This window comes from Saccostrea echinata, unplaced genomic scaffold, assembly GCF_033153115.1.
Source record: "Saccostrea echinata isolate AGI-Se365-2 ecotype Australia unplaced genomic scaffold, CSIRO_AGI_Sech_v1 ptg000030l, whole genome shotgun sequence".
Classification (NCBI taxonomy): Eukaryota; Metazoa; Mollusca; class Bivalvia; order Ostreida; family Ostreidae; genus Saccostrea; species Saccostrea echinata.
In genome coordinates, this window is record NW_026889779.1 from 11,556,158 (window position 1) to 11,699,772 (window position 143,615).

At 33.2% G+C, this 143,615-nt stretch overlaps 7 protein-coding genes across 8 annotated transcripts; all 7 read left to right on the plus strand.

The window, feature by feature from the left end:
• Positions 1–584: 584 nt before the first annotated feature.
• On the plus strand, positions 585–13,971 carry LOC133197305 (sushi domain-containing protein 2-like). Its single transcript, XM_061333264.1, has 19 exons — positions 585–825; positions 1,125–1,246; positions 1,487–1,864; positions 7,305–7,403; positions 7,517–7,691; positions 8,025–8,279; positions 8,377–8,564; positions 8,690–8,856; positions 8,985–9,275; positions 9,534–9,805; positions 9,901–10,035; positions 10,124–10,300; positions 10,406–10,542; positions 10,859–10,985; positions 11,131–11,340; positions 11,686–11,871; positions 12,350–12,494; positions 13,019–13,042; positions 13,232–13,971. The coding sequence occupies exons 1-19, from the start codon at positions 765–767 to the stop codon at positions 13,326–13,328; spliced, it is 3,246 nt and encodes a 1,081-aa protein (XP_061189248.1). The 5' UTR covers positions 585–764; the 3' UTR covers positions 13,329–13,971.
• A 1,747-nt stretch (positions 13,972–15,718) lies between these two features.
• LOC133196337 (sushi domain-containing protein 2-like) lies at positions 15,719–29,002 on the plus strand. Its single transcript, XM_061332245.1, has 18 exons — positions 15,719–15,811; positions 20,362–20,480; positions 20,763–21,146; positions 21,365–21,469; positions 22,958–23,117; positions 23,402–23,668; positions 23,797–23,972; positions 24,118–24,284; positions 24,413–24,703; positions 24,801–25,036; positions 25,211–25,345; positions 25,435–25,608; positions 25,776–25,912; positions 26,102–26,228; positions 26,426–26,653; positions 26,773–26,967; positions 27,745–27,871; positions 28,913–29,002. The coding sequence occupies exons 1-18, from the start codon at positions 15,742–15,744 to the stop codon at positions 28,968–28,970; spliced, it is 3,156 nt and encodes a 1,051-aa protein (XP_061188229.1). The 5' UTR covers positions 15,719–15,741; the 3' UTR covers positions 28,971–29,002.
• Positions 29,003–37,066: 8,064 nt separating this feature from the next.
• On the plus strand, positions 37,067–46,122 carry LOC133196338 (sushi domain-containing protein 2-like). Its single transcript, XM_061332246.1, has 15 exons — positions 37,067–37,167; positions 37,895–38,218; positions 38,644–38,742; positions 38,833–38,974; positions 39,067–39,327; positions 39,417–39,571; positions 39,664–39,827; positions 39,956–40,242; positions 40,522–40,788; positions 42,348–42,686; positions 43,208–43,344; positions 43,440–43,542; positions 43,656–43,877; positions 45,143–45,328; positions 45,501–46,122. The coding sequence occupies exons 1-15, from the start codon at positions 37,069–37,071 to the stop codon at positions 45,680–45,682; spliced, it is 2,967 nt and encodes a 988-aa protein (XP_061188230.1). The 5' UTR covers positions 37,067–37,068; the 3' UTR covers positions 45,683–46,122.
• A 1,293-nt stretch (positions 46,123–47,415) lies between these two features.
• Positions 47,416–70,934, plus strand: LOC133197306 (glycine receptor subunit alpha-3-like). Its single transcript, XM_061333265.1, has 8 exons — positions 47,416–48,134; positions 61,139–61,200; positions 66,050–66,117; positions 66,687–66,916; positions 67,960–68,042; positions 68,150–68,344; positions 68,761–69,161; positions 69,930–70,934. The coding sequence occupies exons 1-8, from the start codon at positions 48,046–48,048 to the stop codon at positions 70,131–70,133; spliced, it is 1,332 nt and encodes a 443-aa protein (XP_061189249.1). The 5' UTR covers positions 47,416–48,045; the 3' UTR covers positions 70,134–70,934.
• A 7,582-nt stretch (positions 70,935–78,516) lies between these two features.
• LOC133196340 (glycine receptor subunit alpha-2-like) lies at positions 78,517–89,762 on the plus strand. Of its 2 annotated transcripts, XM_061332247.1 has the most exons (9): positions 78,517–78,814; positions 80,550–80,678; positions 86,809–86,882; positions 87,156–87,223; positions 87,312–87,547; positions 87,714–87,796; positions 87,929–88,069; positions 88,203–88,660; positions 88,849–89,762. In XM_061332247.1, exons 1-9 carry the CDS (start codon positions 78,726–78,728, stop codon positions 89,035–89,037), a joined length of 1,467 nt encoding a protein of 488 aa, XP_061188231.1. In that variant the 5' UTR covers positions 78,517–78,725; the 3' UTR covers positions 89,038–89,762. The 2 variants fall into 2 exon arrangements, with proteins under 2 accessions (XP_061188231.1, XP_061188232.1); XM_061332248.1 differs by lacking the exon at positions 80,550–80,678 and having other exon boundaries at positions 78,518–78,814; positions 88,849–89,761.
• A 3,193-nt stretch (positions 89,763–92,955) lies between these two features.
• LOC133196811 (protocadherin-9-like) lies at positions 92,956–96,026 on the plus strand. The gene is made up of 3 exons (XM_061332666.1): positions 92,956–95,631; positions 95,746–95,839; positions 95,950–96,026. Exons 1-3 carry the CDS (start codon positions 92,956–92,958, stop codon positions 96,024–96,026), a joined length of 2,847 nt encoding a protein of 948 aa, XP_061188650.1.
• Positions 96,027–130,915: 34,889 nt separating this feature from the next.
• On the plus strand, positions 130,916–138,761 carry LOC133197307 (protocadherin beta-9-like). The gene is made up of 6 exons (XM_061333267.1): positions 130,916–130,977; positions 132,589–135,303; positions 136,362–136,469; positions 136,912–137,023; positions 137,144–137,626; positions 138,592–138,761. The coding sequence occupies exons 2-5, from the start codon at positions 132,631–132,633 to the stop codon at positions 137,323–137,325; spliced, it is 3,075 nt and encodes a 1,024-aa protein (XP_061189251.1). The 5' UTR covers positions 130,916–130,977; positions 132,589–132,630; the 3' UTR covers positions 137,326–137,626; positions 138,592–138,761.
• The last annotated feature ends 4,854 nt before the right edge of the window (positions 138,762–143,615 follow it).

Genomic DNA, 143,615 nt, shown 5'->3' on the forward strand with positions numbered 1-143,615 from the left:
AATTTGCAAGGGTTAGTAAAAGTTGTCGTCCACTAGCCTCGTTGACCACATTGTTATAAATTTTAGTGTCTACCCCTTATTTGATATGATTTGATATGAAACAAAGTCTTTATTTACAAGACACTCCAGTGTATCGTTCTTCAATACAAACACACCTTCAGTCAAATGGCTTTGTTCCTCCAAAAAATATGTGTGACAATAGAAATGATTTATAAGCAACTATTAGCTACAGATATTCTACGATGGCGAAACTGTGTTCTTATGAATCATCATGTACAAGTAAATTTAGTAATTCTACCTTGAATGGACATGAATATTCTTGACATATTTCAATCAAGCCAGGAAAGATGTAAACATCGCCACATGAATGCGTTCGAGCGCTTAAAAATTTTATTAACTGTTTTACCTGAAGGAAAAGGCCGTACTGTCTGTATAAATGATCAATTTACTACGACTGTTGTGCGATCAAAATCCGCATTCTCTTGAGTTATTATGATGTATACGTGCAACAATCAGTTTGCTGATTTTCATATAGGATGACAACACCTGCGCTGATACTAACTAAAAAGAAGCCTTTGAAGTTGAGCTGGGTTTAATTAGAAAAAAATCCTTAATTCTACGTGAAAAGATTTGTTTTTCTTTCAAAAAAACTCCTCGTCTTATTTCAAAACGTTTACAATCCCATGATGATAAAATAGTTGAACAACAGATAACGAAATCTACTTCGTCAATATGGCGCAGTAAGATAACGGAACGTAGGAACAATGGCCGCCATGTACGCTAGAGTGTACCTGTGTCTGACCGGCATATTATTCCAGGTAAAAGGTAACGTACAGCTTTATACCTTCCATTTTGGATTACTTTTTAACACAGCTCTCATTATATCTCTCATGATATCTTGCACAAAAGATAATTTGAATAATTTGTGTCGGAATAACGATGAAAATGCACATCTATTTATTTATTACGCCCGCCTTGTATAATATAATGCATGCTAGCAGATCTTATTTATTAAAATTAATTTTGACTACTTTTATTATAATTCTTAGATTGGAATAATAATTTTGTTTTCGCAATTTAAAAATTATTAGCATCAATGTCATACATGTCTTCTGTACAAATAGGTCAGGTTCTTTTCGACTACAGAAACGGCAATGAAGTTACCCTACAATCTAGGCCCACACCCGTACTTATTCCCGGGGGACAAAAATTTCCATTCTTTGGACAGCTCTATAACGCCTTCTACGTAATTATTCTTTTAATTAGTATTTTAAGGAGAGTTTGATATTCATATTAACAAGTGACCCTGTTTCAGTTCATTCATTGAGTGTTTAATTCAGCATCGTTGGTCAACTGGACAAAAATTTATAAGAATTTATCGTTGCTATTGATAACATTTATTTTATCATACAAATGCACTTGAAATTCTTGATATGTGACATGAATAATTTTTTATTTTCATAGTTGAAATTCTTTCTTTGTCAAGGTTTCCAAAGATGGAATAGTTGGATTCAGTCCTGATGCTGAATATGTCACTGGAAAGGTTTACTCCTTTGACCGGGAGAAATTAGCCAACGAACTGGAAGATTATCCATTTATTGCCACATTCCTTTACGGTGGGGTTCCCCTCAACACCCCCTTTCAAAATGGAAATGACATATATGGAGGAAAGATTTATTTTCAAATACTATTGAATTCCACCAGTTCAAGAGACATTGAAAGCATGGGTAGATATATAAACGATGCTTTCATTGGTGTTTACAACTTTACACCATCTTATGCACTTGTGATCACCTGGGTGAATGTAACGGACTTATACCAAATCAGCGTTGCTGGATGCAACGACAAATTAAAAAAATGTCAGGTAGGGTTATATATGTTTTTATACTGATGAGCATTATCACATCGTCTTTGTTTTCTCCAAAATGCCAGAACCCTTAAAAATTTCAACAAGTCTCAACTACAAATATTGTGACAGATAGTTCAATGCATTAAAAAAGATCGTTGTTCAAGTTTATGATAGAAACATTGTACATATTTAACTGTGAAACCCTACTTGCAACCTAACCTGGAGAAACAAGAGGCCTAAGGGCCTTTACGGTCACCTGAGTATAATACAACGCTTTGATGGATCCATAGAAATAGAAGATAAAATAATAGATGAAGATATGTTGTCCCAAAGCAAGAGAAAGAGGATGATTAAGGATCAACAAAACAGTTAGTCTAGAACTTTTGTAATTTTATAACAAATTATAAAATAGATCTACGTTCTTGTCTGTACTTGCCAGCGCTAATTCACTCCCATTTGCCACTATCACTATGCAGACTAAACACAACAAAAGTATTTGACCACATACAGCAAACCCAATACATCCCCTCCCAATTGACCTCTCTTCGACTTTGATGAAATTTAATGTACAAAGATAAGGTTCTCTGACATTTTTTCCCTATAAATTAAAAGTCTACCTGACTATTAAAAACTATACAAGTACTTTTTATTTTGTACATTAAAAAAACCTTGTATTATGAAAATTATTTTATTTACCTGACTTATCAATTACATTATTTACATTGATTAACCATCACAAGTGAAACTCAAAAAAAGGAATAACTTCTCTGAATATTGTATAAATTTTACTACAAAATTCAACCGAGCCTTGCCCAACACTAGAACACTTAAGCCAGTGGACCAGAATTTCAGAAATATGGTAAAAATCCTTTGCTCATTACAACTTTCATTGTACTCTGTTCGACTCCTTGATGCCCAGTAAGTGAGAGGATTTTCAAAGAGTAAATGCAATGCACTATATAATCAATAGAGCCACGTCAGAACCCCTGAGCCAGAGACCATTAAATTCATAGTCTTTGGAAGATGCATCTTTGCTAGTATATTTGCTAAACATCCAGGAGAAGAAGATTTTCAAAGGAATAATGCTTTTTCACTACAAATTAATAAAGCCCACCCTAAAACCAAAACCCCTGACCCGGGGGCTATGATTTTCACGACGTTGGAAGAGGCACCCTTCACAATAACCCTGCACTCAGTCTGCTACATATACAGGGGGAGGGAAGAAGCTTTAAGAATATAATTATGCATTTTCATCGTGTAATCAATAGAACCCAATTCTAACTCCAGAACCCCTGACCCTGGGCCCATGAATTTCACAATTTTAGAAGAGGGCGTAATATTTATTGCAATCACAGTTTGACTACTTAACGTTCAGGAGAAGTGAAGAAGACTTTAAAAGATTTCATTATTTTTTATGCTTTAGCCACACCCCTCAGGTCTCAGGGGACCACGAAATTCCCTTTTTTTTTCTTTTTTTTTTTTAAATTTCTCTTTATCCATGGATGCTATCCGACACTCGACGAACGACCCACAACGCAAGATTACAGACAAAAACAGTTCGCAGTAGGTCATCTTAGTGACTCAAGGGACCTAATAAACAACTACGACTTGAGAAAAATTATTATAAGTATCATAAGTATTATAGGCATTTTATTTACCCAAGATATTAAAAAAAATTATACCAGCACAAAACCTTCCGTGTTAGAAATTAATACATTAAAAATACTTAGATCTATGTTATCGACTCCAGGAAAGAACATAATCATACGTGGTGCATTTAGTTATCTAAGTTTGATTAGAACGTGCATGATTCTTATGTTAGTAATTAGTGACTATATGTACATGTATTGAGATTGCGATTGTAATCTTTGGTATCAACTATAAATAAATAATAAACAACTGAAGAAACATCATTTCACGTTGTTGACCTGATCAACACCCTAAGGAATGTTTTAACAAATTTAAAAATTATATTTTGATTTTAAACTGAATAATGTGTTACCGTTTGCTTTTTAGATACAACACATTGGTAATGTGTTCCAAATCTAAAACAGCTAGCTATGACTTTCCTAGCAAGAGATAAAATTTATTTATTGCCGTTAGTACTGCACATTAAGAAGAGCGTACAGTCACTGAGTGTTTGTCACGTACATTAAAACGTTCATGTGGACTAATGTCTCACAGTTTTGCACTGATGAATGCTGTTGAGATTCTGTCAAATTACTTCTTTGAATAAGCTCCTTGTAATAAATCCGTCTGCTGTTTCCATTTTTAGACAAAAGTAGCATGCTAGAATCCAGACTGCTCCGAGAACATGACGTTTGCACTAATACAACTAAGTCAAATTACTCAACATGATATTTACATTGCCAGTAACGTGATTTTGATTTATATACCTCTATAAGCAAGATTTACAAACGTAAAATATTGTTCCTTTATCCAGCTGCTCATTCTCTACATAGTTTAAGGGAACTACTAGTATTTCTTAAAAATACAAATGGATTGGTTTGAATAATATGTTAAATTTTGCTAAGTATGAAAAAATGTAATTTCTGAACACAAAAGATAGTGCATGTTTATTGATTCCATGGAAATAACATGGAAATCATTCACAAAGTTCGGTCAAGTAAAGGGTTAAGTATTTTACTTTTTAAGACTATTAAGTTTCGTTGAAAAATGTAATTTAAGTAAATCTTGAAATTTGTTTTTTATACGTATCTCACTGACATTATATTTTTCAAACATTAGGGTACACAAGTAACATTGCAACATATACTTGTCATAATTCAAATAACATTTAATGTCTAGTAATTGTCATTTGTTGAATATATGTTCATCACATCATATTCATTTCTGTAAAATACATAATTATCTTTAACTAACTTTAAGAAAAAAAATAAAATTGTTCAGCATTTACCAGTATGTAACTCGTTGAACCGTTCAAAACATGTTTTAAACAGTTGCTCGATTTTTATGGTAAATACGTTTGAAATAAGTTGAACAAGATGTGTTTGTGAAACACTAATGCCCCCGTATGGCAACTTATAGCAAAGGTTAAACTTTCTCAAATGCAAATCAAATATGTTGGTATCCAAAGTAAGGTCTTGTCTCAAGGAATATACCTGTGAAATATGAAAACCCTAGCAGCAACCATTGAATAGATATGGAAAAGGTTCAAGTTTTTTTCAAAAGTTAGTCAAACATCAAGGTCAAATGGTCAAAATTAATGCTGCCCAAGGAAAGGCCTTCTTACAAGAAATATAGAGGTGAAATATGAAAGCCGAAGAGCCAATTGTTCAAAAGTTATGACCAAGGTTAAAGTTTTTCAAAATTAGGTCAAACGTCAAGGTCAAGGGATTATAATTGTTGGTATCCAAAAGAAGGTCTTGTCACAAGGATTACATATGTGAAGTATGAAAGCCCTAGCACCAATGGTTCAAAAGTTAAGGCCAAGGTTAAAGTTTTCAAAAAGTAGGTCAAACTCCAAGGTCAAAGGGTCAAAGTTGTAGGTATCCAAAAGAAGGTCTTATCACAAGAATTAAATATGTGAAGTATGAAAGCCCTAGAACCAGCTGTTGAAAAGTTATCGCCAAGGTTAAAGTTTTTCGAAAGTAGGTCAAACTCCAAGGTCAAAGGGTCAAAGTTGTTGGTATCCAAAGGAAGGTCTTGTCAAAAGGATTACATATGTGAAGTATAAAAGCCTTAGCACGAACCGTTCAAAAGTTATGGTTAAGGTTAAAGTTTTTCAAAAGTAGGTCAAGCGTCAAGGTCAAAGTTGTTGATATCCAAAGGAAGGTCTTGTCCCATGGATTACATATGTTAAGTATGCAAGCCTTAGCACTAGCTGTTGAAAAGTTATGGCCAATGTTAAAGTTTTTCAAAAGTAGGTCACACTCCAAGGTCAAGGTCAAAGGGTCAAAGTTGGTGGTATCCAAAGGAAGGTCTTGTCCCAAGGATTACATTTGTGAAGTAAGAAAGCCCTAGCTTCAATTGTTCAAAAGTTATGGCCAAGGTTAAAATTGGGTAAAATTTTGCAAAACTAGGTCAAACTGCAAGGTCAAAAGGTCAAATATGGTGGTACCCAAAGAAAGATTTTGTCTAGGGATGTCAAATTTGTCAATAATTCATATTCGAAAATTCAATGAAAGTATTCGAATATATTCGAATATTCGATAAAATAAATAAAATCTGTTTTATCTTATATATGCATCATCCTACTTTCATGAAAGGTTTAGCGTAGGTATACTTATATTGGAAATAAAATTGTATGAAGACTTTTTTAGGTGTACAATAAGAAATTCCATTTGATGTTTGTCAATGTTTGAAAAAAATAATTGATTTAAATGTAGAAAAGTATAATTTTAACAAATAAAACGTGTATTTATAGTAGCTCCAACTGAGGAACCAGTCGTCTTACAAAAGGCAAGATAGTCGTAACTGTATACTTTTCAGATTTCAATACGTGTAATAACTGCCTGATAAGAGATATGATTATAATCTTTGATACAATTTATTCTGAAATTAAGCCCTTTGCAATATTAATTACAGATTAATTCTATCGGACATTCATTCAATGATCAAATAATTTTATTTTGGTAAGTATACTCTTCATGCCTTTTAGACATTCTTAGATTTCATTTATTGTCCTCGATTCTAGATCCGATCGTATCTAACTAATGAAAACTATGAAAGTACGTTTTGTATTATACATAAAGCATTATTGTACAATTCTTTAACACCTTACTCAAAACAAAATACATGTTATTTAGTAGATTTATAAGCCAAGAAAGAAGTGAAAGAAATCAGGCGATCGAAATTGATCGCTAGTAAAATTAAACTGGGATAATTCCAGCACTTTCTAATCAAAATTTATTAATCACAGTACTTCTTTTTATGAAATCTGAAAAACACCGAATATTCGAATCTTAAATTCATATTCGAATATCAACTCATCGAATGAATATTCGAATGTTCGAATATTCGTTGCCATCCCTAGTTTTGTCACAAGAAATACACATGTGAAATATGAAAGCCATAGCTTTAACCAATCAAAAGTTATGGGCAATGTTATAGTTTTTGCGGACAAACAGACAGACAGACAGACAGATGGACGGACAGGGCAAAAACTATTTACCCCGAATCTCCGATACGGGGGCATAAAAATCTATACAGTAGAATCAACATTGTTCTTGGCGAACAATATTCATTGATTTCATGGTTTACCCTTACCCACGAGTTACATTCTCAGGAGGATATAACTTTGTCAGCGTACATGTTCATTGAATAGTTTGCATGAAAAGGTTAACCACGAACCAAGCAGTAAAACTTTGGTTGCCCACGTACATTGACCCCTAGAATCACGGTAATGCGATTCCTCAGTACTTGTTTACTGTAAATGAAGTATATACATTAATTATAGAAGTGTCAGTGTCTAAGGTGAATGGTCTCTTTGTAGAAAAACACATTTCAGGCAGTTTTGCTGTCGGATGGGAAAAAAAGTTTTGCCATATTTAACTACCAACAGACCGAAATAACAACAAACCCTTCGTACCAGGTATTTCACAAAAGTAGATTATTACCAATAAACAGAATGAAGCTTAGTATTAACCGTATATTTAGTAAAGACTAAAGAAGATCAAACTGCATAAGAAGATCAAACTATTTCAGGCTGGTTTTAATGCTGGGAATGGGAGGGGTTGGAGTGAGGCCATGCCAAGCTCCAAACTTCAGAATGCTGCAGCACTACAGGGTAGCAACATAACTGGACGTTACCTATATAAAATTGATCAGGAGCGGATCCTCACAGGTGGATGTAATGGTCAAAGGGAATTAAGTCCCAATGGTGAGGAAGAGTACATGGGCATAAATATTTATTTGAATATTGATATGATTTAAATGGTAAAGTGACTTTCAGAAATAATAATAGGAAAATTCATAAAATGAATTTACCTTAATAGGTCCAAAGTAAAAATATATTTCTTTACATTTTTATCAAACAAATTTTCTTCTAGTCTACTTTCCTGTCCACATTTGCCGTGGCAATATATCAAACTTACAAAGCAAGCATGCGTTACGAGTACAAATACATGTATTTAAGACAGCTGTTCACATGTTCTTGCAAAACTAGTTATGGTTATTCAACATGAAAAGTGTTAGCAAACTGTGACTTTTTCAGGTCGATTGCAAGTGACTCCGGGTTTTGCCGGAATGTTGGGAGGTGAAATGCTAGAGGTTTCTGGACCATGTTTAAGACGAGAGGATAGGATATTTCTTCGTTTTGGAACAGAAAGTGCCTATTCTGAGTGTTCTATGATTAACACCATGAAAGCAAGATGTTCTGTCCCGATGTTGTTAGAGAGAGGTGAAGTTAACGTAGCCTTGTCATTGGACGAAAAGGCAAACTTTTACTACGACACCGATATAACAATAGGTCAGTGATATTGTAAAATATTCAGTCCTGTCACTTTAAAAAACAATAAATGTTGATCATATCTTAAACAAAATATTCTTTCATTATTGAAATATAGTTCATCCAAGTAGAATGCCGAAAGAAACGAAAGTCAAACTTCATGACAATGGACCCGGACAGAGATGGAACGAGACTTACGCCACAACTCTAGCGCTGAGTTGGGATCCGAACCTTCTTTCTACCGATCCCAACGCCATAGTAGATATTAATTTTGTGGGTTTTATCGAAAACAAAATTACATTCCAGGTAATTTAAAAAGTACTTCCATCATTTTACTTTGATATTATTTTAACATCACTTGGAACATGTAGGACAAATTTGGTTGCTTTTTCCTTATTAAAAGTAAAGATTTTTATTATATGATTATTCAGGCTGGATGGAATAAGCGAATTACCTTGAATCATCGTGATGTACGTGTAGGTGAGAGAACTTTTATGTTTAATGCTACAGACGTGTTTTGTGATGCGGAGTGTGCCAGATGTGAAGTAGGAGTGGTAGAGGTGACCCTGAGAGACAAATCTATGGCTGCTGAGAGAAGGTAAGGCAGCTTTATATGCTAACTTAAGTTCTTTGTTATTATAAAACATTTGATTGTAACCTATGAACCATTTTACACTAATAAAGCAAGACTCTGACATGGTCATTATGTAAATTCTTTTTGCTCAGAGTAATGTTCAGTGGTGTTGTTCCCATGGGATGGATAGTCAACACTAAAATGTTGTCGATGTATGGAAGTAATTGGCAACACACTAAATGCGTGGCGTGGTACAACGAAGATCGGAAGGACATGAGGTGGTTAGAAAACCTTGAGTATTGTCCATGTAACTTACAACTGGCTCTTGCAGACTTCGGTAGATGGCAGACAGATGTCGGCTGTAATCTCTACAGCAATGACCCTCATAAGTGTCGATTTCATCTAGGCGCGGTGCACTGTGTTCGAGCAGTCCAACCCACACGGTAGCCTCTACATGTTTGCTTCATAAAACACATTAACAATATCATCCCAGTTCGTTTCTTTCACATTTTGAAAATCTTTGTGTCTTTTTGGTCTTCCATTTGGTAATTTTCTTACTGTTAGCAAGTATAGTAATTATAACGTACACATCATGGTATTGTCGATTTGTTCCGATCCATAGTAATCTTTTCAACAGTAAATGAAAGATCAATACTCATTTTGTTATCTAGTCATTTAATATTTGAACGATTTGTCTTCAGACAAGAGGGTGCTGGAAATCAGTGTTGCTATGGACATAATGGACAACTCCGCTTTGCTGCTGATACCTTCCAAGGAAGTACACCGGACAGAAGCCATGATTGGGGAGCGGCACCATACGTTAAACCCGGCTTCGTACCATCTCTGTCTCACTGGATTCAGGACGTGGTCACATTCTATTATTGCTGTCTTTGGACAGATTACCAAGATTGTGATTACTATATGGACCAACGAGGAACGCGAGATTGTTCGGGCTACTCTCCCCCTAATCAAGGTGTGAATGATCACTCAATGTAAAAAGTGTTTTTTAAGGAATATCCAAAGTTTGAACGCAGTTACCATCAATAACTAATACATTGATCGTTTTAGCAATGGTGTTTGGACAATCTAATGTGAGGACATTTGATGGTCAGAAGTACCACGTGTGTGGGGAAGGGGACTTTGTGCTGCTAAATTCCACTGATGTGAAGATAGTTGGGCGATTTCAAAAGTCACCATTCAACCGTATGTCTAGTTTAAATTTTTCAGACTTCTTTGACTTTGGAAAATGAGATTGAACCTTGCATAACAAATGAAAATTTTAAATCTTTAGCTCAGAATACCAAGTCTGTCATTTTAACTGCTGTTGGTGTCCAGGCTAGAAATGAAGTAGTGGAAATCAAGCTGAAAGGTCCGGAAGTAGATAGGAGTATACGGACATTAGATGTTCTTGTTAATGGAGAATTTCATTATTTTGATCAAGGCCCTCAACGATGGAAGGACTTCAAAGGTGAAAAAAAAATGATATTGATTCAAAGTTTTGATGATTGATGTCTCATTGTTTGTAAATGCAGTTTATTCAATGATAATACTGTATTTCTTACTTAATATTCAGAAACTGCTGTTGTGAACAGCGATGACCTCTCCAATACTAAGGAATCTAACTTCACTATTATTGTGAAAAACGGCGTAGGGATACAGGTGGCGGAGGAGAACGACATGCTTAGCCTTATTGTAATGATCCCTCCGCAAGTAAGACTCGGAATGACATCATTACAATTTTTCATGATTCCCAACAGAGAATTTAAAACTTGTGATTTATGATATCTTTCCATATACATGTAGTACATGAAAATCTGATATATATAGAGTCGTGTCTGGATTTAGTATGTTCAAACTTCCTGGTTTATAGTTAATTGTTTGAATTAAATCTTATTCAAAAAGAAACAGCCAACCTGTTTTTGTTTAATTATTTGATATGTGTTTCCATAAATAGCTATATCTTCGATGAATTTTATTTTTCCCTGAGTTGTCATTAGAAGCTTTTTGGATTTTTTTCCTTTTGTAGTTCAATAGCAGCGGTTTGCTTGGTTCCTGGAATAATAATATAAATGATGAATTCACTCCAGCAAAGGGTGGATCTCTGCCAATGAATGCCTCTCCAACCCAGATTTATGAGCAATTTATATTAAGTTGTAAGTATATCATAATTTTATTACATAATTTTATCACCCACCTTGAATTGATTTGTGAATGATTCTCTTCAAATTTTCACTTGTTGATCTATAGTAGGCAAATTGACTTGGAAAAAAAATATAATCATCTTTACTTTTATTACAGGGGCCATAGAAAGGAAAAGCTCTTTCATTCCTTTCCCAGTCTTTGCCAAGAACATTTCCCTCTGTACTCCGACGTCTGACCAACAGCCATCTTGTCTCTCAGATTCCGCATGCAACTATGACTTATGGAGCACAGGAAACACAACGTTGGCTCAGAGATCTTTGAAATTTTCACAGAGGTTCCAGGAACTTCAAACCGAACTCAAACCAGGCAAGAAATAAAACTTTAGAAATAGATAATTATTCAACCTTAGTTTTACATTTCAACATTGGTTTTACCTCTTTTAAGATAAAGTTCAAAGATGTTCTAGCGTTTTTAAATAACCGTAGTATTAGGATATTTACTAGACTGGTGCTAAGGTGACACTTAATATCTCATTCAATCGGTTAGTGAAACAACTTCACTGCAAGATCCTTTACAGTAAAAATACTCATATACACCATTTTACATCTAGGTCTGCTCCTAACTTTTTACTTAATTTTCATTTGTCAGTACTGGGAGAGTGCTGAAGAGCACGTCTGCCTCACTGCATTTACATGTACTGTTTCTTTCCAGTTCGTTCCTGTGGTTTGCTGAATGTTCCACGCAGTATAAAGGACAATTATAACTACAGTCTCGGGAGCACTGTCACAATACAAAGCTGTAGGATAGGACGCTTTACAGGGAGATCACAGTACACGTGTACTGATAAAGGTGACGGCTCACAGGAGTGGACTCCTCCCATAACTGGATCTTGCCAAGGTATGGAGCAATTTGCTTTTCCTTTTTGTGTTCCCTGCACAGCAAAGCAAAACTTAGAAAAATAATTTGTAAAGCGTTCTCCTGTCTGTCATGCACTGCATCTATTGAACTATAAGAGAAAGGGAATCGATGTTTTGGACGTTTTACATTTTTTTTAAAATGTCGGACGTACTGAACTTGATTTGGGTTCTGAATTGCTTTTCAAAATTGTTCCGTAATGTCAATATACTTTATATCTCTTTGATCATGAGAGGTATGACTGAGCATGTGCACTGATGTCATAAGATTTTCTATTAGAAAAAAATACCCAAATTACTGATTCTATGACCTTGAACTTGACCTCTGGCAATCTTTATTTTGAAAAAAAAAAATGCAATATCTTCGAAATGTTATATAATGTTAAGAAAATGTTATTTGGATATCTTCATTTGTTTAATAAACTTTATTTCATTTTAATTATTTAAATTTTTGACAACAGTTGCTTCGGCAGATGAAGGATTAAATGAGGGAGCGATAGCAGGAATTGTTATAGCTGTTTTACTGGTCATTTTGATAGTGGTAGTGATTGCGTTTGTATGCTTCAAGAGACAAAGATCTTCCTCAAACAACAAAACTACTAAAAGGTAAATTCATGAAAAATCATAGGTAATACATGTAAGTTGAATATACCTTATCTATGCTTATTGTTCGGAGAAAAATTGAGGAAGTTTTGTATTCCCATACAGTCCCCAAATTTAATTTTGTGGCATGGTTTGTTAATTTGTTTGTATGATCAAAACCAGATAATATGATATGCAAGTCCATTTTATTTTATTACTCCTAAATATTTTAATATTGTGAATTTAAAAAATAAGTGTACATGTATGATTTATGTACATTGTTACAAAGTAAATATTTATGCAAATCATGCCGTCACAGAAATTCTTGAAAATAGTGTACATACGAATAAAACAAGAAATTTACACAGTTATAAATAAAACTATTATAAATACTATTCTGATATTCAAATTTCACAGTGCAATAAGTTAACAATATAACAAGTACTTAGATTTAGAAAAGGTTGGCGAGAAGTGCTGCCAATGCCGTCTCATAACAAAACATAACATACTAGTAACATAGCAAATTATTCTCTCTTTTTTCACTTCAGAGAGAGCGATGAGATGCCAGCTGGGTAAGATTTAAATTACTTTAGTATTCAACGTCTTTTAATTTAAATACTTTCGTGTAGTCTACGAGTACTGTAATTTAAAAACACCGTAGAATCTCCTGGGGTGGTGGGGATATAACAGCTCTTTAGTTAGAGAGAATTATAATATCATACTATTATAATAAAATTGAATTTCTCTTTCTGTTTATACAGGAAAGACATTTTGTATAAGGAAGATGATGACCCACGATATTCTTCTGCTCAACCTCCGATGGGACAAAAGAAACACATAAGTGAAGAAAGTGTTTGAGAAATTTTGAACCGCTGTGGACGATGGCCACACAGGGTTATCTGCAATAATTGTACCCAAACAAAACTGCCTCAATATATGAACAAGACAAACACCTACATGTATAATATATCTTGCAAAGAAAGGTGTACTTATGGACACTGAACAACGGCCATCTCTGCTGATTCTTTGTTTCCAGACTTCCTCTCATAATAAATGTGCATTTTATACACTGCATGTATGAATGTTCAAGCAAAACGGTGTAAAAGATGCGAATATATGGTTTGATATTCCTTATTTACGATGTGCATGTTCAGGTATATGTATTTGATATTCTAGCATTAATTGGTATTACTTTTTCATTATATTTGCTGTTCATGCATATTATTCCTCTTTGCTGAACATTCCCAGTGATAAATGTTGCGTGTGTGTTCATTCATAATCATGAAACAACTACTTCTTCTGTGCCATTTCCCATACTGTCTCATTTATTTCATATCCCAATAGAATACTAGAGTTTTTTTTATAAGCATTTATATCGACACATCTCTGAAATACTGTTTTCAGCTGTCATGTATAATAATGTCTTCATTACATTTGAGAAGACTTAAAAATATTGTTGCAGCATTCAAAAGATTTTTTTTATTACAATTTGTAACATACAACTATTTTTACATGTAAATAAATATTCTTTTTTATTTGGATTCATCTGTTCAGTCTTTGTAATATTTGTTGACTTATATATATATATTTATATATATATATATATATATATATATAGTTTATATATATATATATATATATATATATATATATATATATATATATATACGAGGGTTGTTAAAAAAGTTCGCGGACACATTGATTTACGGAAAATCTATTGTGTACTGTGAAGTATGACTTATGTCTGATTAAATTCCTATCTTTTGTTTAATAGTATGTAAAAAATCAGGTCCATTAAGTAGGGTATTGAGGTATCGATGGAGTTGATCATTAAAAATGTTAATCCTTCCATTCTTAAAAAGCTACTACCATTTGAAGTCCTTTGTACATGTAGGCAATTTTCAGCAACATCTAGAACCATTTTAGTCTATTTTTAGACATTTTCCTGTCTGCAAACATAATTTTTTAGTAGCTCGGTGCCCCATGACGTTCAATGACGTTCCCATTCTTGGCTTTGTTTTTACGCGTTGATTATTTGTAAATGGCTATAAAACAGTCATACAACCTCCAATTTAATTCAAAATTTCGGCAAGTGACGTTTTATTAATACTGTAGCGACAGGTAAAATATCAAATTCTTTCTGCGCTACAACTGTGCAATTTTTAATTTCAATAAAAAGTCTATGTAATGTATACGTGCGAAAAAGTAGCATGCTCCGTGAAGCATGCTTTATCAAAATAATATAGATGTATATTTTTTAAGGATCACCGGAAAACAACAAATCTTTGTACATTTATTGGAAAATAGGTAAAGTTTTTATCTGGAGAGTTTAACCGGTTTCATGGAAATAGCGCGCTCACAATAGAACTTGTCCGCGAACTTTTCTAACAACCATCGTATATATATATATATATATATATATATATATATATATATATATATATATATATATATATATATATATATATATATATATATATAAATTATGAATTAGCCTGCCATGTGTATATGCTTACACTAAACATGCTTTCCTAAAGATACAGGCGTTTTTTTTTTTAAATGAGTGACCTAACGACATGATCAAGTATATCAAACAAAAAGCATTGACAGATCATAGAAATTGTGACTTCTCAACACAGGAATCAATTTCCATGTTACATTTATCGAGCATTAAAACACAGCAATCAAATTATAGTATATTTCACCATATAAAATGAATGGTTTTATTTGTTCTAAATCATCAAAGATTGATAAATGAAGTATTTCAAAACGTAAGCATTGTTTACAAAAACACTTGGATGAAACACAATTCAAGTTGATTTCTCTACCTTTCAAATGCGCAGTAATTGGTGGGATTTGGAAAACCACATATCCTAAATACATCACCTTATCGGAGAGTAAATAATCCGTCGTCTGATCATTGACTTAAAGTGTCTATGACACATTTCCCAATTTATAATAGACTCATTGGAAAAGGTAACGAACAAAATCTACAGTTTATTCTTATATTTCCGTCTTCATATGCGAATACATAATAATGAGATCGCTTTCCTTATTTTCAAATTGCATTGAAAGATTTTGCTAATGGTGCATACCTTTATTTAGTCAGTTGTTAGTCATTTGCTATAAATTTGCGCGGGTGGTCTCCATTTGGAAAATGATTGAAATATGCTGAGATAACAAGGAAAATGCCGGGGTCGTCACGAGTAGTGTGATAACAGCCGGTTTACCGCCAAGATAAAGTCGACTAACCTTGCGCAGGGTATAAAACATGGCGGTCTTTTACCGGCGAATTTTCGGACTCTATCTTTTATTTATCTGTTTATTTCATAATTTAAAAAGTAAGTATGGTTATTATCTATCATACATCTAGAATATGTTTAAATATTTGTTAATGCACTTTAAATAGGATATTGGTTGAAATACACGATATTTGCGTTTGTGCATTACATTCTATATCAACACTCGACAAAATTCTGTCAAATATGATACTTTCTTTAAGCTGGGGGATTTGAACTTTGATTTAGCAGATAGTAACAAAAGTCATCTTTGCTGATCTCTGTGGTGATATATTTTACTTAAAAATGTTATAAAAGGTAAAACATGTCTTACAAAGCAAGATAATTCATCCCAGATTGAAGTTGTTTTAACGAATAATACCCAAATTATAGCAAATCATTGTAATTTCGTTTGTGGAATGAGATGCTCACAACATTATTGCAAAACAGTTAAAAATGGAAACTATGTTAACAACTCCCGAATACAGAAATTACAGAAGCTTCAAGAGTTTAAAACTAGGTATATGTATGGAAGATTTAAGATCTGTTGAAGATTCTTACTCTGGTATTTTGCATGATGACCCAGATACTGTTTTCAATAATTTTCATAATGATTTCACTCGAGTGATCAACAAGCATATTCCAATGAAAAAAGAAAAATAATGGGAAAAACAGCCCTTTCTACATTTTCTTTGCAAAACTGAAAAAAATCGTATAAAATAATTAAGAGTTAATATCAATCTTTCAATGCCGAAACCATGTTTCAAATGAGATGTCTTAGAGATCCATTACATAAAATCTTAGTGTAGCATTTACAACGCACTTTGAAAAAAATTTTTCAAAGTGTGTTAATTTTGGGACAACGTTAACGCACTTTGAAAAAAAAATTTCTTTTCAAAGTGCGTTAATATCGACCATATTAACGCACTTTGAAAAATATGTGCACGGCTTGGTCAATATTCTTGCAAATTTTAGGTATGATAAATAATTATTTGAACCTGGTTGGATAACTTATCGGCGAAGACGTCAGGATCTGAGATATAGACGTTTTAAAGATTTTTAGGAGTTGTCTTGTTTCCAAAGGTTCTCGTAACTGTTATGAAAGGGAAATAGGTCTTAGAAATAATGGAGGAATGATTGTTTAATTGCACAGTTTCGTTTTTTTTTTTTGTTCTTCTCTTTTCTAAATTTTATCCAGTCTCTAAGTTCGTTAGATGTAGGTGTCGATAAGTGACTTAAAGCATCGCATTTTTCTTAGGGAAAAGGGAGCAATTCTGATTTTTTCCATACCATGAAAATTCTCTCTCTCTCTCTCCTCTATTTTTCTATCATATTCATCTATCTATCTATTGTGAACATATATGAAACATTGGTTGACTCATTTATTTGATAGTAAGAAAATAAACCTTAGTCACATTACTCACTCGACTGAAATTTTTACCTCATTCACTAATAACTTTTTCTCAAAAAAGTTATGCAGTCAGATTACTTCTAAATCTGTAATTTGATATCATAAAAACGCTAGACATTTCAAATAGCATGTTTTAATTTCCATGTAAATACATTTAATATGATAGGGTGCGTAATTTTTTTTTCAGGAAAGCTTATTTCAATTTTTTCATCTATTTTACTTTAACTCAAATTTATTGAGAGAAATAATATTAATGTCATACCAGTAATGTAAATACATATATTTGTGTAGGAAAGATAGAGAGTTGGGCCGAGGGACTTTCTACCTGTCTTCTCCTCGTTCTCGATGAGGGTAGATCAATTCATCAGTTTTTCGGAATTAATATAACAAATTAATGCTGTCTATTATTAAAATCTAAGTCCAGAATTTTTGGGGTTTTTTTTCAAAGAGCGTTAAGTGTCTCCATGGTAAAAATGTTGATGTACACTCTTAACACACTTTGAAAAAAAATTTCAAAGTGCGTTGATTTTGTCCCAATTTTTTTTTCAAAGTGCGTTGCCACAATTGTTATAGCATTCCTCCTTAAATAAATATCATCTTATCAGGCTACTTTCTGATCACCTGTTTGCTTACTATTGTATATCTAATCGGGAAAAAGACTATTTTTGTGTAATAATATATATGTGAGATTTTGTATATTTTGAATGCATTTGACAATGGTGAGAAACATTGGCTGTAAAGTCCTGTTTAAAAAGCTCAGTTTTTATAGCTTAAGAAAACATCATGGCTTTCCTTACAATGAAAAGACTATTTATTTATAATAATATATTGGCGAAAATCGAATAATGTTGTTTGAAAATGTTTTACTTTGGATCTTATATTTATGGAGCTCCACCGTATTCTGCTTACTGACTACGTTCGATTTATGACCGACCGATAACAATTTTTTCTTGTTCAACTCAGATGTTCGCAATACTGAAATAGTAGTATAACACTGACCAGTTAAAATTTATGATGTTGTATATTCGTTATTTTAAGAAATTCCTGTTTAGTACAGAATTAAACCTCCAACATTCTTTGACGTGGACAGTAATATTCAATAAGAGGCCCAAGGCCTTAACGGTCACCAGAGTATAATACAACAATTTAGAGGATCCATAGAGTATAAAATGAACTGAAAGGTGAAGCTTTGTTGCCCAAAAGCAAGAAAAATAGGGTGATCAGGATCAACAAAATAATTCGTAAAGTATTTATTAACAGTTCATAAATTAGGTTCTAATCTGTTCCCCATTTATCACCATACAATATATTAACAAGTACATTATTTACAGTGATTGATTATCAAAAGTAGATGGCAAAGGGGAATAACTCCTCTCAGTAGAATACAAAACCCTGGCCAGGACCAGAACACTTGACCAAATGGTCTAAGATGTTCAAAAATCTGGTAAAGATACCCTTCCTTATTAAAACTTTTACTCTTTTTGCCTCTGATATGCTCAGGTGCAGATAAAATTTTTAAAAAAAATAATGCATTTTTATTACAGATTCACTATATTATCAATAGAGCACTCCCCACCGAGAAACACCAGAGCCTCTCATCCTCACCTTCACTATAGGATCTATATAGCCCCGCCCTAACACCAGAACCCCTGACCCTGGGGCTATGAATTTCACAATTTTGAAAGAGGCATCCTTGATTATCATAACAATGTACTTAGTTTGTTTAAATAATGCACAGGAGCAGAGAAGAAGATTTTTGAAGCATAAATGCATTTTCACTATATAATCAATAGAGCCCCGCTCTAACACCGGACCAGAACCCCTGATCCAGGGGCCATGAAATTCACAATTTTGGAAGAGGCATCCTTGCTTATCATTACTATGTATTTAATTTGTTTAAATAATACTCAAAAGTAGAGAAGAAGATTTTCAAAGAAATAATGCACTTTCATTATATGATCTATATAGCCCCGCCCTAACACCAGAACCCTTAACCCTGGGGCTATGAATTTCACAATTTTGGTAGAGTCACCCTTGCTTATCATAACTATGTATTTAATTTGTTTAAATAATACCCAGGAGTAGAGAAGAAGATTTTCAAAGAAATAATGCACTTTCATTATATGATCTAATATAGCCCCGCCCTAGCACCAGAACCCCTGACCCTGGGGCTATGAATTTCACAATTTTGGTAGAGTCACCCTTGCTTATCATAACTATGTATTTAATTTGTTTCAATAATACCCAGGAGTAGAGAAGAAGATTTTCAAAAAAATAATGCACTTTCACTATATGATCTATATAGCCCCGCCCTAGCACCAGAACCCTTGACCCTGGGGCCATGAATTTCACAATTTTGGTAGAGGGCTCAATGCTTATTACAATCATTCCAACAGTTTGACTGCTTGATGTCCAGGAGTAAAGAAGAAGATTTTTAAAGAGTGCATTAATTTTGGTGGTTTTAGCCCCACCCCTCAGGACCCAGGGGGTAGGGGCCATGAAATTCACAAATTTTGTGCCCCTTCACACATAGATGCCATATGCTAAAATTGGCTGAAATTGGTTCAGCGGTTTCACATAAGCTGAAAATGTTCAAATGTTAACACACGACGGACGAAAAAAGATAGCAAAAGGTCACCTGAGTGACTCAGGTGACCTAAAAAATGAAAGTTATTATCATTAAGAGAAGATCTGTTGACGTTTTGGACACACAGAAAATATGCAAAAGAAAAAAGCAACGATAAACAACACCCATTAAATATTGATTATTTCCAGTTGTATGGTACACTTTAATTTATGTTTCTGGACAGGCAAATTCAATAGACTTTAAAATACAGTAAACCCTGATTGTTGCGAACACACGTACAGCGAACTCATGTTTATATTGAAGTTATATTTTCACCCAGAAGAAAATAAATATTTACACAAATAGAAACGAATTTCATCTACGATTTTCAGTTATCCATAATTATTTGCTTTAAGCTTGTTTTATGCGTTTTATTTAGAATTCTGTCAAATTTTATATAAAAATATTAATTTTAAACTGTTGAAATATTTAATAGTTTTCACATCACCTAAACCCATTTTAGCTTTCGAAAAATCTTACAAACAATCTCATCACAAGTTTATTAAAAATGTGCTTTCAGGAACTTGATATAAGCTCTTCATCTACATTTCTACATATAAAAATGTCTATTGGCAGGTGAAGTGCTGTTTTCTCAGGGAAACAATGAAGTCCAGGTTAATTATCCTTTGACCAAAATCCCACTGCCTGATGGATTGACGTACCCGTATTTTGGTCAAAATTACAAGAGCCTATATGTAAGTTTATTAAATTTATTTTGCAATAACCCTTCTTATATGCACTTCTATACGCCCTTTCACAGAACCACGCCTTTGGGAACAAACCATAGTGGAACATAAGTAAACCTTTGCTACAAGTTGGACCCAATCTATGATACTGAAAAATTTAAACAACTCTGCGTTTCCGCGACGATGGTTTTTGTTAACCTGCGTATGCAATGATCTTAATACAAAATTTATGTAATGATTTTTAGAAACTGTCGAAATGAAGTTTGCTTCCCTTTTTCCTGTAATTCACAGGTATCAAAAGATGGCTTTGTGGCATTCTCTGAATACGCTCGTTACGTCACAAGTCGGAAGTTCACAGTACGGGACGAGAAGAGTGTCAATGCAGCCGAGGACTATCCTTTTGTGGCACCCTTTTATTATGGAGGTGCACACCTTAAATCTACTTTAGAAGGGGGAAACGCTTATCAAGGGAAAATTTTCTACAATGTCTTAAAGAAAGGAGAGCGGGGGCAACGCAGAGAATTGGAATCTATTGGGAGAAACATCACAGAATCCATAGCTGGAGTCAGGAACTTTGACCCAAAATTTGCACTTGTTGTCACGTGGGTAAAGGTCACAGACGAATACAATACTGGAGTCATAAAATGTACAGACGGTACAGGAAGAAAATGTCAGGTACAGTGAGGAAGCGGAAAAATGATGAATTAAATTTAATGTTTATATATTTATATATGTGAGAATTTTGAATTTACAGGTACATGTATCTTATTACAAATATGAGAAATAAACATTCGTACCAAAATTATGAAAAACATTTGATGGTGTATGTTATATGAAATTAAATAAACTATTTTTAATGACATTATTTCATGTAAATGATATTCATTTCATAGGCCAACACATTTCAAGCTGTTCTTGTGACCGATGGTATTCTAAGCTTTGCAATTTTCAACTACAAAGATATGAAGCTTACATTTCCGCCCTCGACAAACTACCAAGTAAGGATATTCGATACTAAATTATTATCGTGCAATTTAATATCATACAAATATTGACTGGGATTTAGGGAAACATTAATATAATATGAGGGAAATATTAATAACCCCCAACTGATGAAATATTGCCCGACGAGGGGGTTAACATAATCAATGTTGCCCGAAAACACTGTCAATAATTGTTTTGTTATATGAAAACAAAACAAATCAATAAAATATATAATTTTGATTTCATTCATTAAATCCAGCATCTCGTTCGTATCCAATGCATTATCTGTTGATTGTATAGTTCTAGGAATTTTCAATTATGCATTGAATTCTTATTTTTGGTTGTCGTCGGTCCTATAACAGCACCTGGCCGTGCCGACAAATTGAATACCGCGCGTTAGCGTCAGCTATAATGCATATAGTTCCTTCTTTGTAATATACCGCGCAGTGACAATGTTTCGGGTGTGTTATAGGGTATTGAATAATGTAGATTTCCAATGGATTTTGTAAAGAAAATTACACTGAATGTAAATATGTTGTCATGATTGTGTTACTTGGTTCGCCCGCGTGGCGCAGTGGTAGAGCGTCTTCTCTAGAGTCGCAAAGTAAGGAATTGATCCTTACATTGCGGGTTCGAATCTCACTGTGGGACATGGAGACCGGTCCTTTGGATGAGACCGTATAAACCGGGGTTCCAAGTCACAGTAGATGCTGGTGCGAAAAAGATCCCTCACTGCTCAATGGTCCTGAGTGCCGAGCATAGGTCAAACTTTGCAGCTCTCCACTGGCAAGTGGTGGAGTCTCCATGTGAGTGAAAAAATTCTCGAGAGAGACGCTAAACAAAACACAAAAAATATTCTGGCGTTATTTTTTTTGGAAGTTACGACAGTATCATTACGTCACAATAAATCAATCAATAATATTGTAGGAAAACTCTCTTTGCCGGTCAGTAGTATACAGTTTTGGAATGGGTATCAGGGAAATAGCATATTTTCGTTACCCGAAGGAGGAATTCCCGTGGCGAAGGAATGACAGTCAATATATTTCGGAGGAGCTAATATCAATTATACCGTCGATCTGATCAATACATAGGGTATGACCAGTCAATAGGGGATGCTTACTCCTCCTAGGCGCCTGATCCCACCTCTGGAATTTCCAGGGGTGTTTTACACCCTCTTCACATATTTGATTTGTTTGTGCATTTTTGAGATTGATCACTGTTCGTTATATTTACCTTTTATATTATATTGACTGTTTCCCTTTCTAAAGAATATAGAGTCTTTTATTTACTATAACAATGAAGTTTGACACACATTTATTATGTGAAAAAAAGTTGATTATTGTTAGTAGAGTTTAAGGGAGTTGGCGACAGACTGTTGGAGGACAGCTAAGAATAGATAGCAGTAGGTCAAGCAAGTTCATTAGGAAACCCAGAAAAAAACTCACACTTCAGCGTAAGTACTTTGAATTAATTTTAGAATATAACAATCTTTAATTTTTTAGGCAGGGTTCAACGGTGGCTACGGACGGGGATGGAGTCCTGCCATATCTAAACAGTTTATGTCTAATATCAGCATGTTTCAAGCCAGTTCTTACAAAGGGCGCTACATTTATCAGATTAATGAGGAGCGGATCATTACGGGTGGATGTGACAATCCTGATGGTAAAAAGGAGTAACATTATTTCTGAAACTTTCAACAATGTAATTGGCTATTTATTAGAATTCATTCGTCAACAAATTAAAAATTGCGAAAACTGATTTTTTTTTTTTTTTTACGAAATCATACATGAACATGTAGATGAACATGAACATTAATTGTAGATAAGAAAGCATAAACAGGACCAAATACATGTAATCTAGCATACAAAAAAAATTAAAGGCATTCAAATATCAGCAAACTGTTGCATACGGCGATTTTTGTTGAATCACGGGTATGTTATTCGCAGGCAAATTACAAGTCGTCCCTGACTCTGCTGGAATGTTTGGTGGAGAAATGGTAGAAGTTACCGGCCCTTGTTTCAAGTGGGGTTCATCTTACTCGTTATCATTCGGAAACCGAAGAGATAAATCAGAAGACTGTTTGACAGAGGATTATGATCCAACAACACTGAAAGCTCGGTGTGAGATACCGATTCTTACAGAGAGCGGACAAGTGACCGTTTTCATGAAAGCAACGAATGGTCAAAAAGAGTACAATACCACAATAACAATAGGTTTGACTCATGGCGTTCAAAAAGTTCATTGGTGTTTTTCGTTATAGTTGCTTTGATATTGTATGTGATTCTGGTGACCATATTTCATTCAGGAGAATTACAAATTACTGTAACACATTTTCTTGCAGTTTTGCCAAGTCGAATGCCGACAGAGGAACGTGTACAACTTGTAAACCAAGGTCCAGGATCCCTATGGAATGACACTTCTGCAGCATCATTGTATTTGCAGTGGAACCCGCGAATTTTGTCTAACCACTCGAATGCCAAAGTGTCAGTAAATTTGCGTGGATATAGCGAGGAAAAGGTAGAAGTTTTAGTACTTTGGATCAAAAGTGTCTCAATTTTGCATGTCAGATTTAAGTGCATTGATAGAACCGGAAAGCAACGTAAACTATCAATGAAAGTTAGATAAGGAATGCAAAGTTCTATAGTTTTCAACTTTTCCTTAGAAATCCTGGGACCTCACGATTCCTATAACTAAGGATCCCATCCCTGTCAGCCGTGGAAGTTACCGATTCAACACTGAAGACATCAGCTGTGATGAACGATGTCAAGGTTATGAAGTTGGTGTCATTGAGGTCAAACTCGAGGATCCACGAATGGCCATCAAATATAGGTAATGTTCTTTAATATTTCCTCAGCTTCATGTACTTTGTAGCTTTTGTTTTGAAAACATAATAAAGGTATTGTTGATAAGAATAATATTGTTAATCTCCTAAATACTGCGATCCTTGCCATCCTCAGAGTGTTACGTAGCAGACCGACAACACTTGGATGGCTCGTCAGCAGAGGAATGGTGGCTCGATACGGAGATTCCTGGCCGGTCGAGAAGTGCCAAGCCTGGTATCAAAAAGACATAAAGGACAGATCTTGGTTAAATTTTATCCCGGCATGCCCTTGTAATCTTCAACAGGCTCTTGCAGATATTGGAAGATGGTACAAAGATCATGGATGTAATCTTTTTAGTAAAAGTCCGCTTAATTGCGCCCTACACAGTGCTGCTGTTCACTGTGTACGCTCAGTACAACCAAACGTGTAAGTTGTTTCGTTTATCAGTACTATTATGTTAAATATTGGCATCTCCAATCAAATGTATATCATCCACTCATTGTCGATTTTACCAATATAATAGACATGGAGCAGGAAATCAGTGTTGCTACAGAGCTGATGGAACTCTGATTTACTCATCTGACTCATACCAAGGAAGCACTCTTGATCGAGCCCAAGTACCCTCTATGTCTCACTGGGTCCATGACATAGTCCCCTTCTTTTACTGTTGTATGTGGACAGGATTCTCGGCCGACTGTGACAAATATATGGCAGCCCGACCAACTTTGCAATGCACAGGGTACTCCCCGCCAAAACAAGGTCATAAAATTCACTTGTTTTTCTTATTGCCCAAACCATGGAAGTTCTCAAAAATTGATTGCACAAATCGTGATTTGTTTGATTTGAATACGTTTTTGTGGAAACTTGGATATACATTAATATATATACTCATCATTAATATATATATACTCATCATTCAACATGTACTTGCAGCAATGGTTTTTGGTCAAGGGAATGTTAGAACGTTTGACAATGATAGTTACTTTGTGTGTGGAGAGGGAGATTTTATATTACTGGAATCGACACCTGTTACAATTGAAGGCCGATTCCAGAAATCCCCATTTAGTCGTATGTATAGTTATTTTAGTCATACATTTGTAAAGAGTATTAAAAAATTAAACTAAGACTTACCGCACTATATTTTTTTCCACATGCAGAGAACTACAATTCCACAATACTGACTGACGTTGGAATCCGATCCGGAAATGACGTCATTGAAATAAGAATGAAAGGACCCAATGCAGATCGTTCGAAACGCATTTTAGATGTCCTTGTAAATGGGGAATACCAATTCTTTGATAATGGTCCGCTTCAATGGAAAGACTTCACAGGTTTTTGAAAAAATTCCATATTAGATTAAAAACTATATTTGTCAGATTTCATGAACATATTTTATCATATTGGTTATTCTGAATATTTTTGACGACTGTTTGATAGATTGAAGTAGGCGTACATGTAGGTACACTGTTTGTCACTTATTAAAATATTACTCTGTCAGACTCAGTCATTGTGAACAGCGATGATCCTTCCAACACTAAGGAGTCTAATGTGACAGTGATAACAAAGAACGGGATCGGGGTACAAGTGGCAGAAAATCACCAAAGACTGTCTCTGTTGGTTATGATTCCTCCTGGGGTGTGTTTTTGGAACAAATTTTGTTCCTTGTTTTAACACTCGTTTGATTTTGAATTGTGCATTTTTTTCTCAATCAGAAGTAAAATTGCAACATAGTTCAGATTCGACTGTGTATATTTATACGCATCTAGTCCACATTTTTATGTATTTAGAGATTGGATTTGATGAATTATTTTCTGCTAATTTTAGTATGAAAGCTCGGGTTTACTTGGTAGATGGAACAATGACTCTGTCGACGATCTAACACCCCGAAATTCAAAATTCTCTGTGTTACATAGAAACCCTAAGGATATCTACAGCAAGTTTGTCTTTTCATGTAAGTATTTAAAAATTGTAGACTTCGCCAAAAAAATGTTAAAACAATGTAAATTTTGTCGAAAATGATTTGTTAATGAATCTTTGTGGCTGAATTGTATACAGTATGAAATTATTGAACAAATTAATTTTTTGACATTAAAGAAAAGAATACTAGTAGTTGTGTTATTTTGATTTATACTACTTTGTTTATTTTAGGGGCTATCACCAAAAACAAAGGAACCTTGAGCTCCACAATCGTTCCTTTCCCAGTGTTTGCCACTAACAAGACGGATATGTGTTTCGAACACTCTCAAGAAATGACTCAATGTTATGGTGACAAATCTTGTAACCATGACTACTGGACAACAATGAACATGACCTTAGCATACCAAACAATGCATTTATCGTCACGTTACGACCAGATACAAGATGAAAGACGACTAGGTAAGCTTGAATATAAACATTTATTTGTGACTTTTTAATACCTTTACAAGTTTTTTTATGCAGTCTATCAGGGGACTGATATAAATGTTAGGATTTTAATGTTTTTTTTTTAATTTTAGTGCGGTCCTGTGGTCTGTTAGATGTCCCACAAAGTATTAAGGATAATTATAACTACAGTCTGGGCAACACCGTGGTGATCACGGGCTGTAGGCGGGGAGAGTTAACAGGAGAAAAGGTTTACAAATGTACAGCAACAGGCGAGGAGAATTCTTATACGCAAAGCTGGACCCCTGAAGTCACTGCCTCTTGCGAGGGCAAGTACTTTGATTTAAATCCATTAATCAAATGCAATAATGATTTTATGTACCAACCACAAACTGTTTTGTCTATGTCTGAAGTTTGAAGTTTTAAATATTTCGTGCAGCGTAAGGTTGTACTGTTTTCTGCTATGCAATATTTAAAGATTTGATGTGATTTTTTTTTTAAATTAATAAAAAGTTTAAAGAGATGTTGTGTCTTTTCGATAACGAATATGCTTGCCAGTGGCATACATATTAAGCATTTTTAACTCCTCGGCCAAAATTATGGGGGCTCGGAAAAAATCTCATGGGCAAAGCAGAAATAAGTCTTTAATATGCATAGAAATGAGCAGATTTAAGTTTTTCAATAAGGGTATCAAAAGGTCAGAGAGAAAACGTTCATGCTACACAAGATTGTGGTCTTCCAGTAATTTGTCGGAATTATGTCGCATCTCACAAAGTCTATTTACAAATTGTTTATTTAATATATTTCTGTTTGAGAAAGTCGTATTGCAACCGTATCAACTTTAACTTCATATCATTGAAAATATGCAAAATTGCATACTTTTCACATTCAAGAGTAATTATCCAGAAAATTTGAATTGATGTTTATCTATAATTTTATATTTTGGAAACAACTATATTGCAATTTTATCGAGGAAAAATTAATTATTAACTTCAATTGCTTTTAAATACACAATAAATTTAACTCAGTTTTGTAAATATTTAACAATAGTACAAATACTGATTAAAATAATAATAACAAAAAATTGTCTCTTACATATTTTTCAGGACCTCCTGAGCAGAATATAACGATGATTATTGGTATCGTCGTCGCTATAGTGGTTGTACTTATCATTGTGATCGTCATTGCAGTGATTCTGAAAAAGAAAAGAAGTGGCTCAATGAAAGGGTCAGGGTTTGTATCATATCATCTTCGCTAGCCAAGGGTTTCTAATCCACTACGCTTGGCCTATGGTGCCATATTTACATCACGTGATCTCGAATCTTACCACATACTCACAGATTGCATCATCGACACGCATAAAATGCGTATTTAAAATTATAGTAATTAAAGAAATATTAACAAGCAGGTATCGAGCGATTTTTTTTCTTTGTTTATTTGTTGTTGTTGTTTTTTTTTTTTTTTGGTTATTATAGGGTGCAATATACATTCCTGTTCACATTATGTGCACATCAGCTAAAAGCTGGATGACACAATAGATTTTTAGAGAATGACATATTATCATACGAATCATTGTTTATTTGTGTTTTTCCTTCCCGAGACTAGACTTGCTCAAGTCTCTATGTTGTTTTTTTTTAATTAAATAATTCTTTGTTCATTTCTGTCTTGTTGTCCTCTGCTCTTCCTCGTAGTTAAATGTTATCTATGTTTGACATTATCAAAAAGTATGAAAGAGAGCACTAAAACATAGAGACTTGAGCAAGTCTATCCCGAGACTAAAGAGTCAAGATGCATCCCGAACGGAGATATCGTCATTTGCAAAAGCAATCTCTGATTGGTTGAACAATATCAGTAAAATCCAATCACAACTCGAATAAAAAATCCTGACTTTTGATTGCACCATAGCAGCAGGCCTTAGCTAGCTAAGATGGTATCACTCATAACTGTATTTTACACAGTGCCATCTGGATTTTAATCATTATTTGCAAGCTAACTGCAGCTAATAATTTTTTTTAATTTTACACTCTGAAATAGTTTTTTTAGAAATATTAAAAATAATTTTTTGGCATCAAGGAAAACAAGATTTAAACGATCATTTTCGACAAAAACTGTTCATAAACCGGACGACAAAAATGTCTTTCAAATCAAGGTTTTGAACGCAGTTAATGTACACGTACATGTATGTTTTCATTGGAAGTCTGTATAATTATACAATTTTATAAGGTTTTATACCTTTAGTGTACCTTTTTAAAAGGACGTTTTTTTTTATTTCAGGAAAAAGGAGACAAGTCACGATACACAACAATACAGTGTGGTAGCCCAGAAAGAATAAACATCACGTGCAATATTAAGCCAATCAGGAGGAAGATTTCTTGACTGCATAATACGAGTATAAATTTTATCAAACAGAAGGAAATTTTCCGAATTTTTTATATGTGTCAGTTTGTTCAAGTACTGATAGATATGGATTTCAGGAAAATATGTCGCAAGAGAAAACTGCAAGTAAAGGATTTAGTTTAATTAAGGATTTTATATTTTTTAGTAATTTTGGAGTCTATGTCATAATCATCTCTAGGAATGTTACTAAGGAAAAATACAAGATCATTCCTTCATTTTAGTTTAAAGATTTGTCGATATACATTTTGGGGGTAAACATTATCAAAAAGACTTTTTTCTTCAGTACTTTGATAACGCAGGTTAAGGATAACACAATTCCGTCCTAAAATGCTTGCGATAGGACCATGATAGCGAGTAGATCATGACTATACTAGACTGTTTACAACACGTACATGTAGGCATTTCATTTGTTAATTTCATCTGAGACACAAATGATATGTTACTTGTTTGAACTATTGAGTGCACGATCATGAACCCATTATATGTGTAAAATTCAATATCAAAAAGGGTTTTTGTCTTTGTATGCTTGTTTTTTCCCTTGAACAAAAATGTAGCCATCTTTCATTTTTGTGAGTGTACATGTATATGTTTTAACTCGTTCTCTTCTAATGCAGCATTTTTTCAATACTCTGTAAGAGTTTGTGTTCGTGTCATATGTAAAATCAGTAGCCTCTCTATGTTTTATATTGTATTTCATGAAAGTGAATTCATTAAACAATCTCTCCTTTTAAGGTCATCTCGTTTATACTTTTAACCTAACTTTATGATAAGAAATAGTTTTAGCATTTGTTCCTTTTTACCTTTACACTTTGTGAAACAAAAAGCAAATCAGCTAGTTTGTACTTTATGGATATGGTTTTCTACACACCAAGAGTACGATGTGGCTTTCTATACGATAGAGTAGTACCACATTTAAAAAATCTATGTCTATATTCTATGCCTTCTTCTTTCATCATATTAAATAGAAATACCCTGTATACATGTATGATCTTTAAACAATGATGACAAATCACCAGATAATATTGCGATAACTTTTTACTCTTAATGGAGGTAAAAAAATTAAATTTAAAAAAAAGAAGTAAAATACATACATATAAAGTACAAACTTGGAATATTACGATTACATAATGAATTCTTAGTATAAAAGTACAACAAAACATGTAAAAAAAAAATCAATGTAACAAATACACAATCTCAATAATACAAAAGTACAAAGTAAGCTTGGTCTTTCATATTTGATTATGCGAGAGAATAATGGACAGAGATATGTTTAAAGCTATATATGGTGTATCTGAGCTAAAAAATTAAAAATGCGAGATTAAGTGTAGATAAACATGATATATGTTATTTACGTTCAAATTAAAATTTTCACCGATTTTGGACTTGAATAACCTCATGTTTCCATAGTTAAATTGACTTCAAACTTTGTTATTTAAATGTGGAGTCGGTATATAAATCGGTTATTGTTTTAAATTTCTAATATCTTTGAAACGTGATTGATTTCAATTCTGTAATTTACAGGAAAGTCCTATCTTTATATAAAGTAATAAAACTAATAGAAAGATCTTTTTAATTTTAGTTAGTCTGAACTTATAAAAAATACGCCATATGTGACTTTACACTGAAATTTACTTTGCCATTTAATGCTATTAGTCCATCACCTTGTTATCTACTAACACTTGTGAGTTAGATCTGCAAAGATAGTGTTATTAGCAAGAGGATAACTTAATACTTGTCACAGGAATTACACAGGGGAAGTATGAAAGCCCTAGCACCAACTGTTCAAAAGTTATGGCCAAGGTTAAAGTTGGGTAAAATTTTGTAAAACTGGGTCAAACTCCAAGGTCAAATATGATGGTACCAAAAGAAAGGTCATGTCACATGGAATACACATATGAAATATGAAAGCCATAGCTCAAAACCCATCAAAAGCTATGAGCAATGTTAAAGCTTTTGCAGACAAACAGAACAGACAGACGGACGGACAGGGCAAAAAATATATTCCCCCGAATCTTCGATACGGGGCATAAAAACAATGTTGTTCACACAATGCGTAAAAATGCAAACCCAAATGGTAAGTCTTGATCATCCTGACGTTTGTGTTAAACATACACTAAACACAAACGTCGGAATGATACAGACTACTACGAAAGCCGGATAGGCTCATTTTTGACAAGACAAAAAAAATATTTAACTCGTTATAACGAGATAATTATCTCGTAATAACGAGTTAGTATCTCGTTATAACGACTTAGTATCTCGTTATAACGAGTTAGTATCTCGTTATAACGAGTTAGTTATCTCGTTATAACGAGTTAGTATCTCGTTATAACGAGTTAGTTATCTCTTTATAACGAGATAATTATCTCGTTATAACGAGTTAGTTATCTCGTTATAACGAGTTAGTTATCTCGTTATAACGAGTTAGTATCTCGTTATAATGAGTTAGTATCTCGTTATAACGAGTAAGTTATCTCCTTATAACGAGTTAGTTATCTCGTTATAACGAGTTAGTTATATCGTTATAACGAGATAATTATCTCGTTATAACGAGATAATTATCTCGTTATAACGAGATAAAAATTGATCTAAAGAGTTGATATATCTAAGTAAAGAATATACATGTACTATTATTTATAGGAAATAAACAGAAGCCAGTCGATCAAATTTGTTTGAAGTGTGCCTGATAAAGATTTTATGGAACAACAGTATACTAGTTTTTATGTTATGCTTTTGATTAGTATTGTTCATTGAAAAGACCGAAGACAAATATACGGAAACTTATGACCGCCTCATGTTGTTGTGTTATACCTTAAAATTACAAAATAGAATTAGTGTCATCTTAAAATGGAATGGATATAACGTCAAAATGTTGTCAACTTGTACAAGGAGATCAGAAAAAAATGATATATTCTGGCTGATTTAACTGGCCTGTTCAAGCTTTCTTGACTATGTTAAAATTATGATAATTTTTGCGTAATATTTGTCGCAATAAAAAATGCATAGAAATAATCCCATTATTTTATATATTCCGAATTACTAATGTCGATATGATACCATTTGTTAGGCTTTAACGTCCATATTTTGAAAATTCCTTGCCTGTTAACATTAAGAAATACCAGTTCATTTTTATCGTCTTAAAGGGGCTGGGCAAGATCAAAATTCAATGTCTGACAAAAAAATAAATTCACGTTGTTTTTATCATCAATCCCTCCTTCCCCGCAATAATAAATATGATGAATTTCAAAAACTAATACTGTACTTATCACTTAATAATTTATATATTTCTTTTGTTTATTTAAAGAAAGAAACATTTTAATTTACCAATTTGGCATGAAATCTCATGTACAATATGTATTTTAAGCGTTATTATCAATGCGATAGAATAAAAAACTTTTGGGGCTCTTTATTCTACGGAAGCCACAATAAAAAGATGAAGGTCACCAGGCTGAAATGTAATGCATGTAGGAAATTCACATGCCTCACTTTGACAATAGTAAAAACAGTTGACATGTTTGTGATAGAATGAAAGTTTAATATCTAAAGTTTACAATATGATACGCATTAATTAAGGTGTATTTCAAGCATAAATTATGCCTAGAAATATGTATTGTATCGTGAGACAGGATTTTTGATATTTTCACTCGTGAAAATATAAAAAAAATCCTGTCCCACTCTTGAAATAAATTCCATATCAACTACAAAACATTGAATATCCTCTATTTATATCCCCCCCCATCCCCACCCCCCCCCCCAAAAAAAATCATCAATCTCTTTTTGAAATAAAAATTATATGCTTGCATGCAAAGTATACATAATAAATATTGTGATATTGTGATGAGGAAAATAATTAACGACATTGCTTCAATGTTTTATTAATAATATTTCCATTTCTATTTGTTTTCTCTGTGATAACTCTTTGAAAGTTAGGAGCTCGAGAGTTGATTTCTTGATCATTCTAACGGAATGCAAATTTTGCCAAGCGAAAGGTCAGTAGCTAAGACGGCATAATATGCATGTAATTCTCATGCGGCTGTCTTTGTGTCAGACTCTTAAGGAGGCCTAATATGCATGTAATTCTCGTGCTGCTGTCTTTGTGTTTGACGTCAGTGGGCGGGGACTATTGAAATTGACATGTGAGGCCTCGTGTAATTTAAATCTATTAGTCTACATTTTTAAAATCAAAATTTACAATTTTATTTCAAAATGAAATGGAAATATAAGGAATCACTGTCTAGTTAGTAGAGTATGCCAGGGACATCAACGATAGTTGGAAACGTGGGATTTATGCATAACGGGCTTGTAATACATGTATAGTATTAGTCCTATTCGTTGATCAATCCTAATTAAAAAGATTATAAAAGTGAACTGGCTTTGTAAACTCTGTAAACCTTTTTTTGTGTGTTGTAAACTCTGGTTTGATGTTTTGTCACCATGTGGTAAACATAGGATCCGCCAAATAGACGTGAATCTCAAATAGGTCTACGTGAATCTGCACAGCTTGGACCCCCCCCCCCCCCGCAAAAAATATAAACAGTGAATCATGACAGAATATTAGATAAAATGTCAATATCAGCAGATCAAATCTAACGTCTTATTACTTAGAAGGACGTAATATCATTTTTGCTTCATCATTCCTCATCATCGTGGACAATCTGCATAAGCTTAGTCACAAAGTTCGGGGGGAAGGGGGGGGGGGAGGGGTTAAACCAAGTAAAATATTTGACAAGCAAATAGAAAAAAAAGAGATTTGATACTCCAACTACGAGTATTCGTCGTTATTTTCGGGAGATATTTACTCAGGTAAAAAAAAATCTGGAGGAAGGAGCACAAAAATACCCTTGACCGCCCCCTCTTCAAAAGTGGTGGTGGGGACATTAGCCCCCCCCCCCCCCCCATTACTACGCCTATGATCTAACTGCTGATGTCTCACCCCCCCCCCCTTCTTCAAAACATTTCTGAATCTCAAAAACAACATATGTATCGCACTGTAATCGTATATATATGTTGCATAAACGCCTGCGATATGTTGTACTTATATTGTCTCTGATATTTAATTTTAGCGGAATGGAAATTGCTATATGAAAGTGTATTTATTTAGTCGTCCAAAACATGTCGAAATAGTGTCATTCATCAGAAATAGTTGTCATAAATAAATTGCCAGAGTTTGAAGCAAGTATATTTGGCAATATTATTTTAAGAAAAATATCGCGTCCTAATGCAACAATTTGAGGAGGCGTTCAGAATTAATGTGTAAATGTGTTCGTCTTAGAGTTGCTATACTTATCAAACGAGACAGCGAGATAGTTCAAGATTTAATCATTAGTAAACCCCAGAGCAAATTAAATTTTCTACCATTTATAAATTGTTCAAGTTAAGTTTGACTGATAATTACTAGCTAAAAATTCAATGGCATTAAAAACTACAGCCATTTTTATTCAGAAAACTATCTCGTTATAACGAGAAATTTAAACTATCTCGTTATAACGAGATAACTAATTCGTTATAACGAGATAATTATCTCGTTATAACGAGATAATTATCTCGTTATAACGAGATAACTAATTCGTTATAACGAGATACCAACTCGTTATAACGAGATAACTAACTCGTTATAACGAGATAACTAACTCGTTAAAACGAGATACTAACTCGTTATAACGAGATAACTAACTCGTTATAACAAGATAACTAACTCGTTATAACGAGATAATTATCTCGTTATAACGAGATCCTAACTCGTTATAACGAGATAACTATCTCGTTATAACGAGTTATTTTTTTTATTCTTGTGAAAATTGAGCCTATCCAGCTTTCGTAGGACTACAGCTGTATAATGTACATAATTATGCCGAACATCAACTGCAGATTTTGCTTTCATCAACGTTTTTTAAAAATATTTTTTAATCAAACATATTATTTTTTAATTGACATTGTTATCTGAATATTGTCGAGTAAAGTAAAAAAAAATATGAATTTCTATGACTAGGCATGGTCTCTATTATTTGAAAAGAAAAAGAAGGTATTATCATGTTGTAAATTTTGAATTTACTAGGGGGAGGTAAAGGCAAAATTTACAACATGATAACTATTTGTTAAAATGTGTTGTTTAGTTTCAATCTTTAAAAAAAGAAGGAAAACATACAAGAGGCGCACATCGAAAGAGTTTCCCACTATCATTCTATTCCAATGAGACAGAACGACTATGATAATCTAAATAATAAGGGATCCGGATATGGCTATGTAGTTCACTATCGCACCATTGCGCATAGACTTTTGGGTCAACTAATAGCGCGATGGTGCAATAACGATAACGCTATGGTGCGGTGACACGACAGCGCGATAGTGAGACATCGTCATCATGCCATCGCACCATCGTCATGGCAACATCGCCCTATCCCATCGTATCATCACTCTACCGAGTAATCACATCATCGTGCAATTGTACCATCATTATTGCAACATCATACCATAGCGTCATCGTCATCGCACTATTGACTGAAACCTCGGTGGTGTGACAGCACAGGCACTTGTTTCAGTGATATTTTTTAACCCATAGTATAATAATAACACAAGGTATCCAACTTACACCATGAAATATTATGGTATGTGCTTATCTCCGGCGGAATATGTTTCTGAATTTTGATTGGCTAAAATTATCTTTCTAACATGACGTCGAAAAAATATCGTAATTTTTAAGGAAAATGAAACGTAAACAATTTAAACACTGAAATTGATTTTTTAAACATATCCATTTTTAAATTTGCTCTCTGTTCGGGATTAGCACATACGTACCATTTCATGATGTAAGCCGACTTTTCCACTCGGCGAGCAGAGTTTTGACACTGTTTACAGAGATAAAGACAAAAAGACAAACATGCCATATATGGTTGTGTTAATAAATTATCGTAAAAGACAGTGGTCATAAACAGTTTGCCAGTGCATTTCCTCTGAAAGTATAAATGAATGCGATTCTGGGGAGGGGGTACTCCATGTAATTCGGAGCTGGATATCAATGTGTTATTATTATACTATGGGTTAAAAAAATTATTACCGAAACAAATGCCTGTGTGTGATAATGATCTACGTGGACTTATCCGGATTCAATGAAATACTACTTTGAAATTGTACTCTACTTTAATTTCAATCCTGATAAAGTTTAATTATTACACCAGCAAAACACGTAAAACGCTTAATTTGATAAACTTTAGTAACTGAGATGCATCATTCATCAATGTAGTATTTGAAAAGGGTTGCATCACAATGTTAGGAAGTTTCGTTAAAACAGATTTGTCTCCATTTTCATGTAGCATATTCATGCTTTAAAAATCATTAAGGGCAAATAACATGTATAAGCATGACGGGGCATCCTAACACCTATCAAGTAGTATCTATCGTCTAGTCAGATTTTCATTTCGGACAGTAAATTTTTATTTGATTCAAATATTTAAATTAACACTAGCGCGATACTGAAGTGTTGTGTACATTATAAATGATATAAAGCAAACAAAAATATACGGAGGAGCTGAGATTCGGGATAGGGTTAAACAGTTTACACAACGTAACCTAGGGTCAGGGTTGATCGCATCTTTGAATGAATCATTTCTGGATATCGCCTCTGCCTAGCTGGTAAGTACCATTATAGGGTATGAAGATAAATTTGGAATTCACTTTTTGCATGCATTGCATTGTTAAATAAAGGACTTCTATTTTCTTTTTTTAAATCACATTTTGTTTTCATTCAGTCTAAATAGACTAGAACTTCCATTATTTACAGATACTTCGAATAACTTATATTTTATAACATTACCAGGAGGAGGACTGGATTTATTGGAATACTGTCTCCATTATCATGTATATGGTATCCGTTTCCTCTCGATCTGGCATCTTATCTTTGGTTGCTCTACCCTTGACGTGTACGTATAAAAACAGATAGGTCTAAGTTGCTTGCTCGAATATTTATTTTTAAATCATTAAAAAATCATTGTGTATATTTTTTTTTACCTGATGGTTATCAATGTGTAGGTTTCACCATGATATTCGGAACTTTGGTAGAAAATTCCACTGTGCACATTATCCTTCCAGAAAATACCAGTGTCCTATACTTTGGAGAGTACTACAATATTATATATGTAAGTTTTTTCATGCGATTCAAAGATTGTAATTTAAGTGACGACTATTTATTTATTTATCTAATACATCTAATACAAGAGTGAAGAGTGATTAGTCAAATGTATTAAAGTTATTAAACTTCTTTCAATCTGTGGAGGAGAGAGAAAAGGGTAAGGAAAAGGAAGATTTTGTTTTACGTCCCTTGATTCTATAAAAAGGTCTCTCCAGTACGACCAAATCACAAGACATTACAAGAATACATGACAATATTGATTTATAAATCACACATTGGCATAAATATGATAAAAAACATCTTAACCTTTTTTAACTTTTTGTTTTCTTACTTAGGAGTTTTGATTTATTCCTTTTTCTTCTCTCAAGGATTAAGAATACTGTAGCCTAAAAAATTACAATATTTCCCGTGAAATACATGGAGAAATTGTTAAAAATATGACAAAACTGTGTTTTTTTAAACTCATTTGCCCGAAAACCTACCCGCCCGGGGACGTAAATCAAAAAATTAATTTACTGTTACCTTATTGTAAACATGAATTACACATACTTGTATTATGCAACAGAAGCACGGTTATGAAATTCTCTACCTATCAGAGAGGCACTTATGATAAAAACTTATGTATATCCTGGTACGAATCTTTATATAAAATTTTGAAATACCGGTATTTCTTTTCGAAAAAAAAAAAGACGCCTTCATGTTTCAAAAATTGACACCTATTCGTACCACTACAGCTTCACCCAGAGGGAATACTTGCTTTTGATTCGAGAGTGAAGTACAATCCTGACAGAATGTACAAAGATCCTCAGAAACCTTGGACATCATCTGACGACTACCCCTTCATTGCTCCAATTATGATTAAAAAGTCACAAATTGCGTCAAGCATGTCATTCAATATCCATCTTAGTTCAAACAAATCAAGCCAGGAGTTTCTGGATAACCTTGGTGACGTCATATCCGAGTCCTTTGTGGGGATCCAATCAGTTTCCTTGATTTTTGCTGTTTCGGTGACTTGGTATGATACAGAAAGAACATGTAACAGCAGAGAGATGTGTCAGGTATGTACAGTGGTTCCATTAAATTTTCAATACTGAAATACTGTAATCTACTAGTATTTACATGTATTGAATAAAGGTGATATTTTTTCACAGCATCAAAATATCAAAGTAGTATACGTATTTTTCAGTGTGAAAAAAAAATATCAAAAAAGCGGAAAAACTACGTTAGGAAAAGAGAGAGAGGCAAATGAAAAATCAAAGAAAATGTAATGAACACAAAATGCAATGTTTTGTAGTTGAATATGGAATTTATTTCTCTCTTGAACATATTAAAAAAATATCCTGCCTCACTCCTGAAATAAATTTCATATTCAACTTCAAAACATTGATTATCCTCTATATCTTCATTCACTGCTATGTTCGTGCTACTTGTATTAAACTATCCCCTGTATTGATGAATTACCTGGACATTGTTTTGGCTACAGATTACGAATCATAGTCTCATCCTCGCCGTGGATGGTCAGCAAACATTTGCCGTAATGGAGTTTAATGATACAACACCATTGCATAATGTAACATTCCAGGTAAAACAATTTTAAGTAGTTCTTTTATATTTTCCATGACATATATAACAATCACATGCGCACTATTTTATACTTAATCATGTGTTTTAGTCAGGTTTTAATTTTGGATATGGAAGAGGATGGTTTGACTTCGGAGCATCATCAGAGAGTTTGACTGGTCGGAACTTCTATCTTGTTAATTCGGAGAGACCTATTAAAGGGGGATGTGATAAAAATAGAAATAAAAAGGAAGGTATGCTATTGAAGCTATCCCAGGGATGTAATATAGAATATATTAGTAAATAATATTTATTGCAAAGCATGTCTTATTTGGCATCTTTTCAGGGAAAGCGTTTATCTCACCCAGAGTGTTAGACATGTTTGGAGGCAATATTGTTGAAGTACAAGGACCATGTTTTTATGAAAATGACATAATCAAACTTGTAGTGGGTAATATTTCTAACCCATATGGCACAGGAGATTGTTACCGTGTGTCCGAGATTAAGGCGAGATGTACGATACCTCCTCTCACTGCAAGGGGGCGTGTAACAGTGGGCATATCCCTTAATGATATCTCCACTATGTACACAACAACAATCACCGTAGGTAAAGTTCCTTGGTTTTATACATGTTTAAAGTCGTCCCATTAGCATCATTGTATATCAATTTAACAAGAAGAAAAAAATTCATTTCAGTTCATCCCACGCTTACAAAACGTTTCGTGAAATTGGAGGGATCGGGCTGGGGCGGAACGTCAGCAGGAGAACTTACAGTCCGTTGGAATGCTACAAAGCTCAGTATTTATCCTGACGCACGCGCAGACGTTTTTATTGTGGGATACTCTGAAAAGGTTAGAAATTATTATATTACATTTTGAGTTCAATGAACAACGTGAACTAAAGTTTTGAATTACATTTTGAATACTGGTAGTCATTTTTAAAGGCATTCTGGGATTTTCATTTGCCCTTGGTCGATGATGTTCTTGTATCAGAAGGATCAGCTACCTTTAATTCTGATGACATATCCTGTGGTGTTACATGCGCTGAATATGAGGCTGGATTCATTGCAGTTAAAGTCAAAAATATTACACATGCCAACCTCTACAGGCAAGTGGATTTCGAGGGGCGGTTTAGGCTTACAAAAATAATCTATTCGATACATTTTATTGCATTCAGTATATCAGGGTAGGTGTTGCATTTTGTTACTTTAGTACGTCTGAGTATCTAATTTACAGGACCCTGACAAGCGGTGCTATGCCATTTGGTTGGCTAATGAGAAAACATCTGAAGAAAGTTCATGGACCTCAATGGTTGCATGAAAAATGCATGAACTGGTACAAAAAAGAGGTCAAGGACATGCAGTGGATAGAAGCCCTTGACCCGTGTCCTTGTTCGCTCCAACAAGCACTTTTGGACATGGGACGATGGCAGACTGACTTGTCTTGTAATATGTTCAGCAAAACACCGACCTGTGCTTTTCATAAGGGTGCTGTACACTGTGTAAGGAGCGTTGGTACCATAAGTAAGCACATGCTCACTTCATGAATAAACATTCAACTTTGGCAAAGAATGCTATCTTTGCTGTTGCTAAATATAGATGAAAAAGTAATTTTGCGTATAAATACTTTTTACATTAGCAAAATAAAATGCGTAATGTTTGATCGAATAGTAAGAAGAAATATTTTAACAAATTTTATGTTTGAGGAGATAACAAAATTTTCCGATGAAGATTTTGAAGTTATCTTTCCTTTCTCAGAATGTTCTAAGGTATTCCATTACTATGTGTTTTTGTGAAGTTTAGAAAAGGCGGGAAACCAGTGCTGCTATGGGGCCGACGGTCTTTTGAGGTATTCTGAAGATACCTTTCAAGGGAGCACTCCGGACAGATATCATGACTGGGGAGCGATTCCATACGGTACCTCTGGATCCGTTCCTTCTCTTTCGCATGGTCTCGCTGATGTCATGACATTCTTTTACTGTTGTATTTGGGCAAATTACAAAGACTGTGACTTTTACATGGATGTTAGGCCTACGACAGATTGTAAAACATATAAACCTCCACAACAAGGTATATGGTGCATACAGTTTGATTCCTTTTTTTTTTTTTATAAAAGGCAAAAGTATTTATACTACATTTAGACTTTCCCCATGGATGTTATAAAATTCTCTTAATTATAAATGTTGGGGGCACGAAGAAACATACATAAATATCAAAGTAAGTAATGAGAGAACTGGGGTAGCTGATTGCAGTATTTATATAATTAAATTATATATATGTGCATAGTACACGATACGATATTTTTTTTTTATTGCTAGCGCTCTCGAGGGGTTGCAACAGTTTTTACTACGTTATTCTTTTTTACTGGAATACGCATGCTTGACTTCACGGTAGGGCATTCTGGGAATACAACTGTGGATAAACTGTACCATGTCAATTTCGTTTTATCATTTGAAAATGTATATGTTCTGAAGTTTCGTGTTTTGTTGTCTAACCTGTACATACTTTTACAAAAAGTAACAGTAGCTTAGGTCTTATAATGCCAAGACTGTAGAGATCAGTTATTTCTAGAACTACAATAAATACCTAGCTTTTCTGAACTACCTTCCTGGATCTTTCCGGTAAGCTCGGAAAACAACTTCTGATATGTTTTCCGAGTTTGCCGAGAAGATGCGATTGCTACAAAAGAGTACCACAATGGAATATTTTAAGCTAAGTGCTAGCTCATTGGTTCTACTGATTTCAAATTTTTGACCTTAAATTTGAAATTACAGTATACTAACATGCGCGGATCTAGAGAGTGGAGGGGGGTTTAGACCCCCCCCCCCCGGAATTTGCAGAGTTAATAAAAGTATATACTGAAGCAAATAAAAAATGACTTTGGACCCCACCCCCCGAAAATGTGGACCCCTCATGATCCACAACCACCGCGATTTTATTTTACGCGTTAGGGAGCGGACTTTTTTCTTGCTTGTCCAGAAATTATTTCTGGATTGGAAATATTTTGACTGGGGTGGACCCCCCCCCCCCCTTCCCGGAAAAAAAAAATCTTGGATCCGCACCTGACTACAGAATGCTTAAGACACATTTACACGTAATGAGTTATGCCATTGTCGATGTGAAGCCCACTCCAGATTCACCATTCTGAAATTGACCCACTCCACTCCCAACACCATCCCAGTGCACCACTGTGCCTTTCTGTTATTAATAAATCGACTCAGCAACTTTTAACCAATATTCAGATATCTACTTCTGTGTTTTATGATGGCTACAGCGCTTGCTCACCTATCTTTTTAATAGATAAGCTAGTTTCAAAGAAAGATGCTCCATAGTTACTTAAAATAGAATATATACATGTATGTAAATATGTTTTGTTTGATGTTTCGAGACAATTTGAAAATTTCAAAAGAAATGTTAAAATGAATGCATCAAACTAATTCAAGTCTACACCCAGGCTTATCAAAACTTAAAAGACCAGTTATTTCATCTAGAGTATCTGTGTTACTGATAGTCCAATACAACTTTCTATATCATTTCCTTGATCTTCTAATTATTGGTAGAATGCATTTATATCTACAAAACTCAGATTGATCTACTTTCAATTTTAAATTCTTAACTTTGTTCGACAGCAATGGTGTTTGGACAGTCCCACATTATTACGTTTGATGGACAAACTGGCTTGGTATGTGAAGAGGGAGACTACCATTTATATCAAGACTCACAAATGACGGTCCATGGTCGATTCCACGAAAATTCTCAGTCCCAACCTTCAATAAAGTCAAAAGTACTCACCTCTGTAGGAGTAAAAGTGAAAAATGAAACTGTGATAATCAAATTAAAATCTGGAGGATTCCGGGAAAGTGTGCATCTTAAAAATAACCACCAATCAGAGCGCATACTTGACGTCACTGTCAACAATGAGTACCAGTTTTTTGACAGGGAAGACAATAAATGGCAGGATTTTAACGGTAAGATATATATGTAGGAAATTCATTAATTTTATCTCTAATTTAAAAACTGTGTGTAGTGAAGTGGATTCGTATGATTAAGAATTACAGTATACGTGTATATACATTTGTATATCATTATATCTATGAAATTACACGTCATGACTGGATGGCCATTTTAATTACTTAATATAATTTTACGCATGATATAATTTGTGAGATGGTACAATGACACACATTGACATTATGGTCTTCCGATTATAACATTTATGGTGTCTTTTTTAACATCCATGTGCAATTTAATGAAGTTTAGTGGAAGAGGCCACTTTTTAATTTCAAATTACTTAACAGATTTTTAGTAAAGTCCTATCGGTTAAATATATTTAAATAAGTTATGGAACATAAATTGAGTCTTGAAATCGTACCAATCAATAAAACAATCATTCTTTTTTTTTATTTCAAATTGTATTTAATTAGACAGTGCAAATAATGCGGTAAAGATGTTAATGTTTGATTTGTTGAATAGTAGTTTCACTTTGCAGAGTTGACAGTGGTAAACAATGACGAGGATTCGGTACAGTCTAACTTTACCATTCTTTCCAAACATGGCGTGGGTGTCCTGGTGTCTGGGTCAACAGGTTTCTTACACGTCACTGTGACATCACTTCCAGCACTTACAGTAATTTACATGTATTTCTATTGAACTGGATTTGGATAATATTACAATGCATACATGTGACTTTATATTAGTAACACACTTGATTGATTTTATAGGAGAAATCGCAAGGATTGCTGAAAGGTTCGAAAGATTCAGCTAGAGGGTCTGTCAACGGAAGTGATGCGAATTACGATATTCAATTTTCCTGGATATTGCAATGTGAGTGCTTGAAGTAGAGATAATTTGGACTTCCGATGAGCACTAATTATTAATAGTTAGATACCGTTAAATCTTTTGGAATATTTACATCATATTTAATTCCTATATTATAGGGTATATCAACGACACATTAAAACAAATAATACCATACAGGGTAGAAAATGATAAATCAGATATTAAATGTCCAAAAGTTCTCCGAAATTTTACATCCGAAATCTGTCATGGGGATGTGCGATGCCTGTATGATTTGTTTACAACTGAAGATGACCAAAAAGCACGACGGACATGGATGACGGGTCAGAGATACTCTGCAAGCATGGCAGCATTTTCTAAAGGTATATAAAATTCCAGTTAACCGGTTTTTATGCCCCCGTATCGAAGATTCGGGGATATATAGTTTTTGCCCTGTCTGTCCATCTGTCTGTCTGTTTGTCCGCAAAAACTTTTACATTGCCCATAACTTTTGATTGGTTGGAGCTTTGGCTTTCATATTTCACATGTGTATTCGATGTGACAAGACCTTTCTTTGGGTACCACCATATTTGACATTTTGACCTTGACCTTGGCGTTTGACCCAGTTTTGCAAAATTTTCCCCAACTTTAACCTTGGCCATAACTTTTGAACAATTGGTGCTAGGGCTTTCATACTTCACACGTGTTTTCCTTGTCACAAGACCTTTCTTTGGATACCACCATATTTGACCTTGACCTTGGAGTTTGACCTACTTTTGAAAAACTTTAACATTAGCCATAACTTTTGAACGGTTGGTGCTAGGGCTTTCACATTTCACATATGTAATCCTTGTGACAAAACCTTCCTTTGGATACCAACAACTTTGACCTTTACGTTTGACCTACTTTTTAAAAACTTTAACCTTGGCCATAACTTTTGAACAGTTGTTTCTATGGCTTTCATATTTCATATATGTAATCCTTGTGACAAAAACTTCCTTTAGAATCCAACAACTTTGATTCTTTGAGCTTGACCTTGGAGTTTGACCTACTTTTGAAAAACTATAACCTTGGCCATAACCTTTGAACCGTTTGTGCTAGGGCTTTCATACTTCACATATGTAATCCTTGTGACAAGATCTTCCATTGGATACCCTTTGATCTTGGAGTTTGACCTACTTTTGGAAAACTTTAACCTTGGACACAACTTTTGGAAAGTTGTTGCTAGGGCTTTCATATTTGACATGTTTTTTCCTTGTGACAAGACCTTCCTTTGGATACCAACAATTGTAATCCATTGACCTTGACCTTGGATTTCTTTGTATTTCTTGTGAGAAGGCCTTTCCTAAGGCACCATTAATTTTGACCATTTGACCTTGACCTTGATGTTTGACTTACTTTTGAAAAACTTTAACCTTTTCCATATCTATCCAATGGCTGCTGGCAGGGCTTTCATATTTCACAGGTATATTCCTCGAGACAAGACCTTACTTTGGGTACCAACATATTTGATTTGCATTTGAGAAAGTTTAACCTTTGCTATAAGATGCCATACGCGGGCATCATTGTTTCACAAATACATCTTGTTTTTTTTATTTTCAAATGATTTTTTTTCTTGTGAATAATTTTTAAACATTCTTTACCTTAGTGCATTCCTGTGGTTTGCTTAGTGTACCTAGAAGTACTAAGTCTAACGTTAACTATACATTGGGAAACACGGTCAAGATCACTGGATGTAGAGAAGGAACACTGCATGGACATACTAAGTACACCTGTACTAATGCGGGTACCTCTCTAGAATGGGTACCAAGCGTCACTGCATCGTGTCATCAAGGTAAACAGAAAACACCTTTTTAATGTTTTTTTTTATCTTTTAAACTGTGAATGTTAATTACTGTTACATATAGAGCGTTTAGTCCCACAGTGGTCACAGTAAAATCAGCATTTAAATTTCTTCATCATTTAGATTAACAGACACTTATAAATTTAAATTGACTTACTTTCAGATTCAACAGCGAAGACCTCTGATCTCGGTACTTCCTCCCTCGCTGGAGTCGTCGCTTCTGTTGTTATAATTCTCATAATCATTGTCGTCATTGCTGTCGTTATTATTCAAAGAAGAAAAAGAGAGGATAGATATGCTTTCCATAGAAATTATGATTCGTCTTTAGCCAAAACAATTGGCTAAAAAGGGAACTTCATCATATTGATAGTTACTCACTTTCTTTGCTCAATTACATGTATGTATGATACATAAATTTTTCCGGTTATAGGATACTGGCATCTGAAACCATTCTACAATGGTTCATGTAGTATTTTCATAATATCTCTCTTTCTATAGCATATGATACCTTAACAGAAACATTTTACAACAAGTTATCATCGCAATAAATGACATAGTAATAGACTTCTAAATATTCCATTCTGAATGTTCAAATATAAAAGAAATCAAAATATAGTTGGGTCACCGTTGGGAGTTTTTTTTTTTTTTAACAAATCCCACCTTTTTTTTCAGAGGAAAAACTAGTATACATACATGTATTGATATTTATCTATTTAAATAATAAAATCCTAATTGTTTTTATCTCATTGCAAATTTCATAAACCAAAATATTTATTAGTTTTTACATTTACGGATATATTTAATCATTCTGTATGCATAGAATGAAATAGATCTAGTTGATTTCAGAGCATAATAATTATTTTAGTTCCTTTCACTGTGATAATATTTAGACTTATCATAATAGTTTCAATATGATTGTCCAAAAGCAGTTTTGAAAAATAAAATTATACTGGCAACAGTTCATTGGATCATTGTCATCATGAAACAGAGCTTAAACAAACATATTTTTTATTGTTGTCAAAAGTTGAGAATATTGAGACAGCATATATTCATCACGAATAAAAAAGACTTTACAATTGTGTTCCTTGTTTTCATTTTTTTAAAGCTTAGGTCTAAACTAAACATAAAATGACTGCAAGATCGTACGTTGGAGAACATTGTTCTTGCGATGCAGACGGTGATGGCTATGTCCTGTGACCCAATGAAATGCTGAATGTATTATATTTTGAAATCGGTAAAATGATTGTAAAAAAGGGATTATAATTTGGATTTCTAATATGTTCTGAACTGTTATTCGTTGATCTCCCAGTGCGAACGATTTACTTATGCCTGTGGATTTTGATTCTGGATATGTAACTAAATCTGCATAATAATCCAGAGTAATTTGTCTTAAATCTTACTTAGGCAAGAGTATTGATAACTGTTTCTTTTTATTAGCATAGACTTTTTGAAGTGTAAAGCATTTTCAAATTCTAATGGGAATGCATGGGAAAGATATTTTAAATCTAGAATCATAGTCTTAAGTATGTGTCATGTCATGAAGTCACCAATATGACGTCACATCCGACATAAAGTCTTCGGTATGAAGTTTTTAATGTTCAACAGATGGTTTCAACAATTATCAGGCTTAGAATAACAGCAGTGAAAGATTCAGAGAGATCCGATATAAAAGTCTGCGTAATCCTTCATCAAGGATCTTCAGCTTTAAGAGATTCCGTCAAACGATTGCTTGAGATCACACCCAAAGAATCTGATAACTATCGTATACACGTTCTTCTTTCTCCTTTAAGCTACGATGTTAACTTCATTTAACCCAACCTGCATCTGATGAGTCACCTGATACATGACTTACCTCAAGAATTACACGAAATTTAATTAAATTCTAAAATCATGAAATAAACTCATCTGTGTTCTGCTTTTTCCCCCTTTCGTTTCTCTGTGATCCCATCATAGGGAAACGAGAATAGATAGTTTGTACAAGTTAAAAATACGATGCTCTTACGTATCAGAATATCCCTATCTGATCCTTACAAAACCACCAAAGGCCAAAGCCTGATTGTACGTTCCGAGTAGTTATGCCAGGATATAGTATCTTTCTGTTATAAGCGTTAATTTGTCAAACTTTACACAATTGCTTTGGTTTTTTATCGGTATCCCGCTGTGTTGTATTATACAGCAAGACTGCTCCCATAAAGACGTTAGCATACGGAGTGTTTACTCGTTTCCCTATATACGCCAGCGTCCGAGGTTTATTGACTGACTAGTGGTGGAAGCTGAATGTTTCCAAGGTGCATAGATTTGCAAATATTAGAAATTTGGTTACAGGAATCGATTGCTATGAGAAGGCCCGTGTAAACGCTGGTAACTGGCATCCAGGCAGTTCGTCTTTCGACAGGGGGTTTTAATTTAGTCCTGCATTGTGCACTTATTTTCAATTTTTGCACCTGAAATCTGATGTAATAACAAAGGACTGTACAATACGTCATCAATTTTGTGCCTGTTGATGCCACGTGATGAAGTGTTTGATGATGGTGTCAGATCACTGCAGTTTATTCCTGGTACAACCAAAGATAAAAATACGTCATATAATTCAGAAATCAGAGGGATAATTAGTGCACTGGTTGTTAAACTCTTACATTAGTGAACTCTACAGGAAGAAATAACTGAGTGCAAATTTGCCATACGTCTTCTTTAATACATGCTTAAAAATGGCTTTGGTTAGAGTGTTGGTCTGTTTGTTTGTTTGCAACAGAATTGTAACTGGAAGCAATTCGAAGTCTCTCAAAGACTTTTCAAGGTAAGTTAAACAAGTCCTCGTTATCATTTTTATATGAATTGTTGCTTTATTTTTCTGCGTTTCATGTGTAATGATTGCTACTGTAACATTTCTTGCATGGTAGAAAAACTTTAAAGGAAAATCGTTAAGTTAGAGTAAGTTTCCTAACGTTTTCCTCATAACTGCAGATCAAAGTCTACCAAGAAGAAAAGTTCATTGTTTTGCACCAAAGCTAGGATGTTTAATACCTATAAATGTATTTGAGAACTAGGATCTTTATTTAGAGGGAACACGAATCGCATAAAGCTTGAAATACTGCATTCATCTATCAGCACTAATATTTTTTGTTGCCTGATCTTCTAAGAACTTCTCCGAACAATAGAAGTAATAAAGTAATAATATTAATTAAGCTTTCTTTATCAAAGCAGTATGACTAAAATCTCAATACCAATATATACAACACGTTCAGTTTATTCAAGACCACCAATATTTTATTTAAGTTTACGTTTACATGTACCAGAAGCTAAACATGTTCTTGAACTTTTTATTTTAAACGGGATTCTGTCATGATATAAGAGATTACTTCTTTACCCATTCCGTAGATAACTTGTTAACGGAAAGCTTTCTCTCTTTGTACCTAGGTTTTAATGTTGAAAAATTGTCGGCTCATGGCTAATTACAGCAAAACACACGATAGATTGCATTCTGGAATAAACTTCAAAGTTTCTGAATGCAAAAAAGATGCAACTCCAGCTTACTCCTGGAGAAGATTATTAATTAATGCTCATGTCTAATGAACTGAGATCTGTTGAAGTTTGTATATATGTAATATTAATTAATTTCAAAATGTTCACCGTTTTCCTTCGATGAAATCAGAAGTTAATTGTTCATTTAAAGACATTAATTTATTTCTTTTTTTACATGTTGTATGCAAAAATTATCTTTCGTCTTTTTTGCAACTAAGATCAATCATTCCTGATACATGTGATGAATGAGTGCACTTCTAAAATCTTCAAAGTTACTTGAGCTAAAATATTCCAATCTTTATCTTTGCTTATGGAGAAGATCATGAAAGATATTTTCATAAAATCTTTTCTGTGAGGGTAAGAAATTATGCGTAGGAAAACGGAATATTTGTAAATTATCTACAATATTTATTTTGCTGTATCATAACTAGCCGCTGTAGAGGTGATAATATTACATTTATTTAAGCTAAATATTTGATAAGCATTTGTGATAAAAGTATACTTGAAACTCTAATAGAAGACTGAAAACTAACTTCTTATTTCTCCCATTCAAACCAGATGTCAGATAGATAAATTTCGATCTGTGGCAATTACGCAGATATTGAATGGAAGTACGAAGTGAATTTGCCATTAGATAAACCGTATTAAAATATTTGTGCCAGTGATCTAGATTACTTTGTTATTGACCTATAAATTATTTAAATATTCCTATATTGTAAATTCCATTGAAAAATTTCCCTCAGGTCACATGAAAGATCACAATGAGTATATTTTAGAGGTCAGTGATATATAATGTAAATATATATATCCAAAAAAAGTTCGCCAGGTTTACTACCACATTGGCATCTTATGTCGAGAAGAATATTCTAATACACTGTTCACTTCTCTAAGATAATTGTTTATCTTATGTATAAGAATTATATACCAGAAAGCTGTAAAAAGAAACCAATACGACCAATGTTCAATATCAATATTTATTACTTCTGGCCATGTAAGACAACCGAGAGTACGGAACCAATATAGATATTATAAATTCTGCCTGTTGAGTGGCTCTTCAATCCCTCAATGTGATAGACTGATTGACTTTGTGCAAATTGTATTTGAATCTTTGAATCTAAACATTCTATATTTCTTGTGAAGAGCACATGCTGTGGTTTGTATTGCATGTACGTGTGAGGTTTTTGTGGTACCACTAATAACGAGATATCTGGAGATATCTGGAGAATCTTTTAAAATAAATGGATATAACTATTATAACGGACAATTGCTGATTGCAATGAAAGGCAAGAGATACATGTATTTAAGGGACAGATAGATTTTGTAGCACGTCTTACAGGTTTTCAAAAGTTCAATGACAAACATGTATGTTGTATACGATTAGATTTCGTATCATATTCTTACTTGTGTGCAAAGTGCATTCAATTATTATTAAACACACGAGGGGGGTTGAGAAGTTTAGATGAACCGACCTGAAGATTGATACAAGCCCTACTTGTGTCTCACTGGGAAGCATGAGATCTATGTATCAGCTCTACCGTTTACGTGAGGCTTTCTGGAATTCACATAAGGGTATCTCGACCCCGATCTAAATACCCGCAGGCCGATGAGAATTGAACTACATATGGTAACCATTCAGTGTATCTTTCATCCCAAAGGAAACATATGATGATATAGACTTCTGAGCGAAAGTCGGGAGATTTTTCTTTTTATTCATTTTCTGCGTGTATACAAAATCTAGATGAAAAGAAGCAACGACTTGACTAAGGCTAAAATATTTTATTGGAAGAATTCAATATCTTATGTATAGCTTACAATAACTTTGTAAAATGAATTTGAATACAGATGATATGATAGGGAGGGGAAAAAAGATACCGGTAATTTGAATATAAAACTAAAATACATATTTATTTGATTGACTTTCAGAAGCCTATCACTTCATCCTGACTAAGTCATTATTAATCCATTCATTCCTTAAACCTTGATTATTTTTGCTCTGCATGAAAATACTTCATATTTCAGAGGAAGGGGAAATTCCTTTTCTCAGCTATCGACGATAAACCCTAGAATTGTAAGCAAATTACAAATGTAAAACATGCTGCATTAAATGGAATCAAATTAACGTTCTCAACATGCATTAACAACAAAGCACTTCTTAACTTGTTTCAAATCCATTAAAACTTTTTTTGATTTTTGTAAAAACTTACAAAATGCCTTTTATTTTTTGCATCGACGACACGTTTTAAAACATCTGCAATATCTTCACTCTTTACCAGAGTACAGAAAATTTATGATAAAAATGACCTATTTACTGCAGTTACATATTTACTTTGAAATGCAGAAATTCAGAAAAAGTTTTATGGGAACAATAGACACACTGTGTAAAACCTGGTGGTCTTAAAATAGGAGAGATGCCACATTTCTTTTATGAGCATTGAAAGCACATGACTCAATAGTGTGTTGTTACAACGGCGAACAATTTGTAAACCATGCAACTTTCCTTTCGTTCGCATCGAATTGCAACTGAATATCTCTTTTATAATTTTTCTGTGATTTAAATTGAATTTAACATCACAAACAATCATTTTAAAATGTGTCATTGTTATGACTGCAATTGCAGGGAAATTTAAAAGTAAAAAGGATACGTTTACTAGTATATTTGGTCGGCAGTGTTTCTTCATTTGTGAACGTTCGAATGTTAAAATTTCTCCCTAGCACACTACTTTTTAATGCCGTTTCACTTCAAAGAATTAAGGTTTTTATAATGAACATTCGAGGTTTGAAGCTTGTTAGTAAAGAGGAATTTGGCTTGAAAGCTCGGAATACACGTAGTAGAATACATTTAACTGATAACTAAGCTAATTAAAAGGAGAAACATTTATTACTAGCGTTTTGTTCTTTCATTTAATCTGTGTTAAAAGGTTTCTAATTTGCATCGTAATTTTTTTTAAAGCTTTAAGTTTTAACAGGAAAAGAAAAATAGTACCATCTTTCTGTCCGTTAATCTTATCAGACAATTGGTCTAAATCCGTAAAGTCTGGTTTCAGATGGTTTTTGTAGCAGGTGCCATCAGTTATTTTTTGCCGGGACGGCCAATTTCAGCGGTATATTACGTTGACGTAGTCTGAGAGAAACTGGCGTTTATTTCACTCTTTTCTATTCTTACAGATCGAAGAAATCTAAAATAAATCTTCATACGGGCTAATATTTCTTCCGCAACGTCAATGTCCGGTCGTTGAATAGAACCATGGTTTCGTGCTTAAGTGTGGCATGTTTAACATCCTTGATTATCCGGGGTCCTTAATTGAGAGTGATGTACATCTTTCCCTTAAGAAACTCGACTACTCATACAAGAGTCAATATATCGCCATTTTATACTGTAAATTCATAACTAAAAAGACGAAAAGATTTTGCATGCAACACAAATACAATTCCTATAGACCTGTAATCCACATCCTAACTGGTGATTAAAAGAATACATTTCTATATGCAATTTACGCATAACATTTAGTTCATTTAGTTTAGTCTAATGAATCATATTACCAATGATTAAATCAGAACTTGCAAGAGAGAAATTTCAAATTTAAATTTTACAACCATATTGCACTCCATGACTTTATTGTCGATGATTTGTAATATTTAACATAATGCAGTAGTAGTCTGCTTCTGCTCGCAAAAATAAACAGTGTATGGAGAGAAATTTCAGAAATCATAAGAAGACATAAGAAGACAAGCGATTAAAGTTGAAACTATGGTTGATGTGTGTTGAAAAACAGCTTTCTTAGGAAAGTCTCTTTAATTTGGTACTGAACTTACCTCGCAATATCCTGCAATTCTCGAGCATATTGGTAAACAAAGATTTCATGAATGGCCACACGTGACACCCTTCAATAAAACTGTTTAACCACGCATTTGTGTTCGTGAAACCTGCTCTAATTTCTATTAATTGATTCAAGAATCTATTTCTGTAAATAATGCTTTGTTCGCTTTTTTCATTGTTTATGTCTTATACATTAACTAGAGCCAAGCTGTGTTACAACACTATTTCTTTTTTTTTTTTTTTTTTTTTTTGAGATTTGGGTAAGGATTTTGTTTTAATTTGTAATTAACAGATTCGCCACAATTTTGACTTAGAAGAAAAAAATGTACATTTTTATGTCAAGTATAGATATACTCAAAGTTACAGACTTAATCATTTTAAGATTTCTAAAATCGTTAGAATAGGGAATATCAAGTTTCTAAAGTTTACATGCACTCATAGCACATATGAATTAAGATTGTAAAAAAACAATATTGAATGAATGTATCGTATATCGAACTTGTTTGAGAAAGGTTTATTCATTCACTATCACTACGCTTTAGCTCTTTTATTTCTTTAGCCAAGAGTTATTAAATGATAAATGATAGTCTCTTTTTCATTTGGGTTGGGTTGGTGGTGGTGGTGGTGGGGGGGGGGGGGGGGAGGCAATGTTGTCATATTCTGCACTATATTATATTGTCTATTGGCTTCTAATAAATTAGCTTCCTTTAAAAGGAATACATTATACTTATTTTGCTGTGACATTTTGTGATAAGGTTATTTCAATTACACGATTTGTAACTGTATTTGAATACCGAAGTAGTATAAATTGATGCAAATACATACATCCTACGCTACAGCTAGGAAGTAATGAAATTTTAAGTCTACTGGGACCTCCGATGATGGAAATTTGTCATTCGCTGAATGAATACTGTTATTTCTTAATTAATCATTATGCTGCTTGACCCTCAATGACGCCAACATCACAGTTATGCGTGCCATGCTTATGAATGTATTAATTACTAGTTTCCATTGTGTGCACTCTTTAAATTTGAATATTCCAAAACTGAAAGGATTTGATTTCACAAGTGGTGATTTTACTATGTTGCAATGTTTAACCATTAGTGTCTTAGAAATGTCTCGGTAATTTATGAAGTGTGATTTGCTTAAATCAGAACAAATTGCACATACAAAAGTATGTAAACAGTATTGTGGATGGTATACGATGTATATTAACATCTATGCACTAAACGTCTTAGTACAAAATCTTTGACTGCTTCTGCTTTTTTACATTATATTTCGATTTTACACAGAATGATGTATAAACTTGCTTTGACATTCTTGTAAATTGTGTATGATACGAAACCATCAAATGTATAAAATAATGCAGCATTTGGGTGCCAGAACCATTAAAAAGACCCTATTTGGTGTCACTAATGACGTACTGAAGGGTTACTTTCAGTCCTTTTACTTTACATATTGCCAAAAGAATAATAAGTGACATGCAATCGATTTTATATGGTGCTATACTATTAAGTTTCAACCATCTTTTGCTTGTTTTATCTGCTCCCTCTATTCCATTGGCTTTCTTAGGCAGAAAATATGCAGCATCGCCATTTAGTTACGAGGTAATTCAGATTGTCCCCCAAAAGACTTAAACTGGCTAGACTTTGTCTCTGTATGTATATTCTTTATTATAAACTCAATACATAGAAAATCTTTGATTTATGTATATATATATATTTAAATACATAGAAAATCTTTGATTTATGTATATATTTATTTATTTTATTTTATTTTTTTATTTTTCAATTAATTTTTTAATTTTTTTTTTTATCATATCTAAATAACAAAATAAAAAAAATACTTGTGCATATTTACAAAACGTCAAAGACACCGACGGTGTGGTAATACTTCATTAAATAAATCTCTGGAAAGCTTACTGCATTCACATTACGCTCTGTAGCACTTTGTTCTTATAAAGATTTAGTCCACATTATGACACGTTCTAATGAAAAGTTGTCAATTATCGGTGGTCCACAAAGATATCGGGAGTATGTATCCCAGTTATAAAAGTGGGTCAATATCTGTCATGAAATTAAAGTTACAGTGTAAAAATAAACACTGAAAATTATTTCCCCCATTATATAGAAGGATGCTATTAATGATTCACATTTACTGCTACTATTACTACAAGGATAAAATACAGCTGCTTTTTGACCCTAGAACAAAGATATCTAGTAATCCTACATAAAATATTCTGAAAGTAATATCCCCTTGTAATTACAGAGGGACTATAAGTGATGTTGAAAATTTATTTTTGAAGCATCTACCCAAATGGAAGTACATCAAAAGTAACAATGCAAAACTCTATGAACTGAGGTTACGACCTTTCCAAGCATCATTTCGAGGGACAAACGAACGAGTCTCTAAGACTGCGATGTAACGATTGATACTGTTATAATTCTAATAAGAAACTATCAACCATTTTTTTTAACTTGGAGCATGCAGGCCTTTCCATGGCAGAATTTAAGTTATCCAACTCCTGACACTGGTTATATCAAGGATTTTCTTTTTCTTTTATTTATTCATTTTTTGAGAAATATATTTTAGATATATGTATCTACTCTTGTAGCATATCTCAAAATCGGAAAGAAAATTGTGGTCAGTATGCATATTACTGAACAACAGTATAAAAAAAAACTTTTATGGCGACGCTTGGCATGGTAGCCTTATTAAATTGATAGGGAAAATATATTGAGATTTATAATAAATGTGAATAGTATAACCTGCCCACAAATTTCAGGTAACTCTGTGGGCATTTTTTTTCTCTCCAGGTTTATCCTCAATTGACTCTTCCAGAGTATAACCAGCACATCCTTGTGTTTTTGGTATTACAGTATAATAATTCAAAACAAAAGAGTCTGAGAGATCCATATAATATAAGATATGCAATCCATCTGCCCTCTGCTATGTTCTTGTCAATATTCACAGTTTGTACAGATTTTATATACATGTGGGTTTGTCTTAATAAAAGGCAATGTATGGAAGGTTGAACTCGGATGAACATTTTTTAGTCATAACTCCACTGTACCGCAAATTAAGATGAATTTTTTTTTTAGAATATCAGTAGGGAAAAACTTTCTGTCTTTCCTATTTCCAGTAGTAGGAGAGCGCTCTTCAAGGGCGATAACTCTGAGAGCCTGTCAATTACTCTTTCATAACTTTTCTTTGTAAATGAAATTTTGCTAGTAATAAGAAGTTTACTTTTAATGATAACGCTGTTATTTTAAAAACATTAAATTAGAAAATAGTTTCCTGCTGTTAGAAAGTTTAAAACTATTATTTTAAAGTTAAAAATAAGCGTATATTCTTGCGACATTGAAATAAAGTTTAAAAATACATGTACGATGGATAATTTATTATTTTCCATCAATAAACATAACTATTTGTAGCAATTAAATTGTTTATTCAAAGATTTACGTATTTTTTTTTATCCTTTTCCTTTATTTATTCCGATGAAAACAGTTTGATTCTTGTGGTAAAACTACTTAAAAATTGAACATACATGTATTGAAATCCTTATAAATTTACCCCTGGGCAGGATAATCTTACTTAAATTATGTAAGAATAAAAAAGAGGCTGTATAGGAATAACATTTGAGGCCTTTCTGCATGAATGAAAATGTATACTAGTACTTGATAAAACTGGAACCTTGCAAAACACCAAGTAAAGTGCAAAAGGTCACAAGAATTTAAAAAGAGGTTGTCCATGTTTGTCACTGACTTGCAAAAAGTTGGATATTTCATGAAATCTGTACAAAAAATATTGATTTAAATTGGAATTTTTTTTGGCAAGATCCATGAAAAATCCGTTTAAAAAATGACCAATAAATGAAAAATGCTATTACTAAAATAGATCTATACGATTCAAAATTTTATGTCACTTTAAATGCTTAAATTAACAGCTGTTAAACGTATATATTTGAATCAAACATCAAGTAATTTCACTTTTAAAGCCCTATTTCTGGACAATTTTTTGCATTTAACATGGTTTTACTGGAGACTCACTCTTAATTACTTAATTCTTAATAATATTTTATCAAATGTAAACATTGCAATTAATATAATCTTTTTTTATGGAGAAATCTTTTAAAATACATTATTGGAAATAAACATTGCCCAATAATGTACCTGTATTGTTCTGTGACACATTGCACTAATAAAATATCAAATTTTTGATATTAAAATCCTAATTAACCACATACTATATTTTCTTGTATCAAGCTTTTTTTTTTTTTAATAAATTTAGTGCTGATCTGATAGGAGTATCCTATTAATTCAAAAAATGAAATAAAAAGTAGGAGCCAGTGATGTAAATTTTGAAATACCGGTCAAATTATCCATATTTCAGGCTAAAAACGAAGTTAATTTTATCTTGACTTTCTCAATATATCAGTCCTATCTACAATTTTTGGCAAAATATGACGGATAAATAACGTAAAAGTGTCTATGAGTAAAAATATGTATGGCCAAAGTTCCAGCATACTGAATAAAACAAATGTGTAGATTTTGATAATTTTCGTCTTAAAATCCTTCCAACGCAAGATATAGCCTTTCATAAATATCTTATTTTTAGCCTATTTTTGTAGCTGTAATTTGATGCTGTACAATTTTTAATTGTGTACGTTTATTTTTTAATTAGATGCTGTTTAATTTTTTTAAGTGTAATTTTGATATGTTATAAGAATTCAATTGTACATGTAATTGAAAATTTTGATTTTAGAGGTTCTAACTAGCTTAATTTTTAGCCGGGCTTTGCTGAAAGCAAAGTCCTGGCTGTAGGCATCGTGATCGACTGCCTTACTATAAATAGCATATGTTCAGAAAAGTAAACAAAAAGCCTAACAGCGTCAAAGCAGACGCTTCCGATAAACAAAATAGTCACATTGAAAGACGATACTTAAACAAATATTTTTTACATCTCAATCTACGGAATTGTTTATTGATCAATATTTTTGTTTGAGAATTAAATTGAAAGAGGAATTAGATATTTAGTTTATTATTACCGTGATATAACAATTTGTGCACATACGCTACTGAATGCATATTGTAAGCGAACTATTTTCAATAAGCGCGGGCTTTTCGACAGGTTGCCTATATTTCATATCGTTTTCGTCGATGTTATGTGAGTGGTTATATTCTCTGTTTTGTCTTTCAGCAAATAAATACCTGTAGATAAGTAAATTGGAGTTTAAAGAATTAAAGTGCGTTATGCCTGAATTAGGTCGCATGACAATTGTACATGGTGTATCTGGTGTATCTAGTCGGCGATAAAAGTAGTGTTTGTTTGAAACTTTAAGAATATCTCTAAAAATATGTGCATTTCTTTAACTATGAATTACATAAATTATTAAACCAATATGAATTTAATTTTTTTTAACATTAAATTCTAATTCAAATCTATCTAAAGAAAAATCAGCAAACCATATGGTTCAACATTCTTTTAAAAAAAAGTTTGGCAATTGACAGGCAAACATTTTTTGTAAAAAAATTAATTGTTTTCTTAAAAGTTAAAATTAGTTACCTTAAATGTTTAAATTAGTGACATTAAATAAAACAAATGACTTATATATTCCCCTCACTAGCCATATGTTATTGGTAGAATTTAAAAAAAATGTATGACAATTTTGTTCGTTTACTGATATTATAGTATAATTAGTCTGACCTATATTTATTTACGTCCGTGATGCATGTATAAACAGTAAGCCCACTGACAATGTCGTGATATCTGTAATTGTTTTTTTTTTTAAGATCAGTATAGCGTTAAGGTGTCTTGAATGGCAAGAAATTTAATGTAATAATGAATTTTAAAAACATCGGTGGTCATTTATCAGATGTAATTTGGTACGATACCGTGTTAATTCCTGCTGATATTTTCAGGGTTGATCTTGTGAAAACGGCTTAACATGAGACAATTTATTAAAATTTTCCTTTCAAAATAATTGCAAAAAGATGATGATTTTATTATTATATTAACGGCATAAAATAACAGCGAACACCGACTACTTGCAGCAAACAAGTGCGCCGCCATTACGAATTCGTAAAACAAAGAGACAGTTACGGATACTCGTAATTTTCTGAAAAAAAATGTGTAGGAGGTCAGTCGGGTATAACCGGAAACAAACAAATTTTTTTTAGCCTAATGATGTATGTATGTAAATATTCATGAAGATTAATCTTACAGTTGTAATACTGGTAATGCTGAAATGTTTTCAATATATATATTACTACTCAAATAAAAAAGTTAAGATTTGAATGCGTTTAAAGAAAAGGGTTTGAAAATACGGTATTACTTCGATAACCCTGAATGCAATTAAAATAACTTTCTCCTTTCTAATAAATAATTTCGAACAAAAATCCTTATGATGGTAAAGATCTTGTGTTTGTTTGTTTGTATGTTGTTTAACGTCCCTCTCGAGAATTTTTTCACTCATATGGAGACACTACCACTTGACGGTGGAGAGCTCCAAATTTTGTCCTATACTCGGCACTTACGGCCATTGAGCAGTGAGGGATCTTTTTCGTGCAAGCACCTATTGCGACACGGGCCCTCGGTTTATACGGTCTCAACGGAAGGACCGGTCTCCACGTCCCACAGTGGGATTCGAACCCGAGACGTAAGGATTAACTCCTTACTTCGCGACTCTAGAGCAGACGCTCTTACCACTGCGCCACGCGGGCGACTAAGATCTTGTGTAAAGGTGATGTAAATGAAGTTCAAAACTATTTCTTTTCTTTCATAATATGAAATAAACAATGCGATTCCATTTGGTTAATATTTTAATTTAATAGTATTGATTTAAATGACTGGGATAAAGATTTATATCCTGTGAAGCATGGAATATAAATAAATAAAAATGTAAACTTTAAGATAGAAATTTCATGTGAATATGTTTATGTATAATATATAAATTATTTATACCCATTTAACAATCAATTTAGCGTCGAAAATTTTTATGCTTACAAATTCAGATCAAATTTTTAGTGAAAAGTCAATGGTATATTTTGAATGTGAAAATTTTGTTCGAGACTTCTCACCTTAATTGGATTCATCTCGCATGTGCTCCCAAAGCGCTTTACAGTATATTGAGCGTGCGCGCGCATTCCAAAAAAAATTGGTCTTAAAACATATGCAAGCTCTCAAGGGTGCTGGGAAATAAAAATCGTTTATGTTAATATATAATTAAAAGAAAACAACATATAAAAAATAATGTTCATTAGTCTTTATCTAAGTACAACACATTATAATTTTTCATAAAAAGTTGGTTAGTCTTTGCTTCAAAACTTCCTGTTCAGAATGAAGAGCCATCTATGTACGAGCCATAAAGACCTGAATACATCATGATTTTCTCAGACAATGACCATTATGGCCGAACCTGGAACTAGAACTAGACTCATATTCATGTCATAAAGATTAGATAATTATAATTTTCGTGCAGCTGGTTTCCTAGAGGACCAAAAATAAAGAATATTTCTTTTCTGATTAATACAGGCATGTAGTATCATTATCAGAAAAAGGAGAATTGTCCAAACCCAAAAAATCCTATTCCGTTGGAGAAGGAGTAGGGGTGGGCTACAACTTACTTTCACATTTCGAATTTCATTAATTCATTACCAAATTACCGTACTTTTAATATGCTACAAAAAAATGATGGGTACAATCTAATTAAAATTAGACTATCCATTTTGCTTTTAGTAAATCTGTTCGTCGCTCGTGATAAATACCTGGTTTATATTACGAAGAGTGAGTTGAAAGTTCCAATTTAAATTTGATTGCGAAGAGTCAATCAACCTTTCAATGTACATTGTCCATTGTAAAAGTTTATGTTTGAAAAATGGTGACACCCCTAGCACCTCCGATACTATATATGTGCCTGTATGAATCAGCAAAACCACTCAAAGTGCACTGTTACCATGCATAACCATTGTGAGCTTAATGTTTAGAAAGGTATAAATGTATTTTCATTAAAAATATCACCAAGTCCTATCCTGGGGTCTTAACGTTGGGTTCTGGACCGTAAATTTTAATTATTGGTAGACGGGTTATTGTTAATTATAATCATACAAACTCGATCTGTTAAATATCAATGGTCAGAAAGAAAGATTTTAAAATATGTACTAATTCAGGATTAGACAATACACTCGAACATATTAAAGCCCGGCTTTCAGTACTTTCAGTACTTTGATTTTGATAGGGATTAGCACCTTCTGTCAATGAATAACAATACGCTTGAAATAATGTACACACTATAGTATTTTCTTTGTCATTTTGCATTTGTATCCCGACATTTGTTTTATTGCGAAGGGGGGAATACCATTTATGATAATGTTTCTTCAGTATTAATAAGTGGTAATTCCAAAAAAAATACATAGAATTTCTTTCTTTCAGCCGACGTTAAATCATTTGTTTCCATTTTTCAGAACTGAGCAGTTGGCCCTGATCGAACAGAAGATAGGTAATTCGCCGCCAAATTTTAACGACGGTAAGAGTGACAGGGATAGATTTGTGTTAAATTGTTGGATTATTACTATTTGCACTTTTTCTTGTCTGTTGGCACATAAAGAAAACAAAGCCGTAAATCTGTTGAAGGTATATTCGGTATTTTACGGATGTCAAATCGTAGACACAGCGACCCAGAGAAATATTAATCGTAGAATGGTTGCCAGACAGAGATTCCACAGAATTTATGCATTGGAAAATATGTTTATTTCTGATATCGTGAGGGGCACGATTAACCGAAATGTTTATGATTAAAAGAAGAAACAAATGTGTATATTCCCAGCTTGCTTTAAAACTCATTTTGCATTTGACGTTATCATTGCAAGAAAGAATGGTTTGCTGACTTAATATTTAATATTCTTAACATCTACATGCATTTGTATGACTATAACACTCCTCTATTTAATATCTCAAAAAATAAATTTAGATTTTTTTTTAAATTTGGCATTATTTTGACCTTAGAACCTAGATTTATTTAGAATTGACACAATCAAACTTATCGTGGCATGGAATAAATTTAATGAAATAATTAAGAATTTAAATTTAGTAAGGCAACGAAATTGGGATACAACCTTTTTCTAATAGCAATGGAAGAGAATTTTACTTATCCTTACGATGTAAAAACAACTGTGCCATCATAAAAAAAAAAATTAAACTTATATCAAAGCCTTGAAAAAAAAGTTGTATACAATCTTAAAAGAAAAGTCAAATCTGAGACAGTTCATTTCACTGAAACTATGCATAATTCATTTGGCCAGAGACACTGTGTCCAAAACACCACTGGCTAACATACTTAACATCAAGGCTTGTTTACTGTTCGTGCACTGTTTGTTATGTAAATAAGCTAAATAAATAATGGAAATAAATTAGATGCTGTACGGTTTGGCTCCACGTCGGAAATCTGAGATTTGGCAAAACTGAAGTGGAGAGTCTTCGGGTTGTTAAAAATGACAAGGAAAATTTTTCATTTAAAAACGTGTTATTGGGTTTTAAAATTAATTTCCTTGCAAATGACATGCAGGTTACATATTTTTTGTCGAACCTCTTTGCAATGGTCTATATTTAATTTATCAGATTCAGAGAACTTTACATTTCTTCACGATTAACCCGTCGAACACATCACATAAAAAAGCAAATAATCGTTTTTTGAATATACGATATAAAGAAACAAGTCGTTAAGAGAAAACAGTTTGTGTATTCTCTCTCTCTCTCTCTCTCTGTTATCTAAGATATCATGATAAGCACGCATAACATATAAGATATATATTGGTAAGGTCTATAACATAATTTATGAACGTGTCCTGATGTAAGAGGTAAATTAACGTTATAACAATTAAAGCATAAATTATTGGAATGTTTCGTGAAGTCTTCTCTTACCCACGAAATTAAACTGTATAAATACACCTAGACAATATATTGAAATGAGCTCTCTTTACAGTTTTAGACTAAATTACATGAAATACCTGAAATAGGGATTCTATGGGTAACCATTCTCACGTAAGAAGCATTAATTTCAAAAAACAAAAACAAAACCAAAAAAAAAAAAAGCAAAACAACTAGATGCTGCCATAAGAAAGTAATACCCGTACGTAGTTTTTGCCTCTAAATGTTAACCTTCATACTTGGAGAACAAGAGAAGAAGCCACAAATAATTCTAAAATTCGACAAAAAAACTATGTTTTTCGACTCCACTTGGCCCCTAGGGTGAATAAAAATTCCAAAACCTTATTGCACTTTTATAGGACACCACCAATCATATTCCAAAAGATGAGTTGGCTACTGTGCAAATTTAAGAGGAGTTCAGGGGACCAGGTTTTTTGTAGAAAACCGTCGTTTTTGACCCCCAATCGCCCCAGGGTGAAAATCGAAATTCCGAAACCTCATTGCACATCTACAGGACACTCTCGATCATATTCCAAAATATGAATGGGCTAAAACTGTAAGAAGGGTTCAGGGAACCAGTTTATTTTTTAGAAAAAAAACTTTTTATACTCCAATTTGGCCCCCAGGGTGAAGATGAAAATTTCAGAATCCTTTTGCACATGTTCAAGGTACCACCAATCATATTCCAAAGATGAGTTGGCTTTTGCTTAAAATGTTAAAGTAGTTTGAGGAAGAAAATATTGTGATAGGCGGACGTACGGACCAAGACAAAAACAAGATTCAAGGCACTTTCTTTGGAAAATGCAGGTTAAAAAAAACCCTGTTGCATTTTCTTGTGCCTATAAAGTGGAAGGGGATAGTTTCGTACTAAAACCCGGTCAAATTTCTTAAAAACTGAGAAATCCCCTGTTTGATGTGATATTTTATGAAGAAAAAGGAATAATGATGGGGTATTATGTGCAGTGTAGCAGAGTGCTTATGCAATAAATGATGTGCAGTATGTAGGTGTCGCTATGATGCTTAGCATACACAGAGCAGCTGTAAATGAAAACTAAGACACGTTGTCAGTTACCGAGGAGATTCAGCAGGAAAGCTGTAGGACTGAGAAGGACGTCTGTATCTTTGAGGGAAGGTGAACTGGCCACAATCAATTGGTGAATTTTCATTAGGACATACACTGATCTACAGAATGCTGCGTGTTTTATCCCCCTTGCTCAGGAGCGGGCTGTATGGTTGCGGATGAGACTCAAATCTAGGAAAAACAAGCCCAAATCTGGGGAAACCCTCAACTGCATTTTCGGTACACGTGCACTCTAATATGCAGATTACATGCTATATGTTGATATATTTTTTTTACCTTTGGGAAAAGAAGTGCAATTACATAGCCCCCAAAAACTGTCTCCGGGTATCTATTTTAATTTTATTTGCCAACCCATCGGTACATGTTTGGATTTGAAAAACTGTCCCCTGCCATTTAAACAAGGATGCACGGTAAATGATAAATCACTTCGTACATGTAAGTATTTGGAGTTAACAGTAATTTTTTATGGTCAACAAACCGTGTTCTATCTTATCAAATTACATTACAACGTTTCACTGCGTCTGACGTCAAACTTTCAAAGTTTCACTACTCACAAAAATCTATATCACTTAATATCTGTATAAATGAAAGGGTCTCCGACTAGCAATTCCTCGTTGGATAAAGAGTTTCTTTTTTGTATATACTCACAAAGACTAGAATTAGCCTAGATTTTGAATGATTCAAAACAAGAACAGAATTGGTAAAGAGATTGCAAAAAAGTAGTAGCTTCTGCATCCATTTTGCTGACTCAGATAGTTTTGAATTATCTTCTATAGATAATCTAGAATGACGTCAATTTATGCTTTTAATCTTTAAAAAAAAAAGAATGTTTATGCTATTTCATTGTTTTAAAAACTATCCAGCTAAGCTCTTTGAAATAGGGAATGTAATACGGAACTTACTATTGACCTCCAAAAACCAATATAACACAATTTACCGCAAGTTGAGTCACGTTTATGGTGTATACCATTCTCTTACGGTCAATCAGATCCCCTCGGACTTAAATTGATTAATAATTGTAGGTAATAATTGATGGCAATCTCGCGTCCAATAGCAATCATAAGGGGACTGTTCCCAGTGCGAGTATCTTATTATCCACCCGCAACCCCGTCACTCCTGCGCGTTAATTGCTTGTCAAATAACATACCCCAGGAAAAAAAGGGGGAGTTGATTCCATTTGTGGTAGGAAAGCAGCAATCCAGCTTATGTAAAAGCAATGCGCAGCGAGATATTTGGACTGACATATATTTCAGTGTCATTTCCAAGATTACTAGCTGGTAATGATGATGCAAAATTGCAACCTTGCATTTAAAGCGATCAAGCCTTTAGACTAGTAATTGAAAGAATTATATTTTGTCAAGATCTGTACAATGTAAATCAGTATTATGTACATTTATGATGTACGACCGTTGGGGCGAGGATTGATGTGTATTACTGGACACATGTACATAGCATACACTCTTAATTTAGATCTTCCTCTTCAGTCAAACCGCACGAGACCCAGTCTCAGGTAATGTCTTGCCAACTGAGATCATCGCTTGGCGAAGGAACAGTCACTATTTATGTTAACGTCGTGTAGGTTTGACGCTGCGCCGGGAATGAGAATCGAACCCGGTACCTACCGATCATGAAGCGAGCGCCCTACCACCAGGTTATCGCGAATCGATATTTGCGTTTGAGGTGATAATGTACACAGCAGCGCACGAAGAGCGGCGAAGTCTATTTTGGATGAATTGTCACTTGCTTCCAGTTTGGTTATCTCTCTCTCTCTCTCACACACACAGAGAGAGAGAGAGAGAGAGAGAGAGAGAGAAAAGGAGAGAGATTGGACGCATTTCTAATATTTTCAGTTTTATCCGGCAGCTGTTCCCCTAAGTCAACTTGTTTTGCAAATATCACAGATTGAATCCTTCCCTCTATACCTATCCTAATCGAAAGATCAATTTTAAATTTATGTACATGTATCTTGCTATAGTCTATTAGTGTTCTTAGTTTCAATGAATTCGGACCAAAACTGTGAGAAGAGTAGTGCTTTGAAGATTTTCATCAAAATTTGTAATTTTACTTACCATGGCAACATTCATCACTGAAATTAAAAAAAAAACGATAAAGAAAATTGTAGCTTTTGAAGGTAATCTACTTGTTTACTAAGTTTTATTTTAATCGGATCAAAACTGTACAAAAAATAACTTTTTGCAAAATACGGTCACCCTACCACTGCGTTAACTCTACGTTTTTTACAAGTAAAGGTTAAAATGGGGGGGGGGGGAGAGAGGAGCATATCAGTGATTGATTTTACTTAAATTAAAATTGACAACAAGGTTGTCAGTTATACTACACTTTTAAATTGTAATTCTTTTATTTTTAGACTTTGCAACAAAAGTAGAATGTCAGCTTGCCATCGACAGTTTCGATTCCATTAATGAAGTAGATATGGTAGGTTTGTTTGTTTGTTTGTTGTATATGGTACGTAAAACGTTTTTAGAAAACGTCATTTTTTCATGTTCAAAACAATGATACAGTTGTAATATATTTAGAATGAATGTTTACACAATTCTTACATTTTACGTGTAATTTAACAGAATGAATTATCTAGAAACGTTTTATCCTTGATAAAATTCGATTAATTAGTTAATTAATTTTCTAATTAAACATGGTTTATCTTATACTGATAAATCTATAAATTTTACCTCTGAGGGACCATACTTTGAGATTAATGGTACATACTGAAGATTCCTTATTTTAAGCGTGTTCAATATCGCGTAATGATTCCAAAACATAAAATCGCGAGAATATAAATTCGCGATTTGGACTATTGATTGAAAGATTTTGCATGTATTTTGTCAACATAAATAAAAGCGAGTAATTTTATTTCGCGAGTGGTGCTTCTCGCAAAATTACGCGATAATAATTTTTCGCGTAAAATTTTGAAATCTACGGTATTTCATTTTTTTCTGTTGGACTAAACTTTGAGATCAATGCTGCATATTTTTACTATTCTGTAGGACTTTACAGTGAGTATAATGCTACACTTGAGTTGGCTGGACGCCAGATTTACGGTGTGGACTTCCGGTAATGAGGATATTGTTTTGGAGTTTGACTCTAAGAGACTTGACAACATATGGACCCCTGACTTGTTTTTTCCTAATGAGAAAAAAGCATTTATCCACCAAGTGTTCATGCCAAATAAAATGTTACGTGTGTACAGTGGAGGCAAAGTCTCTTACACTGTCAGGTATAAATCTACACATTTCAATTTGAAATCAGTTTTTCCCTACAAAGAATGAAACTTTATAAAAGGTTAAACCTGTAACCAGTGCTATCAAAGTTCTTAAACGACAAAATTACTTAGAAGCATAAAGATTTGAAATTAGATCAGATGAAATAAATCAAATTAAAAAAAAAATAAACAAAATGAAATAATAAAAAAAAAACTTGGGAAAAAAGGGTTCAAATTACAAAAAAATAAACACAATTTTTGACGTCAGTTTTGCACAATATCATTAATCTGACAACGTCCCAAGACGAACAAAAATTTCGTCTTATATAGACGTTGAACTTTGAATAAAATTAAAGCTGTATATTAAACCTTGCAATGGAATTGGGAAAACATTTAATATGCACCGATATTTCACGGCATTTCAATGTAGCTTCTGACAAGCTGATCTTGTTTGAAATGTGGGGTGATTAGGAACGATCAGAGGGGAATGAAAGGTGACTTGGCAAATCTGGTTATATTTACATGGTATTTAGAAAATGTTCCATTTTGACAAGCGGCATGGTGGAGTTCTATTTTTGATTTATTTAATCTGGTAGTTCACTGTTGTGATCGACGAAAGATAAACAATAAACCTTCTAGGACAACAATTTTGACGGGTCTATGGCAAAAACGTTTCCATTTATTAAGGAAATAAGCCTATGAGCTTCCTCGTTAGAGCTCAATACCTTCAAAAATTCTTCTTTTTTTGCGTTTTACTTTATAGTGCTTTTCATTGATCATGCCCTGTAAACGTTCAACAGGTGGCAAAGTACGCGCGAGTTCTCTTTTCATTCATCCGCCAAAAGATCACACCCTTTTTACCCATGTACATGTAAAAGTCACTTAAATTCAGCGTTTGAACTTGGATTGTAATTATTTTTACAGAATTCTTTCTATAATTTTCAACCTTCATTGATATGATCATAGAATTTCCTATCCTTTCCTCTCTCTTAGGGTTTGAAATATTAAAAGAAATATTTTAAGTTGCTTATTTATATTTGATTTTGATTTTTCTTCAGACTGTCACTAACCCTTAGTTGTCCAATGGATTTAAGAAACTATCCCTTCGACAAACAAGTCTGCAGGATAGAAATGGAGAGTTGTACGTATTCATTAAACATCATATAAAAAATTAAATTTTTCTCAAAAACAATAAAGATTTATTTGTATCAACACAATTAACCGTTATCAATATCTTGTCAATGATAGTCAGCTACAACGAAGATAACATTATTTTGGAGTGGGCAGGGATGGAAAAACCCGGAAATGAAAGCCATCCCGGCCTGGTTAACGTGACTCAGAGGGTCGAGATACCTGTGGAGATCAGTGACAACATAGAAATGAATCAGTTCCGGGTCGTTGAAAAGCACACACTCAAGACTCTTAACGAACGTAGAGGGGCAGGTAGCAAAATCATAACTTGATCATGGCTATAGAATAAAATAATATTTTTAAAATAATATAATAAAATTTAACAGTTATTAATTGTTCGTGTCGATGGTCAATTTTTAGTGCTTTGTTTAAATTTCCATGACGTACATCCGACACATGCGATATACAGTGTTGTTGGTTAGAGAGTGCGCGCTCTCTCTCTCTCTATATATATATATGTATATTGTAAGGACATCAACTGGTTAATGTTTGTTTAATGTTTTTGAAAATAATTTCATATAAAACTTGCAATGATGATTCAATTAATCTACTTTTTTTAAATGCACAAGGGCATCAGTCAATAAGCTTGACAAAAAATGGCATAAAAATAGTCAACCTTTTATAAATCAAAATTAAAATAAACAAATTTCAAGCATCATTCTTTTCAGGAAATCATAGCCTCCTTCAAGCCGAGTTTCACCTAGTGAGAGACATAGGATACTACCTGGTTCAAATGTACATTCCCAGCATGCTTATCGTCATGTTGTCCTGGATCTCTTTTTGGCTTAATGTGAATGCCGTGCCCGGGCGGATTTCCCTGGGTGTGTTGACTGTACTGACAATGACGCAACAGAGTTCTACAGTTAATGCCACCCTTCCCCGTGTCTCATATACTAAAGCCATTGATATCTGGATGTCCTCGTGTTTAGTTTTCGTGTTTGCGGCTCTCATTGAGTTCGCTGTCGCCAATGTGCTAGCTAGAAAGGACAGCAACAAAGGATTCAGTTTCAAAAAAATGTTTCTCCTACCAACTCTGAGTGAAAAAAGAAAGAAAAGGAAAGGATCAGGGGTATGTCTTTAGACTGATAACAAATATCTACATATCTGTCCATTTTCCTGACAAAATTGAGTGCATGTCAACGATTCAAAACTCGGGTCTATTAACCTTTAATGTGTTGCTAATGGTGTCTGTTGAACAAACTTAACATTGTTGTGGAAACAGATGGAAGGGAAAAAAAATCATTTTTCATACTGAAAAATATTTAGCTTAGGGGCAAAGAAAACACTGCACACTTAGACATTTACTAAAATAATATCAGGAATGATCGAAAGATGGCTATGTTCGAATTCTCCCCAAATCACACGTGGTTATCACCAAAGGAAAGCGAGGCTGGCTGTGAAGTTTTGATAATCAGCCCTTCGAGCGCCAAAACATAAACATTCAACTCTCCATGTAGCTCTTCACCTCTAGTCGCTCATGATTGAAGGAAGCAATCTGTCTTCTTTTTCCCTAATCGAAGTATCCGTAGATACATTTCAAGAAATTTTAAATGTTATATTTTTTATTGAATTTCCAAATAGGCTCAAATTGTTAATTATAGATATTTTACCTTTAAAGACAATTAATATTTTAATACATCTCCTGATTCAAGAAAGGGTAACTTTTATCATTTTTTTCCCCAAACAACTGGCCATTTATAGTTTATCAATTCCAAAAATGGTGTCAGGTACCAGTGAATTTGATAGCCATTAGGTTTATTTATTTAGATTAGAAGCAATGTTTAAGCAGCTCTTCTGTTGATGGATATGTTAGGTAAATGTTTATTTTCCACTTCAGGTTTTAGTGGATGACAAGGGACTGATGCGACTAGATCCTGAAATGGACCCAACTCTTGTTCAGAAACATCGAGAACTTTCCGGATTGTTGCACGCTATGTATTTGGATGTAGCCTGTCGCTTTCTGTTTCCGATTTGTTTTGGAATTTTTAACCTAGTGTATTGGACAATTTATACATCCGATCGTTTTGATAGTATCGTTTAGTGAATAGTGAGAGACTATAATTGTGATGATAATGATTTCATAACCATGCACTCCGGCTTTTCCGATTGCGAATATTTCTATCATTTCTTAATGAAAAAGAACGCCATCAGTTTCAGGACACCGATGCCATGTGCCGTTTACGACATATGATTGACTTCACCACAATGTCGTAAAACACGGGCTTTAAGAATAAACACATACTGAGCAAAGACATAACTTTTCACTATGTTGATTGCTAAATAGTTTTCCGAGTGTTTGTATCATCAATCAGATTACATTCCATAGATTTTACGATCGATTCGTTGTCTTTCTGAAGCTCAAGCTTAAATGTGTTGGTAAATGAGTGTTCTACAAATTCAATTTTATATGTAAAAAAAGGTCAATTGTTCTGTTCATAATTCATGTACATCATAATGAATGGTTCTTTGCTCTTTTTTATTTGCTTGAATTGATATATTTATCACGTGCTTCCGTTCTGTGTCAAATTCTGTGATAAAATGAGGGGAGGTAACAGAGGAACTTTCTGGACTTGGGTGAAATTTCCTAGAAAAATAGTAAAAGAAATGGAACTCTCCATACAATAGACGTAAAGCTGCCATTTTGACTAATGATTATGAATATTTGATATGAATATTTGATATGCTCCATGTAGATTGAAGTGATTTATGAAAATTAAAGTTAGAATAAAGTTGTTTCAACTCTGAATTAGCAAGAATGAATGGTGAATAAATAATGTTTTCTTTATTTACTGTTTTTGGCAATAAAAGTCTTCCTGAGGAAATTAAATCATTGATTCAGTTATAGATTGTTTGATGTTGTATTGTAATAAAAATTATATCTTGGGAATAAGGGTTGCAAAATTTAAAGCTCGTGGATCGGATGGGCAACGACCTTTCGGAACCCGCCAAAGGGTATAGAAAAAACAGGCTGCTGATAATAATGATGACGTTGATACAGGAAAGAAAATATATTTACAATATGAAACATAGGAATGGTCAATTAAAAACAAGCCTCACGTTCATATTTTCTTGTAGAGTGTAGACAAAACCATGCTAATATCCTATTTCAGGGCGTTTGTTTTTTTATTTAAACAATGTTTGTGGGAGTTTGTCTAATTTCTACCTTGGTGTTATAGGGATTTTGTACCAGTCTGTGTGCACATAATTTTGACACCTGCTGAAGGTGTTGATCGGTGTTGGCTAATTGGAGCTATTAGCAGATCACAGTGGTGCGTTCATGCGCAGCGGTTCTACAACAATCTTAGTGAGAACTTTCCAAGCGACGCGGTGGTTCCTAGAATGTTTTGGAATTATTAGCTGTTAATTAAACAAAGCGCGGTACCGCAACAGTGAATAGGAAGTGCAGCCAAGGGGGTTGACGTCACATATATGCTATAATAGCAAAGCTTGTCTGGATACTTAGTCTATGACTAAAGCAAGCATTTGTTCTAAAAAGATTTCATACTTCTTTTTTGTAATACCATTTTAGTCCCATATATATTACCAATTGTACTTTATCCATAGATAACCTCGCAAGAGCTGGAAGCTATATTTTCAAGTAATCCTAAGCAAAATATGTTCCCTAATGTCATTATCAAATCTTTTTCTGACTGTAATTTACAACGAGCTCCTGTGAGACTCCATGGCCTTTAGTAACCCAGGGTTTGAATAGATTTGCATTATTTATCCAGTTTACCTCTCTCTCTCTCTCTCTCTCTCTCTCTCTCTCTCTCTGTGCATGCTTGTGTGTGTTTGTGTAAGGAAGTGGGGACTAAAACTTAAATCTTTTGGAGGATGATGAATTCCCTTATTTGTTAAAAAATGTCTTCATATTTCACACTAACTCATCAGTTTCAGTATCATCTGATGTATCAGTCACCAAACATTGCTTTGTTAGATAAATTTGAAATCCTTGCACAGATCCAATGACCATGCGACAACGTTCATGCTTCTTTTCTTAGTATTATAACTGTTTAAAACCACTTTTTATATATTGAAAGTATTCATTGAATTAGAGAAGGCCATTTTTATGAAAACCTTTGATATTTTAAGTTTAATCAATGACATTAAATAAGCATACTTTATTTTTGAAAAAAAAAATGCATTAAAGTACCTGTGTACATTTCAAGATTAAATAGCAAAATAATTGACCATTGTACCTTGTCAAAACAATAGAACAAGGTTCTTTGGCAGCTGCAGGCAGGGAAATGTGAGTCGATACTACTGCACTCAAATAGATGGGACTGATGCACTGCAAATATACTTTTGTCCAGTTTGGAGTCCCCGCCTTTAAGAACATGGATATGCTAATTTATGATTAATATTTCACCATATACTTTGTAATAAAAACACCGATTCCAAACTGTGCGATACGGCTGAGGTCATCATACCCCATATCAATGCCAGGTCCGAAAATATATCACGTATGAGACCAGCTTGCAAAAATGCATATCAAATCGGAAGAATTTTGGAAAATTAATTAATTTCATTTTATTGAAATAAAAATATATTAAAATTATGTAACTATCAGATGTTGACTTAAGGATATTCGCTCCCCAGCCAGGAACGATAGCTCATAAATACTCATTTAATTTTAAAAAGTCTCAAAATTAAGCTTGAAAACTTGCAATCTTTTTTTTGGAACAATTTTCATTTCAAGCATCTCAATATGATTCACGGTTCTTTGAAGTCTTAGAAACGGACTTGTAAAAAGTTGACATTTTTACCACCCAAAAAATCCTAAATTATATCTGTTGATCAATTTTCAATAAGCAAAAATGCAAAGCTGGTGCTTTTATTCGCGTTTCCTAAAAATATATTTGAGATTTGATTATTTTCTCTTTATAATATGATTACATGATGAAGGAAATACCATGGGTAAATACACTGTACTTTGTGAATTCAGAGAAATTTTTTAAGCATTTTTAATAACCTAACTACTGAAGATCGGACTAACAATATTTTTTTTTAAGTGACTTTAAATTGCTCTATTTAATAATAATAAAAAAAGGTGTGTACATGTATCAAACATTCTTTAATGACTTTGAAAGGTAAAAAGAAGATATCGAGTATTTTCAGTATATGATAAATGGAATACTACAAACTAAAATCCATATCGTATGTCAAATCAGCCCTTAGACTTATTTCAGCCCGAGGGCCGAAGGCTTGGTATGGGGTCACTCGAGCTGATATGACATATGATATGGATTTAACTATGTAATAATTTCTATTTATCAAACGGTAATCCTTTTCAAATGGAAATCAGTCAATGGATTAAGTCTTGTATCCCACGGTTTGTCTTTCAACGCCTCTTGTGTATTGTAATCATGACAGATCGATTGCGACAGTATTCATAATTAACTAATTGATACATGAAATAAAAGATACTACTTTAAAAATAAACAGAAGAAGAAATTTTAGTGTTGCAATATCAATGACGTTAATTACGTGACGTAGACTGCTGAAGGAAAAGTAACTGAACAATAAAAACCCTCATAAGTAGACCCTATGTGTAAAAAATTATTTTAAAAACTCCGGTGTTTTGTGTTTATACTTTATACTGTTAGAGTTTTAAGCTTTCTTTCCAGTCACCAAAGGGCTTGAAGATTCAAGAATGCGGAGAGAATAAAGAAAAAAATTTGGTAGGAACTATACCCCCACCAAAGGCTACCCCCACCAAAAGCTAAAAAAAAGTTGTATACAGTTCATGCCCAATTGAAAAAAAACAAGAAAAATATAGTGTATAGATTACACTGAATTCACCAAACAAGGATATACATGTGCGTGGATTTTAATGAACTTTAATGAGTTTGCCATACATTCAGAATTTTACCGGCTAAATGCGTGTGCGTGACACTATATCGTATTAATATTGAGTTTAAAATTGTTATATAACTTCATGTGCTTCTTTTAATTCTCGTCAAAATGTTAGATAAAAAACCTGTTATCAGCAAAAAAGTTCATTAATAGCATGATATCACGTCAAACTGTCTTAAATACTGGTATTCTCTGCCGATTGTCGATTATACCTCTAACAAGTCAACAATACCTGTAATTCCTGTGTCAATCAGTCGATAATTCCAAACAATCGACAATACCAGTAAACCCTGCTAATCAGTCAACAGTGACATATTACCGTACCAATACAATCTGTTGACAATAAAGGGATACCATACCAATCAGTCAACAGTGTCACATTACCATTACAATCAGTTGACAATACCAGTAAATCAGTCAACAGTGTCACTTTACCATTACAATCAGTTGACAATACCAGTAAATCAGTCAACAGTGCCACATTACCATTATAATCAGTTGACAATACCAGTAAATCAGTCAACAGTGTCACATTACCATTATAATCAGTTGACAATAAAGGGATACCATGCCAATCAGTCAACAGTGCCACATTACCATTACAATCAGTTGACAATACCAGTATACCATGCCAATCAGTCAACAGTGCCACATTACCATTACAATCAGTTGACAATACCAGTATACCATGCCAATCAGTCAACAGTGCCGTTTTACCATTACAATCAGTCGACAATACGGTATACCATGCTGACCAGTCAACAGTAATGCATTACCATTATAATCAATTGAGAATACCAGTATACTATGCCAATAAGTCAACAGTGCCATTTGCCATTCAATTAGTTGGCAATAACGGTAATAACCATGGTGACCAGTCAACATTGTGCTTTACCATTAATACCCATGCCAATTTGTCGACCTCACTGATTAACATGCCAATTATTGTGTGACCAAAAAGCTCACTGACCTTATTGACGGTGACATATGCGATTCGTGCTAATCAGTCAGATACAGAACCATTTTGTTAAATATATTTATCATTTTGCTTCTTTTTCATCTAAACTGCAGAGCTATATCTAAAATCATTTCCCCTTCTGCATAAGTATTAACCGCATGTTTTAAATATACGTTTACTAGTCTGGTATATTAACATGCAACCAAAAAGAAGCACATTTTGGAAGTTTCTTTAGAATATAATAACGATGAAATCATTTTTCTGCGAGTGAAAAAGGGTACCACAGGCGCTCTTGCTAAAATAAATGCACTAAGCGAAGTTAGTTCACTCGGTATCTATTCGTAACATGATAAAAACAATAAATAAAACCCTTTCTCCAATTTGAAAAGAAAATATGCCGATATGGATCCAATTTAGGAGAATGTTATAAAAATTCTCGTAAAACAAGACGTCAGTGATTAGGATGTTACCGTCTCATTTCAAAGGAACCCGACATTTTTTACATGATGGATATAAAAAATGATGACGACATACATAACTATATAGGGAAGTAATTTGTTTAATGTATTACTAATGTTTGTTCATCTATGTCTCCTACTGTGTACTATTTCTGACTTATCTTGAGAAATCTCCCACAATGTCTTGTCTGACGAGGCTTTATATATTTTTTACTTGGAAATTGATGGTTAATTAACAAGATTCTTAGTCAGTTGAGTAATAGCAACAAAGAAAGATCACAGAATAATAAAACAGCGTATTTGTAAAATTCAGAGGCACCGTGAATTATAAAACCCTTGCTATGTCTGGTTTATAATAAAAGAAAGAGATGATGGAGATTTGGCAGCGGTCGCTTCTTGGGAAGAGTTTGATAAAACGATAAATATGGTCATTAGGACCAAGATACATCGATTATAAATTTTTCTGAAGCCCGAATCAATCACGCTAATTAAATACAAACCATCAGATGCATATTGTGTTTCGCAATATTTGGTAATGCTGCTAATAAAGCTTCTAGAAACGAGATTTTGGAGAATGTTCTGAAATCAATTTAACGGACAATCTCAGTCAGTATTCCCTCATTTAAGACGGTGAATTACGTCAAACAATGACACCAGGAACTCTCTGTTTGAATTGATCCCGTTTTAGGTGAAAGTTGGTTTCCAACTGGCTACTGTTTTTTGTGGCGTAATAATTGTGCGTTAGAATAAATGATTTAACCTTGTTGACTTTAATCCTCTAAATAAATAGTTGTTCATGACTATAATGGGTATTTTTACTAATGTTTCTCAGTTCGGAGATAAGACGAATTAATATCAAAAACTGCGTTTTTGATAGGAAAATTGAGGGGGAAAAAACATGTGACTTTAGTACGAGGACAACAATGAGTTTCATTAAAATACTTCTTAAAATACATGTACGTAAGTGTCAGACAACATTATCAGAATTGAGAAGTATACCATTTAGAATCGCCACTACCAGTATTTTAAAGAATGTATATTTTCTAAGTTTATGTTTCAATTTATATGACAAGTCTCAATATATCGATCCCTGACAATTTTTTTTTTAAATATCAAACTTTTTATGTTGTCATTACATGTCATTCAAATTTATATAATTGTAACATGTACTATTCAAAGTTTCTAAAAATCCAAATCCTACTCTTACAAAACTTGAAAAACACAGTGGAATATTTTTTCCTCTCTTAAAAAATTGGGGATTTTTTTATTCTTCGGGCTCTTTGCCCACTTACATGTTTACAAGTATCTTACTATAGCTTTGTGGTTTTTGACTTCGAGGCCACGTCGTCTAATAAAGAACCGGCTAATGTAACTTAAACATTTCAAGCACATTATTTTTAAATTATTTTCTAGAGATACGTTTCATTGCTCACCAACTGAAATAAGATACTATTTTTCTGTCTTGACGACTTATCAAGAAACTAACAGGGGCAAAACTTTCCCTCGCAAAAGAGCATATCGATCCCGAGGTAAATTGTTACTTCCGTTACGCACCTACTCATCCACACACTCACAAGCGCGTTATTATACCCCCTCCAATTTCGTTGCAAGGGGATAAAAATTGAAGTAGGTAGTTTTAATACTAAGAAAACATATTGTCTGGCATAATTGGTGAGAAGCTAAAATCCTAAGACCATTCCGCAGATGTTTCATCATTAGTTCCTCAAAGAAATGCAATCATGATGAATCAAAATGTATACATATCTACATCTCCCTAATAAACAAAGTATACAATACACGAGTACACAGTACTTAAGATTAAATTTCAATGACTTTTGAGGACACAGTTTTGTAGTTAACACGTATGTAATCCAATATGTTGACAAAGTTATCGTTCGCGTGATGTAAATCCGTGGATAACCCACAGAATCCACGAACATTGGTCTCCTCAAAGACTTTGATAAGAATAGTGGAATGTTATATTAATTATATTAAGAATATTTTAATCCTTCCTGCATATAATCTAGAAAGAAAACACTAATTTCATGTCATTTAGTTTATTCTGTTGTTCAGTTTTATCACTATACCGGTATTTGATTCAAGATATCGGAAACCTGCGAAAAAAGACCTATACTTACTTTTTGTGGATTCTATTCAATTTTTGTGTTATATAATGAATGCATCCTAGAGAATATTTGATCTTCTGCTGATTCTATTTTTTTTGTGTTTATTCACTTTCAATTGTGACCCATATAAATGTTTAATATAATTCACATGCAGGGAAAGGGCGTAATAAGGTTTTAGAACTTTTGCCCGATCCGAACTGTACAATTTAAAGACAATAAAATACGTTCAAACCAAAAAACAGGTCATAGCGACAGTTAGCATGGCGCATACGAAGCAGCTGTAATCTCTGGATAATGTGCTTTTTTCTGTATTCGGTGGCTGATTATTTACCGATGATAGTTGTTTCTGCTAAACCAATAAACGCGGCGATGCCAAACGATCCTTTGTTCACACCAAAACTTCTTTTATTTAATGCCTATGTTTACTGTGATTTGTCTGGATAATAATGATCTCATTAAGTCCCTCCTGAAAAATTAATTATTTGATCATGGGTTGAGGGACCTGGAGTTTTTGTACTAAATCTTATGTTTTTAATTTAATTAATTCCACGATGCGGGGGAAACCTGTTTTTCTTTTATAATCATTGGTTTATTTATTTGTTTCTCATATTTGCTTAAAAACCGAATCAAATTAATCTTTTGATTAGTTTAATTAAATCTTCATAGCAAATCCCCTGTAAATTGGCTTCTGTATACTTGAAGCTCTATGTCCACACCCCTTGCATACTTAGCCGTACGATTTAACATACCCTACATCAAACAATTTTTAATTTGATATTGATTATTGTATTATAATCGTGTTGAAACATCATGTATTCAATACTATGTTGAGTACTGCATTTATTTTTGAAGTTCTGAATTCCCTTAGCTATTATTTTCACTTTAATAAAACTACAAATTATTTATTTTGATGAAAGGTGTATATATCTTACGCTATCGTCATTGATTTAAAGCGAAAATACATATTTCAGAACCAGTTAGATTCGGATGTTGAATTTTAGCGCGTCTTTCATCGTCCGCTCTCAGACATCAGTGAGTTTGGGGAACATACTTAGCTGGAGTTACGACTGGTGATTAGATTGATAAAAAAAACGATCCCCGGCTTTCTGCCAACTGTTTTAACTTAGCTACGAGGAAAATATATAATTTGATTCCAGAAACTGCTCATCCAATTGTAAATATTACGGTTCCGAATTTTCAATGTCGTGAGGGACTGAGAGCTACGTAAAAAGAAGATGAAGTGGTCGTGGATTTTACCACTCGTTGCTGGATTCTCCGTGGTTATTGCACAAATTAAAGGACCTAGTGAGAAAAAAGTATTAAGGTATGTGTAGAACGCCATTATAATTAAACACGTGTATATATGTTTACTTGGTATATTTCCTGTTTTGTTTTAAGTTAAAGCGTGTCGGAGACCTACTGAAACTAGAGAGAGCAGTGTATGAAATATACGTCAATGTACAAATGATTTCGAATTTCAAATGTTTTATGAGTTTATATGAATGTTAAGTATTTTTTTGTCTAAGAAGAATATTATTATTGTTTATATTGTCTTATTTATCTTGTCCATGTTTAACAGAAGGCTTTTTCTTCACGTCTTATGCAAAAGCTTTATATTTAAATGCCAATATTTTCTTCAAATTGTGATATAAACATATGCAATTTTGATTAAGCAGTTGCAATTTACATAAATTGATAATAACTTCTTAAATTCACTTTCAAGCATAAATATTTCAAAGCCATACCGAACAAACCAATTTGTATACTATAGACGTATAGTGAATCCCTTTCTATTTGCATAACCTTTACAATATAGATATACTTGACACATTCAGTACACTTAATGTCTTCCCACAAATTTTTATTAAATAGAAAATTTGGTGTTATGACTATTAGTCATGACAAGAAATTTTCTATTTTAATGAAAATTGTGGGAAGACATTTGTCTATAATTCCGTACACGTAAAAACGCCAAATGTATTCAAAAGTGTTTAGTAACTCAAGTTATACATTATAAATGAAAATGAAGTGGAACGATGTTTTCGCCAATGAATATGATTATGAAACGTTCTCTCCGCCCACGTGATATTTCGTGGTGAGTAGTAGTACAGGTCGCTCTGTACTTATTGATAGCTTGGAAGTTGCTATATCAATAATTCCGCCAAAGAACTTGTGTGTTTACCCATACTCTGTAAACAACAGACCTATTTTGTATAAACACATAGGTCAGACAATGTTATGTGACAATGCATACGATAATGTGCATGTAATATTACACATATGTATCTGCTTAGTAAAGAAATTCGAAGATTGTGCTGTCAATTTATTTTTAAAATATAATCTTTCCGAAATAAAGGTGATTTGCAGACTATATCAAAATTACATTTATTTGAATCATGAAATATGTTAAGCAAAATATACCTAAATTGTTTTTTTTTTTAAATTTCAGATAACAAAGTAATTTTTATTCTTCATATATCAGTTATGTCGTTCATTCTTCTTATATGAACTCTACCAGAATTTTTTTTTAAATACAGTTGAAAAACGATATATATTTTTTTTAAATACATATAATAGTTTTGTGAAATCTCTAGCTTTTCAGTATGGGGTACTTTGTAAATTCGGCACTGATAGAAAGATAATCCGGGGAGGGGGGCTTAAAGACAAACGATAGACCATAACCACGTAAACTATATCACTAGATATCATTACTTTTAGTATATAATCAAAATAAATGATCCGATTAATGTTTATTGATTTAAGACAGATATATTTCAAATCTGCAAACAGCAGTAACTCTCTGGCTTTTTTTCGTTCAGATACACTGAATTTACGATTCATCTAGTTAATCCCCGGTAAACTGGATTGTCCCCCTTGACGTATTATCCAATGCTGCTCTTATCCCAGCATCGATAGAATACTCTGTATAGGAAAAAGGGTGATGACCCTTCAACGAAGGAAAAACTCCCCTGAGATTGAGATCAATAGTGTAATGTGTGTCAGTTTGTTGGCTATTTCTGTATCTAATCCGGCATATCGACTTTGCTAATCTGCCCCAGAGTGCCAACAAATTCTTTAGAACATCCAGAAACGCCAAGATTAAAAGAAAAGTTCAAAATGGAGTTGTGGATGCTGCTTTCTTTATTCTTTTATGTAAAAGTTTCATGGAGTTACTCCAGAATGCAAAGGTAGGAAATCGCAGCTAGTAACCTTTACTTGTTTGGTTTATAGAGAGCGTTGCAAATTTAGCTTTTTTATTTGTTTTGCAAAGGGAAATAACTGAGAGCCAGTCACTGAGGTATTATTCCTTTATTTAAGCTGGACGCCAGCAGAACTTTTTTAGCTTGACTAATCCTACCAGTAAAACTAATCAACTTCATTCTTATAATAATAACATTTCTTATCTGCTCGATTCCATCTCTTCACATAAGTCTTTTAAGGTCTCTACAGCTGGTGCTTGTAGAATCGTTTACATGGAGAATTGATTTGATAAATATCCATGCTAGTGTTGTAACTCGAGCGAGTAAAGTCAATCAGAGAATGATAAATGGGACATTACACTAACCAGTAGCTGACAAGAACACTTGAAGTGGACCCATTTGCCTTCTCCACCAAGTAATTACGGCAAAACGAAAGCTATGCGACAAGCCTACATAAGAAATGGAATATTTCTTTGGCTTCTTTTATCTTGAAATAAAAAAATTAGCATGATTACGACTTTATCTTTCAGTAAATCAAACAAACAGGAACCCCAAAAGATGTATTCGCTTGGTCATGTTTATTAGTATGTTGTTTATGGGGTCTTAGTTCCAATAAATTACTTGTAGCTTTAGCTAGTCTGCATATTCAAAATTGGCCTTTCGATATTTATGTTATATCTTATGTTGGTGGAACCAAATTTATTACCCACAGTAAAGCAAAGCAACAAAACATTCCACGACATGCTTTTGATTTGAAATTGCGTTATAACACAAAAATACCGCAAAAAATATTTCATCTCGTACTAAAATGAACTCGATCTAGGCGTTTTATTTCGCCCTTGATATTGTGCTAATGTAATCTTTTCTCGTAGGAGGGACATTGCAATATCTGCTTGACTGTGTGCTCAAAGACATTTTTTTCCCCTTTCTTAAAAGAAAATACTTCAAATTTAAACAAAATATTCTAATATATTGTCATTAACTAAAGATTTAGAAACATTAATTTTGTCAGAAAGAACAACCATTTAACATTTTCTGAACCATCCTCACAACGTCAGGGTGCTGAGTCAACACGTGTTGACTCAGGACCCCTGACGTTGTGGGGATGTTTTTGAAGAGATATGGTTATTTTCTGTCTCAGTCCAGAGCGTATTATAAAACTATAACTAAACTTTGAAAACAGATGGGATAAGCTAGTGTTGTTTTGAAATTCATTCGTTACTTAACTATACACTTTTCATCGTGAATACGTATACAATAAGATTTTTGGATTGCTTGATTGGACACTCTATAAAAGTCTACAAATTCATAACTATGTGGTAAAAATGCATACATAAAAAGAAAGATTATCATAATTTTAGGTGTCACACATGATTTGTAATTCTACTAGATAAGTTTTAATTTTCAGTACTCAAAAAGGTTCGATTTTCCAGTTAAAATTAATATTTATCTGGCTGGCACCCATCACTTGGATACTTCTTTCAAACTATGAAGCGTTCGAGTTTTGAAGAAACTACTCGTCATTACATGTAATAGAAATATGGCAAATCTAATAAAACAACTGACCTATAGGGAAAACAGCGCATACTGATTTTAAAAAATCAACCACCCTCACCCCCTCACAATTAGCTACTTTCATATTGCAGACATAAGTTTATTGTTTTCGGTGCTAATATCGCAAAAAAAAAAAAATAAATAAAAAAGTAAAAAAAATAAAAACAAAACAAAACAAGATGTGTTTGTGAAACACTGATGCCCCGTATGGCAACTTATAGCGAAGGTTAAACTTTCTCAAATGCAAATCAAATATGCTGGTTCCCAAAGTAAGGTCTTGTACCGAGGAATATACCTGTGAAATGTATAAGCCCTATAGCAGCAACCATTGAAAAAATATGGAAAAGTTAAAGTTTTTTCAAAATTAGGTCTTACATCAAGGTCAAGGTCAAATGGTCAAAATTAATGGAGCCCAAAGAAAGGCCTTCTCACAAGAAATACACATATGAAATACGAAAGCCCTAACATTAACCGTTTAAAAGATATGGCCAAGGTTAAAGTTTTTCAAAAATAGGTCAAACTCCAAGGTCAAGGTCAATGGGCTATAACTGGTGGTATCTAAAGGAAGGCCTTGTCACAAGGATTACACAGAATGTGAAGAATGAAAGTCAAAGCACCAACTGTTCAAAAGTTATGGCCAAGGTTAAAGTTTTCCAAAAGTAGGTCAAACTCCAAGGTCAAAGGGTCAAAATTGTTGGTATTTAAAGGAAGGTCTTGTCACAAGAATTACATATGTTAAGAATGAAAGCCCTAGCACTAACCGTTCAAAAGATATTGCCAATGTTAAAGTTTTTCAAAAGTAGGTCAAACTCGTAGGTCAAAGGGTCAAAGTTGTTGGTATCCATAGAAAGGTCTTGTCACACGGATTACACTTGTGAAGAGTGAAAGCCCTAGCATTAACCGTTTAAAAGTTATAGCCAATGTTAAAGTTTTTCAAAAGTAGGTCAAACTCCAAGGTCAAGGTCAAAGGGTCAAAATTGTTGGAATCCAAACGAAGGACTTGTCACAAGGATTACACAGGTGAAGTATGAAAGCCCTTGCACCAACTGTTCAAAAGTTATGGCCAAGGTTAAAGTTGGGTAAAATTTTATAAAACTGGGTCAAACTCCAAGATCAAGGTCAAAAGGTCAAATATGATGGTACCCAAAGAAAGGTCCTGTCACAAGGAATACACATGTAAAATATGAAAGCCATAGCTCCAACCAATCAAAAGTTATAAGCAATGTTAAAGTTTTTGCAACAAACAGACAGACAGACAGACAGATGGACGGACAGGGCAAAAACTATATACCCCCGAATTTTCGATACGGGGGCATAACAAAGCAAGAAATTTAGAGCGTTCCGGCCCTATGTATTCGTGGAACCATGTTACAAAGTCCAATATACATGTATTTCACAGTATGTGTTCACAGCATCATGTTGTATAATTTATGATTTTTTTAAGCATTGCAATAAATTTTTGTTTTAATATAAATTAATTTACTGGGCAGGTGTAGTTCTGTATAAACCTCTGGAAAAACAATATCTTAAACGACAGTGGAACAGTAAATATATTTATGGAAAAATCGTGTGGACTGTATGAGAACCAATATTGTCCAAAAAATGGTTGTTTTCCAGATAACATTTACTAGACCAGTGTCTGCAGGCATTGGTTTGGGACCTCTCATCAGACCCACTTATGTAAATATGACAGAAATAGCAATAAACTACAATTATGATAATAGAATAGGGAGTACTTAACGTACATGTGTGTCTCGTTAAAGCCACTTTCAATTTTAGGGAATATCAAAACGTTGTTCATTCTTTGGTACGCAAATGCATCTGTCGATGGCTCGTATATTAGCACGTTTAGGGTCATTGGAGAAGCTAAAAAGGTACGAGTCTGGAAGTTTCGTGGAAACAACAGCTAGGGGATGATTCTCTGTCACATCCGGTTAGATGCTTAACAGTAATGTCGTCAAACGCAGGCATGACGTGCATGCGGTCAGAGTAAACTGAAACATATTGGCTTCCAAGTCGTGAGACATAGTACCCTAAAAAGACTAAAATTACCGGATTTGTGTCAATCAAATTAATAAAACACGACAAATAAGTTTTGGAAACACATAAATCGTCTTTTTTATATAGTAAATTCACGATAAACATATAGACAACTTGTGCGTAGAATGAAAATATGAAAATAAACAGGCTATTTTTTGTATTTTGTTTATATCCCTTTGAATGACATTTGAATTTGTTTATCACAGCTCTGTTCTAAAATATTGTTATATATATCGACTTTTATACTCCTGAAATATTCTACAGAGATTTTATCAGAAAGGTTATGCACTTCTTGGTGCCAGAGCATAAATATTCGTTTTTCGAGACAACTGATATAAATCTTCGTTTCTTAGAATAAAAAAATTGAATATGAGTTAACTTCACACAGTCATGTAGATTTATCCAATGCTTGATAAAATAAACAGGTCAGTAGAATCGGTGGGTTTACCTTCATCACTACATAGAGTCATTTAGTGACATTTGAACTAGAATTTCTTTGTCTCTTTCTTCGGCTGTCATTACACCAGAAGGCTGGCTATACGTCGATTACAGAAAGAACAAGAGGCCCAAGGGCCACATAGCTCACCTGAGCACTGTGGCTAGGAAAAAAGGAAAAATCAGTTTAGTATTGAAAAGCTTAAATGCATAAGTGGTCCCAGCCTACCCCTAAAAAGGGAGTGGGGGGGGGGTCATGATTTGAACAAACTTGAATCTACAATATATGAGGACGCCTCCGTATAAATATGACAAACCGTGGCTCTGCTGTTCTTGAGATTTTTAAAGATTTTTCCTATATATTCCTATGTAAAACTTTGATCGTCCAATGTGGCCCCACCCAACCCCCGGGGGTCATGATTTGAACAAACTTGAATCTACACCACCTGAGGATGCTTCCAAATAAATATGACCAATCATAGCTTTGCTGTTCTTGAGAAGAAGATTTTTGAAGATTTTTCCTATATATTCCTATGTAAAACTTTGATCGTCCATTGTGGACCCACCCTATCCTCAGGGGTCATGATTTGAACAAACTTGAATCTACACCACCTGAGGATGCTTCCATATAAATATGACCAATGATAGCTTTGCTGTTTTTGAGAAGAAGATTTTTGAAGATTTTTCCTATATATTCCTATGTAAAACTTTGATCGTCCAATGTGGCCCCACCCAACCCCAGGGGGTCATGATTTGAACAAACTTGAATCTACACCACCTGAGGATGCTTCCATATAAATATGACCAATCATAGCTTTGCTGTTCTTGAGAAGAAGATTTTTGAAGATTTTTCCTATATATTCCAGACCTATGTAAAACTTTGATCGTCCAATGTGGCCCCACCCTACCCCCGGGGGTCATGATTTGTACAAACTTGAATCTACACCACCTGTGGATGCTTCCAAATAAATATGACCAATCATAGCTTTGCTGTTCTTGAGAAGAAGATTTTTGAAGATTTTTCCTATATATTCCTATGTAAAACTTTGATCGTCCATTGTGGCCCAACCCTATCCCCGGGGGTCATGATTTGAACAAACTTGAATCTACACTACCTGACAATAATTCCACATGAGTTTCATCTTTCCTGGCCCACTGATTCTTGAGAAGAAGATTTTTCAATAATGCCATTAATTTTTTGCTATTTCGTAATTATCTCCCCTTGGAGGAGGGCGTGGCCCTTCATTTGAACAAACTTGAAACCCCTTCACCCAAGGATACTTTGTGCCAAGTTTGATTGAAATTGGCCCAGTAGTTCTGGAGAAGAAGATGAAAATGTGAAAAGTTTACGACAACAACGACGCCGACGACACCGCCGACGACGACAGACAACGGACAAATTTTGAACAGAAAAGCTCACTTGAGCCTTCGGCTCAGGTGAGCTAAAAAGTGGATGTCAGAATGGGGAAAGGCGATGGAAAAATAATTCAAGGAGGTTGGGAGGTCGGAAAATTAACCAACAGAATTGCCTTTAAAATGAAATATGATTCTTCTGGCCATAAACTGTTATTTTAAGTAAAGAAAAAATATACGTTCCAACTATAGTATTTACTTCTTATGCACTTTCCCATATCGTTATACAGTGCTCTTCTTTTTGGAGATTTAAATAGTCTAAAAATGACCATGACCACCCAACCCTCTTAATCATAATTTCTGTGAAGGATACATTCATATAAATGTATGAAGTTTGAGACTGGTAAGGATATAATTACTGTGAGGTAAAAACGAAAATATAAGTAATTACTAGTATCATTATCTTTCTGGGGGGTGGAGGTGGAGTGTCGGAGGACGATAACTGACAAGGGAGTACATAATAATTCTTGTGCCGCTTATATAAATATTATTGTGTACATTGTATTATTCCCATACATGAATTATTACTTTATACCTACTTATCTACACGTATTTATCAGACACCCCTACGATGAAATGTGAACAATGTACCATTCTAAATGACGCAGTTTTTACATTATGTCTTTGTATAAAATGCATATTTTGTTTTGAAAATATGGAATCTTTTTCATTTCAGAACAGATTTATTGATGCGTATAGTTAGTGAAAAGGATTTAGAGAATCCGCCAAACTATGATAAGTTTGACTCTGGTAAGTAACGTTATTCTGCAAAACGCCTTTTGGCTCTTTTTTCAAATGACATCAATGTTCCAATTAGAAGAGATATATTTGATATTTTTCTATTTCCAAAATTAATAAAATTTTATAACAGACTTTATCATCAAATATTTCTGCATAGAATACTAACAAAATATTCCAGTTATAAATATCCCTTATATTTCGGTTTCTTCAAATCAAATTTAGATTCTTGCATCGAAGTCATTTTTATCACTCCATGATAAATTGACCCTCATTGTTTTGCAGATAAAATTACAGTCATCGAGGCTGACTTGAACGTAAACAGTTTCGATTCCATCAATGAAGCTAACATGGTAAACGAGTGTTATAAACATTCGATCATTCGTGTAAATTTGGCTTCACTGTAATTAACTTTAAACACTTTATAATACCTCTTTACAGGATTTTAGAATTTCTGTAATGTTACACTTACGCTGGATTAACACCCTAATAACGAAAAAGTTTTCGTCGGTGAAAAGCACGCTGGAGTACGTAGAACTAGACGCTACTAAGATGGGACGCCTCTGGGTCCCGGACTTGTATTTCCCAAATGAAAAACAGTCCAACTTCTTCAACGTAATGACGGATAATAAGATGATGAGATTGCACCGCAATGGGACGATTGACTACACCACTAGGTTAATTTAATGCAATCGCGATTGTTATTCGATAAGATTTTTGTGTGTGTGTGTATTCCATCATAATACAAATGTTTTTCTTTAGGCAATAAAAGAGCTTTAGTAAATGTAATTCAAAATCATTTTTATTTGGCTCCGAATGATTATTGCTAATATTCTATTACAGAATTGCCTTAACACTGTCTTGTCCTATGAATTTGGAAAGGTTCCCATTTGACAAACAAACGTGTTCAATTAAAATAGAAAGTTGTAAGTGCAAAACATTTCATAATTATTCAATTTAATGAAAGATAGTCCAGACTTATAACGTTCATCTTCGATTTAAGCACAGTTAAAAATAATAAAACACAGTTAACAGTTAATACTTACTTTTATCTATAGTTGGCTATACCACCAGCAGTATACAGCTGAGGTGGTCCAATATTTCTGAAAATGCCGTCGCTCTGAATCAGACCAGCCTCCCTCAGTTTGAGGTCACCGGAAGGAATTACTCATTTCGGGAAAGAACCCACAGATTTAGAGGTACAATAATAAGTGCTAATAATGTTACAATAAAGGGGTAAACAGATTCACAGCACTGCTTCAGTCATTGGATTTTAACTGAAACACATTATTATTTAAACATGTATCTTTATTATACCGTATTATTTTGTAGGAAATTTCAGTTATCTTCAAGCTGACTTTCATTTGGAACGCAATATTGGTTATTACATGATACAAATGTACATTCCGAGTCTCCTGATTGTTTTATTGTCATGGGTGTCGTTCTGGCTTAATGTCAACTCAGTCCCAGCCCGAATTTCCTTGGGTGTACTCTCAGTTCTCACAATAACTACCCAGAGTTCTGCAGTGAATGCGTCACTTCCTCGTGTTTCTTACATCAAAGCAATTGACATCTGGATGACAACATGTCTTGTTTTTGTATTTGCGGCGCTGATTGAGTTCTCGGTGGCTAATGTACTGAGTAGAAATAACAAGTCAGAAAAAGAATTTCTTCAGAGTATATTTCGAATGACAAAAATTGGCCGAATAGAGAAAGAGAAAAATGGTAATGATGTCACAAAAGGTCTGCGTCATCGTCGACAGAGTCAGTTAGACGGAGAAAAGAAAGATGTAAGTGCATGTATGGATTCTTACAAAAAGGATACAGAAAAGTCAATTCTTAACAAAGCTTGAATATAGTACTAGTATTAAGTATTAATCTATGAATCAATATGAAAATAGCTAGAATTTTTGCTGTACATTAAAATGAAATGTACATGTATTAAATAATAATGATGCTTGCATTTTCTATCATTCAGCTTATTGTGAATGAGTTTGGTAATGTCAACTTAAAGACGGAAGCCAAAGAGAAAACAGAAAAACTCCAGGAAAACAAGGGACTAGCCTACGCATCCTATCTAGATGTGATCTGCAGAGTCCTATTTCCTACAATATTTGCCATTTTTAACATTATATATTGGGTTTATTTTTGGAAACTAACCGCGTAAACTACTAATCAATGTTTATTGATTAATCAACAATGATGTGTAGTTAACTAAATACATGTAGATTAACTTCATAATTTTGTTATACAGACATACATTATGAAGAATTTGTCTTTTGAGCGTCCATATGTGTTTTGTAGATGTTTTTGGTATTTTGTTTTTAATGTGTAATTCGATTGAGATGTTATAGTAAATTTCTTTGTTTGTTGTAAGTACATATACATTTTATTGGAGATAAAGTACTTCCTATTTTTCTTCCAGTATGTAAGGACCACCATTATTATCATCATCATCCGTCCTCAACATTAAGAGTACAGTCTTTCCACATTTGTTGATAAGTACTATCATTCAGACCCCTAGATGTACCATGTTTACTGCTATGAATATTCCTAGATCTAATATCTACATGGAATAATTATAGCCTTTACACAATTGAAACATTTACATGAGATCATTTTGATAACCTGTATGTAGATTTACTATGTAGTATACTTATGATTCAAAGTTCTTGTTTTATGATCAAATACATATTCATAACTCAGATATGTACATGAGCATGTTCGAGATAATTAAATGAGATATTATTTTAGATTATTCATTTATTATATTTTTTTTTACTTGTGATATGCGTATGTCATATATTTGTGGTCATTTTCTACACGTTTTTGGTTTCATCACTAACGTTTATTTTTGCTGTCGATTGTATAAGTACTAACAATTTATTTATTTTTGTGAAATAAAGTTTGTGTTTTACATTTTTGCCGTTTGGTTACAAAATAAAGGGGAAAAAATCATTGTCCATTCTTATATGATTATCCTATAAAAATTCAAGAAGTTTTAATTGCCTTTTAAACTTGAACTATAGATAGCGGATGGAATCAACTGATGGATATTTATCAACAAAAGTAGCTGCAATCAATTCAAAGACAGGTGAAATGAAATTATGTAATTAAAAATATATAACATCAGTCCGCTTTGGAGGAACTGGTTGAATTTTAATAAGCAACGCAACAACCTTGACACAAAATTAAGAAACAATGGGGCTATATATTGTAAAGTTATGCTAAAGTATATATTCGGGATATCGATATCATTACCCCAATTTAACGATTTTTTTGTTGTCGTGAAGTATGTCAACTGTCGTCAATTTTTTTTTAAAGTTTACTTTTTTCCATTCAATTTAAACCGGTATTTGCCGATCACGAAATATGTTAATTTTTTTTCTCCAGGATGTATTTTAAAAAAAAAAAATATTGAAAGTTAATTAGCTCAATTAACATGAAATAAAAATGAGCTGCTTATCCGTTTGACTTCATATAATGTATACATTCAATTTTCTTAAAATATAATTATATTTTTTTTTTGGGGGGGGGGGGGCTCTTTGATAGGTTGGAATCTCTATTTTCTTTTTCTTTTCTTTTTTTCCTTTTTTTTTTTTGAATGTCGATTATAATATAATTTGAAGAAAAAAAAACATTAAGCCCTCTACTTCATTCTACTTATGGAAAATGAACTATCGAAGGGAAGTGAACGAAGTTCTCTAACTCTAGAAAATCAATAATCAAATTTTGAGTTCACACTACATGTATTTTGAAGTGTGCGGGAAAAAATATATATAGTTATTTGACTCCTCGTGCACGTCATCACTTTTGGACGAAATTCTTATCTTTTACAGCAAAAAGAAAACATTTTTAGTTAAGTAGAAAAAGTTGCAATTTTTTATTAAGAAAAACATAGATTTTTCAAATTGTTAACTTTTTTCTCAAATTAAACAAATAAAGTTCTTGTATATCAATTTTTATGAGATTTTTTATTTAATTCTGTTTATCATTTTGCAAAACAAAATCAATTCTGCTTTATCATTTGAGTTCATAGTTATACTTTCATGCAAGTAAATAATGAATATCACAGGGGATCCTTATCCCTCTGAACCGTGTGTGATTATTTCTTTAATTTTATATTTGTAGAATTAATTTTAAAAAAAAATGTCCGTCTTTATTTTACATTGCAATAAGGGGTATAAAAATGTCCCTTGTGATCACTTCATTATTTTATTTGGCTCCATATTTCCATTCCATTGAAAACCAGTACAACGTAAAAAGAGGAGTAAATCTAACTTAATCCTCACCGACCATAAACTGGTCAAGATATCAGGTCAAGATGATGAGGGCGCCCTCTGGTTCATTTAATTAAAGAACACAATATTAATGGGGGATTATGTGGATTTTCCCAGTCATAAATCAAAGGTGTGCAGTCCCCCAGGTAATGAATCATTAATCCTGAGAAAATTGCAACTCAACACACCAAAATATTGCTTCAAAAAGCAAAACGCGTGTGACTAAGTTTTGCACGCGCCACAGGGCATAATTTGACGCCTCGCGCGTGTAGAACTTCTCGAATTTTGCACAATTGTAAAAGTGAATTAAATATGCAATTATGTTTCTTAATTTTCTAAAATGACAAGCCAGTTAATTGGTCAACGTGTTAAACTAGTATATAAATATTTTCTCTGCTAAGAATTCTTCAGTATCTACCCTTCACTGATAGAAAAAAGTATACATTTTTATAGGCTGTGTTTACTTTGGAATTATTCACAATACCTGACATGTGTGTACATTAGTACGTTAGTCATCTGAATGATCTATATTCAAGGTGAGTTTCTTTGAAGTATAACTGAGTAAAAGCCATAAATATGTAGTACTGTCAATGCTTTATTTATAGAAGGACTTGTCGTAAAACACCTCAAAACATTTTTTGTCACTAATGGCCATTTAAGTACGTAACATTATGGCCATAAAATTCCATTTGTTTGATTCAAAAACATATAATGGCTCGTGGACGTAATATAAAAATATCAAAAACATGTAAAAATATTTTCACAATCTGTCGGTGCCGATTTATTAGTAGTGAGAATTTTATCATTTTAGATAACTTTGTGTAAGGGTTTCATTGTGACTCAAGCCGCACATGTAAGAAAGGTTATTTTAACGGGTAGATAAAACAGATTTATTCATTTAATATCTCGGATTTCATGGATTTGGATATATACTTCTCGGTAAGATATCTAATTATTTTTTATCGGCATTTCATACATAATGAAGTGTTCTTTATAGACTATAAGATGCGAATGACATATTTATTTTTTATTTATTTATTATATATTGATTAATTGGTGTATTTATTTATTTATTTTGTGGGATAGATTATTAAATAATTTACATAAAATATTAACTGTTAACTTTAAAAAATATATTCTGGTTTTATAAAATCTCAAGTCTGTCTTCTCCATACCTAATCGAGAAATATTTTTAAACGATCTCCATTGTATTTTCAGTATATATATACTTTAAGTAGCTGTATTCTTTATTATTATTTTCATGTCTGTTCCTGACCATCAATTAACATTTCACGAATAATCCTCAATAATTCCACTTCTGTTGGAAATTACAAAGGTCAACAATACGTTTTTCTCTCTACCTGTTAATTTCGACGCCTCATTCACTTTAAAAAAAAAAATAAAAAATCACGGCATAACGCCCGAGTACAAATAAACATCAGATTTTCACACATTCTTTTACATAATTGTTTACGACACCATGCACCCGACACAATAGAAAAGTTTAAGTGAATTAAGCCTTAAGGCTTTGTTAAGTAATTAAACAAATTTGTGTGATAGTGTAAAGTATATTTGATCATTGTTTGTAGTCTTTTTCACCGAAGGCGTTAAACCGATTCTCATGAGAAAAGGAAAAAATACTATATATGTTCTTTAAACGTAGATCAGATTGTATCAAATTGGTAAATATCCGAGGGGAAATGCGGATCTAACATGATAGTTCACCACGCAACACCTGTCTAAAAATTTTAAAATTTTAAGCAATTCTTTCTACATCCATTTCAGAAACTGCTGCTATTTTGAAAATGTTGAGTTTTGCTTTCCTGATATCCTGCGCGTGCATAGTGCACGGATCTAAAACTACACTCCATGTTGTCGAGGAGTCGGATATAAACACGTTGATCGGTCATACTGGCGATGGAATCCTACAGACCTTACCAGAGGGGGCTCAATCAGATCTAGTGTACAGTATGATCGGGTCTGGGGAACATGCCAACCTAGTGAAATTGAACAAGCAGAACGGATATCTCTACACAGCGGAACTTATTGACCGGGAATCAACTTGTGGAAACCGTGAAACATGCTCCATCAATCTGAAAGTTGCTCTATACTCACCAAAAGCAAGCCACTTTGAGATCGTAGATGTGGAAATTCAGATTGATGACGTTAACGACCATGCACCGAGATTTCTAGAGAATCGGATTAACATCAACGTTCCGGAATCTACCCCTACTGGAACCATTATCACCACAGTGACAGCCACAGACCGAGACTCAACAGAAAAATACCGTAATGTAACATATAAAGCTTCAAATGCAGATGTGTTTGGTCTTCAAGTAACAAAGAACAAAGAAGGTATACGAATGGCCTCTCTTATTCTTCTGAAAGATCTGAACCGTGAATCTAGAGACTCTTACAATGTAGCTATCATAGCTTCTGATGGGGGAAAAACATCGGATGCCAGCAAAATTGATATTGATATCACAGTTACGGACACCAATGATAATAGCCCTCGGTTTGAACATTCTAGCTACAACGTCTCAGTCCAGGAGAACGTTACGATAGGAACGGTTGTCCTAACAGTACGAGCAACAGATCCCGACCTCAGAGACAATGGACGTGTTTCCTACAGATTGTCAGGAGAAACGTCATTCTTCGGATTGTTTTTCATGATCGACGAATCGTCAGGTGATATATCCGTCAAAGAAGACTTAACTCGAATAAGTGGAGAGACATTTCAACTGGAAGTTATAAGTGAAGACCACGGAAAACAGCCGCTTGCATCCCGAGTTAACCTTACCGTTTCTGTGAAGGACGTTGTCAACAACGCTCCTGTGATTGATGTGAATATTCTGTCCCGAGGAGGCGGACAGACGAATGATAATCTCACCGCTCTTGTGCCGGAGTCCCAGGAAACAGGTAATGTCGTAGCGTTCATCACCGTCACCGACAGAGATATAGGCATGAACGGGAATGTCTCCTGCTCAATTTCCAGTGCAGTCTTTGAACTTCAGAACGTCCCGTCTTCCGGATATATAATCGTGTCTAAAATACCACTGGACAGGGAGATTAATGAACGATATGATATCACAGTAATGTGTGCAGATGCTGGAATTCCTCCATTGTCCTCTACTGTTAGCATTGCAGTTCTAGTCCAAGACATGAATGATAATCCTCCAGTGTTTAGCAAGAAGTCTTACTTCACATCAATCATCGAAAACAATGCACCCGGAATACATCTAGTAACTGTGTCTGCTACTGATGAAGACTTAGGCGAAAATGCGCAAATAGAATACTTCATTCAGGGTAAACGCAAAGGACTTGCAATCGATTCTAAATCTGGTGTCCTGAGAGCTAGAACAAGCTTTGACCGCGAAAAGACCAGTGAGTATGAAGTGACAGTCGTCGCAGTGGATTCTGGTTGGCCTTCACTCACCGCTACAACAACGGTGTTCATATCTATTCTTGACGCTAATGACAATGCACCATCGTTTAAGGTATCCCATTTCCAGTTTTTCGTCCTTGAAAATATGCCAGCTGGAATGAAGGTCGGACAGTTGAGTGCAACAGACAAAGATGTTGGTGTCAATGGTAACTTGCTGTTTTCAGTAATAGAGGGATACAAAAATACGATCCCCTTTATCGTATTTCAAGACGGCATCATAAAAACCAGTGAAACACTGGATAGAGAAGAGAAAGACAGATACTCTTTCCAAGTTAAAGTGTATGATTTGGGATCTCCATCATTTGTCTCAACAGCAGACGTCACAGTTCGCTTAGCAGACAACAACGATAATGCACCGGTTATCACCTACCCTGCCAAAGAAAACGAAACTGTTATTGTGTTTTCTACGAACACAGTTGGATCCACAGTCGCTGTCATTCAAGCAAAAGATGCGGACGAATCGGGACCAAATAGTGACTTAGAATTCAGCATAATATCAGGAAACGACGAAGGAGTTTTTGCTGTGGATAATACATTTGGTACATTAAGGATAAACAAGGAAAGAAAGCTAGAAGAAGATGAGAGCTATTTGCTTCACATTCGAGTTAGTGACAAAGGATATAACAAGAAAAGTGTAGATACAAAGTTGAAAATCATTTTGAAATATGTGAATGGACTGGAACAATCAGGCACAGGGCCAAGGAACGCCATGGTGACTACTTCTGTCGTAGCAATCACGGTGGTAGCGGCTGTTGTCATAACAACCATCTTGTGTATCTTCAGGAGAAACGCACAGAAAAAGAAGAAAGAAAAACAAAATCGAGCACAATCTTACAAGCAGTCCCAGCAAGTGATTCCAATTGACGCCATCGTCTACAAACCTACCACTACGAAACAGGTCACTTTCACAGAAAAAAAGGTCCCAGAAACTGTTAATATGACGTCATCAACAACAGATCACGAGGATCTTGACAATATGGAACTTTATAACTCAACGGGGACATCTATGTTCACTAACTCTCTAATAGAATGCAGGGTAAGGGAATATATATTTTAAAAAATGTTAGAAAAATCACTAATTTTACAATTGCATGCATCGTTTGAATATAAAGGGACAGTTTTGTCATTTACTTGCGTTTTTCTTCTACAGAAAATGATGACAGATGAAGATAGCGATGACTCTGACTGCAGAACCAACTGTGACAGTGGAAAAGGTGGCAGCTATCTGGATATTTATAAACTTAGTAAGTCAACCAGAGTTATTTCTTGTAGAATTAAGAATTATGTATAATTTACATCAACGCACCTTAGTAATTTTTTAGGTAATCTGTAACATGATTTTTTTTAATTTCAGACAGAATGAGAAATCTAGGATATTTTGGACCAAAACGGCCACCACTGGAGAAAATGGACGTTATGGATATCATCTGAAGAACTCAGGTGAACAAAAGTTTAACCTTTTGGGAAAAAAATAAAGATGTCGCGCACCCAGCTGCGGAGTAATTCAGATGGGTCCGAAATTGGTCTTTCCCCGTGAGCGGAAGGTTCCTGGACAGAAGGCAGTGTTAGCCGCGGAAATACGGACAATAAATAATTCTGGGGTTTAGTGCTTTTACCACAGAATGGAAGCTTATATACGTAATAGGCTTTATCTGTAACTTGTAGTGCTACTAAAAAATCATGCGAATTGATAAGAATGTATTATAGTTGATTAATATATTTCAGATTTTGCATGCACACTAACTTGATGAAAATTAATTATTTAAATCATCAATAAATGTTTATACAAAAAGTAGTTGTTCGTTGCTGATTTTGGGTCTTAAAATACTTTTTAAGTTGTAAGTTTAGCTGAAGGGGGAAACTCCTTGAACAGCGAAAACTGGGACTGTTTAATTTTACTTAAGTCCTCAGGTATGTTAGTACATTGAATTTAACAACTGAGCCAGTTGATAAAATAAACAACATAAATATTATATATATAGTGTATCGCAACAGTATTGGTCTGAAAATATCGGAGTTATCCTTCTTTGAATCGTGACATGAACCTTTATTGAATGCCAAATTAACATATATTAAAATATTTGTACCTGTCTTCAAAAATAACTGTGATTATTTCCAAATGAATTGAAGATAGGTTTAATTCTATTATACCTATATTTAATTCATTTGGAGATAGGTACAATTGATTTAAAGATATAGGCCGCTGGAAGTGATTTCACTTTGCGGGGGCACAATCATACATTTACAGCTTGGGGGGGGGGGCACTATCAATTACCAAAAATTCCTTGACAAGCCACAAAAAAGGTCATCAGACGTTATTATTGAGGGGTGCAAGCATATAGTATTTGTACGAAAGCCCATTGAGCTCATTTTCGTAGGTAACAAAAATATATTTTTCGCGTCATAACGCGTAACTTTCGCGTCATAACGCGTAACTTTCGCGAATAAACGCGAAACTTTCGCGAATAAACGCGAAACTTTCGCGAATAAACGCGTAACTTTCGCGTTATAACGCGAAAGTTTCGCATTTATTCGCGAAAGTTACGCGTTTATTCGCGAAAGTTACGCGTTATGACGCGAAAAATATATTTTTGTTACCTACGAAAATGAGCTCAATGGGCTTTCGTACAAATACCATGAATTAAAGATAGGTATAATTGATTTTAAAATAGGTACGGTGCAGTTGAATTGAACCTAGGTATAATTGATTTGTACCTATATTTAGAACCTTTGTGGACATGTATTAATTGTACCTATCTTTAAATAAATTGTACCTATCTTCAATTGAATTAATTAAAAATAGGTTTAATTGTATTGAACTGTATAATTGAATTGAACCTATCTGTGATAGAGTTAAAGAAAGTTTTATTCATTTGAACATATGTTCAGTTATTTAAAGCTATGTGTAATTATTTATACCTATCTTAAATTCATTTAGACCTATCTTAAAATCAGTTGTACCTATCTTCAATTTATTTGAAGATAGGTTCAATTATTTAAAGATAAGTACAATATTTTAATACACGTATTAGTTAATTTGGCGTTCCATATATATTTTCTGTTTACGGTCGAAGGTGTCTCGGAAGAATGTCCACAAGTCTTGACGACAAAAAGATAATTTATTTAACCACCACCTTGTCGACATTTGTTTATGTACATGGTCCTCACCCCTGATATCACACCTGCATCACCTGTGGTTCTTGTCAGAGCGACAGGAGATGTGTAAATTTGTAGTGCTCCTCTGACTCCCTTCAATGTATCGTCTTCATGAATCTTGTCTTACTTATTGTAAGCTATTAATTTCATTAGTTGATAAATAACATAATCTGCATTAATCATGAGCCGATGGTTTGAAATAGTCGACAGTTCAAAATGTAAGGCCTCGGGATAAAAGGAAATTCTTTCTTTTTTGTATTAGTAACATTGCGCACAATTTACTCATTACATTTTATGCACGACACATTCATGAAAGATGATTTTTACACTTGATTATTTTCTCAAAGCATCACTGACATCTCATGTGAAAAAGAAGGGGGAAATGTTTTATTCAATTCAATTTATTGACATGGCTTCCCCTAATATTGACGATATATTTATAGTATCTATACTTATAAATTATTAAATTTTGCAAATAAACTCCGGAACGGGTGCACCAGAGTTCTTACTTACTCCTTTAAGGTATCCGACCCATAATAGCCTTAGATTCAATGAATCTGAATGCATAAAAGATATATAATGCCTGAATACTCAGTAAAGACATAATCTTCAGGTTTTATTATTTATATATGAGAGTGGAATGTGTCCTAATTTTTTTTACCTTGTCCTGTCCTTGAAGAGTTATCCCCCTTAGCTTTAATCAATAAAAATCAATTCTAAAAATGTATTTGGTAAAAAATTAGTTTTTAATCGTTTTTTCTATTCCTAATGATTATATACATCTTTCCACTACAGCATTTGTTTAGTATATAAATTTTTATCTTCAACAAATTGCTTGTCACCATAGACTTCAATGCAATCTTCATTAATTAAATACTGCTTAAGTAATTTTATTTTTGAAAATTTTTCTTTGTAAATCCCTTTCTACTCTAAATTGCTTTGAATTAATATCAGAGTATTTAATACATGATGGATATTTAATGTTAGAAAATTAGGTCCTTATATGGGTCGGATACCTTAAGAATACACTAGATACAAGATGATGTCCGTAAACTATATTTAGATTTCACTCGCATAAAGAGTATCGTACATTAGATTAAAAGTCTACTTTCATTTTCCATAAGCAGCCATGAAATAGCTAAAACGTGAGTACGATGGCGATTGCGGTTGGAGGATCTAAGTTACTGGCAATTTTTAATGAAACTGACAACAAGCAATCGTTTATTTATTTCATAAAACGTCATCACTGAATTATTCAATCAAACCTTGATCAGCAAGAAAGCGTGATTAACAGGCATTCTGGAAAGTATGTGAACTATTCAAGCATTCTCTAAAATCATCAACATATATAAACAGTGTAGGACTTGAAGTATTTGCCTGTTTTACCCCTCTATTTGCCATGAGTGTTCTTATTTCATGGTCATTTTTGACAAAAGTTTTTTAAGAGACCTTCTACAGGATCCCTTTATCGCCACTCCCCTTTCAGAAGTCCATAATGATTACAGCTTATTGTATACCTGTGCTTAGGAAAGTTTTGCATTAGTTTAGTTTTTCCCCAAAGTTGGGAGATATTTTTCTGCATCGATTATACAGCTGTGTTCCGGATATACAAAGTACAATAGAACATCAAAGGACAATAGAACATCAAAATTGTTGTACAACAACAATAACCAGATTTACAGTATTTACTTGTATGTATTTGATACCTATCTTCTAATCAATTTATTGCAAAAAAAACAAAAAAACAAAACAAAACTCTAAACATAAGAATTCATATCAATGCATAGCTTTGATTTGCCTACGCAAGAACATCTAGTAAGCGATTTGCTAGAAGAACTTGATTTTAATTCTACTTCTGGAGATCCAACTTCTACACTAAGCTCACTTCTAAGGATAAAATTCTTTAAATCACGTTTAAATCTTTAATGCCTTTAACTTTCCAGTCAATGAAAATGAATTCGATTTACCTTACCTATACTGGATTCCTAAATTTTATAAAGGTCCTTACAAACAAAGATGCATGGAGGTTCCAGCAAATGCTCTACCAAGCCCCTATTCTGACTCCTCACAAAAATATTAACTGCATTGCATAACCTTGCTACAGCATATTCAAGAAATGGTGTAAATCAAATGTGAATTTTCAAAAACGCCTACCGAACTATTAGAAAAATGTAAAATCACAATTTTTTTTTCCAAATTCAGTAACATTAGAACGTATGACTATCCAACATTTTGTACAACCATCCCTCAATATAAATTAAAGACCAGGCTGTTTGATATCATAGACAACTACTTCTTCAAGAAAATACAACTTGGAATTTTTTTCTATCTCGTGATTTATAGTAGTTAAAAAAAATTACTTTGTTAAAATCATTTTGATTCTACACATAAGTACTCTGAGGTTGATATAAAAAAAGATGCTGGAGTTCATCTTGACAATATCTGTGTAGTCCTTAAAGACCTTGTCTGCCAACAAACTGTTGGACTTCCGATGGGCACTAATTGTGCTCTTTATTAGCACACCCTTTTTTAAATTTCTACGAAGCAGAATTTATTTAAAAAAAAAAAAACCTTTTCCACGAGAAGAAAACTCTTGTCTGGCCTTCAGTTCCACTTTTATTAGATATATCGACGAACTTTCATTCGTCTACTAGATACATGTATTTATAACATTATGAAGGACATAGATAACTTCATTTAAGATAAAATGGTTAATATATAATATTTACATTGTATTTATTGAATGAAAACATCATAATTTGATAACACACAACCAGTTGGACAAATGGAGAAGTGAGTGGCATTAAGTGATGCATCCTGTCACCTTTGTCTACCATCAACACTCGCCCTGCACAAAGGCTAATTAATTGTGGCTCGTTAGGTGTGATAATTAACGAGCTGAACTGTCATGGTGGCCATAAACTTGTGTCCTACTGAAGGCTGGGTCGCACAGTCAGTACCTGCAGGAAAAATAAATTTAGTCACCATCTTTGACATGCTTTTATAAATAGAAGCATCGAGTATTTTGAAGAAAAAAAATAATATAAAAAAAACAAGAATATTTCCTTACAGTGTCTATACACGAGACCACTAATTTCAAACTGGGACCTATATATAAATATTTCCAATAAATATTAATATTGCCAACAATAAATAATCATGAATATGACTTTGTTATGAATGGTTTCTTTGCCAAATCTCTAAGCAATATACATGTTGCATATTCATAAGAGGAAGCTGTCCATTGTGCAGGTAATGGGACTGAAACTGACAACCTACACGTGATATCTGGTGTCATCTGTCCCAGAGTTAGCAGGCAAAACAAAACCGCCTTTCTCCGACCGCGTAAGGCCAAAAAAGATCACACTCCAGTACATCTAATGAAGCTTTAGGTAAGATTTCTTTTTTTATTATTATCAATGCCAAAACCTTATTATTTATCACTTTTAAAAAATATTGGTAGAATCGAGTGTTTATTGCAGTGGGTGTATAATCCATACAGGTAAATTAGAGCTCTTTACAGCCCTAACCATATAATTGTGGTTAGTTTTCACTGTCGCATGCTCAATATTATCTCTTTTATTTAAAGATTTTATATTCAGTCGAATAAAGATTACTTTCAAATTACCGATCTTTATCTTTTATTTTTGAAAGACTTATTTTTATCAATTATTTAAACCCCAATCCATACACCAACGTGAAAGTGATCGAAATTACAGCATAAATTATTATATTTGTGTTTTTGATAAGTGGCGTGGTCTCCTAGTAGATGAAGCATACATGGTCTTTAAAAAAAATTTTTTTTATCGCATGACAATCAACGAGTATAAATCTAATGGCTGATCATTGATATTAAGTGACGCTGAGTATTGAGTGTTGGGTTCAACTTAAAGAACTATCAGGGATATTATTAGGCTGTATTTGCACAGAGTGAGTGCCTTTGTAAAGATGTAATGGCGAGGAACTGTTTAATAGACTCGCCGTAGCCGTTAGGTTGACAATTTCAGTAGTTCATTGATATATGTGATATGCTTTGTAAGTTCTTTATATTTGGGGCAGATGTTGATTAGACATATATTTTGATGCTGGTTTCATCGCTCTGGCTGCCTTTAAGGTCTGTTGTTTTCCATTTTCTTCATTCAGACGAATTTTCAAATATTTTTTTTTTCTTTCATTTGGAGGACATATTTGATACAGTGAAATTATCTTAATGAACACTTTGTATAGAACATTTATATTTATTATGAATTTTGCTTGCAGATAATATGTTAAATTTGTAATAGAAATATGTTCAAAATCAATTTTTCGTTGCAAAAGAAATTAACAATTAGATAAAGATACTGCATTAAAATCCATTTGGATGTTTGTTTTGAAATGCCGCAGCGCAGTTGTTGATATTGTCTGTATTGTATTTGTCTGGCAGAAAGATTGCACGATAGCTTCAATTCAAAAAGACTAAAATCGAATTCTGCAGACCCAATAGAAATTTAAATGAGCTTTTTGATTTATATATCCTGATGAAGTAATTACGTTTTTGACTTCTTGGTTGAGGTAACTTATGTTTGTTCATATTTAAAAGTAAATTGATTTTATTTTAAAAATGTAGAAAAGAGTAAGCAGTGCATCTGCTATCAAAGCAAATAACATGGTACAAAATTAAATTTTACAGTAAAAAATTAAATATCTGAACTGGCATCTGCTAGTCCGGTGGAGAAAATCATGATTGATATTAGAAATACCCGGTACTGCCTGATGTCAAAAGTTCTGGCTTCTATATTTTGGAGTCCCTAGTTTCTCTGTGTTTGCAAGTGCATGGAATGGAGATTCGAAATATTTAACTTTCATACCTACATTGTTACGATTATATTTTTCATTTGATGAATCTGGCTATGCGCCTTTCTATTTCTCTTTTCTTTACCTTTTTTAGAGCTTCATCTTTATCATTCTGGAAAAAAAACCCAGGTATATATAGTTTCATCTCAGATAAATTACATATATACCCGGTACATGTCAATATATACCCGGTACATGTCAATATATACCCGGTACATGTCAATATCTATTTGTGTGGAAGTGTGTCTGATCTGTAATCCAGGCATTATGTCGATGTGTGTGTATGTCCGTTTGTCCTTCTGTCTGTAGCTTCGCCAGTCTTCTTTAGCAATTTTCTTCAGCTTTTCGTTTGTTTTCATTTACCAAATTTCTCGGCATTAGATGATGAACAAAAACGTTTTTGGTTACTCAATACTGAAGACAAAGAAACTCTTAATTCTGTGGGCAAATTCATAAATGATAACATGTTGTAGTAGCCATACACTTTTTATATATAGTATTCCCTTTAACTGAAATAGTACAATATTATTGTTGAAATGAGCAATGTCTTTTACAAATTGTTATACTATCCACTGGCATATCTTTTCTTTATTATTGTAATAATTTCATAGTTGTCTGTTGTGGGCTCTAAATTAGAAAATAAATGTTCTGTTTTACCTTTTTGTGATTATCGTCTTCTAACTAACCTCTTTGTAAAGAAGACTTTCAATTTGTTTTATGAGTAGATCTTGGCATTTGACCTTCAAATGTATGCATTATCATTAAAGGCAGCTAAATTGAACTAAAAAATTGAACAGCTTTTGTCTCAACCGTTTGTGAAACCACTAAACTAAAATGCTGAAGTTTTGCTCAGCAGATTTTGGTTTATGTAAGGTTTCTACTGTAAAAGACCTATAAAATGAAATTTTATAATGTTTTGATGTGCAAGTTTAGTCTTATTTAGTTGATTAAGGTCATAGTGCCATTTTCAACTGGTGCCTGTTGATTAGTGTTTTTTTTTTTTTTTTTTTTTTTTTTTTTTGTCGTTTGGCACTTTTTGTTCCTACAGAAATAACAGAGGAACTGGGATAGACGTATTTGTCTCAGATGTTGCTTGGATAAATAATGGCAAATTTGCTTTATGGTTATTAATTTTACAACATTTCATGAATGAACATGTTTGTGCATTTATATTGATGGTTAAATGTGCAAGTAAAAATTAAGGGCAAAAATCAAGAGAACAAATTATACCATTTCACCACTGGTTTAATATATTCGTAGTTGTAAACAAGTATCGGGTATCATCTTGATATTGAATTTTATGTCCCTGATAACTATTGTAGAAGATTTTGCTTAAGAAAGCTGTATTCTTCTGTTAAATCACCTGCCAGGTGACTTCCTTCTATTTTTATTAAACAAAGAATCGTTTACTGATTTCAATTAACACGGGACAGATTTACACCTTAGAGTGAACAAAGGTTCCCTGATTCAAAAGTACCCCCTCTGTTAAGCGGGGAAATTTACAGTCTCATAAACAAGATGCCCCGGGGTAAGGGGGTTGCTTTACGGGGCAGGTGAAAAAAAAGAGGGTTTCTTTTGGAAGGAGTGTTGGGATAACTTACAACCTTCAAAATTGGGGACCAATTAAATATTTTTTCCTTCGGGGCCTAACCTAAAAAGTGGTAATGAAAAAACCCTTTTGTCGTTCGCCGTCTTTCGGATACAGTTTAACAGTTCAGCGATGAAATGCGAGATAGCCTCAGCTTTCTTTTTATTGACAGTTTATTTAAAAAGGTCAAAACCCCTAATTTCGCTCTAAAGAATTTCAGATTACAAGCTCGTGTGTCCAATTTATTAATCCGTTCATCGAATCAAGGTTGGTCTGAAGAATATTATAAGACCTAATAGAAGGCATAATGGTTAATAATTATACAGTGATGACATCTTGAGAAAACCTTGGTGAAAATTTGCGAGCTTTTTTAATTTAGAAACTCCCATAAAATGTCTGATTATATCTTAGTGGAAGGTCAGATAAGAGCAACATGTATTGTTCCTTTGGATTTGTGGCTTTCTATATCGACCATAGATCACGTCGCCACACAGAAATTTAGAATGTTATCATATTTCAAACAATTAGAAGGCACAACTTTAAATGAGTCAAATTGATTTTTAATAAGGAGTTGTATTACGATGTTTATGCACATATATACATTTTCAAAATATTTTATCACTACTATGAAAGTTTAGTTAGTCATCCGTTATGAATTTGAATCAAACATGTACTTGGGACATTGGAAAATGAAAAAGTACATTCTGTCGGTATTCTATATAAAGGATATTTTCCAGAAATTAATTATGTACAATATTGAATGAAGTCTTCAAATTAATATTTTCCGGTTCCATTTGATTTAAAAAAAATAATAAACTTTACAATTCTATATTTTGTCAACTGATATGAATCAAAGCTCGTTCATTTCAGCAATAGCCAATAAAAGTAGCAAAACAAATCTGTCCAACATCCAAAGAATTGTCTTTCTGTAATTTTTAAATTTGCTTTATTTTTTACATCTCCGCTTAGGATATAAAAGATGCTAAATTTTCAAAACTATTTCATAATTACATTCATTGTACCACTAAAACACTTTTAAAATTCCAAAACATGTAAATAACAACCATAAATAGAGTTGTGAAAATTAGGGAAGCCTTGTAAGTAGAAGTTGACGATTAGTCTGGCACCAGAGATTACACGATTTAATTAGAAGGTACCATCACTCGTTCATACATTTAAAACAACTTATGAAGTGATGTTGTAGCATCTCTTTATTGCACGGTACAGGCTTGGTTATTGCACAAGCGGTGGCCCGCAGTCTGAGTGGAGGGGCGCTCTGTCATTATGTCGCCCTGGACCCGATTTTGCCTCTCATTATAACACCAGGAACTTTTAGTATCTCCATTATCTGGTTATGAAGATGTCAGAGTAAATCCACTTCACATTCCATCAGCAGTCGCTATTTAGAAGGTCCGAGGTTTATTTGATTTTAGTATTTTCTTTTTCTCATCTCCCTGATGATAAAATTTGTAGTATACTCTGACTTTATGTCCGGTGTCGCATAATATTTGGTCCGCCTCGTTTAAAGGTCCGGGGGGACCTAATACGATAACATATAAGGTCCGGCCTGCCTCTATAATAAAAGGTCCGCCTTCGGTTTAATATGCAGATTTTTCTCCTTTATTGATTCAGAATTAATTTGATTTATTAATCTTTTTAAATTATTTAAGGTATAGTTGTTATAAAAGTGTCCCTCCCAGCAAAATGGAGTTCCAGGGACGTACATGTATGTACATATTGTATATATACTAAAAGGATCAAGTCTTGCGATATCTCGCTAGTTACTGGATTTCGTTAGCCAATTTTAATTAATTATATTAAATTATTTTCTAATACTATGATATATCTCGGTACAAAACCTCAAATTATCTATCAAAAATTATTCAAAATGTGATGTTAGCACTGATTAACTGTTAGCTCCTTATCGTAGTACATACCATGCATACCTCACAGATAGTGCACAAAACAAAAAATATAAAGATGCAAAGATCTGTTGATCGAGTTACCTTATGGGAAAATCATGTACGACATGTGTCTTTTATAGTTTAAGTGATATCAATATTATCATTGCAAAATAAAAAAAAATACATATATATAATACGCATACCTTCACTAGCACATTGTTCAGTATATGGTGTTCGTAAATCCAACAATGATCATTTCATTACTGTAACAGTCTCTTTCCTAACAACGTTCGACTTCCACTTCCCAAAAAGAATTTTCATATCTTTCGAAAGATATTTCATTATATCATTAATAATAATTATGCATAATTCTTACGATTCATATTGTACCTAACTATAAAATAATTGGAGGGTCTGTCACTGTGACAGGGACTTGTGTTACGGTTTACTAGCCTATCCCGTTGTTGTTAAAACAACATGTCTGTGCTTTGGGGGGTAGGCCTATTGTCTCACCTGACGAAACTTGAAGTCGCATATCCCCCGTGTTTTTATAACCATCGTTTCTTATCCAGTTAAAGACTAACGATTATTTCATTCTACTTGATATTACCCCGGGGTTAACACTGGTTAAGGAAGATGTGCGTTAATTGGCAAAATCAAAGTCAATCGAGTTGAACATTTTAAGCAATAAACCCCCCCCCCCCAAATGGAAAAGATTTTAAATGGTGATGTTGTACATTTGGTGGGTGGGGTATAGCAAAATTATGCTAATACATGTCAAATAGTTTAAAAAGTACTGATGTTGTATACTTTCCTCCCGCATTAATATTTTTTCCCGGAAAAACGAGCTTGGGTTTAAAGACTCCTCCCCCTTTTGGAAAAGGAGCCTAGCATAGGATTTTATTTCCGGAATTTTTTTTTTTAAATATTGTTTATTTCATTCCCTACATTTTTGTAGTTTTCATTTCTGACGTTTTAAAATTTTCATCTCTGACATTTATCATCATAAAGTACTTTTCCGGCAATGAAAACAAAATTGAAATTTCCCTTATAAAAAAAATTAAAGAATAAATCAAGAATAATTCATTGATTTCCAAATAATAAGTTCTGCTTATATTTAAAAGAATCTTATGATGATTTTATCCTCGGACACATGTAAGTGTAAGTTGTGAATTTTTGTTCATCTTTTCAAATCAAGATAAGCAGACTGAATTTGAGATCAGAAAGGTTAAGACAGAATTTATGACATACAGAAACTATGTTTGAGGGAATAAAGTAATCAAAGTTGAGGGGATTCTGTTTTTCGGTGCTTTCAAACACATATAATTCAGTGGGCATTAAAATTTGGTGATCAAAAATTGATTGTTTTATTATTGAAATTATTGCATTTTATTACTAAACTTTGTATTTTTACTAGACTTAGTGTTGATTGTATTCTAAAATGAAAACAAAAAATGTCGGAAATGCAATGCAAAATTTCGGAAATGACATGCAGCGAGCTTGGAAGAAACAACCCCGGCTTTATTATCCACCATAGGAAATACTCAGTACGCTTCAGTACAGAATTTTCTCCTTTTCCAACTTCTTACTAGGGAGAATCTTATCCACCCATACTATTTAAAGAGGGGTTTTACAGATCGAGCAACTTGACATGTATTTCCCTTAAACTAAAATGGAAAGTGTCTGTTGAGATCGTGACTGATATAAAAATTCATAAAACACCACCAAGTCGTGTTCTTTTGTTAATATTTTTTATATTTATTTTGATTTTGGTTTAAATTAGATTTACTTTTAGCGGCTATTTCTTTTTTATTTATGTGTGTGTGATGGGGGTTATAGTTCTCTTGTTGCACGTCATCAACATTACTACTTAAATAATAATATATATCCTTGGTCCCTTCAGACAGATGTTTATGGTTGCATATAGATATACAATACAGTAGACACATCTCCTGCAAACGCACATAGAGTGGATAATTAATTGTCATTAAAGTTTTGTCTTTTTGTCAGCATATTAAATGAAAAAAAGTACACTACTACATGTAGTATATATGCAATTCTTATATATGCACAATTAGGCCATTCCAAGAGTTTTCTAAGTTAATTTAGCGTCCATCCTAAAATTAAAAACCTAATTATCTTTTTACCCTGGAAAAAGACACGAACCAACAAAGAAAAAAAAAAAACAAACAATAGGAACTTACAGCATTTCCATAATTTTTGCTTTGTAAGTGAGATATACATGTATGTGGGAAAAAAATAACAGAGGGCGGACCTTTTATTATACTGCTTTTTAAGGTCCGCCCTGCCATTTTACCGAGTTTTTTTTCCGCTACGATAACTTTTAATAAACTCTGTTCCAAATATTCGCCTTGTAATAGTAAGATATCTGAAATACAGAGGGCGGACCTTTTATTATACTGCGTTTTAAGGTCCGCCCTGTCTCTTTCTTTAGTTTGTATGCTGCGAAAATAAACCCTGTTCAAAATGTTCGCCTTGTAATAGTACGATATCAGAAAAGCAGAGGGCGGACCTTTTATTATACTGCGTTTTAAGGTCCGCCCTGCCATTTTGACTAGTTTTTATTTTACGGAAATAAACCCTGTCCAAAATGTTTGCTTTCTAACAGTAAGACATCTGAATTATAGAGGGCGGACCTTTAAATATACTGCGTTTTAAGGTCCGCCCTGTCTCTTTCTCTAGTTTGTATGCTACGAAAATAAACCCTGTTCAAAATTTTCGCCTTGTAACAGTACAATATCTGAAAAACAGAGGGCGGACCTTTTATTATACTGCGTTTTAAGGTCCGCCCTGCCATTTTGACTAGTTTTTATGCTACGAAAATAAACCCTGTTCAAAATTTTCACCTTTTAATAGTAAGATATCTGAAATATAGAGGGCGGACCTTTTATTATAATGCGTTTTAAGGTCCGCCCTGCTTCTTTCTCTAGTTTTTATGCTACGAAAATAAACCCTGTTCAAAATTTTCGCCTTGTAATAGTAAGATATCTGAGATATAGAGGGCGGATCTTTTATTATAATGCGTTTTAAGGTCCGCCCTGTCTCTTTCTCTAGTTTGTATGCTACGAAAATAAACCCTGTTCAAAATTTTCGCCTTGTAATAGTACGATATCTGAAAAACAGAGGGCGGACCTTTTATTATACTGCGTTTTAAGGTCCGCCCTGCCATTTTGACTAGTTTTTATTTTACGAAAATAAACCCTGTCCAAAATGTTTGCTTTCTAATGGTAAAATATCTGAAAAACAGAGGGCGGACCTTTTATTTTACTGCGTTTTAAGGTCCGCCCTGCCTCTTTCTCTAGTTTTTATGGTACGAAAAAAAAAAACCTGTTCAAAGTTTTCGCTTTGTAATAGTACGATATCTGAAATACAGAAGGCGGAGCTTTTATTTACTGCGTTTTAAGGTCCACCCTGCCCTTTCTCTATTTTTCATGCTACAGAAAAGAACCCTGTCTATAATTTTCTCTTTGTAATAGATAGATCAAAAGGGGGGATTAAGGTTTTACATAGGAATATCTAGGAAAAAGTCTTCAAAAATCTTCTTCTTAAGAACAACAATGTCATGATTAGTCATATTAATATGGAAGCATCATCAGTTAGTGTAGATGTACGTTTGTTCAAATCATGACCCCCTGGGTAGGGTTGGGTCACAATGGGGGATCAAAGTTTTACATAGGATATATATATATCGAAAAATCTTCTCCACAAGAACAGCAAAGCCATCTTTAGTCAGATTGATATGGAAACATCCTCAGGTATTGTAGATTCAAATTTGTTTAAACCATGATAACCGGTCATATAAAATTAATTTTCCGCCGGAATATGGCTGAAATATAGCCGACTCGGCGTTAAACCCTAATCAATCAATCAATCAAACCATGACTCCTAGTGGTAGGATGGGCCACAATGCACACTATCAGGGTTTAGCATGTGAATGTATAGGGAAAAAAATCTAAAACCTTTTTTTCAGGAACAACAAAGCCATGTTTAGTCACATTGATATAGAAGTATCTTGAGGTAGTGTAAATTCAAGTTTGTTTAAATCATGACCCCGAGGGGTAGGGTGGGGCTAGCGCTATATCTATAAAAATCATGACACCTGGGGTAGGGTGGAGTCACAATAGGGATTAATGTTTTACATTGGAAGATATGTTAGAATAAATTTGCTGATGAAAAACAGCAGGACCTTATTGACTCAGGTGAGCGTTGTGGCCCATGGGCCTCTTATTTCATATCAAGGTCTTGGAAAATCGTAGGACGATTCTTTTATAAAAGGCAGTGACGAATCTGAATGTATAATGGTATAGTACAATGTATATTTATCTAGAATATATTCACCATATACGATCAAAAGATATGTTCAGATTTATTATCCATGTATATCACAAAAATGTTATGTTAGAATGATCATTAGTTGTACTGTATCCGTATCTATAGACTTTATATATAGATTCATATAGCATGAAAAAGAGGGAGTATTTGTTTCTGTATTCATACAATGAATTGGGAAAATAATCACCTTAAAAATAAGAAAGGGGTTCATCAACACTACGTACATAATGTATGTGGTAAATGCCCTGTGTGACAAGTAAAAAGAAATCTGTAATACACCAGATGGTGTTTATTTTCTACGTACTTGATACGCAAGGAGCAGATGGAAATTATTGCCACCCCTCCTCCTCTTCCTCACCTGAGATGCAATGTATTACCGGAAATTTCTCCAGCCAATATCCGAAATTATTCATATAACATGCGCGGATCTGGGGGGGGGGGGAGTCGGGAGGACCCCCATCTGGAATTTGCAGAGTTATTAAAAGTATATATTGAAGTAAAAAAAAAAAAGACTTTGGACCCCCTTAGAAAACGTGGATCCTACCATCACCACCACGATATAGGTGTTTTTCACGTTTTGGAAATGGAATTGGATTTTACGTTTTTTTCTTCCTTGTCAAGAAATTTTTGGGTTAGAAATTTTTTTGACTGGCATGGACCCCCACTCCTGGAAAAATTCTTGATCCGCGCCTGTATAATCATTATTCAAAATTGTTAGGTAATATCCGAAACAACATATGTGCAGTGTATAGCATTTATGAAAATCGAACTTCAAAATTCTGTCATGACTGCATGAGACCGATTGTATTATTTCCTCCATGGTTACCACGGAGAATGACTGAGGACTTCGAAAAAGATAATTTAAGTACATTGGCAAAGTTCCTAGCTTTCGTAAAGAATTTTTCAAAAACTCTTGAGCAGGTGTAGTGGTACTAAACAATTATACACTATTGGTTTTCACCGCGTAGAAAATTCTACACGGGAGATCACTCTCAATCAAGCTCCAGACAGCTCAGTATTACTCCATATCATTATTCGCAGGGAAAGTAGTTCCCGGAGAGTATGACTCTCAGTCATACTCCATACAGTGTCAATTCTCCGGGGCTACTTGGTATGGAGTTGTAGCGTAACGTAATACTGAGCTGTCTGCAGCTTGGACTCTCATGATGGAAAATCCCATGAATTACCTTTTTTTCTCCGGATAACCGTGAGTTGCCACTTTCCATAAATGAATAAAATAAATAATCATAAATAATCAGCGTTTTATAAAAGAAATATATTTTTGATTTAAAACTAGACTGAAACGCTTCTAGTCGACATCACGAAAATGTACATATCATGTAGCTTGAAATGGGAAATGTGACGCACGCTTGACTACGTCCCCAGAAACAGTCAGTCAGTATATTTCTGGGTGCATTTGGGGGGGAGGGGGGGTTATTCCACAAATTAATGTAGAAAATAGAAATTCTTTGATACGCAAAAAAAGGAAGAGGATCAACTGATGTTCCCTCCCCCTTCCCCCGTTCATACAGACGTGAGATACATAAATGACTTGTATATAGAACTGGACATTCAACTTTGCCCAAAATGCTTCATGTCAGTAATAAAAGAAAATATTTTACAATAATGATTTCAAATTTTAATCGGTCATGCAATACAGCCTGCTAGATTATCCCACAGTCTGCCTATTATACATGTAGTCACAGTAAAATGTGTAATTTCTTTTTCTTTCTTTTTCTTTTGGCAAAAAAAAAAATACAAAAATGAAACATTATTTCATATGTAGTTCATTATGACGAGGAAGAGTGATATTTTTATAAGAAAGAATTGAATCCAAACCATGATTATACTTTAAATCTGATGTATATGTCTTCAACATTGAGTTACCTGTTTTAAGCTTTAACATTACATGTATTTTGTTTCTGCAGTAAATATAGATCGAATACAACATTAGGCTATATATTACCCTATCCACAAATAAAGGGCAAAATATTATAAACTGAAAACAAGTTAATTGTTAAAACTAAAGGGAAGCATATACATACTTTTATTTTTTATTGGTCTTAGTATTAAACTCTACACTTGGAATAAGAAATTTCTTTAAATATTGTAATAAAAATAGACTATATATAATAATATATATTAGAATTTTGATGTGTACGCATGAATATCATAACAGTATTATAATTTGTTCTTCAGCATAATTTATTAAAATAGAGAATTCATATCTATTGGTTTAAAGCAAACACATGACCATTACATTGTCATTGCTATCTGCCGCGGGCTCTACCTGCGGGTACCTGTCAGCATATATGGCAAGAAATTGGTACTGTGTTTTTAGGTCATACTTTTGTACCCTAGGGTACATCCCCTATTTATCCTTTAGCAATAAGGTTACAAAAAGGTTACAGTATAAAACCATTGAAAAATGAAAGTAGAAAATTTCTGAAGGACTGTTAACGTGACCTGGTTACAGTGGGTACAGAAGTTACTTAATAATACAAATTCTACTTTTATTATTATATATTTGTATTATCTGGATTCTGAATGTAACCAGGGTACAGAAGGTACTATGGCTACATGATTTACATTTCTAAAATTATACATTATTGACATATTATATGACCTTTGGCACGCAGCAACCAAGTTTCCTATTGACCTTAAGCTTTGGAAACAAAGGGTCACAACCAAACATACATAGCACAGTGTAAGAGACACAAAGTATCAATATATTAAATGCAAATTTTAAAGTGTAAAATTTCAGCTCCTTACCTGACATTTAATTGTGATTAATAGTCCAATGTTCTTAAAAAAATTAATTATCAATTGACTTCAGCATTGCATGCTACACTGGCCACCTGCTACCTATCACATATCATTTACCTGTGACCCCACTCTGATTGGCAAACACAAACTCACAGTGCTTGATGATGTACACTATACACAAACCCATTTACCACATAATAATTATAATGTATGTGTACTATTCATTGTGATCAGTGTTGTTTTCATAACAATTAATATTATTGCTGGATAATTTTTTAGTAACTGTTCTATGTCAGGTCAGATTATATATAGTTTTATTTATTTTATCTATCTTTGATAAACAAAACTAGCAATATCATAATAATTAAGTTTGATTTTTGTGTGAAATAACATTAACCTAAAAATTACATACCTTAGATGTCAGTCAGAAATTATCACATAGTAATGTTATCTTAATGTAGAATCGAGCAAATCAGCCGTCCTTATTATTTTTTTTTTTCTACATTTTTTTTTTCATTTCTTGTAGTGTAAGTCATATTGGCTAGCTAGTATACCACTGTAGTATAATACTATAAAAAAAGTGTTTATATGAGTTGGCCTCTATGTACTTTCAAATAGTTATATATATAGCCTTGAAAATATACTGAAATTTCAAAATTACTCTGGTATTCTTTTAATATTCCATCTAAATTTCATGCTAATTTTCTCTTCATTTTTCTTTTGTGTATTTTCTCTTTTAGTAATTTCTTCTCATTAGTCATATATAACTGTATAAATTTAATCAATAATAGTCAATAAGAATTCATTCATATTGAAAGAAAAATCATACTATATAGGTCTACATGTACTTTTTACAAGGTAGTGTACATGCATTCATTCTTTTACTGGTCATTAGGCAATTATATAATGCCTCTCCTATGGATATTCAGAAATTATTAATATATACAGTGTACATTATAGGATAAATCTGCATGTACCTAGGGGACAAACTTTTGATTCAGAGGGGAGGGAATATGGCAATTTTTTTTTTTTTTTTTTTTTTTTTTTTGGTTAGATTATTTATTTTTATGTTGGTGAAGCTTCATTTACAAGAGGATCATGGACAGCTCTATTATAAATTTCATTCACTGAAAAAAAATGATGAGCAAAAAAGAAAAAAACAACAAAAAAGGGGGGTGGGGGTGGAAGGAAATTTGGTTGTTAGAGAAAGACAATTTTTAATAAACCATGTCGTATTGCTAAGTGAATCAGACACAGGAGATTTATAATTATGCAGTACGTACAGTGTAACAGTCCAGTGATTTGACAGACTGGTTGCATAGTTATTGAACCTGATTATTACAGTTGATATTTGTAGGAATGTTGAGGTGAGCTTGTATATGTGCATATTTACTTGACATTGAAGGAATATGTATATGTTATGCTTTCCATGTAGTTGATAGGTGATTATTGACAAGTTTAACTTTAAGTGATTTGTATTTGTTTAGTTGGAATAGTTTGTGCACATGTTTTGAGTTAAGTAGGAATCGATCAGCAAAATAGTTGTAGAATTTTAGCTTAAAGTTGCCAGGGACTTTTAATTGGTATTCCCTAGTAGATAATCCATAGCTTTCTGGAAGATTTCTTGTTTTCCTGTAGTTTAACTTGTTTTCAGTTGATTTTCAGGGGTTTATTGTCCAGTTGTAAACTGGTAGAATTCTGAATTGTTTACAAACTTGGTCGCAGGTCAAGCCCGATTGTAAAAGTTCGATAGATTAGGGATGTTTGGAGTTAATTGTGTTATTTCATGGACAATGATTAGTCTATTTCCATTTAGGAATGCATTTGGTGATAGTTTAAAATCAGAATAATGTTTTGTATGTTGTAATTAGATTTTTCTATGGACTTTGCTACTTACGGGAAATGTCATGAGAGATTCTCCAACATCTTCCGACATTTCCAATGTTTTCCAACTTGTACGTCATGTTTTTAATTTTTTTTAAAAAAGAAGAGATTCAAGGAATTTTTGCTCTTCTGCTATGATCATTTATTTAGAGATTCTGGGTTTTTGTGGTAAGAAGTAAGCATAGATTTGGCGTTCTTGAATTCAGACTTAAAAATACTGTAACAATGTATCTAATTTTATTGAAGAAGAGCCAGGGATACTTCCAGCTCATTTTAGGAACTTCTGGAATATTTGTGGAAGTTCTGGCCAATTTTAGTGACATTACATGTATTAACATTTGCTGTTTGTTAGAATTTTTAGTAAATTGGTGATAAATTTGAAAATTAAATAAATTAAATTATTTGAAAATCTTTTCATTAAATTTTAGGTAATTTTAATTTATACATTTAGCTGAGGATTTCTAAATTTTGCTATTGTTTTATAATAGAATTCAGATTTGGGAATTTTCAGGAATTTTACTAGTGATTAGGAAATTTAATTATTAGGAAATTATTGGTTTTTAATTTTCATCCAGTAGGTCTAAGAGAAATTTTGAGAATTATTAATTTAAACTTTGAAGTTTTACTTTTCCAACATAAGCATTGTGGGAGAAGTTGGTTATATATACAGACAGTGACTATATAGAGACAGACTGATACAGAGTTTAGATTTGTTATTGCTTGTTTCATTTCATTTAATTATATTAAATTTTATTTTGCCTTATTTCAAGATTTACAAGGGTTTCTAAGTTGAAGATTTCCAGCTAAGCTGGGAATGTGGGATATATTAGTAAAGATTAAGTTAGAAGATTCTGGGTACATAGAGAGAATTTTATTGACTGAGAAATTTAATTCATTTATTAATAAATTTAGAGTAACTTAGAGAGTGTGAGTTAATAATAGGAGGTATAGGTTGTAGACAGTGGAGATTGATTGAGTTGAGTAGTCTAAAGGTTATTGATTATAAAGGGAAATAATTTAGAATTTAACACAGTGTCAATTAAAGGGAGGTGATTAAGTGTTGTCAAGTAAGTATTAAATTTGAAACCATTATGCCACACAAGCCCTTCTTGGCTCAGATGAGTCTGAGAGAGTATAGACCTATTACAACAGGATCACATTGCTTTCATTTCTTTCCTTACTCGGGAATTTGTGAAAACCTGCTAGTTTTTCACTAGCCCATAAATTTCTAAATCTGCAGAGACCATTTTTACTAACTTAATTATAATCCACAGGCATCAATCAGGATAGTGAGTTTTTGTGAAGAATATTACTCCAGTTCAAAACTATACTTCATGATCCTAAAAATATTGGGAAGTGGTGTTTAATTTGGATAATTTTAATGATGAAGACTCCCAGGAATAAACATATCAAAAGTCATGCCATCTAAATGAAGATCATATTTTATTATGAGCTGAAGTGGAAACCTTCATCAAAATTAATAGAGGAAAGATTTATAAGGCTTATATATTAAAGCTTACAATACCTAATAAAATGGTTTATATGGCATATATAGCACAGACTGCTTATAAGTTTAGATACTACAATGTAATTATAGTAAGGAAGTAAGTAATCATTTATTATAATAGTGACATTGTGCATTATAAACATTGTAAGTTATATATTGAAATCAAAATAAACATTAAACTAAACTGCACCCGGTCCATTGGACCTATAAGCATGCAGATAAATCACTTTGTCCATTAAATTATGTAGAGATTTGTTAATCTACGGATAAAAGCTGTTTATATAAATTTGGCTGATTTTATCTGGTAATTTTGATTTAACGAATTGAACAAATAATGAGTATTATTATTTTGATGTCAGACCAGTATATAATCTATACTGTTTGGTGATCTGGTTTGTGGTCCAAAGTGTTAAAAAGTGGTATAGATGGTAAATGTCTAAGATTTATAAAAAATATGTACAGTGGTATTAAATCGAAGATATATATTGATCAAAATATCTCTGAATTTTTCATGTGTAACCTTGGGGTAAGATAAGGGGAGAATTTATCCCCATTTCTTTTTACTTTATATATTAACAATTTAGAAAACTATTGCAGAATGATACCAAATTCTATGTATTATTTTCCAAATCACTCAAAAGGATCAAGATTATGACATACTGCTTTTAAATATACATGTCAAAATGAATAGGAAAATCTAGATTATATCAACTGAAACAATGTGATTTCATTGAATTATATATCATTATTAAATTGGAAAGATGTATACTCTAAATATAGTGTAAAATTTAGAACTATAAATGGAATCACACAAAAAGAGTAAAATAATGTGTGTGGAAGGGGGCTTAATTACAATATTGTTGAATGCAGTGTATAATGCAGATCTGTTGATTCAGATGAAGATCGGTTGGTAAGGACACTCAGTATACACTGTACCTATTGTTCTCCTGAGCAGGTGTGAAACTGTAAAACCTTGCAATTCACATAGAATATACAAGAAATATACAGATCTCCTTATGTTCTCCATAGGAAAGGTGTGAAAATTAAAATCCCTTGCAATGTACAATGAGGAAAATATGTTGGGATGGGGTTGACAGTCATTTTAAATCAGCTTTTGGTCTAAATTTTTTCCCCCAGTTATTCATTTGTAACTATTGAAATAAAACTTTTGAAGAAAAAAAATCCAAAATAGTTCTGTATGAATTTCCCATTTTGACTCTGAATTTCTTTTCAATCCAAACATTCTGGGATATATGTGAACCCCATTTCCCCATTATGGCAACCTTAATTTAGGAAACAAGAGAACATATATTAAGATTTTTTTTAAATTTAATTAATATATAAATTTATCCAGTAAAAGTTTTATTTTTCATTCAATGAGTAGTAAATCTTCTCAGTCATTTTAAAAATAAAATTTTTTCAATCATTTGATTAAGTACATCCCCCCCCCCCCCCCCAATGATGTTAAAATATTTACCTGTATTTATAAAAATTAAAGGTTTTAACAGCTGATGGAAATATTTCTATAAAATATCTGTAAAATATAGCTTTTATCAAGTGGAAATACTAGTATTTCTATCAATATTCAAATATATATCTAAGAAATCAGCTCGCATTCCTGTTTTCAATTGAGTGTATGTGTAAGTGTTAAATTTCCTGTAAATAGCTTTATTTATCAAAGGTCTCAATGACTATTATCATTCACATTAATTTGATTAAAGAATGTCCGACATTAAACAAGGTTCTATCAATGTTAATCTATATTTACTAATTCATATTTGTTTATATTTTTACAAAAATTTTGTTTTAGCTTTAACAAAGATTCTATAAAAGATGTAATAACAAAATGACAAACTACAAAAAATATTAAGATTCTAAGAATTTAACTGTCATCATGATGAAGATCAATCTCACAATTGATGGGCCGCTGATTTTCTTTTAACATATCATTTTGTTTACGGACTGCATGTGCAGCTAGAGTATTCAAAATTGCAGTAAACTGATCAAAATTGCAAGAAGTTTTAAATTGGCACGGTAACATGACAGATTATACATATAATCATAATGTCAATTTGTTTTGGATTAACAATTTCTTTCCGTTATTTTCTTTTCATAGAAGAATCATGACGATGTTGTCATAAATTCAGGTAATTTTATTGCTATATCATGTATATAGGTTTAACTGCAATCTGATTCATATCACAGAAAACAAGATTTCAAAGATGCTGACATATTTTCATCTGTCTATCGATCTGTTTATAAGAGATGCTCGTGAGCTGTTCATTACAAACGGGTACCCCTGGCCCACTTCCATCCACTCAATATACGTGTTGTGTCTTAATTAAATTTCTAATTTACGGTACATATTTTTTTTTTAAACCTTATTAACATGTTTTATGATAAATAGCTTGAAGTCAATTTAAATGTATTAATTACTTTATTCTTTCTTTCACTTGGAATAAAAAAAATGACATCGATAGTATAATACATAATTATATTTATTGATCATACAGCATTTTTGATAAGGTTACTTTGATGACTACGTTTCTTAAAACTTGCATTTTTAAAAAGCACTTTATCACTTTTTAAGTTTTAATGACCTAGCCAGATCACGTTTTCACATTTCTCTACAAATTATGCACCAACTGACAAAAAATTTCTTGTTTCTAGTTCTCTAATCTAGATCAGCCCAAAAAAGGGTTTGGACAAATTTGGTCATATCATTTACATTTATAAATTAAAGTCACCAGTGACTTCAGGTAGGGTGCAACACACCCTCTACTAAAGATGCATTTGTCAATCAAGTTGGATAATTCTATAAGCCAAATAATTTTCCAGTTATGAGCCTGACAGGTTTTTCTATATTTGGCCATATCATCTTATAAAATTAAAGTTTAATTAAATTTAATTAAAGTTTACAGTGACCTAATTTTAAAAATAAAAAAAAAATGTACAAAGAAGAAAAATTGTCCAATCAACATGGAAATACTAGGTGCACATCTTCATGTAGTACGTGAATAAGGAGTGTATAAATTTTCAGACAAATCTATGTAGTACTTAGTCTGGACCAGATCATATCTGTTTACATACACTCTGACGGACATGCTAATATCAATTCTAATATAATTCCTAAACTTCATGTTCCTTAGCAGGGGGTATAATTATTACATGTACAGACTTTGATCATGTACATATATATACTGCTCAGATATGGCAAAAATTAATAAACAAAAGTTTTGCATGAGTGAATTTACTTCAAGAGCATGGTTGTACAAAATGAATTTTAAAGTTTAATTATCAAATTTCTGATTCTCTAAAGTCTAAATAATAATATTTATTTCTTCATGAACCCCCCACCCCCCAAAAATAGTACTAGAAATTATGGAAGTTTTAAAACCATCACATTAATTTTGTTGTTTAAAATTAAGATATTTTTTAATACATGTACAATAATTAATTCCCAAACTTGTAAAAGATAATGGGGAGATTATCAAGACCAGCTTGAAATCTAAAACAAAGCAATTTTATGAAAATTTATATCCTACACCTAAACAAAGAACTAAATAAAATAGACAGAAATTCTGGGTTCAATTTCAAAGATTATATTCACAAACTTTAAGTTATCTGGAGGGCAATCTTAGCTGCAGAACTGTAGCATTATATATGCATGGTTTTACATTTTATTTTTTGATCATAATGCTACAGATCCCACAATGCAAATAATCATGAATAATATGGTGCAATTTATGGTGCAAGATTTTCTGCACATGGTTGGGGAGAATTTCTCTACTTTCCAGCATTTGTCAATCAACTACCTTTTACTCCCTAATTCTGGACAAATTTTTTAACCAGACTGAATATATTTTATCCACCTCCTGACCCTTTACAATCGTCTCTACAGACCAATAAACTCGCTTGTTTTGAATAATCTAGCTGCCATATCCGACAAAAATTCAAAACAAATACTAAAGTTAATTGGTCTGTAGTGACATGCAACTATAAATGGTTAGAAGGTGGATAAAATATACAGTTTGCATTAAAAATATGTTGCACCGTAAATTGCACCATCTCTTTGCACCATCTATAGCGTTATGGTCAAAGACTTAAATACAAGTGTATAAACGGGAAACCATATAAACGCTACAGTTCTGCAGCTAGAGGAATCTAGTCTTTATAGAAAGTAAAATTATATATTAAAATTGGCTTCTATAACTTAACTAAATGAAGGCCAATAAGACACCTGTTACTGATGGCTTAATTTAATTTTCTGGAGATCAAGTTTTTAAAGATTTTAATTTCTGAAACATCTCGGAATATTTGTTATCAGGCCCATTAGTATATACGAGGGGTTATCAAAAAGTTCGTGGACTAGCGTCATAAAATTAAAAGCGCTTTAGGTACATCAATGAATTTTTACACATTTAGTTAGCATCATCTTTTTTATCTATAGAATAAACCATAAATCATAATTTTTATTTTTTAATAAATTGTTAGTGTTTTTGTAAGCAAAGGTATGTCCAGGCGGCGCAACCTCTAATATGACGTTTTTTCCTACCTGAGTGTAACTGAGAAAAACTCGTTAGATATGAGTATTTGTCATCAAAAAATCTCGTCAATTCAGGCTTGTGGTACGACACATTTGTTCAGTAAAATTTGCAATTTTTACCCCATTCTGTAATTTCTATGAAATTTTATCGTAAATTTTATATGGAGTGTCCAAACAATTATGGGCTTGAAAATAACGTCAAAAAGGGGGAGGGGTTTCTTTTTCAAACACTCTATAGAGTTTCGCTCCTGGAAAAACTGGTATTGACCTCAGGAATGTTTAAACTGGCTACAGAAAAATAAAATGCATCCAGAGTACTTGTTTTTTAATGCCCAAAAAGATTCAGAGAGATGAAATATGCACAGTTAGTTTCAATTTGTAGTCAGGGTGTCAAAAGTCAGTCACGTCGAAAAGTGACGTTGATCATGTGTGGTAGAAATTGAACTCCAACAAGCTAAGTATTCTGGCATAATCAAGTGAGGATCTTTCCCCATATAAAGATCCATTTACAATATTATATGCATTGAAAACAGCTGCTCACGACATTGTAAATTCATATAAATAAGACGGGTTTAAGTCCTTACTTAACTTCAGGTAATCTCATCAAGATAAGTGTATGAGGTAGAGAGAGCGGACATTAAGAAACAATGACGTTAAGCGGACGTCATGACACTAAACGGCGACAGCGCCGGGTGATCACATAAAGTCTTTTTAATTTTAGAATAATTTGGCAAATTATCAACGTATCAAGCTAAAATTTTCAACATTTCTTAAACTTTTGTTGTTTTATGTTCCGCATAAATTTTGTAAGCAAAGACTACATATTATTAATTTTATCGCGTCAGTCCACGAACTTTTTGATAACCCCTCGTACATGTAATGTATCCATATGTATGATAGTGTGATAGTGTGTCAATCACACAGAGGCCCTCGTGGCGCAGTGGTTAGAGCGTCTTCTCTAAAGAGTCACGGAGTAAGGTGCTGCCATCCCTACGTCGCGAGTTCGAATCCACTGAGGAATTGGAGACCTGTCCTTAGGATGAGACCAAATAAACCGAGGTCCTGTGTCACAATAGGAATTGGCACAAAAGAGATCCCTCACTGCTCAATAGCCCTGAGTGCCGAGTATAGGTATAAATTTGCAGCCCTCCACCGGCAAGTGGTGGCTTTTCCATACAAGTGAAAAATTCTCAAGAAGGGTGTTAAAAAAAAACAACAACAACAACAAAAATACATACACAGAGGCATGATTGGAATAATCACTATTTTACCTATAGGATACAGACCTATAGACAATAAATTGGCATCTAATTATTTTTTTAATATTATATATAAAATAGCTTGTAGTACCATTGCAAATATTTGGATAAACTTATCAGTCCTGATAAAACTGGTTTCATCTATAAGTTTTAGGTTAACAAAGGTAAAACACACGATTAACTTATGACATATTATGCAGTATACTGAAGAGAAAGTCTCAGATGCTTGGTCTTTTCCTATTGTTTGATTTTCAGGTACGGGTAACTTTCAATACTGCTTAATAGAATTTTATACCAAATTTAAGAATTAGTTTCCATGAAGTTTGGACCCAATATCCATAAATGGGTTAATTACATTATTTTATCATATAATTTCTTTGGCTATGGATAAAGGTCAGGCCATCTCTCATGATCACCCTTTAATATCCAAAGAAGAAAAAGACAAGGTCTTTCTTTATCACCTTATAATTTCCTATTCTGTGAAAAACTTTTAGCTGGATGTAAATACAAATATTAAAGAGAAGTTCAGCCTAATCTAAAACCTTGTACCCATTTCTTAGGGCTTGTATCCTGCCGGACCCATGTGTACCCCGAGTAACCCCTGTACCCCTTAGCATTAGCTCTGTCCCTGAAATTTTATATCAAGAACTTTTGGCCTCTTGGTCCTTGAATCCATTTCTTTAAGTGCTGTATTCTGTTGTACCCAAGTGTACCCTTTGTAACCCCTGTACCCTGTCCTTAAGCTCTCGTGTGATATTTTAACTTAGAAAAAACTAGACAACTAAACCCTTGTATCCCTTTATAATAGTGTTGTAACCATCTGTACCCAAGTGTACCCTTTGTAACCCCTGTACCCTGTGCTTCAGCTCTCTTGTTTGATTTTTTAACTTAGAAAAAAACTAGACTTCTAAACCCTTGTATCCCTTTACAATAGTGTTGTAACCAGCTGTACCCAAGTGTACCCTTTGTAACCCCTGTACCCTGTGCTTCAGCTCTCTTGTTTGATTTTTTAACTTAGAAAAAAACTAGACTTCTAAACCCTTGTATCCCTTTATAATAGTGTTGTAACCAGCTGTACCCAAGTGTACCCTTTGTAACCCCTGTACCCTGTGCTTCAGCTCTCTTGTTTGATTTTTTAACTTAGAAAAAAACTAGACTTCTAAACCCTTGTATCCCTTTATAATAGTGTTGTAACCATCTGTACCCAAGTGTACCCTTTGTAACCCCTGTACCCTGTGCTTCAGCTCTCTTGTTTGATTTTTTAACTTAGAAAAAAACTAGACTTCTAAACCCTTGTATCCCTTTATAATAGTGTTGTAACCAGCTGTACCCAAGTGTACCCTTTGTAACCCCTGTACCCTGTGCTTCAGCTCTCTTGTTTGATTTTTTAACTTAGAAAAAAACTAGACTTCTAAACCCTTGTATCCCTTTATAAAAGTGTCGTAACCAGCTGTACCCAAGTGTACCCTTTGTAACCCGTGTACCCTGTGCTTCAGCTCTCTTGTGTGATATTTTAACTTAGAAAATCTTGGCTTCAGAACCCTTGTATCCCTTTATAATAGTGTTGTAACCAGCTGTACCCAAGTGTACCCTTTGTAACCCCTGTACCCTGTGCTTCAGCTCTCTTGTGTGATATTTTAACTTAGAAAATCTTGGCTTCAGAACCCTTGTATCCCTTTATAATAGTGTTGTAACCAGCTGTACCCAAGTGTACCCTTTGTAACCCCTGTACCCTGTGCTTCAGCTCTCTTGTTTGATTTTTTAACTTAGAAAAAAACTAGACTTCTAAACCCTTGTATCCCTTTATAATAGTGTTGTAACCAACTGTATCCAAGTGTACCCTTTGTAACCCGTGTACCCTCTGCTTCAGCTTTGTTTTTATAATTTAGTTTACAAAAGCACTACAGAATATCTACTTTCATTTTCAGTAGGAATATATAGCGTACCCTTTTTGTAACCTTTTGTCCATACATTTCATAAGGATGTACCCTAGGGTACAAAAGTATCACCTAAAAACGCAGTACCAATTTCTTGCCATATCTACCTGTCAGGTATACTTCACACCCCCATTGTTTTATTGCCTATACACACCGGCAGATTTCACACCTTTCATCGTCCTAATTTACATAAAGCAAATGCTGGGGAAAAACAAACACAAATCCAATAAATGCGACATTTTTTTTAAATCATTGCCCTAAACAGTATTGCTAAAAGCACACTAAACATGGAGTAGCAATTCCTGCCCTAAGAGATACATTGTACAAAAATAAACACAACAGCAAGGGTTAATCCTTAATCTTTCTCCATATGATGTAAACAAACTCTCTTTAATTTTATGTGTTTAAGTCAAGATTAAAACATTTTTGCACCACCCGGACCTTTAAACTAAGGCGGACCTTTTCTTATACGGGCCGGACCTTTTCTTATAAAAGGCGGACCTTAAATGTTATCGTATTAGGTCCCCCCGGACCTTTAAATGAGGCGGACCAAATATTATGCGACACCGGTCTCTGCAGGCCCCTATTGAAGTCTCGGAGAAGGCCAATAAATTTCATACCTATTATCCGGCCTCTCTTTGTGTAACCGTAATTGTGAAGAAAATAGCAATCTCCCTAGGGTGGGTTCTCAGCTAATGTTTGGAGAAACAAGTCTTATAAGTCAATGTACCAAAAGAGGATAAAGGGATCAAACAAGCGTTGAGTCACTGTATTTATCTTCCACAAATACAGACAGTTAAGGATTAATTTTGTTAAAGGTGAATGAAGACAACACGGAAAGGGTAAGCCATTTAGAAATCAAATGAAAAAGATTTTTTTTTACTTCATATACATTTTTAATGTATATATTAAACTTTCTTTCTTGTCTGGGATAAAACAGACACATTAAGTTATTCTATAAAAATGATGTGAAGACTTCCGCGAAGTAAGAATTTAGAATAACTACGTTATGCACAAAGAACAATACTCTTATTATGAATTCTCTGGTTGGCAAATCTTTCTTTTTTATTGATAGGTTTTATCAATCTGATTGAGAGCCATCAATAATGTTAAATAGATAGCACACGAATTTATGCAAATCATTTATGAAGCTGTCTGTGCATAAACGTGTAAGCTACTCCTAGATGTGCGATTGTGGTTTTCGAGTGGAAGTTCTTTCATCTCCGCTTTTGAATAAAAAGTCATAAAACATCTTTAATATGACCGGTCTTATGCCAATGTGTATAATATATTTATTCAAATGATTTATTTTATAAAAGTTTAACGGTTTCTTCTGTCAGGTTCTTATAAATAGCTATCAAATGAAGTGTCTGTATTGAGCTTGCCTTTTCACGCCTCGCCTCCCAAAGGCTGAATATTGATGAAGTGATGCGTCACACTATAATTTTTAATATTTTTTTTTCTTCATTGAAAAACTATTGAACATCTGTGGACGTACACTGGGCAATTGGAGAAAAAGGTAGATATTTTTGTCAGAATAAGGTCTTATGAAAAAAAATGTATTTTTTTTTTAATAATTAATATTTTTCTCTTGTCCTGGTTTAATGTAGTTTTTGTTCGAAATAATATTTCTCTGTCATGCGTGTTCTTGTCAGTTTAGGATTTTTATTCCATAAAAAGGGCAAAGATTTCTGATTTTTTTTAACTTAATGTATTTCAATGTCGGAACACATCACTGGGAGATGTGGGACCCTGCGGCCGATGGGAGTTAAGTCCCTTTGTTTTCAGATTACCTCGGATCTTTAGAGATTTTGAGAGGTGTACTCGGTTCGCCTTACTCGGGGATTTGATTTGAGGGGATGGACATTGAAACTGTATGAACTGGGACTTCTTTAAAAGAGCATTAGTACTAGATTATCGGCACCCTGACTCATGATTTTGTTTTTAAAGTTCGAGTTTATAAGTGCTTTAAATCTTAATCTTATTTTCACTTTTGTAATGACCGGCTTTGATTGTATAGTAAATAGGGACTTTCTTATCCCGTATTATAGAGTCAGTTTATTTTTCATTGTTAAAGTTTATATTAAAGAACTAATTGAAAAAGGAAACAGTCGTATTTATCTTTGCATCCCTGTTTAACTGCACAAGATTTAACTTCACATGAAGGTAAGGCGGTGAACTTTTTCCAGCGTTTTCAAGAAATATATATCCATATGTAAATGCACTAAGCCTTACTCTTACAAATAAAAAGCGAATTGGTTTGCCTAATAAATTAAACTTATGGAAATTAAAAGTAAAACCCTCAATGTTTGCTTGCTTGAGGATACAGTTTTATTAATTAATATGCTATTGACTTGCATTCATTTTTCGGTTGCGCCGAATACATATTTAGTCATGTTTAAGTAGTCAGGACTAGCGGTCTAGTGCTCTCTGGAGAAATTACCTTCTATATATTGGACAGACGGTCGTGTGAAATTAGGGAGATTGGGGTATTGAAGATATATTGCTAATAAGGTAAACACAAATATGGAAATCATTTTATCAGGTGATAAAAGCAGAATGAGTCGGGTTAGCCACATACATTTGGCCGTAGACAACGTGCTAAGAGTCTGTAGGTGCCTGATGAAGTAAAAAGCCTCACTGAACTTTCGTGAAAGGTTACGTTGGTTTTCGTTGTAAACCATATCTCATTTTGAGTTTCTTTGTTTCCTTTGTGTGTTTACGTTTGTCTGTTTTTGTTGATTGCACGATTTTATCTATTTTTTTTCAGCTGTTATGTTTAGCGGTATTTCAATGCAAAAATATTCTTTTATGGATGTTTCTCCCAGTACAATATTTACTGTGAATAGAGGGAGAATGTACACTTATAGCTTGTTTTGAATACAACGTATAGTGAACGTACACTACTGGATTACTCACTTGATAAATAAAATAAGGGTAATTATTTCATAACTTAGGTTTCGTGAAATTAAAAACAAAAAGATAAGAAGTAATTAAAAAACAAAAAAACACCCTTTTATCAATACTTTTGTAAAACGATTTTTGGATTTAAAAGGGCTTGTCGGTTCCTATTTTTAGTTAACAATGCTAATATACAAATTTTAATGATATCCATATCACAAATATTATTTTGATATTTGTGAAATACTGTCTCATACGTTTGCTTGATTTGATTTTTCAAAATGTAGTTAATTTGACAGAAAATTATTGGACCTAATTCCTAAAGACAATGTATTCTGGATAGGAATATAAACTGACAAAATATAACCTCTACAGTGTATAGTCGAAAAAAAAAAATTCAGATTTTAAAATACAATATATTTTAACACGAATAATTTATAATTTCCATTTGAATGATTCAATTTAGTTCGGATTCTCTTTGTGAATTTATTTTATAACTATTAAGTGAAGTATTTGATTAGAAGTCAGGTTCACTCTTTAATCAAAATGTACTCTGTGTTAAGTTGTTCTCATTATTTACTACAATATGGTTTTATGACCCTAAAGGCTTCAACATTTAAATCAATTATATTGTTGTCTATGTAATTTAATGACATGTTTCTAAATGTATAATAGATAAAGAACATCTTCAGTTCTTTTCATCTCTGTATTTTTTTTTATTTTGTGCCCTGTGTTCCCTTAATCCCTAGCTATTATTATGCCCCTTGAATTGACCCACAAGAATGAATTACAGTCAGTAAGACCATCATATATTATACAATTAATGTTACCCCTAGGGTGCGGACATGGGGTCTTGATTGTTATGGGTGTTTATCCCGACCCATAGTACTAAATTGAAACTGACAGGACACTGCACTGACTTGATCACTCAATATGACACTTGATCAGGTACAAATCACCGGAATTATTAATGCTTTCGTCCTTTGTTTCTGTCTGGAAATTCTACAGGAAATCCAGAATCCATATCAAATCGTGATCTAAAACGTAAAACCACGGTGAGTTTTTTTTTTCTATTTTATTGTGAATAATTAATCCAGGATCTTTTATTCCTTTTTGAATGTCATACATGTATGCGTTATCGAAGCATGTCATCTTGCTGTCGTTTTGTATTCTCTTTCCCACGTTTTGTTTTTAGTATATTTTAAAAATTTCCTTATGAGCTATGTATTTTTAAGATTCCTTTTTTATTTCCCGCATGAGATAATATCACAAAAACTATCTAATGTTTGATAAACTTTAAAGATTAGTATGAGAAAAATACAGGCTTTTAATAAATTGATTCTAAAGACTACACAATAACAGTGTCGTGCCTTCGTAAGAATTTTAATATGGAGGGACGGTTTTGATTTCAGTAGTTAGGTCTTTTCCCCGTTTTTGATGACAGATAGGCTGATTTTAAGATGGGAGAATAATTCTTCTCAAGAGAACCGGTCTTTGAATGTTGAGACACTTCATAGATTGAAGTGCATTTTAGATTTTTATATTTAATTAGATCATTTTATTAATAACAAGGAGAGGAGAGACTTGTCTATTGGTTTATTCAGGGTCTTGTCAAAATTGAATTTCATTTACTGATAGGAACTTACGGTGCAGAGGACTTAAAAGGCACCTGTCTTTTCTTATTGGAATAAAGGTGAGAAACTTCAAAGCTGTCATTTTAAATTTCTGAACAGAAAAGTTCAAAATCACATTCAGTATAGCTATTAATTGAATTATGTAAGAAAGGGTTTTATTTAATGTCGATAGGACCTTGCATTTAACAAGTATATGATAGAAGTTATTAATTAACTCACTAATGTACGATAGATCATGTTAAGGAAAATTCCTCCTACATAACTAGTAAAGACTTTGAAATATTTTCCGACTCAGAAATTATGGAGATATGTAATGATGTGTTGTCTTAAGATTTGATCTCTAATGTCCCATGCAGTCCTTTTTTTAAAAGTACACAAATCTATGTTGATTTCTGTGATGTGGATCAGAAAATGTGAAGTTTGTGATAGCTGGGTTTCTGGGTTTTTTTTTTGTATGTATGTTGTTTGGTTTTTTTTTCTGATTTTTTGTGTTTGTTTGTTTGTTTGTTTGTTTTTTTTTTTTGCCATGGAGCAATCTTTATGAATTTTCTTTTCATTTTCTAAGCTTATTTTAATTGGTTTTGCTTATTATAAATAAAACAATTTTAGACGAACCGATAAAATCCATAGCATCTGATAACTTTTTAAAAATACATAGCATATCATGCCTAAATTCTGATATCTGATATCATTTCCCATTTTTCTCCTGTATCAGAGATTGTCCTTCTACTAGTATTTTCCAATTTGTATTTTGTAATTTTTTTTTTAATTTCTCAGAAGATATGTGTCTTGAATTGGAGGGGTTGCACCACCCATACGTTAACTCTCAACACGGGGAAAATTTACTCTTATGAAAAGATGCAATAAAATTGTCGACTTAAACAAAAATCAAAAGGTTTTATAGCAGACAAAGTAAAAAAGGATCGTTTTTCTAGGTGTGAATTTTTACAGCAGTAAAACCCACAGCTTAACACGACATAAAGGGGAGATAACTATTGAGATGTTTAATCATTTGATGACATTTGTTGACACAGACATTTTAATTCCCATTAAGTTGTTGGGGATTATCTACACCTTCTTAAAGTATGTGATTAATGATTAAGGTAAAAAAAGAACACAGAACAATAATACTAGAAATTAAGATGTACTGACATGGATATACATAAAAAAACGGAATTAAAATATGGGATAATTCTCTTAATGGTACCATTCTCAAAGTCTCTGTTGATATGAATATACGTCATCTTCACAAAAAAGAAGGGAAAAAAAATGCCAGATATTTTTGACCTACATAAAGAGTAAAAGAAAACAATGCTAAATATCTAAAAGTTGCATTAATTAACACGATTACTTTTTAATTGTGTTTCTTTTTTTTCAACGGAACTTTAAAGTACATGTTTATTGGACTAATTGTCTTTTAAGTTTAATTTTTTAGAACATTTAAAGTAAACACATTTTAATATCATATAAATTACATTTTCTTTCCTTAATATATTTTACGAAGAGTATATTAATGTTAAAATATATGAGACATTCAGTTTTAATATATTGCACATTTACATGTAAATACAGGTATTTTCTTTAAGAAGATAAGATTTAATTTTCATCCAATTTGACCCCTGCTGACCTTGTTTATTACTATTCAGTAATTTAGGCATTTCAATCAGTCAAACAATAGAGAAAGAAAGTGTTTGATTGAAACTACTGGAAGCTTTAAAACCTCCCTGTGGGACTCTGCATAACCCCCTACCACCCCTCGTTCCCCTGACACCTCGATATCCTGTGACCCAGGTAGAGAGGCCTCACAGCTTCTGACTAAGGACTCTAATTGACAGACAAACAAACAAACAAAAGTCAACAAGCCCAGCAGTCAATATTTGCCATGCTTCCTGTATTGTAAGGAGGATTTAAATGGTCATTGTAGCATTTTTGGACAATATTGACACTTTTGGAGTGAGAGTCACACTAGATTATACCTACAGAGTCTTTTTACCAGTACCTTCTCATGTCAAACACCTCTCAAGTGTTGTCCTAACATCTCGTTTTTTATCTTACAGGAATCCATTTCACAGAAACTGACCAGGGCTGTTCAGTTGGATTGATTCAACGTCAAGGTAAAAAAGTTTATTATTAATTCTTGATTAACTTAATCAATTTACTTTTTTTTCTTCATTTTAACAAAGTAAATCAATACTTGTGGCAAATTGTAAAACTTAATTATTAAGCAGCATTCTTAAATTGAGGGTTGAATTTACAATGGATTTTTTTTTATACCATTCAAACAAACCATAAAAGAGAATTAAAATCATCAATTTATTTTTGTAATTTGTATAAATTATTGATATATTAATTGATTTGACTTTTATTCTGCAAGAATGAAAATATGAAAATAATAAAACAAATGTGTGTTTAGATATTTTATATGTATTTTTTTTTTATCTATCCTGATTTTAATTTTCTTAACTTTGTCAGATGACTAAATTTATGTTGAATCAAAAAAATTATTAAGGACAATAAAACCATGAACCATTTACCAGTAACTAAAAGTATGACTGAAAAAACCCCAACTTTTAAACAGATTTTCCTCAGACTATAAGAAATGGAAATACATATGAATGCTTATCTTAAATTTTCCTTATAAAGTCATAAGATCAAATGAATTATGCAACAGTAAGGGTTCACACGAAAATTTGGGATTGATGGGTATTAAAATACTAAACTTGTTTATGTACTAAATGACTAAGAACCTTCAGATTATCTTGTAATTTGTTAGCAGTGGTCAAAAAAAGTTGACAATTGTTTCTATTTGTAAGCCCCCATGGATCAGTAGGGCAAACTTTCCACAGATAAATCCCAGTGGTATCATTACAGGATAAACCATTGTTTCATCTCGAGAGAATCTTCTATATCTGTGTAAATAAACGTTACATTCATTTAAATGATAATATGACATAATGAAATACCAATATTTTAGAGTGGGTTGTTCTTTTGAAGTTTACATCTGTAGAAACAGGGTGTTTGTTTTGTGACAGATAAATATTTTAAATGACCAAGATAATAAAAATCAATTCCCTCATTTATTTTTCTGCCTGTCATGTGAATGGTCATGTCTGCTGTTAACTGTGTATTGTTTTTGCGGGTTGGAAAGGAATGTTTTTAATAAGTTTCTTTGTTGCCTTATCAGTCATCTTTAACTTCTGGTAAGATCCAACAAGACTTATCAACAAGGTTCTCAGATAAACAATCATAATTCATATTGCTTCTGTAATCCCAGGAATAGAGCTGGTATTATTGAATATCGTTCCTGCTAAATCCCCAATATTAATAGAAAGTCCCCATCTCCGGGGCCACCAGAGGGCTCTCAGCAATGTCAGGGGGAACATGTCTGAGTTGTAAAGCCGCCTGGTGACAGTAATGATGCTTCTGGCTGAACATCAGATTATTAATGTCAGAGTTATAGTTGACAAGGTTAGTCACTGTTCCTTAAGTAAACTGTTACAAACTCCGGTGGTGTTTAAAAATGTGAAAAAGTTTGAGATGAAGGGATAGAGAGAGGTCACTTGCCAGGGAGGAAAATGGGTTAATTGAGAAATTCCCTCTGAACCAACAAGCCCATAATTCTTTGAATTGTATGCTTTTGTTTTCTTTTTTTAAGAAATTGGTAGACACTTGATGTTTTTATGATGATTTATATCTTTTATAGATTTCCATTTTTAATTTTACAGGGAAGTCTGTTATGTGAGACAATAAATTCCACCAGGAAGATCATGGCTTCACTTTGGACTGTAGTTTTTCTCCTCCTCTTGCCATGTTGTTTTGGATCCATCAGCTTCACTCTTCAGGAAGAAGAACCAATAGACACACTGATAGGAAACATTGCCACAGAGAGTGAACTTGCCAGTAACATGACAGATGACGAATTCAAAAGCCTGAAATATGATTTTTTGGATCAAACCAAAATGGCTTCTTTGTTCACAATCAACAATGATAATGGGAACATTTACACAGCAGTTGAGATTGACAGAGAAACAGAGTGCAGCTTTAAGGAGGTGTGCTCTCTTGATTTTGATGTGATGGTGCGATCCAGTGTTAGCACAAAATATGAGATCATTTCTGTGAATATCATTATTCTGGATGTTAATGACAGGAGTCCAACGTTTCAACCAAATGTTATCACTGTGCAAATTTCTGAATCGGAAGCTGTTGGGACCACCATTGGAATAGACGGTGCATCAGATTCAGACTCAAGTGCCAAAAATAGAATTCAGAATTACACAATTGTTCCTGTGGATGGGCCATTTGGATTAAATGTGACAAAGAAAGATGGAGGACATATACTGAAACTGGTTTTAAAAAGGACGCTGGATAGAGAGTCGATTAATTCCTATCAGGTCAGTATAGTGGCTTATGATGGTGGACTTCATCCTAACTCTGGGACGTTATCAGTCACTGTGGAAGTAACAGATGCTAATGACCATTCTCCTGTTTTTACTCAAAGTGTTTATGAGACTAAGGTCAAAGAAGGAGTTCAGATTGGCACTTCTGTCTTGAGAGTGTCAGCCACAGATGATGATGAAGGAAAAAATGCAGAAATCAGGTACCGTTTCAGTTCTACCCAGTCAGATCTTGATGAAATAAAGAAGATTTTTGCCATCAATGATACCACTGGTGACATTTCTGTAGTTGGTAATCTAGTGTATGAAGAAGGCAAGGTTTATGAGATCAGTATTGAGGCTACAGATTTGGGACAACAGCCTGCAGAATCTCAGTGTACAGTCCGGATTACTGTGGAGGATTTTGGAAACAACCCTCCCACAGTTCGTGTGAATTTCCTTTCTTCTAGCAGTATAGGCATAGTAAATGTATCTGAATCATCCAAACCAGGTTTAGTCATTGCTCATGTCAATGTGGAAGATACAGACTCTGGTTCCAATGGAGTAGTGACATGTGATATCTCTGACAATTCCTTTGCTTTAGAGGCTGTTCAGGGAAAGGGTTATGTTGTCCTCATAAAATCTCTATTAGACAGGGAGACAAAAGCCATCCATAATGTGACTGTAACATGTGAAGATCAAGGAACCCCAAAGTTGATGACCTCCTCCCATTTTCTTGTGCATGTTCAGGATGAAAATGACCACAGTCCAAAATTCAAACAGGCTATCTACTTTTCAGCCATCAATGAGAACAATGCTGTAGGAGATTTCATCACCCAGGTTCTGGCTATAGATGATGACTTTGGTCCCAATGCTCTGGTTAGATACCAGCTTTCTACAGACTCCCACAACATGTTTGCCATTAACCCTGAAACAGGAGTGATCACCGCAAACACAAGATTTGACAGAGAAACAAATCTTTTTTACAAGTTTACTGTAATTGCATTGGACAGAGGGACTCCACCTAAATCCAGCACAGCTTCAGTGGTTCTCAATATCAGTGACATTAATGATAACCCACCAGTTTTTGAAGTACCAGAATTTCAGTTTTTTGTGCTGGAGAACTCTGATGCAAACACAAATATAGGTTCTGTCAGTGCTACTGACAAAGATGAAGGAAAGAATGGAGATGTGGTTTTTAAGTTGTCTCCAACTTCAAATGTCCCCTTCATCGTCCAGACTGATGGAGGTATACTGACCACCAAGTCCTTAGATAGAGAAGTCAGTAGTAAATACAGTTTCCAGGTTTGGGCTCGCGATCTTGGTTCACCCTCACTGAGCAGTGAGATTACAGTTAATGTTTTAGTGCGTGATCAAAATGACAATGCTCCGTTTATTGTATACCCCTCCAAAGAAAATAACACAATGTCTATCTCCTATCTTGCACCTGTTGGTTCTAAGATATCCAGTATTAAGGCCTATGATTTGGATGAAGAAGGTCCAAATAGCCAACTAGAATATCTATTTCATAATGGTAATGAGCTAGATATTTTTTACATTGGAAGAAACACAGGGAAAATCTCTTTAAGAAAGACATATCATATAGATATGGATGTGACTTTTGCCGTGTCTGTCCTTGTGAAAGACAAGGGAGATAATCCAAGGCATAACATTACAAACTTTTACATTGTGTTGAAGTATTCCAATGGAACAACTGTTGAAGCTCTTCAAGATAATGGAAATAAGAACATAGTAATCTCTGTCATCATTGTCTGCTTCACCATTTTGATATCAGCAGTCATATTTACTGTTATCTGCATTCTCTGTCGCCAAGACAAAAAACTGAAAAAATCTTATCTGCAAAACACAGACAAGACTCTTTATGACCAAAAGGTACCAGAAGTTGTGATGGAGGTGACCCCAGAAATCAATGGAGTTCTCTGTAACCCTGGAGACACACCAACTAAGAAGAAGAAAAAGGAAGTCAGCTTTACCCTGGATGAAGAGAATCATAACATGGTCCCTAGCTTCAGTAACCAAGACTTCAATGGCAGATCACACAATCAGGTAATTAAACAAAAAATTCTGCTTAATTAAATTTGAGATCAGAAAGTATAATATTATAAAAAAAATTACATGTACATAATCTATGAAGTCTTGATTTGAAGGTAATAATTTAGTTTGTAGGGTCAGCTACTAGTACACATATACTATAATGGAAGAAATTCATTTTTTTTTTCCAAATATACAAATACAATTAATTATCAGAGCCTATAGGTACTCATAAACATTTCTAAAACAAAGGTAAAACAGTGTTTTGTTAATCAATTTCCTTTTATATATTCATGAAGTAATTTGAAGTCATATCAGAATAATTTTCTCTTTAAAAAAAGAAGGATTGATATAAATATTAAAAAAAAACCAAATGAATAAAAAGTGAATAGATATCACTTATCGCTTTAGGGAGTAAAAAAAGAGCAGAAAAATGTGTTTGATGTTTTTTAATTTATTGCTTTAAAATAACTTTATACTTAAATTATTTGGAAACCTTTAACATTGATCATTGGAATCTCTTTGATTTTCATAAAGCTCATAAAGGCCTACAGAAATGGTAAAAACACAAATCCCTCTCGACTCGCTGGTATCAATGTTAGCTTTAGCTTTCCAAGGCACTTTGTTCCTTTATTTGAGGGTTCTTCATTTGAAAAAAGTAAATTTACAAGTCAAACATTTCACAAGTCCTTCTGTTTGCGGCAGCATTCTTTCCTTTTGAGCCCTAATTGATCTGTCAATACCAGAAATCTGGGTTTTGCACAACAGATGTACACTAGTAGTTACATTTATTCTTCTGGGCTTTACTGGTCAGATCTTTGGCAGGGTAGTCAATAAAAGAATTCTGGGGTATAATATCCTGGGGGTGTTTTAAAAAGGGATTAAAATTTGGGGAACAAACAATGCTGTAACTCTGTGTAAATATCATAGTTTAGGCATACGTCAACAACAACCTCCGGACAATGGTCAGTCAATTGTATAACCATCAATTCTATTAAAATGTGACTCCATGACATGTATATATATTTGTGTAAATATCATGTTTAACCAAAATGTATTCTGTTGTTTCACAGGGACCTCCAGTTCTTGAACCAGACTATGATGGAGCTCCTACAGAATTCCAGAATTTCCCTCCCAACTCCCCATACTTAGCTAACAATAGACCATCTGTTCATAAACAGGTACTTTTCTACTAACTCAGAAAGAGAAGGTATTCTATTTTGAGATAATGTATTCCCTCATGTTACACGTAATATTAATTAATTGCCACTCAAACAGTAAAAATTAAAATTCATGGCAGTTGATCAAAGAACAATTTACAATCTGTCAAGGGGAAAAACTCATGTTTTAAATTGTCATATATTGTTTGTTTTTTTTTTTTTAAATGCCATTTAAAAATTGCTGGATCAATCTGACAATAAATCACTCTGCTCTGCATGAATTAAAAATGAAATTCTTTCATTTCACACAATTTTTACTGCATTCCCAATTCTAGAAACTAGAAACATTGCAGTTGTAATAATTTGTTTATGATCTAATGCTGTACATCTACATGAATTAAAAATATCAATTAAAATCATATATATTTTTTTTAATTATAATGATGCCATTTTTTTTAAACAGAGACAGCCATTGCCATCTACAGACAACTTCAGTGATTCCTCAGGGGACACAACTACTGCAGACAGTGGAAGAGGGGGAAGTGACCTTGACCTAAGTCATATACATAGGCAAGGTAAAATGAATTAATTATAAAATTAAGTTGATTATCAATTTAAAGTCAATAATTGCAAAACAAGACAATTATTTTGAGTCTAAGTATTTGTTATGGAGAGTTGATTTTTAAATGTTTCAGATGACAAAGGATCAGAGTATGCCAAACTACAAGCACCTGGCTCCCTAAACAAAGTACATCTTCCTCATTTTGACAATTTTATTCAGCACACACATGGACACTTGAAACCCCAGCCCTACAGTGCTATGCATCAGAAAAACTCAAATAACACAGCAGGGCAGTGGAACCCTTCATATGTCTGACAAAATTATAGATCCTCCACAACTTATTATCAAACTTCTTGATCTTCAAGTCATGTAGGAACTACAGCAATATACATTTATCTGTGGAAGGAAATACATTTCATGTTGATCTCATTTTTGATGGTGCTTATTATTTCACAGAAACTATTCATGTGTGCATTTTGTTTTTGTTGATGAACTGTACATGTACATTAACTTCCAACCTGATTCAAAAAAAAATTAAGCTTCCCAAGCTGTGTGGAGGATATTCTATTATATAGAGTAGAGATGACAAAGTTCCTTTCAAGACTACTACAATATAGTAAGTATTGTTTAAAAGTTATTGTTTCATACCCTCATAAACATCCAAAAAATTTAGTTCAACAAATAATAAGGAGATTGGATTAATATATAAGTTCTGTAACTTTTTTCCAAATCCCTTTGGATTTTTTCCTACACTGTATGTTTGTTATCATTACTGTATATTAATTTTTAATAAAATTTGTTTTATTCTAACATTCAAAATAAAAATAATTCTGGTATCTATAATTACATTTCAACCGTTTACTCATTTCATTTGGATACTTGGGTACACATCAATAAAAGGATTATGACAAAGGATTTAAGAGATTTTTTTTTTTGGGGGGGTGGTCCTCTCAGGCTGTGATTATCTGTTTATTATATACCATGAATAAGAACCAACTCTTGAAGGAAACCTAAAAGAAAAAGCATTCATCAATTCTGACTAAATTTTATCACAATTCTTAATTTGACCTTTAAAACTTTATTAATTAAAGGTTTAAAAAATGTTAACCTTTAGATATTTCCTTCACTTAAAGTGTTTATGCACTAATAACAACATACCTTTTTGCTAATTTACAAATATGTGACAAATAAAAACAGAATTACTTTACAGTTTTTTAAAAAAAAGTGTACAAAAAGCTCTTCCTGACTCCAGAACTTGTGAAGTGGTTCTTAGGATAAATAATGTTTCAAATACATGAAGCTCCATTTCATTTAGCGCTCGCTATTTAATTTTTAAATGCAAATTCTTATATTACAGATTGTTAAAAAAATTTACGTTTACGTATCACTAATATTCTCAATGTTCTTAAAAATTGAAAAATTACACCCAGCTGATTCAACAAGCTAGATTTGCAGAATGGTGCATTGAATTTGGCAGTTCCGTTTATATGTATTATCACAAAGGGTATATAATTTCTTTCAAAATCTGCTCTATGTGCTGACCTTCACGGTGTTTATTGTTGTTTTTATTTTATTTTTCAGCCTCATTAGATTTACCCATGACATGTTGAGGTAGAGCTGTGCCAACGTGTCCAGATGACCTTCTGAACGATTCCAGGAAACATTGTACATCATGACTACTGCCGTTAATTATCATAAATTACACAGTTTGTTACAGTTGTTGAATTTAATAAAATGAAATTGTAACTTTGTTTTTGTCTTAATGTATGCTATTTTATTTAGATATTGAAATACATGTATATAAAAATAAATTTTAGAGATGAAAGTTCAAGATGATAAGAAAATTGGTTGCAATCACGAACTTTTTCTTTGCATGTGTAAAACACATGAACATATACATGTATAGGTTTCCATTAGAGTTTAGGGTAAACAATAAGTTAACTACAGTAACACTCGATTATAGAAGGTAGTCGCGGGGATAACTTAAATTTTCCTTCCTTAACACAAACTATCCCTGTATAAGGAACACAGTGAAAGGTCTCCGGGATTTGTTAAAAACACCTTATAGCCGAGATTTCCTCATTATAAGTGAATTGTTCATCGCCGAGTTTTACTGTATAATATTATTAACCCCCCCCCCCCAACCCCCCCACCAAAAAAATCAAAAAAAAATCCAGGAAATGATTCTATAACGTTCTGAATTGGTTTATATTTGTGTTTATATTATACCCTCTTATTTATAATCGATAATTTATTTGTTTGTTTTTTTTGTTACATGTAGCAGGAAGGATGGTTAAAGAAGCTCTAAACACTAATGAAAAATGTTTTGGGGACTTTGAGAAAATTGCATCATTTAAAAGTGCACATACTGAGTTTATCTAGTTCATTTTCAACACAAGATTCCTGTCATATTTCTCCAGGAAAAATGGTCTAAGACAATGAAGTACACGAGAACAGAAATCACTGTTGTTTACTTACATTGGGAAAATGCATACAAAAATCTTCTTTAATTACTTTATCTTGGTCTAATACTGTTATGAATAAAATTATCTATTTCAAATCGTGTCATTTACTGTAGATTTCGCAAAGGGCAGATCACGCTTACTGCATAAAAATACCAGGTAATTAGAAATCTTCTGTGAGCAGGGTTTAGAGCTTCCTTAATAAAGATAATTTATAATCATCAGTATAGCAGATTGAATAAACATTTATTAATTAAACCTGAAGAAAAGAAGACATTCAGCATGGTAAAATCTTGTCGACGTTGGTAAAGGTAGACAACTCGAGATGACCTACATGAGACTCAAGAGTTGTTGTTCTTTGGAAAATCCAACTTGAATAGAGCTGTAAATGGGATTCGACATAAAAAATGTATTGAATACAATTAAAATTCTAGCTTAAGATCTTTTCGTATATGAATCAATCATGAACAATAAAATATGTTCTAAACTAAAGCGACATATACCGTATATACTCGCCTATAAGTCGGTTTTTTGGTCCAAAACTCTTTGTTCGACTTATAGGCGAGTTATGAAAAGGTTGGTATTTCATAGATTCAATCCCTCCAATATAAGCTTAAACAATACAACCGACTTATAGGCGAGTATATACGATATTACATACACGTACATTAAATCTCCTGAGTTTGGAAGGCTTGAGATCTTTCATTGCAGCATTTTGGGTAATAGAAATGATGTATTTTGTGTATGTTTGTCTTAATACTCTGATTAATATAAAAATCGAAAATCGCTGAAATTAATATCATATTTCTAAGACTATGTATTTTTTCGATTTTTATTTTTATCAGTGTATTAAGACATACAAAGAAAAACAAACAATATACAATATCCTGAAATATACACCATCCTGAAACCGAGCATGCACCCTATGATTTAAATATCCAATTGCTACCTTAATATATTTAATAAAAGCCTAAAAGGTCATGGGTGTTCTTGTGACAATTTTGCGTGTATTAACCTCCTTAAATGTGACAACACATTTGAAAGTAAACTGCACGATTTAATTTTGGGTCAAAAAAGGATATTGTTTTGCTGTTAATGTCCAAAGACCTAATATGTAACAACAATATTAGCAACTGAGATGTACAAGATAAACTAAAAAATGGCGTGTTTTTCCCGTAATAGAGCATTACATACAGTCTTCGAACATTCAACAGTTCTGCAAGATTTATATAGACATACAGTATACTATTGTGCTTTTATAATTTCTCAAATATACATATTTTATCAACATGTTTCATTTTATACATGAACAATCTTATGAGGGCTGTGTGTGAAGAAAGACAACTCTTGACAATTCCGATAACTATCGAATTGTCTCACTTTATGTAATGTCTCATGACATGAAAAAAAAATTGTCGATGAAAATTGAAAACCAATGCAAATTCTATACAATTAAAGTACTCGTCTTTGTCAGATTTCTAAATTTTATATGAAAAAAATTCACTACATCTTTATTAATTCAGAAAATTTTAACAAGATTTACAATTAATCAACAGATAGACTTGTTTTAAACTGTGCACGTCTGAATATCATTTGACAACGTTAACAAAAGGTTTCGAATGAAAGAGAATTTACTTAAATTAATTTATTGTATCCTGGATTTGCATTTCATTTTTCATTCCTACCCCACCGTATGATTAAAAAAATGTCGAAAATATTTTTTTGTAAAAATAAATTCATATTTCATGATTTTAAAATAATGTTTCTAGATTATTTCTTAATTACCCCCCCCCCCCCACACCACCACCACACACAAATGATTTCAGAATATTGACAGGTGCGTCTTTTTTTCCTTATAAGACACACAAGTCCTGTACGAGTGTAGGAGGACCACTCAAAAGTGTAACTGCCTACAACCCAAATGAAAATGATTCAAATATAAGTTTAAGACTTTATTCAGTGGCGTCTCTGCATGGAATGACAATATTTAAAATCAAATGAACAATAATCAATGCATTTTACTTTAACAATACTCAATCCCTTACTCATTACAATATATAAAACTTATAAAACTTCAACAGTATATATAAACAATGACAGAGATAATTCGAGCTATACGTACTTTGTCGCTGTGAACAAATAATCAATTAAAATAACAAAGTTATAAATGAACAACTCATTCGTGCGACCTGTTACCTTACACAGATATATTAATAATCGTGATCCTATGGAACGCCATAGCTGCCTGAAGGTCATTTTCATTTTATATGAGGTGGTATAACCTTTATGTGAAGTGGTGAAGTCATTATATATAGTGGTAAAATCATTATATTCAATGAAAACTTTATTATATGCAGTGGTTTTATCTTTATATAAAGTGATAAAATCATTATATACAGTGATAAAATCATTATATTCATTGATAACTTTATTATATGCAGTGGTTTTATCATTATATTCAGTGGCAATGTCATTATATGTAGTGGTTAAATAATGTAATGAAGTGATAGTACCGTTACATTATGCTGTAAAATCATTATATGCAGTGGTTTTTCCATTATATACATAACTGATATCTTTCTGTGATGTGATAAATTCAATATATACAGTACAAACATAATTTGTGTGATAAAGCAATCATTACATTGTATGAAACCCGCTGCATGTGGAGTGCCAAGTTAATTTCATTCAGTGCGACACCTTTACATGAAGTGAAAAATCTATTATGTGCAGTTTGAACATATTTTATTGTAATTAATAAATACAATGGGATTGGGCACAAGTTCTGAAAACTTATTACGCCCTCTCCCTACATGTAAATTACATATTTAAATCGTCACAGTTAAACATGAAGTTTTAAAGTATACAATAATTGCAAAAGTTTACAAAACGATGCATTTTGCTGATATATAGATACACTTAATTTTGTACCAATGCATATACTGATACATTAGTTAATGCTAACAAGGAAATCTACCAGAATGTTTAATAAATAATTGAACAAAAGAAAAGAGACGTTCATTTTCTGCAGCATTCAATGAATCTACCCCCCATAATAAGACATGAGTATCTAGAATGTGGATCTTGTCAAATTGTAAAAATTTATTTAAGAATTCTTTTCTGGCTTTCTCATACTTTGGACATACAAAAAAATAATGATATGTATCCTCAACTTTACCACAGGAGCATAAAGGACTTGATATTAAATTGCATCTATAAAGGTCGCTATTCAATACGCAATTATGCCGTAGTCTGGTTTGCAGAACATTTAGTCGTCTGTTACCGTAATCAAAGTATGATGGTGGAGCAGATTTTTTAGTACTAATTTTAGATTTGAATTTTGACATTGACTGTAAATTTCGAATTTCGAGTGGAATTGAGTTCCATTCATTAACTACTGTCGGAATAAATGTAGACTTATAAGTTTGTAATCGACATTTTGGAATATCATAATTTTGAGAATTTCTTGTAGAGTATATAGATGTGTTACAGCGCATATCTGGAAGTATGTCCATTAAGTATTCAGGCACTAAATTATTATGAAGCTTGAACATAGTTTTTGTTCTAGCTTCTTGTCTTCTACAACTAAGAGGTTCCCATCCCGTTTCAAAGTATAGTGAATCTTTAGAAGCTATAGTTGTTAACCCTGTTACAATTCTAGCAGCATAAAGTTGCAGTTTTTCTAACTTATCGTTATCACTATATTGACAGCATCCCCATACCACTGAAGCATATTCAAGTTGCGGTCTTATAAATGACGTATACATGAGTGAGAGAGTTTTTCGATTTACTTTAAATTTTAATTTTTTCAAAAGAGATAATTTTTTGTAGGCATTAGACAGTAGATTTTCAATATGCAGTGACCAACTAGCGTCGTGTGAAAAAAATACTCCGAGGTGTTTGTGTTCAGAGATGAAGTCCAATTGACATTGTTGAAAAAGAAGCTTAGGATATTCTATGTTTTTCTTTGTACTAAACATTATTGCTTTAGTTTTAGAGGGATTAAATTTCAATAACCATTTTTTAGACCAAAGTTCCAGAGCATTTAGATCTTTGTTTAAGTCTCTTTCAATAATTTTCATATTATGAGAAGAATGCTGCAAAGAATTGTCATCAGCAAATAATCTACAAAAAGTAACCATA

Coding starts and splice junctions, on each gene's coding strand:
- LOC133197305 (XM_061333264.1), top strand. CDS start 765: ATGGCCGCCATGTACGCTAGAGTGTACCTGTGTCTGACCGGCATATTA. Junction 10,301..10,405: donor ACGATGGAAGGACTTCAAAG/GTGAAAAAAAAA, acceptor CTTAATATTCAG/AAACTGCTGTTGTGAACAGC. Junction 13,043..13,231: donor AGCGATGAGATGCCAGCTGG/GTAAGATTTAAA, acceptor CTGTTTATACAG/GAAAGACATTTTGTATAAGG.
- LOC133196337 (XM_061332245.1), top strand. CDS start 15,742: ATGGCGGTCTTTTACCGGCGAATTTTCGGACTCTATCTTTTATTTATC. Junction 20,481..20,762: donor AAAATTACAAGAGCCTATAT/GTAAGTTTATTA, acceptor TGTAATTCACAG/GTATCAAAAGATGGCTTTGT. Junction 26,229..26,425: donor CAGCAAGTTTGTCTTTTCAT/GTAAGTATTTAA, acceptor TGTTTATTTTAG/GGGCTATCACCAAAAACAAA.
- LOC133196338 (XM_061332246.1), top strand. CDS start 37,069: ATGATATTCGGAACTTTGGTAGAAAATTCCACTGTGCACATTATCCTT. Junction 39,828..39,955: donor ACACATGCCAACCTCTACAG/GCAAGTGGATTT, acceptor TCTAATTTACAG/GACCCTGACAAGCGGTGCTA. Junction 42,687..43,207: donor TAAATGGCAGGATTTTAACG/GTAAGATATATA, acceptor TTCACTTTGCAG/AGTTGACAGTGGTAAACAAT.
- LOC133197306 (XM_061333265.1), top strand. CDS start 48,046: ATGGCTTTGGTTAGAGTGTTGGTCTGTTTGTTTGTTTGCAACAGAATT. Junction 66,118..66,686: donor CCATTAATGAAGTAGATATG/GTAGGTTTGTTT, acceptor ACTATTCTGTAG/GACTTTACAGTGAGTATAAT. Junction 68,043..68,149: donor CAGGATAGAAATGGAGAGTT/GTACGTATTCAT, acceptor TGTCAATGATAG/TCAGCTACAACGAAGATAAC.
- LOC133196340 (XM_061332247.1), top strand. CDS start 78,726: ATGAAGTGGTCGTGGATTTTACCACTCGTTGCTGGATTCTCCGTGGTT. Junction 87,224..87,311: donor CCATCAATGAAGCTAACATG/GTAAACGAGTGT, acceptor ACCTCTTTACAG/GATTTTAGAATTTCTGTAAT. Junction 87,797..87,928: donor TTCAATTAAAATAGAAAGTT/GTAAGTGCAAAA, acceptor TTTTATCTATAG/TTGGCTATACCACCAGCAGT.
- LOC133196811 (XM_061332666.1), top strand. CDS start 92,956: ATGTTGAGTTTTGCTTTCCTGATATCCTGCGCGTGCATAGTGCACGGA. Junction 95,632..95,745: donor ACTCTCTAATAGAATGCAGG/GTAAGGGAATAT, acceptor TTTCTTCTACAG/AAAATGATGACAGATGAAGA. Junction 95,840..95,949: donor TCTGGATATTTATAAACTTA/GTAAGTCAACCA, acceptor TTTTAATTTCAG/ACAGAATGAGAAATCTAGGA.
- LOC133197307 (XM_061333267.1), top strand. CDS start 132,631: ATGGCTTCACTTTGGACTGTAGTTTTTCTCCTCCTCTTGCCATGTTGT. Junction 135,304..136,361: donor ATGGCAGATCACACAATCAG/GTAATTAAACAA, acceptor GTTGTTTCACAG/GGACCTCCAGTTCTTGAACC. Junction 137,024..137,143: donor AAGTCATATACATAGGCAAG/GTAAAATGAATT, acceptor TAAATGTTTCAG/ATGACAAAGGATCAGAGTAT.